General features: G+C 50.9%; 4 protein-coding genes across 27 annotated transcripts; all 4 read left to right on the top strand.

Moving 5' to 3' along the window:
• The first annotated feature begins 6354 nt into the window (after positions 1-6354).
• NOX5 (NADPH oxidase 5) lies at positions 6355-13844 on the top strand. The gene is made up of 16 exons (XM_068696053.1): positions 6355-6482; positions 6849-6999; positions 7715-7925; positions 8305-8539; positions 8626-8779; positions 9631-9806; positions 9922-10104; positions 10251-10383; positions 10510-10637; positions 11267-11428; positions 12430-12474; positions 12704-12828; positions 13051-13126; positions 13204-13303; positions 13386-13552; positions 13650-13844. The coding sequence occupies exons 1-16, from the start codon at positions 6363-6365 to the stop codon at positions 13779-13781; spliced, it is 2298 nt and encodes a 765-aa protein (XP_068552154.1). The 5' UTR covers positions 6355-6362; the 3' UTR covers positions 13782-13844.
• A 6610-nt stretch (positions 13845-20454) lies between these two features.
• GLCE (glucuronic acid epimerase) lies at positions 20455-64356 on the top strand. 8 transcript variants are annotated; one of them, XM_068695355.1, is made up of 6 exons: positions 28844-29661; positions 30735-30804; positions 30926-31025; positions 53378-53940; positions 57260-57505; positions 60468-64356. In XM_068695355.1, exons 4-6 carry the CDS (start codon positions 53391-53393, stop codon positions 61490-61492), a joined length of 1821 nt encoding a protein of 606 aa, XP_068551456.1. In that variant the 5' UTR covers positions 28844-29661; positions 30735-30804; positions 30926-31025; positions 53378-53390; the 3' UTR covers positions 61493-64356. The 8 variants fall into 8 exon arrangements, 7 of the variants coding, with proteins under 7 accessions (XP_068551455.1, XP_068551458.1, XP_068551456.1 ...); XM_068695354.1 differs by lacking the exons at positions 28844-29661; positions 30735-30804 and adding an exon at positions 20455-20609; XM_068695357.1 differs by lacking the exons at positions 28844-29661; positions 30735-30804 and adding an exon at positions 22088-22491.
• A 3500-nt stretch (positions 64357-67856) lies between these two features.
• Positions 67857-78687, top strand: PAQR5 (progestin and adipoQ receptor family member 5). 9 transcript variants are annotated; one of them, XM_068695795.1, is made up of 11 exons: positions 67857-68274; positions 69321-69402; positions 69566-69866; positions 71866-71918; positions 72160-72330; positions 72500-72627; positions 72696-72901; positions 73183-73309; positions 76010-76106; positions 76451-76592; positions 76745-78687. In XM_068695795.1, the coding sequence occupies exons 5-11, from the start codon at positions 72280-72282 to the stop codon at positions 76990-76992; spliced, it is 999 nt and encodes a 332-aa protein (XP_068551896.1). In that variant the 5' UTR covers positions 67857-68274; positions 69321-69402; positions 69566-69866; positions 71866-71918; positions 72160-72279; the 3' UTR covers positions 76993-78687. The 9 variants fall into 9 exon arrangements, with proteins under 9 accessions (XP_068551896.1, XP_068551901.1, XP_068551902.1 ...); XM_068695800.1 differs by lacking the exon at positions 69566-69866; XM_068695794.1 differs by lacking the exon at positions 67857-68274 and having other exon boundaries at positions 69017-69402.
• A 2269-nt stretch (positions 78688-80956) lies between these two features.
• Positions 80957-98414, top strand: KIF23 (kinesin family member 23). Of its 9 annotated transcripts, none has more exons than XM_068695631.1 (24): positions 80957-81051; positions 81152-81221; positions 81568-81696; positions 83009-83114; positions 83800-83936; positions 84497-84606; positions 85179-85352; positions 86275-86316; positions 86739-86851; positions 86999-87120; positions 87535-87637; positions 87973-88052; positions 88143-88262; positions 88782-88941; positions 89494-89661; positions 89859-90016; positions 90469-90642; positions 91364-91543; positions 91916-92221; positions 94125-94355; positions 95405-95487; positions 95765-95846; positions 95964-96034; positions 97621-98414. In XM_068695631.1, the coding sequence occupies exons 1-24, from the start codon at positions 81041-81043 to the stop codon at positions 97634-97636; spliced, it is 2946 nt and encodes a 981-aa protein (XP_068551732.1). In that variant the 5' UTR covers positions 80957-81040; the 3' UTR covers positions 97637-98414. The 9 variants fall into 9 exon arrangements, with proteins under 9 accessions (XP_068551732.1, XP_068551735.1, XP_068551733.1 ...); XM_068695632.1 differs by having other exon boundaries at positions 80959-81051; positions 85182-85352; XM_068695633.1 differs by having other exon boundaries at positions 80969-81051; positions 81155-81221.
• The last annotated feature ends 26400 nt before the right edge of the window (positions 98415-124814 follow it).

Below are 124814 nucleotides of genomic sequence, written 5' to 3'. Positions count from 1 at the left end.
GCGTCCTTGCAGTTGGAGGTACGCTTCCAAAGTTGTATTTCCTTAGTTATACTGTGCTCTTCAAAAATACTTAGTCTAATGATAAAAGAATATATTGTATACCTCCAGGGCCAACTAGCTTCATAAGAGGCTTTTAAGGCTGGACTATACCTTAATTCATGTTCTAAGTTTGGCATTTGTAGAAAACTACATTTCTTGCATCTCGGTGTGCAGACCAGATAGCCATTTAGAATCTGCCTGCTGTAATTTTGTCCAAAAAAAAAAAAAGTAGGAAAGCAAAGTGCAAAATAAAATGTTCAGTTAAAAGTGCTCATTTTCAAGTTGGATGTAGACATTCTTAAACTTGAAAAAAGCCTGTATTATCCCCCACGTAGTGCATGTAGAGGAGAAGCAAATTTATGAGTTGTGATCATGGTAAAGAATGAATTCACGAATATACTGATTTTTTTCCCCCCCTTGTCCTGGTTTGATTACTTCGTTACTAAAAATGGTAACCTTAACTTTGGGTTTCCAGGCCTTTCTAGGCATAGCATGATAATTAAAGACATCTCCCTCCATCCAACTTTTTAACAGTAGTTTGTCTTAATTTGAGCTTAAAAATTCAGTGGGATAATACGGCAATTATAATATTATCACTTCAATGAGCTGGAAATTCTGATGTGATTAAAGTTTTTATATTTGACAGAAGATGTTGCATCCGTACTCCCCTGCTGAGGTTTCAGCTGAGGACACAGTCGGTGCTACAGCCCCTGGTAAGAACTTTTTCCCTTTCACAGCAATGATCCCCTAGAAAACCCTGCAGTTCGGCTGCATGCTGAGCAGCAGGACTGACTGCAACCCCAAAGTTCTTGATGAGGGCTTCCTGTGCTCATTGGGACATAAAAAGCTGCAGCTTTCGGGAGCAGCATGGAAAAAACTCCATTTCAGTGCAGAGACGGTGTGAACTGGAGAATTCACTGCATTATTCATCCTTGCAGAAAGTAGGGTTACCATCTAGGATGGCAGCACTAATGGATTTTCTTTAAATAAAAAGATGATAATTATTCTAGCAAAAGTGCATTTGTACTAAAGTTTATCCGTGATAATGACTGAAGGGTGAGCAAAGCCAATATACATCTGACATGCGCACGAATGCAGAAGGTAAAAGGTATTTAATTATCTTTTGCAGCACCTCAAGCAACCCTCTCTAGGATCTCTAGGACAGAGGCAGATACAGAAGAGGAAACCCTGAAGAACCTCGTGGACATTTTGCATCACGTCATGCGCAACGACCCCTCGCAGGGCGCGCTGGCTGCGCCTTCAGCGACACCCCCTCGTAATGATACCATCGATGCTCTTTGGTTAAAAGTACACAAGAAGTATGCTGAGAAGCCAAAAAAAACGGGAAAGGTTGCAATGACGAGAAAACCTACTCCAACTATGCCATCGCTTCTGACTCTCCAAGCTGACCCAGATTTTTCTGCTGCTTCGTGTGTTTTTGGGTCTGCTCAGCTGACAGCAGCACTGCAAGAGCTGGCCTTCATACTGCAAAGCCCTGTTCCAAAGGGGAAAGATAAGATTCTTGATCAGCTAATAAATGGATTTAGTGAAGTCTTCAAGGAATGTTTTAAAAAAAGTGATGCCAAAAATCGCAAGTAAGTTTGAAAACCCAAAACCTACTAGCAAAATGTTGAAAAAAAAAGTTGCATTGCTGTAAAAAGATGGAACATCGAGTTCTAGCCAAAGTCATCTTGGGAATGATTAAAACGTTATAGATAGCGGTAGGGAATGCATGTGACAGCATTAAAACCCCACACCTCCATGGGCACGTTGAATTGGATGGGATCCAGAGAGCAAAAGCTCAGGAGCTAGAAGCGGAGAATTTGCAAAAGCAACCACATAATTTTATAAAACTTCCTCAGCTCCTCCCTCTCCATCTCTCTGTCCACTAGGTCTAGGGGAGAGCTCAGCAGAAAAAACCAGGGAAGTAAGATCTTTGATTAACCTGCTTTAAGGTTTTAGCCCTCAGTTAAATTCATACAGTAATAAATTCAATTAAAAAAAAATATTGATAATTATAATGAGAAAAATATCCTGGAGGACATTGTTGAAAAAGTTGCTCCATTGTCTGAGGCTCTAAAAAGTGTTTCAGTGGAAGCCAGAGCACTAGAAGAAAAAATCTTGAGAAGATACTGATTTCTAGACCAGGCTTTTAAGAGCTATAAAGGAATTCCATATATCTATACACACCAATATCTGGAATATTGTCATAGTCTTTATGTGAGGTTTTAAAATAATAATAATAAAAAAAAAAGTCATCCAACCCAGATATAACTACTTATCCCCATAATTAAAAGTTATTTATAAAAGTTCTGTCTCATGCCTGTTGTGTGACAATGATAAACTGGAAATAAGATACTGAAATAAAGAGAAGCACTCAGTGAGCTTTTCCAAATTTTTGTGTTTCATATGTTTGTACAGGAGATGACCACCAAAGTCAGTCATATTTTTAATATTTTTAGATTACACTCAATGTTCTACACTAATGGCATGAAAATAAATTGTCTCCAACAATTTCTCCTTTTTTTTAATTTTTTTGGTGATCGTATTTTCATTTTGATTATTGGAAAATACATCATTGCTTAAAAACAGTACAATGCCACACTTACATTTTCTGCTGCTAAACGCCAGATTTTGGAGCCTTACATTATTTCTGTTTTCTTACTGTTTGGCTTTCCTACAAAATGTCAAAATTCACCAAAATACTCCGCACCTTGAGGCGTGCTGGATGGAGGTTTGGGCACTCGGTGCCTTGTGCGGTGCAGCCCTGTGCTGGCGAGGGTCCCTTTGAGCACCTCCTACCGGGGGGGCCAACATTATGAAAAATAAGTGGGGTTACACATCCTTCTTATGTAAATATTTTGCCATCAAAATGGCAAAATATTTACATAAGAGGGATGGACGTGAGTGAGCTGTGCTCTGTTGTGGGGCAGTCGTATTTGGAGGGGTCGTGGCTGGGGTTTCTGCATCGCCCTTCGAGCAGCACCCCCTTCCCCCAGGAGCAGTCGCAGCTGATGTTCGGTGCTGTTTTGGGTGAAGAACTCGATTACTCGCATTTGAAGAACCAAATGTGCTCTTTTATTTTCCGAGTCTTTCGGTGGGGATCCATAAGACAGTTTCAAAGTAGTTCTGAAATAACGAGGTAATTATGGAGATGTCACAGCCAGATGCTCCTTAATGGTTCTGTTGAATTTTTTTTTTTTTTAATTTTATTTTTAATTTGACATGAAAAGCTTTACCAGGATGAAATTACCTTAAACCTTTAAAAGGGCAGGCATCTCCATGGCAAAATCACTTCGATCTGAACTCACAGCTGACTGAAGAGCTCTGGATCTTTGAATGAACAAGACTGAAAGCTGCAACTCATTTGATTCAAGGTGAGTTTGAGAATTAAGAACGCCGAAATGTACGATTCTTCAAATGAAAAGTTTTGTCATTTTTGCAGTTTTTCAGATAATCTAAAGATCTTTAACTTTTTTGCTTTGTCAAAACATTTGTGTTAAATCAGAGTTATAAAATATATGAATATATAGTTGCATGGTTTGTTAATATATGCATGTGTGCATCATTTTTTGCCTTAATGCAAATATTATAATGGGTGGTAAATGCAAAATCAGCTAAATTTCTTTTCTTTTTTTTTTTTTTTTTTTTTTTTTTGCTTAAAAAGGAAATCATATATTTTGAGGATAATTCTTTAGACTGATATAGATTGGTCTATAAAAATGTGCCCTATTTGTGCTTCATTTGAGTATTTAAAGTATCCATTATAGATAAGTTTGTGAAATTATAAAGTGATCAAGTGTGTTTTGCTTAGTTCTAAGAAAAGAAATGGAGCACAGCTCTTAAATCATCGTGATTCTGTGCATATTTTTAACATGAAAGACTAAATTATACGGGTGAGCAATTATTTAAATCATATTTCTTCAGAAATTTTTTGGATAGTATTTTTTCTTAAAAAAAAATCTAAAAAGCCTTCTCTGACTGCTGAAGAATATTAATTCCTCACATCTAAGACTTAAATTTGTGGTCAGTTTATTTGTGTATGCAGAAATTTCTTATTTTCGTTTAATAAAAAGATAGTTGTTTGTTTTTTTTTGTGTAGGAAGACACTTTGCTCTTTCTTTCTTTTTTTTTTTTTTTTTGGACTGTCTTTCTGCACTGAGTGATGAGTTTTAGGTAAGCTGGTAAACTGCATTGTCTCCATCCTTCTTTCCAAAGGATGAACTGAGGGGACTCAAGCACTGCCCCCGTCCCATGGGACGCTGATTTCCCCCTGCAACAAAGCAGAAGCACCTCAGAGCTGCTGTAACTGCACTAAAATCTTCACGTCTTTAGGCAGTGACCAGCTCTGAACACTTCCAGTTCTGGAGATAAAACAAAGATTTGTTCAGCCGTGTTTTTTGTGGTTTTCCAGGCAAAATATGTCGATAGCAAAATGATTTAGTACCAGGATGCCAGGATAAAAAGCGGCCAAATTTGGAGACAGTTTGAGGCCCCATCCCATAAAAATTTGCAGGTGTGTAATTTGAGTAGAAAATAGCTTGAATGGGTAATAAGTGATATGGAAGCAGCCTGAGCTGTGCTCTGAGCGTCTGCAGTGCTGGGCTCCTGTCTGAGGGCAGCTCCCAGCGCTGCGAAGCCTCCGGGCTTGGGGTTGTTTGGAGAGCCTGAGAGGGGAACCTCAGGGAGGACAGGAGGGCTTTTCCGGAAGGGCTGACTTGTCAGGCTTATTTTCATAAACTTATACGAGGAGTTTAACTCAAGAACTGAAATAAAACGGACTTGGGCTGGAACATCAGCTGGCTCGAAGGGGAGCAGGTAATGCAGCATCCCGCCCCGTGCAGAGTCTGACTGCAGTGGGTTAGGTTTTCTTCTTTACATTAAATTCTGTCCTTTTGGTAGCAGCCTGACCGTAAATTATTGTGTCACATCAGCACATTAGGTCTTTTCTCGTTGAGATGCCCACGGTGTGTTTGTTCAGGGGAAGCACTGGGTATAAAGGGGGACTTGTGTCCGTAAGACCCAGCACGTACTTGAGGATGATTTATGTTTTACTCTACCCGCTGCTAGTAAACAGTTTCATGACCTTGGTGAATTTATCTGGGCTGTGAATTGACACAGGGAAGCTCAGCAGCACGCCGTAGCCACAGCACCTATTTGTCAGCTCTCAATTGGGTTAAAATATTTGCACGTTTTCGTGTGCTATTTTAAAATCTGTTTGCTGTAATCGTGTTTTGGCATCGTTGCGAATTAAAGTTTTATCGTGGCTAAGGAAATAATTCTGTATGTGAATAACGATCCTGCCACGTCCCAGGGAGATGTGTTTGGGGATGGTTTGGTGCCTTGGAGGTGAGCTGAGCATCTAGATGATGCCAAATATAAAGGGATTCCCCAGGTCCTGGATCCCTTCACACCAATCAGCCCTGGCACAGCCCCATGCTCACAGCGAGCTGTGCAGGAGGAGGCAGCGGGAAGTGCTTGGGGCCAACCTGGGAGCAAACAAAAATATATTTCAGCCTTTGGGGTGGGTGCTGATCCCTGTACATTTTGGCAGACTGCTGGCTCCTCTGCATCTCTCCCTGTTCTTCAAACTCCAACGTGTGGGGTGCGCGTCCCCGTGCCACCAAATGGTGATGGAGGGGTGACCCAGGATTGTCGGGCTCCCTGCCCCAAATATTCCCTGTTCCCTGCCCCAAATATTCCCTGTTCCCTGCCCCAAATATTCCCTGTTCCCTGCCCAAAATATTCCCTGCCCCAAGCCCCCCCCCTGCTCTCTCCGTGCCCGCTGGCAGCCGGAGGAGAGGAGCGCCAGTGCTTTACTACCTGGTCTCTGCTCCTGACATTCCCATGGCAACCTTCTCCCCAGTTTAGTCACAGTTTACTGCCTTACAAGCAGGATTTGTTCAGGGAGGAATAAGGGTGGCAGTATGAGGGAGACACTTCCCCGGGTGTTCCTGACGGCCGGTGAATGGGGACTGAAGTGCGGGGGGAGGACGAGCTCCCCGCTGAATTGGGCAGGGTGAGTCCTTCCCGGGGTTAGGCTGCCTGATGGCACAAGGGGTGTAAAATAAAGAAAATTAACAGGAGAGCATCCACCGGCTGCGTTTAAACACCCTGCACACCAGAACAGTCAGGTTGTGGTCACAGACCCGGTGACAAAGCTGGCTGTGAGCGTAACGCCGCAAGAGTTAAAACCAAGTGAGGCAGTGGGGAGCCCTTCTGTGGGTCGTGGAAATGTAGCCAAAATGGCAAAAAAGCCCTTTTGGGAGGAGGTTTCCCAAAGCACCCCGTCCCCCCTGCTCCTCCCGCAGGCTCCCAGTGCCATGAGCGCGGGCGAGGACGCGGCGTGGCTGAGCTGGGTGGTGAAGCAGTTCGAGAGCATCGCCGGGGCGGACAGGCAAATCCACCTGGAGCAGTTCAAAGCGGCTCTCAAGGTGAAGGAGGTGAGTGTCCCGCTGTGCACAGGCGGGCTGAGCCCTCAGTTAAAAGGGATAAAAATAGGATGGCAGAGCTCATGGTGTGGTGTGAGGTGGAGAGAGAGGGACCTCCAAGTACTCCGCAGCAAGCAGGAACAGCAAACGTGCCCCCCCAGCGCCCCAAATCTCAGCCTCCTCATTCCTGGGGAGGTCACCGTGCCACCATCACCCTGCAAAAAGCTTCCTCCGTTCCTCCCTCCTGCTTTCGGTCCGTCACCGTGAGCATTTGCTGGGCAATTCGCACTGCGGGCAGCGAGAGCTTTGTTGGCAGCAGCAGGATTCGGGCCACGCAGAGCATCCTGCAGCCACCCAGAGCATTTCTCCTCCCCGCAGTCCTTCTTTGCCGAGCGGCTCTTTGCGCTCTTCGACTCGGATGGGAGCGGGACCATCAGCCTGGAGGAGCTGCTGAGCGCCCTGAGCCTGCTGGTGCACGGCAGCGAGACGGACAAGCTGAGGTTCCTCTTCCAGGTGTACGACGTAGATGGTAAGATGAGGAAAAAGAGAAAAAAAAAATAATTTCTGAACGTGGTGGTGATTGGCAGAGCAGCGCGGCTCTTTGGGCATCCGGGCATGGGCAGGGTTGTGGTTTTTTGGGGGATGTGTGGTGCTGGTTGTGCTGCTCACGCTGCATTTAGTGCCACCGTCCAGTCCCCTCCTGGGTCAAGCACAACTCGATAAAGGGGAGCTGGGTCTGTGCAGCAGGAGCCAGCTCCTTGTTAAAGGCAAGCATCTGGCTGGCATAGCGCTGCTGCCTTGGTCCTGCTGTGAAAGTGTCAAAAATCCACCTGAAAGACAGCAATTCACCGGCTCGTGTCAGGGTGTCCCTGGGTGTCGCTTTTACCCTCGGCCATGGAGAGGTGCCAAGCGAGAGGTGGCAGCATCTGAATGGGAAGGAATTTCGGGCTGGGATTTGCACCGATTCCCTTTTATCTGTGAACGAACCGGCCTGATCCAGGAGGGAGCATCCTCCCAAAACTGGAGCTGGGTCTCAAAGCACCTACCACACTCGGGTCATTCGCTGCCTCCATTTGCTGGAATTTCCTGCGAATTTCCAGGAGCGATGGCACGTTGTTGGCACAGCTTCCCCGGGGAGCCCACGAGCGAGGCGGGGAGGTGATTTCTGCATTAAGGCTGCTGGGGAGGTGAAGTTGGGTGATGTGGCTCTGGGGTGGCTCTCTCAGCCCGCCGGGTGCCTGCAGGCAGCGGTGCCATCGACCCGGCCGAGCTGCGCCTGGTGCTGCGGGCGTGCCTGCGGGAGAGCGCCGTGTCGCTGCCACCACCGCGCCTGGACGACCTGGCCAGGGCGCTCTTCGAGGCCGCTGACAAGGACGGCAGCGGCTCCATCACCTTCGAGGAGCTGAGGGCAGAGCTGGAGGCTTTCCCGGGGGTGATGGAGAACCTGAGCATCAGGTACCGCGGGGCTGCGCCCCCCCTTGTGAGAGCCTTTTTCCTCCTGCTCCAGCGTGGGGTTATGCTCCTGGTGGGTGCAGGGTTTGGATAGAGGATCAGCGCGGGATTTGGATGCAGGATGGGTGCTGGGATGGGTGCAGAGTTTGGGTGCCAGGAGCAGTGCCAGGACAGCGCTACGATGCGCAAAGGGTTCGGATGCGCAAAGGGTTCGGATGCGCAAAGGGTTCGGATGCGCAAAGGGTTCGGATGCAAGGCCGTGTGCAGACTGGTGCCCAGCTGCGTGCAGGGCTCAGATGCAGGGCTGGGGGCTTGCCTGGCCCCAGAACTACCCCAGTTCCCCGCTCCCCATCAAGGAGCAGCGTGCTGCCTTTCCCCGCAGTGCCGTGAGCTGGCTGAAGCCCCCACCACCCCCCGAGAGGAGCCGCCGGCCGCGCTACCTGACCGCGGCGTACTGGCACAACCACGGCAGCCAGCTCGCCTTCCTGGGGGGCTACACCAGCCTCAACCTCCTGCTCTTCACCCTGGCTGCCCTGCGGCACACCGGCCTCGGCGGGTGGGTGGCGGTGGCCCGGGGCTGCGGGCAGTGCCTGAACTTCAACTGCGCCTTCATCGCGGTGAGCGCCGGGTCCTGGGTTTTGGGCACGAGGTTTTTGGGGGGGTCTCCCCATCGCCTTCGCCATCCCCAGCTGCCCCCCTGCAGGTGCTGATGCTGCGGAGGTGCCTGAGCTGGCTGCGAGCCACCCCCGTGGCCCAGGTGCTGCCGCTGGACCACAGCGTGGGGCTCCACCAGCTCGTGGGCTACGTGGTGCTGGCGCTGGGGGCCGTGCACACGGGTGCGCACGTGGCCAACTTCAGTAAGTCGCAGCTCCTCGGTTGTCTCCATGCTCCCCATTAGCCCTGGGGTGGGCTCCCCATCCTGCCCAGAGCCCGCTGCTGCTGGGGCAGGGGTGTCGTGCACAATACAGCTTGGGGGGGACACACACAGCCCTGCCAAAATCCATGGGACAGGGGGAACCCAAATGTAGAGAGCCTGAGAGAACCGAGCTAGGGGTGCCCTGCCCCTGCCAGCTCTGCGTCCTGCTCAGGTGGCAGCGCTGGGAATGGCTTTGGTGCTCCCCAGGGGAAGGTGAGGTGTATTTTCGGGTCCCCTGGGGGTGCCTACACCCTAGGGTGGGGTGCCCATGCAGGCAGGGTGCAGGCACCAGGAGCTGTGTCCGTGCGCTGGCTGCTGCCTCCCTCTAGCGGCTCTCCAAACGGGCAGCGCCGGAGCAGGGCTGGATCCTTCCCCTCATCCCTCCCTGCTCCCAGGGCCGGGTTTTGGGGTTTCGCTCCCTGCTCTGGGCTCGCTGGTGCCCAGCCCTGTACGAGTCCCACAACCGACCCTCGGTGGTTGCAGCCTGCCTGGAAAAATTGGCAGGAACTGCTCAAAGTCAGGGTTTTACTCTGCGAGCGCAGTGCCACGGTGCCAAAACTCACCTTTTGGTGCTGCCTTGTCCACTGGGATTTGGGGTTTCGGGCACCTCGGCTCCCTTCAGTCCCTCGCGGTGCCATTGCAGAGAGCAGGGGCTGGAGGGGAGAAAAGTGACATTAAAAAATTCCCGAGCAATCCCACGGGGCTGTGCCTTAACGCAAAGCCACCCTCGTGTCCCAGTCACCATCAGGCTGGGTTTGGGTGTCCGTGCCCCATCCCAGCCCCGTGTCGCAGGCAGGCTGGCACAGCAGGACGGGCACCGTGCCCTCACCGAATTCCTCCTGATGGCGCGTCCCGGTGGCGGGGGGCTCGGCGGCACGGCCTCGCAGACCGGACTGGCGCTGCAGGGGCTGCTGGCTGCCATGCTCGCCTTCTCCAGCCCCTGCGTCCGCCGTGGAGGGCACTTCGAGGTGTGTACCCTGCGTGGGGAAACCCCAAAATGCTCCCACATGTGGCACGGGGATGGGGACCGGGCTGGGGTCCCCCCGCCTGGTGTCACCGCTGCCCCCGGCGCCCTGCCCGCAGGTCTTCTACTGGAGCCACCTCTCCTACGTCTCCGTCTGGGCCCTGCTCCTCCTGCACGCCCCCAATTTCTGGAAGTGGTTCGTGGTGCCCGGGGGTCTCTTCGTGCTGGAGAAGGCGGTGGGCCTGGTTGTCTCCCGTGCCGTGGGGCTGCGCATCGTGGAGGTCAACCTGCTGCCCTCCAAGGTCCGCAGCCCCCGTGCCTTTCTTCACTCTCCCCCTTTTTATTTATCCATTTATTTCAAATTCTGTTGGCAAACCATTGCCAAGCCTTTGGCCTGGGGGGTAGCCGACTCCCAGGCCTGACAGCTCGCTGCCCCCCCGTGCCGCAGGTGACGCACCTCGTGGTGCAGCGGCCGCGCTCGTTCCGCTTCAGACCCGGGGACTACGTCTACCTCAACGTCCCCGCCATCGCCGCCTACGAGTGGCACCCGTTCACCATCAGCAGCGCCCCCGAGCAGCAAGGTGTGCCCGAATCCCACGTCGGGGTGCTCGTTTGGCACATGGGGACCTCCAACCGGGTGGGTGGGTGGGTGGTGACCCCCTGGTGCCAACCGTGCCCGCGTGCCACTGGGTGCTGCCACCCCGCAGGCACCATCTGGCTGCACGTGCGGGCGCGGGGGCAGTGGACCAGCCGGCTGCACGAGTACTGTGGGCACCCCGAGGTGCCACAGCCCTGCGGGAACCTCAAAAAGGCGAGGTGGTGGCGCTGGGTGAAGGTTGGTGAGGTTCTGCTCCCTGCCGAAATGCCGGCTCAAGCCCGAGGTTCTGTCCCTGTCCCCGCACAGGGTGCAGCCCCCAGGCACTGCAGGCTGAGCGCCAGGTGCCCAGGGCATCACAGCCAGGGGTGCCTTTTCCTTTTTTCTTCTTTTTTCTTTCTTTTTTCTTCTTTTTTCTTTTTTATTTTTCTCCTTTTTCTTTTTTATTATTTTCTTTTTTTTCTTTCTTTTTTTTTCTTTCTTTTTCTTTTTTTTTCCTTTTGCCTTCTTTTTCTTTTTCTTTTTCTTTTTCTTTTTCTTTTTCTTTTTCTTTTTCTTTTTCTTTTTCTTTTTCTTTTTCTTTTTCTTTTTCTTTTTCTTTTTCTTTTTCTTTTTCTTTTTCTTTTTCTTTTTCTTTTTCTTTCTTTTCCTTTTTCCTTTTTCTTTTTCTTTCTTTTCCTTTTTCCTTTTTCCTTTTTTCGTCCTCTTTTTTCTTTTTTTTTTCCCCTTTTTTCCTCTTCCTCTTCCTCTTCCTCTTCCTTTTCCTTTTCCTTTTCTCCTTTTCATTTTTCTTTTTCTCTTTTCCCTTTTTCTTTTTTCCTTTTTGTTTTCCTTCTCCCTCTCCCTTTCCCCATGCCATCACCTTGCAGGCAGCTCCCTGCACCAGACCCGGCTCAGCAGGAGGCTCCGTGGCCACCGGTGAGGATGAAGCCGTTGAGCTGACATCGTACAGAGCCACCGGGGCACCCGCTGCCCCCCAGGGGAGTCAGGACAAGGACCCTTCACCAGAGGTGGGAAGCACCGTAAGCACCGTCCCCATCCTCACCAACACATCCGAGCCCCCCGAGGGGCAGGGCAGGGTCCCCTCACTGTCACCTGGTGCTCACAGCCCCGCTGGCTTTGGGATTTGGCCCAACCCTGGGGATGCTGAGAGGGAAAACTGCAGGGGCAGCATCCCCTGTGCTCATCCTCCATCGCCCCATGCCCAGGGGCACTGGGCACTCAGCACCCCGTGCATTTGGTGCTGCCCCAAATGCGCCCTGGTTCATCCCCACCGGACCCCGCAGCCAAGGCGCTTCCCAGCAGACAGGAGGAGCAACCCAGGGAAATGGGAGACCAACCCCATTTCCCTCTGAAATCGGCCAAAATCTTTTAAAAAGCTGTTTTTAAGAGGGAAACTTCTCCCCGCCCCCAAGTGGGAAATAAATCGTGCGAACGCCGTGGCGCTGGGAGCCGCGTTGGGCAGCTTTTATCAGCCGGTATGAGAAGCTCTCAGGATATTGATTCTGTCACAGCTGGAGGAGCAGGCAGTGCAGATAACGAATTTATATGCACCGTTTTTAATGAGTTTCTCTCCCCGTTGCTGTTGGGCTGTTATCTGCCCGAGTCTCCCCTCCTGCCACCGGGGCGATCGCCACTGCTGTAAACCTGTTGCCCGCTCCCTGCCTTTTTGGGGGATTCGGATATTTGTATTTTTAAGCAACACTCGAAGAGATTGGGATCTGGATAACGTCTCACACCCATCTGGAGGGTCCCAGAGTGCCATTTCCAGGCCCCTGCACACCCCCAAACTGGGGGCTGCGGGTGGTGTTGGGGGGCTGCATGGGGCCACCCGTGCTGAGCTTGGCTCCAACGGGGCCTGGGAGCGATGTGCACAACCCCAATAAAGCCGAGCTCGCCTAACCCACCAAGCAGGGAGGAGAAAACCCCAAAAGCAAGCCGAGGAGCCCCGCTGATGTAGCTCAGGGCTCTGGGAGCAGGCAGCAGGGGATGGTCGCCTGCCTGCTGGTGACACCACGCTCTGTACCCGCAGGTTTCCATGGGGCTGGGTGAGAGCCATCGGCTCTGCAGCATCAAGGTGAGGGATATCCCGGCCTGTCCACGGCTCTGGGTGACCAGAAATGTGCTGGGGACCTGTGGCAGGGACCCCACGCGTGTGCCCAGCACCTCAAGTGCGTGCCCCCGTGTGTAGGGAGGGTCCTGCCTGGGGCTGAGCGTGCACCCGCGCTGCCAGGGGCTTGGCACCCCTGATTTAGTGCTCGTGGGCTCCCTGGGTGTGTGCACCCCCGGCCTCTTTTCTCTCCCAGTGCTACATCGACGGCCCCTACGGGACCCCAACACGCAGGATCTTCACCTCTGAGCACGCCGTGCTCATCGGGGCCGGCATCGGCATCACCCCCTTCGCCTCCATCCTGCAGAGCATCATGTACAGGTGGGGGCTGTGCCAAGAGCTCAGGCTGCTTCAGGTTCCTCCCCCCCAAACTGTGGGCACAGGACCCAAAATTTGGGTCCCCCTCCGGTGTTAACCTTCGTCCTGGCGGGGTTCAGGCCGGGCGCCTGCTGTGGGGCTGTGGGGTGGGGTGCTTGGGGTCTCTGTGCTGTTTGTGGGGTGTGAGGGATGCCGGGGGGCTGCAGGGCTGTGCCACCCACGCAGGTATCGCCTGAGAAAGCAGAGCCACGACTACAAGCAGCGTGAGAGCCTGCGGGGCGAGGACATGACGCTCAGAAAGGTGGGAACGGGCTGGGGGCACGCGGGAGGAGGGTTGGCACCGGGGTCCCCCCCAAAACGGGGTCTGCATCCTTCCAGGTCGACTTCATCTGGATAAACCGGGACCAGAAGCACTTCGAGTGGTTCATCAGCCTGCTGGCGAAGCTGGAGCTGGAGCAGGCTGAGCAGGAGCCGGGAGGTGAGCGGGGGGCACCGCCACAGCCCCCTCTTCCCGGGGCGCTCGGCACCGTCCCGAGCCCCGGTTTCCCTGCGAGGTGCAGGGAGGTTCCTGGAGCTGCACCTCTACCTGACGGCCGCCCTGGGCAAGAGCGACGTGAGGGCCGTGGGGCTGCAGCTGGCCCTGGACCTGCTGGCCGCCAAGGAGCACAAGGACTCCATCACGGGGCTGCGCGCCAGGACGCAGCCCGGCCGCCCCGACTGGAGCAAGGCGAGGGCTGGTGTGGGGCAACCGCTTCGTGCCGGGCACCAAAAGTGGCACGCAAGGATCCTGACCCCTTCCCCTTCTCCTCCTTCCCTCGCTCTAGGTGTTTGGCAAGGTGGCCGAGGAGAGGAAGGGGAAGGTGCAGGTCTTCTTCTGCGGCTCTCCGGCGTTGGCCAAGGTCATCAGAGCGCACTGCGAGCGCTTCGGCTTCCGCTTCTTCAAGGAAAACTTCTGACGTGGGGGGGTGTTGGGGGCACCTGCTGCCATTCAGGGCATCCTCCTGCGGCAGCTCCGTGTCCCCCGGTGGTTTTTTTTTGGGGGGGCAGGACCCGTGTCCCAGCGCGTTTGGGGATGGAGGAGCGCGCCGGAGGAGCGGTGCCCACAGGAGGGCACTGCAGCCTCGCCAACCGCACGGCTCATCCCCGGCCCCCCCCCCGGCACCCCCGGGCCTGGAGGCAGCGCAGGGTACGGGGGGGGCTCAGCACCCACCGCCCCCTGCCCGCAGCACACGCCGGGCTTTGCCTCTTCGTGCCCTTTTGGGTGGAAAAGGAGCGATTTGAGGGGTGCCCCGTGCAGCAGCGGGTGGGTGACTTCCAGACCCCCCAGCACCAAACGTGGCCAGGGGCTGGTGAAGCCCCACGGTGCCTCCAAACAAAACCCGTGTGTCCCCTGCCAGGTTTGTGCTTGTATGCGCTGCTGCTTCTGTGTTAAAAAAATAATATATAGTAATTTAGACAAAACACTCATTTTAGCGTAAAGTTACCCGTGGGGACAGCTCCCTCTCTCCTGCCTTTTGGGGATGTTCTGGCCCAGATTCCGTGCCCCAGCCCCACGCCGGAGCCCATCCATCCCAGCCCAGCCCTGGATTTGGGGTGGTGCAGGTTTGGCAGTCTGGTGCTCCTCATCCTGCCCATCAGCAGGACGTCCCCGCAGCACCCACAGAAGGCTCCAGCCGTGCGAGGTGGGAGGTTTTCCCTTCCCCTCGGTGTCCCCAGGGCCGTGGCTCAGCACCTTCACTCTGGGGGCCCCCATCACTGCCCCTCAGTGCGGAGCTGGTTCGGGGCGCGGCGAGGAGCTGGGCGACGCAGCTGGCTCCAGCCACAGCACGAAATCTGGAGCCAGAGAGGAGAAATCACTCGACGTGAGGGCCCTGACATAAACTTGATGGCTGAACCCGCTTCAGACAGCGTGATAAACGGGCTGGCTAACGATCCCTGCTGGGTTATGGCCAGCGCTGGCGCGTGATGGATGCCGGCAGCGGGGAGCTCTGGGCGCCCTGTGAAAGCGCAGCGCCAGGTGACGATCCCCAAGCCAGGAGTCAATTTTCCTTAACCTCGGCTAATGCAGCTTTCTCGCCTCCTTGATTAGCAGGAGGATGGAGGTGTAATGAGCTCTCCCGCTGGTGCCAGCTCGGGGAAGGAGGTCCCTTCCCTGCCCACCCCGTGGGGTCCCCCTGACACCGCGCGGCGCAGCCCCGGCTCGCTCTGCCTCCTCGGGGAGGTTTTTGCCACCCACGTCTCCCTGCCCTCTCCTCGGCCATATCCGAGGAAACCAAAGCCCCGCTGCCCCCAGCAGCACTTCCCCAGCTGCGTTTCCAGTGCTGTGCCCCCCGTTATGTGCCCTGCAGTCCTGGGGATGTGCTGGGGCAGCGTGGCATCCCCCGGGCTCGGTTTTGGGACCGTGGGCTTAATTCCAAGCACACCGGTGCGGTGAGCAAGAGCTGCTTTCTCTGCACTTTTACCATAATTAGGGACTTTGCTAGAGGTCCGTGCTGTGAAGCAGAGCCTGGGTGTGACCCCAAGCCTGGGGGCTCTGCCCCTGCCTTGGTGCGGGTTGGGGCATTTTGGCAGCACCCCATGGCCCCGCGCCTCGCCGAGGGGGCTGCGTCAGCAGGGGGTGATGTCAGCTCCTGCTCCCAACATCCAGGGAAAATTAGGGCAGCTGCAGCCTCCTGGGGCTGGCGAGGGAAAAACAACCCTCTGCAGAGGGAGCCAGGGTCTTTCAGGGATGCCTTTCAGCTCATCTTCCCGATCATGTGCACGCAGCTCCGCTGCCACGCAGCCGCTTCCAAAAATGCCAGAAAAAAGAAAAAGGAAAAAAAAAAGAAAAAGAAAAAAAAAGTGGCTGTATGTGGCTGCATCACGTGGCTACGGAAAACACACTCATCTCAATCATAAAGAAGAGTTAATTACATCTCCCCGCTCTCCCCATGCATCGAAGCAGTTATAAACAGAACGAATCATTGCGCGAGTGCTGATAGCCGCCCTCCTTCCCCCTCCCCGCTGCATGGCAGGGCACTACAAGCACGCCGCTGCTCGAAGCAGCTCACAAAAAGCAAGTTCAGCTCTCTTGGAAGACGGGGACACCCGGGGCGCCCCGAGCAGATCGTGGGGACACGATGCAAAGTGCAGAGAAAGCCCCCCGGGTGCAAGGCTGGATGGGGCGCACGCGCTGCAACCGGCAGCCCTCCCGCGGGCGCACGCGGGGGCCCTTTGCAGATGGAATTTGGAGAGGGAATTTGGGGGCTGCACGACGGAGCTGGCAGCGTGATCCCCAAAAATCAGCCTGGCCGAGCAGCCGGCAGGGATGCGCTCTCAGAGGGGGCTGGAGGCAGCATCAAGGTCAGTGCTGCCACGCTGCCTGCTGAGCTGCTCCCGTCCCAGCCCCGGCGATGAAAAATTAATGAATTCCTTCCCCTTCCAGCCACAGAAGCTCCGCCAGCTGCCATTTTCCCCGCATCTCCGGCTCGTCAGATGTTTCCTTTGGAGCCGAGGGAGAAATGATTAAAAGATGGGCGAGGCGGGGAGGGGGGCAGCTGCCACCCCCGGTGCTGAGCCCTGGTGCCGCTGCTCCAAGGAGGGGGCAGAGCTGGGGAAAGGGCCCCGTGCGATGGGTGCAGGTGGCTCCTTGGCCAAACCAGCTCAGTTTTGGGATGGTTCCCAACACCAGCGATGCTGCTCAGAGCCCGGGGTCTGCTTTGTTTCGTGGTTTGTTTTTTTGTGTTAAAGCAACAGGAGGCTGCGGGTCGGGAGCTGGGGAGGCAGGGCGTGAGGGTAGCTAATCACGCACCGCCTGATTAATGCCTTCCCCTGGCTGCCTTCATTATTGTGATTACACTCCGGCGGTAGCGTAGCAACAGCTAATTGTTGGTTGGATGCAACGAGCATAATTCCCCGTATTAAAATTTTATTAAGACGTAATTGCATTCGTCTTGCAGCACTGGATGCTTCAAAGGCGCCGGGGCGCGGCAGCGGCGCTCCTCGCGTCTGTGCTGCCCCTTCGGAGCCTGGGGGACGTGGGGTCAGGGGGGGCACCGGGATTTGGGGGCAGAAACTGGTGGGGAGGAAGGATTAGGGCTGTGGCTCCAATCCCCCGTGGCCGTTTTGCATTTATTTGCCCGGGGATTTTGCACCCCAGCTTGGCGAGCTCCTCGTGGGGAGATCGCAGCTTGGAGATGGCACGGAGAGCTTCTGGTGCCAAACCTCCGGTACGAATCCTGGCACTTTGAGGGATAAAAATGGGATTTTGGGAGGGGGTAAAGCGCAGGCAGCTGCCCTCAGCACAACCTGTTGGGAAAGGAACCACAGCAGGAGCTGGCGGCCACCAAAAGCCCCTCGCAGCCGGGGCCGTGCCCCCGCTCCTCGAAACCCAGGGAGGGAAACCTGAAAGGAACTGTGTTTATTAACAGCCCGATCACATTTGGCATATTCCATCACTAAGTGGCCCGGGTACGTAGATATTATTCACTTAAGTAATCAATCACTGCCAACAAATTACAGGATACAGGGAATGAAATTAGCAAAATGAACTATGGATGTAAAATTCATTTGAAATTCAATTTAGGAGCAACATTAGCTTTCAATTAGTCTGCCCAACTGTTTGAGCATCATTTTGTCTATCAGATTTTTATATAAATGTAATTAACCTTTGCTGTTAAATTGTTGTTGATTTCATTGATATAATTATTACGCGGCTCCCAATATTTTGCTCGGCTGACATCTCGTTAGCTGCCGGCTTCCAATTAGGGCCGGCGGTGATTTCTGGGCCCACATGTGGGGCGACGGTGCTCGAAACCGTTTCAGTGGCTGCGGTTTTGGTGGTGCTGGTGGTGTTTTTGGTGTTGTTTCTTTTGGTGGTGGCTCTGGTGCTGCGGGAGCATTTCTTTTTCGTGCCATCTCTCTCCGTTTCCAGCCCTCCAGTGAGCTGCAGCGAGCCCTCAGCACTCTGCCCCTCAGCACCGCGGGAAGAGCAGGACATTTGGGGCTTTTCTCTCTCCCACCTTCCCCTTTTTTGCTGATCCAAAACCAGATTTCTCCTTGATGGGCAGCACGGCACAGAGAGACCCTGGCGTGAGCGCCCATCCCAGCCTGGCCCGCGCGTCCTCACTCAGAATTAAACCAAATTCTTATTTTTTTTCTTGTTCTTATTTCGTTATTTATGTATTTATATTAAACCAAGTTGTCTTCTTGCTCGTGGAACCCGCTGTCACTGGGTTGTGGGACTGTCCCTCGCTATGGGGGACGCCGATAATGATCTCCCGTGCACAGCGGTGACGCTGCCTCCCCTTCCCTTCTGCCCACACCCCAAAACCCCCAAACCAAAATGCTGCCCCGCTTGGGGGGCGGCGGGAGGTTATAGGTTTGTGCCCAAACGAGTTAATTAAGGAGCAATAACACCCCACAGGCTCGTTATAAGCACTCCCTGCCCCCCAAAGCAAAGGCAGGGGGCACGGCGCGGCGATGAGGGACGGGCTGCGGCTCCCCAGAGAAATAGCACCGCCAGTCCTCCATCCCCTCGGGTTATTTTTAACAATTTTCCCCCCTTCGGCCCTATAGGATTTTTGGCTGGCTGTCTGCCAGGCGCGTACCTGCCGCATTCGCCTAATTCTGCCCCCGTTGGAGCCGGGGGGAAATTTTTCCATTGACGTCAGCGGGAGCAGGATTGATCTCCGCGCCCGCACCGTTTGTTCCCGGGGTTTTAAGAATTCATTTCCTTCCTCCACCGCCGAAGACAGATAGCGGGCGAGGAGGGAGAGGAGCCCTCTAATAAGCACATATTAATACATGAATCATCCGCTTAGGGCCCGGGCCGGGGGAAGGCTGAGCGGGGCCGGCTGAAATAAAGGATTTCTCGGCAGCTCGTCGGGAACACGATGGTAATTGCAATGTAAATTTTTACCCTGGCATCAGGACCTCATCTTTTAAGCTCGATTTAAATGCATTGTGCTACGGGGCCTCTGCCTAAACCCTTTATCTGGTGGTGGAGCGAGAGCATCCCCGGTATTTCTTCACAGCGCTCTTTGAGGACGCTGTTTAGTTTCAGGTGGGCTGCGGACACGGCCCTTAAACAAGCAAGAGGAGTTCCTGGAAGAAAAGGAGAGTGAAAAACCACGTTTCCATCCCAAATCACGCCGGGGAAGCTCACGGGGTGCTCAGCGTGGTGCCTCATCGTGCTCCCTCCTTGCGCTGCCCTGTCCCATACAGAGCCTCCCCGACCCCCTGTGGGTCCGAGGACCCCAAAAGTGGCATTTCTGCAAGGGACGAGCATCTGCAGGGATGACACCGAAACCATCCCGTGGGGTTTTGTGCCGGTCCCTGGCAGCACGGGGCTGCTGCTGCTGGGTGAAGGGCCCTCAGGGCCGCAGGGGCTTCTTCCAGGACAGCAGCTCCATAAAATGCATTTGGAGTGAAATTTGGGTCCTGCCTGAGGCCGCCAGCATCACAGCACTTGCGGGGTCCCCATGAGCGTGCCATGCAGCAGGAGCTCAGCACACACAACTGAACTTTTTCCTACTTTTTTTTTTTTTTTAAACAAGTTTTTGCTTGTTTGTGTGCTGCTGGTGAGGTTTGGAGCGATGCTCGGGCATCCCAGCCCCGGGGCTTGGTCCTGAAGGGGAGATGCTGGGGCTGTGCTTGTGCTATGGAAGGCGAGGCCAAGGGAAATGCATTGCAACCACGGGGAAGGTCTCGTGGCAGTGCTGAGTTTTTTACAGTAAATACCTTCCTGGGTGTGAGTGGTGAGGATGGAGCTCTCATTAGGACACCTGCTGGGTTAATTAACCCAGTTAATTTGCAATCAGGGGAAGGGCCAGTTGGTTTCACCAACCCGTAGCTCATTTTGCAGGGCCCTACGGGACCGTGCACGAGCCGGGCTGGTGGGGTCAGTCCCAGTGCATGGCCCCGTGCCGCCAGCACGCCCAGTGCCACCAGTGCTCCCAGTGCCACCAGTCCCGGGCTGCCAGGGGCTCCAGCCCTGGGGCATCACAGCCCCGTACTGCTTGATTTGGAGCTTGAGGTTGTACTTGGGGTGAAGTTGGCAGCATGCAATGAGGGTTTTGCAAGGCGCAGGCTTGGGCAAGAGGTCAGAGCTTTGCAGAATGCCCCAAATCGGTGCAGATAAAAAATTATAAAAACGTAATAAAAATTAAAAAATGTAATAAAAATTAAAAAAAAAGCCAAAATCGAGCAAAATGCTGTCTGATGGGGCTGTGGGCATGATGCCGGAGGGGTTCACGTGCTCAGCCCGCAGAGCTGAGCCCGGGGCCTCACCCCCCTGCCCGGGCCGAGGCAGGGCACGGAACCCCCGGGACCCCCCGGACCCCTCCCGTGTCCCCTCCGGTCCCCTCCCGGTTCGCTCCGGCAGCGCAGGGGTTAACCCCCCCGCCCACCCCTCGTTCTCCCGCGCCCGCGCCGCCACGTGCGCGTTGCGGGGCGGGGGGCGTGGCCTCGCGCAGCCAATCCGCGGCGCCCTTCCCCCTCCAAACCCCGCCCCCTTCCCCTGGCCCCCGCCGCGCTCTCCCATTGGCTGGCGGCGAGCCCCGCCCCTTCCCACCGCTCTCGCGGGAAGCGTGGGCGGGGCCGCTCCCCCTCCCACCCCCGCCCCGGCGCAGGTAGAGCCGCGACCGGAAGGGCCGCGCGTTCCTATTGGCCGGCGGGCTCTCAACGCCCCGCCCACTTGCGCTCCGATTGGCTGAGAGGAGGCGGGGCGCTGCTCCACTCCCTCCGTGCGGCCCCGCCTGCCCCGGCGCTGGGGTTCCGCCCGCCGGCAGGGCCCGCGGCCGCAGGTAGGGACCGGGGCCGGGCTGAGGGGGGGGGGGAGCGGCGGGAACCGGGACCGGAACCGGGGCAGGAACCGGAACCGGAACCGGGGCGGCCCCGCGGGGTCAGCGCAGGCTCGGGGGCCGCCTGCCGGTGGCCGCTGAGCACCGGGGGGGCCGTACGGGGCTGGGGCTGCCCCCGGGAGGGGGGTGCGGGGGGGCCCCGGGAACCGGGAGGGCACCGGGAGGGGGTGGGGGGGGGCAGCGGGGGGCGTTCGGGCTCAGGGAGGGGCTGGAGGGGGCGTGGGGGGCCTGGGGGAGGTGGAGGGGGGCGTGGGGTGGGGGCGAGGGGGGGTGGAGGGGGAGATCTGGGGGGTTTTGGGGGCTTTTGGGGGGATTTGGGAGCTTTTTGGGGGCTTCTGGGGCTTTTTAGGGCGTTGGGGGGCTTTGGGGGGCTTTTTGAGATTTTTGGGGGCTTCTGAGGCTTTTTAGGGCGTTGGGGGGCTTTGGGGGGGTTTTGTGGGCTTTTGGGAGCTTCTGGGGCTTTTTGGGGTGTTTGGGGGCTTTTTTGGGGTTTTGGGGGCTTTTGGGAGCCTTTTGAGGTTTTTGGGGGCTTCTGGGGCTTTTTGGGACGTTGGGGGTCTTTTGGGGCTTCTGGGGGTTTTGGGGGCGTTTTGGGGCTTTGGGGGCTTTTTAGGAGCTTCTGAGGTTTTGGGGTGCTTTTGGGGGTTTCTGGGGCTCTTGGGGTCCTAAGGGTCCTGAGCCCCCAGTGGCCCCCGGTGCAGGGCAGCACCCAGGTGCCAGGACTGCCAGTGCCAGCCCCTCCTGCCCCTCGCTGCCCTCGGACACGGCCCCCACAGGGCTCCTGCAGGCCCCGTGCATGAGGCCCTGCGAGACCCCCCCTAACAGGGGGGATTTGGGGCACCTGGTTGTATGGCAAAGTCCCGAAAACCCCAATAAACCTGCTTAGGGTGTGTGTGGGCACCAGACCTGAGCTGTCCCGGGGCCATTTGGTGTCTGCGGGCTCTGAGGGTGCGGGATGCGAAGTTTTAGCTGATTTATTCCACCTTTTAGCCCAATTTTAACGTTGCCAAGGCAAATGGCTGGGAGCTGCCCGGGCAGGGCAGGAGGGAAATCTCTTCTCTATGCATCCTCGTGGTGCCTGCTGGCTTCAGGCACCAAAAAGCGTCGTTTGGGGTGGTGTTGGTAGGAATTTGGGCGTTTGGCTCGTTCCTTTAGGGTGCAGGGCTTGCGGGGCTGATGGTGCCCCTGCTCGGAGCCTTTGTAGGTGTTAAAAAAGGAGAAGTGGAGCCCTTGTCCCCAAAACGAGCCGGGACTCCTGCAGCTGCTCCGTGCCCCTGCTTTTCGGGTGCATGGAGGAGGTCTCGGCACCACAGCTGTCCGAATCCTGTGGCAGCAAAATTCGTGGCAGGCATTTGGGCTAAAATATTCAGGTGAGGAGGACGAATCCTAAATTGACAGGGCTGATTTTGCCCCCCCTCAGCAGAGCTGGCCACCCCAGCCGGCGGGGTGCTGTGACAGCACAGGAAATTTTGGATAAAAAAACTTGGCTAAAGGAAATTTTGGCACTCAGGGGAGTTCCTGAACCTCCCCGCAGGTATTAACAGCGGGGTCTGCTGTTATTTGGGTTTTTCTTTTTCCACCTTCTCAGTGGAAGCGTGCCCGGAGGAGGCCGCCCCCCTTTGTGTGGCGCCGCCTTGTTGCCCAGCTGAAAATTAGGAGGGCCCTGAGCTGATTAGGGGCTGGCTGCCGGCCCGGGGAGAGGCAAAGCTGGGCCTGGCAGCGGCTGACAGTAATTTTCTGTCAGACAAGTGTCCTCAGCTCCTTCGTGGCCCGGCTGCCTCCTGAACGGCTGAGGCTGTGGCGGTGAGGCCAGGCACGTGCGGAGGTAAACAAGGGGTTTGGGGCGGTTACTTTGGGGAAATGTACCCAATTTTTCCACATTTAGTGTAAATATTCCACGGGAGCAGCCGTGGGTGCTGGCGGTACCGGTGTAATGTCAGCAGGGGCTGGGCAAAGCGATTTGCTCTTCGGGGTGGTTTTGGCCGTCGGGGGTTTTCTGATCTCTCCTCCTGAAAAATAATAATAATAATAATAATAATAATGACGAGTTGGATTTTACTGAAGTTAGGTTTACGTAGCTCTCTCTCTGAACATTTAATTGAGCTGGCAGATGAAAAGGCAGCTGCTGGTGGCGTGTCTCAGGTCGCTTTGCTGCGTGTTAACGAAGCGCCTTTCATGTCCGAAGCAGCCAGAGCTTCGAGCTCTTCATTTCTGCTGCTTTTCCACAGCAAGTTGACTCATCGCTTCTCCTGCTGCAGACCCAAAATGTCGGCAGATGTTCCCCTTTTTGTGACATTAGGATCTTGTGATTTTTTTATTTTTTTTTTTCCTCCTCCAACACCAAAACCCGAAATGCATTTGGGAGGCTCTCAGCCCTGCTGCCTGATGGATCCCCCAGGTGCCTGCCACGTGTCTGGGTCCTTCCTCGCCTCCTAACCCAGCCCGTGGTGGCTGATGTTTAACCAGCTCCTCTGGACGGCCCAAAATTGCTTCCTGGCTGTGTTTTAAATGGTAAATATTGAGCCTGAGCCATGGGAGATAAAATGCACGGTAAGGAGAGCCTGCAGAAGAAGGCTCGCTGCTGAGGCCAGAGGAAACGAGCTTTTAATTAGCGTCTTATCTCAATTATGGCACCTTTTCTTTTTCCCTTGCTTACGTTGCTTGTGTCAAGGGAGCTGGAGGTCGGCTCCTGAAGGGGCTTTGCTCAAGCTTGGTGTTCTCCATCCTGCTTCATGCCTTGAAAAAATGAAGGCTGTTACAGGGGATTGTGGCTTTTTTTTTTTTTTTTTTTTTTTCCCTTGCAGGGTGCAAGGGAAACAACCGAGCTCTCCCACAGCAAATCTGGTGGGAGAGTCCCTGAACCCTTCCAGTGCAGGAAATGTGGCTGCTGTGTGTTTTTTTTTGTCACCTTAATGGCATTAAGGTACGCAGGAAATTCCACAAAGCCTCGAAACAAAAGGCTGGATTTAGCAGAACCTCTTGGAGCCGTTTGGAGGTGAAAAACCAGGAGCTGTGACTTGCACTCCTCGATGGCCTTGGAGATACCGAAGGGCAGCTTCACCTTTGGTAAGAGCGAGAGGAGGCTGCACAGGCAGCTTCGTTCCTCTCCGGTTTCCGTGTTCAAAGGGAAACCATTTCCCAGTTTTTTCCTGGGCTTTTCCCAAAGTCGTGGTTTTGGTTTTTTCCTTCTTCTCCTGCCCCCGGGTGGGTGGGGATCCTCAGAGGAGCCCCGAAGCCGTCCTGCCCTGGGGTGCTGCGAGCAGAAGCCCCGTCAGATGGTTTCCATCAGTCGAAATAGCCAAGTGTAAGCCAAACCTTCAGCCCTGCTTCGTTAACAGCACACTAACGAGGTGACAGCCTGCAGTAATGCCCAGGTCAGGGTCTGGCACCCAGCTCCTGTTAGGGTAGACCCAAAAGCTCCCGGCTGGGCTCCCCAGCCCCACGGCCACTGCCTGCAGTTCTCAAATTCTTTTGGGATTTCCCTTTTTTAAAGATGAAGCAGAGCTGTTTGATGTAATCTTCACGTGAGATTTGATTTTTTACCTTTTGGCATTCCTCTTTCTCCGTTACGCTTGGAGCCAGTTGCCGTCAACGGGCAGAGCCCTGTTAATGAGCTGCCGGGGACGTGTCTAATTGCAGAGCACTCAACGACCTCAGAGACGTCTACGTCTGAACGAGCAATTCTCACAGCAACGCTCTGACAGCAGGATTGAGCTAAACCCGGATTTTAGCTTCTGGTTTGAATGGAAAAATCAGAATCACAGAATTGTAGGGGCTGGAAGGGACCTCCAGAGACCATCGGGTCCAAGGGGTCTGTAGTTTTTTGTTTTTTTTTTTTGCCTCCATCAATTTGATTTACATTTCTGCTTTTTTGGGGAGGCAGAAAAAAAAAAATACGTCTTTAGCATACATTGTTAAAAACGTCAGCTTTGCTTTTTGGGAAGTTGACAAATAAACCAGCTTGAAGGCAGAGCTCAAGCTGTCCCGTTAAAAGGTGCGTGAGGATGAGGCTGCGTACAGAAGGCTGCGTGTTATGTTGTCTTAAATGATTTTTTTTTTTTAAAGTTCTTGCAAAAAAAAAAAAAAGTGTTAACTGTTGTGTGAAGCTCGAGGACGGATGGGCTCCTGCCATCCCTGCTGTTTGATGAAGGCTTCCTTCAAAAACCCTAAGAAGCTTTGCTCTCCTCGCGGGGCTTTTGGATGTCTCCTAATGAGAAACGTCAACAAGTGAGCTCGGGGCATCTTCTGCTGCAGAAAGGGAGACCTAATTCTGTGGTTTTTTTTTCTTTTTTATACCGTTTCTTCGTGTTTCTGAGGACCCAAACCAGGTGGTGTGCTTCACACCACAGGCTGGTGGCTCTGCAGGTGAAGGTGGTGAGGGATGAGGCGTGCGGGGAAGAAGAGGGAGGACAGCATCATTCCTGTGGTTGTGGGTTTTTTTAATCCATTTTTAAGCCGAGCTGTGCACCTCTCTTCCAACCTGTTCCTGTGATAGGTTTTGAGTGTTTCTATTTTTTTTTTCCCCCATGGAGCTGCCACACAGAAGGTGAATTGAGACAAAATCTTGGTTGCTCGCCAGCCCCAGAATTTAGGTGTCGGAGCCCTGCCTGCTCCCCCCCGACAGCCAAGTTCCTCCTGGTATTAGGGGCTCCTTGCTCTGCTTTTCCTGCAGTCGCTGTTCTTCCAGACAAATCTGAATTTCCGAGGAAGCGAAACTGCAAAAAACCTGTCAGCGAAGCGCGTCGCTTTTGGGTGGGTGGCAGGAAGAGCTCCGTCGTGCTCTGCCATATGTTCCTGCTAACTTCAGGCTGCTTTTAGGATTACAGAGCGGTAATCCCCGTGGCCTGGCGTGACCGGGACCCCAGGAGGGCAGCGTGGGGGTGGTATGGATATATGGGACACCCCTTAATGTCCCCAGCCCTGAGGATGTGGCTGGAGCCCACCCCGAGCCTCCTGGGGCTGTGCTCCATCATCTCCTGCAAGTTTTTGGCTTTTAGGTTGTGCCCAGCACCCCTCTGCAGGCAGGGAGCTCCCTGCGCATCCCGCCAGACCACGGGCACCCTAACCCACAGCGGGGCACGCGGTGAGCCCTGGGTGGCCGAGGAGGGCAGGTCAGGCACTTCCAAGCCCTGCAGGTAATTTATAAACGAATTTATAAACCCGTTACGTGGAGGAGGCGAGGGAGATCCCCACGCCAGCAGCAGCACGCTGGAGCTTCGCAGTAAACAAAGCCTTTTGCAGGGAAGATCTGGGAGTAAGCAGAAAGGATTATTTTTAAGCTCCAAGCTTTGCATGTCTGGAGATTTTTATATTTTTTTTTTTCTTTAACATTAAATAGGTTTAGAACAGAAAATCTTGCTGGGTACGTAATGCTTCCCAAGCCCTTGGCAGATGGGTAGCTGTGTTTCCAAACATCAAACGTTTCAGCTGTTTAATGCCTGTTTTTTAAGCATGAACAGCGCGCTCGGAGAATGTTCATATTAAAGCCTGCTGAGAATGAGGCTTTTAAAAGAGGCGTTTTTAATATTTTATCATGCGAAGTGACGAATTCACGGAAAACAAAGCGAGGCTCGGGCTCTTTTTGCCCAGCGTGGCGCTGGGTTGTGCGCAAAGTGCCCCGCGCGCACGCGCGTGCCACCTCGAGTGTCAGAGCTGGAACATTTGGTGCTGGGAACGGCATCAACGCCTGGCTGGGAGGTGAGAAGCAGCAGGATTTTGTGCTGAATTCAGGATTTTGAGCTGAATTCTTCGCTCGCTGTGGGTTGTTTCCAGCAGGTGCCCCCACGGAGGGCTTTCCGATGGCACCTGCGGTGTTTTAGGGCTCCGGGCAGGAGGGGACGGATCCCTCTTGGTGTAACGTGGGGAACGGTGGCCACAGGGCACATCTGGTTCTTAAATTTGTCTTTAAACTGTGTCGAGAAGTAAATATTTGATGCCTGGTATCGTAGGGAAGCCTTACGGGTACAGGAGGTGAGTTTGCTCTGAGACTTTTGAGGCTGGCAGGGCTCAAAGCTGAGAACCAAGCGGCGAGCGTGGTCTGGTAGCCAAAGGGTTCTGCAGAGCCCCGAGTTTTCTTCGAAAGCCAGCTCTTGGCATCGCTGTTCAGCAACAGCGTGCTTGGGATACGTGGGCTGTAAAATTTATAGAGTAATAGGTATGCAAATGTGCTGCCACCACTCTGAAGGCTGCGGAGTAATGCAGGATTTGTGACATGTTTGTAGCTGTTTGCAAAAATTGGCGTTCTTGCAAGAGTGAGATTTATCCGGGTCTCCTTTTAAAAAACAGAATTCTCCATCTCTTACCTAAATGCTTTTTTTTTTCTTTTTTTCTTTTCTGTTTTATGGTATTGGTGGCTTGGGAAAATGCAAGCTGAAAGCAGCGTTTGGGGTTAGCTCGCAGGTCACTCGCAGCAGCAGCTCTTCCCGAAGGCTGCTGCAGGTTTTCCAAAAGCCCGAGGTGGTGCTGCACCCCTCTGACACTTCATTGCTTCTTCTCCTGCCCTGAGTGCTTATAAAAGGTCAGACGTGGGGCTGAGCAGTGCCTGGAAGCCCCGGGTGTCCGAGCCCTGCTCCGGGTGTTTGCTGGGGCATGGCCCAGGGGTGGCAGGGGTCTCTGAACGCTGGGATCTTGACCTTATGGACTCTGAGCCGAGCTCTGTGACCTTGCCTTAAATCCCATGGAACAGTTGTTGAACTTCTTTAAAGGAAAGAAATCCTATCAGCAGTGTCCCCCCTATTTTTTGACACGTGTAAATATTTGCGTTTTCCCTGACACGGGTTACGGGGCTTGCAGTTTACACCCAGTACAAAATATTTGGGGTGAAATCCCAGGCACACAGCTCGCTGAATTTGTTTGGAGGCGTATCCTGTAAGGCTGAGCTTGATCCTCGTGGGGACTGCTGCTTTAACACGAGCACCCGTGGTAAATGCCCTCCGGTACAAAGTTTTGCTTGAAAGAAAAAACATTGAGCAGTGAAACTTCTGTTTCTCCAAGCAGCTACGATTGAAGCTGCTCCTGCTGGTGTCGGTCCTGGAGTTTGGTTTCCAGGAGTGTGGATGGAGGAGGTTATCTCGCTGTGGGGTGATGGGTGGTGTTTTAATACACGGGGCTGGTACCAAGTCCTGCCTGCGTGCTGGGGAGCCTGGGGTCTTGGGGCTGTGCTTGCTCCCCACTTCTCTGCAAGATGCGAGCTTTCTTTGCAAAATGTTGCGGTGTTTTAAAAAAAAAAAGTATATATTTATATATATGTGTGTGTATATATACGTGTGTGCGTGTGTATACTATATATATATATAAATATATGAAATTATAGATATAAAATGTCACTTGGTGGGACTTCTGGCACCGCTCTCCTCCCGTTCTGGGTGCTGCGGCTCCCCCCGGGTCCTCTCCCTGCCTCCGAGTGCCCTCTGCTGGAGCTCGCTCCCCTCTCTGCAGTGCCAGCTTTGTCCCCGGGCTGCAGGGGATCTGGTGAGGTTTGGTGCAATTTGGGCATGTCATAAAATAGCCCTGGGGGGCCGAGTGCGGGTACAGGGGAGGGATGCCACGAAACCTGCACGGCTTTGAGCCCCAAAGGTGCCCTCTGCTTGCCAAACCGAGCTCGTTTCGCTGGCTTACTGGGGACCTGTCTCCAAAATCGCTTAGTTTGACCCCATTTCTTGTGACCCTATCGAGTGCCTGTGACTCTATCGAGTGCCTGCCCTGTTGGACAAGAGCACCCCAAAACGGGTGCCCTGTTTTTGCTCTAAATCTCTGCCTTGTGCTGCATCGGATGGGGACTAAGTGCTGGGACCAGACACCAGCACCCTGCAGCGAGTGCCTTGATGGGTCGCATGGGTGCTGGGTCGGTGTGGGACCGGGCAGCTCCTGGGATTTTAGTGGTGTTTAGTGGTGTTTTAGAGAGGGGTTTGTGGCTCTGGGTGGGCTCGGGGATAGCTCCGTTATGTGTAAAGAACCAGGAGTGCACGAATGGCCCCTTTGGTGCACATCATGGGCATTTTGTTAAACATCTCAGCTGTGCCGATTGCTCCTTAAACGTTGTGGTGGGACACAGGGCGATGGGTTTGTAGGGGCAGAACCTTCCAAACGGGTATGACATGGGTAGAAAGGTAACTTGCCATGCTGCAGCCCTCCCTGCTCCCACCTGGCTCGCTTTGTGCCGTGGCACGGTTCTGCTCGAGCAAAGCTGGGCAGCTCCCGTGGGGTTTGGGTCAAAGAAAAGGAATCTTTGTGCAAGGGAACTGTGAGAAATGGGCAAAAATGGGCAAAAAATGAGGGATGCAGGGAAGAACCAGCCCCATTAGGAGGGGATTTTGGGGAGTGCTGGGTCCTGTCCCCTGGGAGAGGCAGCATCTGCCTGCCCCAGCCTCAGCGCGGAGTCTCCTGGCCAGCCCTGTCGCTGCTCGCTCCTGCTAAAAACTTTTATTTTTTTTTCTCCTCTGGGAGTTGTTCCCGTGTTAGGAGGATGCACAGCCTGGGAGGTCTCGCCTCGCTTCTCGGAGGCGCTGCGGCGAGCGATTAAATAATAAAAAATAAAGCTCCTGGGGGGGCCGAGGGGAGGCTTTCTGGCGTGGAAGCGCCGGGTGCTGCTTAAAAATAGATGCTCGGCGCCGAGTGCTGCTCGCCTGCTGTAACCTGGCTGCAGGGAAAATGCACGTGGTGCTTTGCCTTTGTTTGCTGCAATTTGTAAATAAATGCCGGGAAAATGAGGATTTGGTGGGAAAGATGTTTTCAAGGCCACGTATGTATTTTTTTTTTTTTTTTTCCTAAGGAGGATCGTGGCAGACAAGCTGACAATTTAATGGTGCATGATGCACTAATAAAAATGTCTGTGTGGCTGCCTTTAATCCTTTAAAGGAGAGAAAAGGAACAGCAGTTATCAGCATTCAAAAGGCAAGACGCGGGCTTAAATGTATGCAAAGCCTTGGAGAGGGGCTGGAGAAATGTACTGACTGCGTTGCAGAAAGCTTCTGACAGGCACATCGCATCTTTGAGAGTAAGATTTGAATTATTAGAGCTGCCTTTGTTTATTAAATCGAGCCTCCAGCGAGAGGATTATAGGGTAGAAATACTGAGCCGGCTCCGGCTGCATTGGCAGAAATTTTAATGGGTGATAAAATTTACCTCGTTGAGCTAATTCGGTGAGAAAATTCAAAGAGATTTTAGGGAAAATAATCCAGGTGTGCATTAGGTACCTAGAAAAAGAAAAAAAAGGGACTTGAAATGCAGGAATAAGCCTCCTTTTATGGAATCCAGCGGGCTTTTAGCGGAGGGTAATCCTTTTAAGACAAGACTACTTCAAGGCGAGCTCCAACAGAAGAGGTTTTGTTTAATTTGAAATTGGGAATGCAAGGGAAGGAGGCAGGAGGGCTAATAAGAGCGTCATTATACATGCTGCTGCCAAGTTGAGGAAGGGCAGAGATCATTAAAATGCCATTTCAGGAGTTAATTACACGGTGGGTCAAGTTGCTGCTGGCGGCCCCAGTTGTGGTTAATCCACGGGTGGCTGGGGTGCGGAGGACGTTGCCTCCGTGCGCCTAAATCCTATCTCAAAAAACTTCGGGTTCCGAAACGCCCTCAGAAAGCCTCCCTTGGCTTCGATCAGGAAATGTGCAAAAGCAATAAGGGAGATGGAAAAACCCAGGCGAAGGTTTTGGGGCCGGCCCGCGTGCCATAAATAAGGCGTTGCGCTGGAATTTGGTTACTGAAACCTCTTCTGGAGCTCGCTTAATAATTCCTGAGCCTCTGCTACCGCTCCGACGTCGCCGGCTGTAATTTGTTTCAAGGTTAGGCTCTGCCTTGGTGCTTTATTAGCTTTCCAGTTTATGTTCTTCCACTCGTGCAGCTCCTCAAGTGGAACTACATAATGGGGCAGCTAAAAGTGAGCTCCTCGAAACGCGGGCTCTGCATCGGGATTCTTCGGGAGCGGCTCTGCTGCGAGCTCTGCATGAGGCAGATGTGGGGATTTGCTCGTCAATTGGTGGGATTGTGGTGGGGAGAGCAGATTAGGCTCCTTCGCCGCTGATGTGCTGCCTGGAGGAAGTGACATTTATGCTCTTGATCCTTCAGTGATTCTGCATGTCAAGAGCTGAGCCTTGAAATTCGTCAGCAGCGCTGTCTTACGAGCAGGCAGGACTGAGTAAGAGGATTTCTACAGAGAGAGGGGAAGGAAGCCAACTCCGGTGGCTGCTGCGGATCCTGAAGTACTCCAATTTTTTATTTTTTTTTTTTTATTTTTCCTCTCCACATCTCCCCTGTAGGAAATCGGAGAGGGAAATCTCGCTGGGTCGCCCGCCGATGCATTTCTGAAGCTGAAACCCCCGAGCCCCGTTAGAATTCGGAGACCTCCCTTTGCTTAAGGTAAGCACGGAGCAGATCCCCTGCCTCGATCACCGAATTGGGGCTGAGTTTGGGGGGGCTGCGACGGGCTGGAGCTGCCCAAATAACGCTCGTCCAGCTGCCAGCTGCGTTTCCAGGAGGTGCCAGCTGGAAAATCTCCTCTGCGGGGACTTTTATCAGCCCCTCGTGGCCGGTAAGTGAGCTTGGGGTGAAAGATGCCTGGCTCGGGGGGCCGTGGGGAGCTGTGGTTTTGTTGCCAGGGGACGTGCCAGCGTGTGCAGGTAGCACCAGGAGATCCTTCCAGGGGAAGATTTCTTCTGGAGGAGGCAGTGCGTGAGAGCAGGTCTGCGTGCCGTTAGCCTGGCTGCTCGCTTTTGCGTGAGAAAGCTGCTAATTGTTAATTGGGGTGCCGTGCAATTAGCTGCGCCGTGATCACCAGGTCTGTGGCGCGGGGGGGAGGCAGGGGTTTATCCTGTTGTGCCACGTGTGGGGAGGATTTTAGGATAAAACACCGGTGCTAAACTGGAGCGTGGCTCTCCCCGACGCTCTGATTTTCCAGAAGCAAAAGTTTTTCTCCTCGTGGTAAATGCAGTGATTTATTTCTCCTTGGTCTTCGACAGTTTCTCTGCTAGTCGTGGCTGCGCGCGGGTTTGGGAAATCTGATTGCCAAGGAGAGGAGCCCGAACTGGAGGAGGCTCAGAAAGCTTCCCAGGGCTTCCAGAGTGCCTCCTGTGTCACAGCTGAAAGATAAAAGCCCTCTCGGAGCTGCTACACCAGAAAAGGGGGTTTCAAAGCATTTCGAGATGATTAAAGGAAACTTTAAACTTCTGCCTGCTAATTAATACATGCTGCTCTCGCGTGCTTAACCGGCGCTGGGTGAGTTCTGCTCTTCCGAGCCTTGCAGCTGGGTTCAGCCTGGGCTGTGCTCCCCGGGATCCTGCTGGGGTTTGAGCCTGGGGTGGGAGCACCCAGCCCGTGCTGGCGTTTGGGATCATCTGTCCTTTGGGGTGCGTGGTGCAGCAGGACGGTCTCGAGCCCGGAGTGCTTTAAATTCTCCGCTTGCTCCTAAACGAGCGGAAAGGAGCGTTTAGCAATGCAAATAGTCTGAAGCAGCAAATGAATTTCAACCGGGCAGACAGGCTTGTGTGGAAATTAAGGCAGTGTTTGGGGGGGAAAAAAGAAAAAAGCATCCATTTTGTATTACTGTGCTTCTGTCTCTGTGCAGCTGGAGTGGAAAACAAACGGGCTGAGTCCCTCGCGGAGGCTTTATCGGGTGCTCAGAGCCTTCCCCCTTCCGTCAGCTCGTGAATTCTGCAAGTGTGCTCCTGAATTGTTTGACTTGTCAAACTCATCATCCTGCCCAGACTTTGTCAGGCTTAACTGATCGTAGAGTATGCTTTTTATTAACATCCAGGCAATAGAAGCTGAGCGAGTACTCCCATTGAGTTGGGGAGTGAAGTTTTGCTGCCAGGTTTTAAATATATGTTCTCTTAAACTTGCCTGGCAATCTGCTTATGTGAGCATCATGAGCCTTTATATTTGAGATGTGCTTTTTTTTTTTAGGATGAAAGTAGTCGAGGATCTGAATTGCGAGGGATAGATGAAATTAAGCAGCAGAAGCAGTGATGGCAATCTACAAAGCTTTAATGTGTTAATGCAGCCTCGGCATTATACATATTTAGAAGCAGGCTAGATTGAATCTTGGAGAAAACACCGAGGTATTCAGAGCCTCCCGTCTTGATCATGTTTTCCTGTAAGTGATGGATGGTGCGAAACAGTGTTTTGAAGGAGATGCTAAAAATTATTTTGCTGCTGCTGGGACCGTATCGCATATTAATTGCCCCCAAGTTCGTCTTTTATTTTTAGAAAAATACTGGGGAGGGCGGGGGATACAGGAATGATGTTTGTAAGATCTCCTAGCCCCGTGTAGACCTTATTTTGCTGTCATGAATTATTTAGTGTTTCAAGTCTGCTGTAGTGCTGTATTTAATATGTTTTAAATGACATTGAATCAGTTAATACGATGGAGGAGAAGATCTGGGCGGACTGATAATTAATCTGCCAGGGGGAACAGCAGAAGAGAAGCTGTTGACATAGACTGAACAGTTTATTTTATACAAACAAGGAGCGTTTTAGCATGCACTAAAAGGATATTTTGATCGACCCGGCCGGAGCAGCTTTTCGTGGAGCCGGTGGCTCCGCTCCGGCACGGTGCCGTGACCCTGGCTGGAGCCTCTGGATGCACAGCAATATAAAGGAATAATTTATAGGCTCTCAGTGGGGTTGTAAGTGAATAAAGAGTGAATGCATTGAATTTCTGGATGAAAAAAGAGTCCGTAGCATCCAGAAGAAAATAGCTCGGTATTGTAGACCTATTAATTATGTTCCAGTATCGAGCAGCTGTTGGACAGCAGCACCGGGAGGAAATTCTGTTCCTGGCAGTCAGGCGCGTGGATGCACGTGGGCACAACTTGGAAAGGAAACTTTTTACAATGCTGGTTGGAGTACAGGTTCTGCCTACACCTTTGCTCCTCTCCTTCGCTACCAGAGGCACCTGGGGCAGGAATTGTAGAATCACAGAGCTGGAAGGGACCCGCCAGGATCACCGAGTCCAACTCCTGGCTCCGCACAGGACCACCCAAAAATGAGACCGTGTGTCTGAGAGCGTCATTCAAATGCTCCTTGAGCTCCAGCAGCTCGGTGCTGTGCCTCTGGCTGCAAACCTTTCCTGCCTCGGAGCAGCTCCAGGTAAAACGTGTCCTTCCAATGCAGTAAGGACTTCCTAGATGACTTCTGCAGCAGATGCCCTTCACTGAAGTCTTTTCTTCTTGATGGCCTCAGTTAATGTTTCCAGAGCTAGCTGTTAGATTGCCTTTTTCTGTAGTAGCTCTGTGACGGTCTCGTGCTCTGCTTGCGCTTCGGTGGCAACTGCTTGGCTGTAGAAATCAGGATGAAGTCCTCCAGGTTTGTTTGATTTATCACACATTTTAAATACCTGGGTGTGTGTCTGTAGCACACCTACTGAAGTTTAAAACCAGCTCAAGTGAGACTGTGATGGCCTTTAGGTTATGGAGGAGATTTTGGCTTTCGTTTATTACTTCTGCCTTGTGTTAATTCCTGCCCCAGGAAGGATTTTCTTGTAACTTCAGTGTTTCTTTTACGAATTCTCTATTGTGCTTTTATCTTGCCAGCTTGGCCCATAGGATAATGCACACCTGATGGACAGTGGCGTGATGTCAGGCACTCGGTGGCCTTTCCCTGCCCAGGTGGGCACGGTTACACGCTGCACCTCGAGTATTCTTTATACCTGGTCATCAGAAAAAGTTCCGCCACTGCAATCAACACTGCCAAGAGTAAAGTTGATTTTAATTTCTTTTTGGAGAAATGCAGCTGGCAGAAGAGGTAAAACCCCTCAGCAGCTCAGTGCCACTAATTACTGCCGCTGTGAAACCTGCAATAAAACCTTTGGGCTGCCTGGTGCTCCGGGTTCATCAGCCCGTGGGCACCTCTGAGGCATCTCGGAGCTCTGTGAGCAGCATTTCTGTGGCAAGGGTTAGGTGTAATGGAACAAATGGAATAGCAAAAGGGGAAAATAAGTTTCATTTGTGTGCAGTGACCATCCTATCGGGGCTGATTCCCTGCTGCTCCCCTCCGGCAGCACCCAAGGGTGAGCGAGCAGTGCTTTTGTGCCCAGGACTTTTGGGCGCCTTCGCCTGGCTGTGAGGACCTTGGCACGTCCCCGGGTGCTGGTAACGGGGAAGGAGGGAGCTCCTCCATCTGTCTTCTGGCCAAGTGCACATTAAAGTCGACGGCCTGACTTCCTGGCACTCTGAGGAAATCCTCTTGACGGAGGGTATCTCAGCAATTCGTTGCGTTAGGAGGTTTCCATTAGTGCCAACTAATTACACGGGCCGCGTTGGGTTGGAGTCGCAATTACATTGACCGATGTACAATAATGAGCTTCGATACATGTTTCCGTGTGTAGGAGACGTTTAATTGCTCACTGGTTTTTGACGAAGATACTGCTGTTTTCTGTAATTGGGTTTCCCCTTTCTGCCAGTGCCCGCCTGGAGCTAGCAGCCGCTCCAGCAGGACGATGTGGCCACTGCCGACTGCCTCACGCCAGGGACGTGGCATCAGCGTGCTGGCAGCTTTGCTGATGGCATTCGGTACGTCTCGAGAGCAAACACTTCATCTTTTTGTCCATCTAACAGTGTTAGGCCTTGAGCAGGTTTCCTGTAACACAGCACTAGCTCCAGCCAAAACTGAAATGGTTTCGGCTCAAACCCGTTGGTCTGTGGCTCTGCTGCTTGGTTTTTATGTGGGCATCCCCATGACACATCTCCATATTAACAGGTTTGGTCTGGATTCCCATGTTTTGCACAGCCAGTGTGTCCTCTGACTCGTGCCATGCCAGGGTGAGCAGCGGTGGCAGCTTTTGTGCCTTGCTCTTCCAGGCTCTGACCTTTCCAAAAATCATCCCCGGTCCTAGGAAAGGGTCAACTCAAACCTGCTCCTTCCATCCCTAGTAAATGCTTACAACACTCCCGTGCACGTCTGTATGTGCGGATTAGTGAGAGCTTATTGTTTTGCTTAAAATGTTTACTTGGAGAATTCCTTTTATTGAAATTTTTAGTAAAGCCGCTCGCATGCAAACGCGCTGAATGGCTTCAGCTCGTCTGTATGCAGCCTGTTCCCGCAGTGCATATCGCTGAATGCGTTCAGCATAAAAAGTATAATCAGCGAAACTATTGTTCAGGTCTAATTGCGAGCTGGATCGTTGCACGTTTGCAGATTTTTTTGGCACCGCCGTCGCCAGTTGCTCATTAAGAGAACACTTGTGCGAAGATTGTGCTGGCGGTGCTACATTTGTCAATGGCAATCTAGCATTAATAGTACAAACTTTTAAAAATAACCGATGCGACAATAAATCCCCGACAAATAGCAAATACATACTAAGTAAGTGTTGTAAAGTTTCAGACAATGCTGTGAAGTGCTCTGCTAATAAACCATTTTTACAGTGGTGCGCTGGGCTGTGTTCGTGGGGTGATTTAACAGCCTTCATCTCCACAGCTCTTTTGCCTGCAGCGATGTTATATGGTCAGGATTAACGATTAGGTGTAGCATCGTTGTCAGTCTCAGCACATTTTTCTTAATTTATTTTCATTGGATTAATGGCCTCGTGGTGGGATAGGCATAACTTGTCTATAAAGCAATCATTGTATTTGCGTATAGATGGGTAAAGCTCCCCTCCCTCTGCGGCTGTTCTCCTTGCAGCTCCACGTGTCCAGCGTTACCACCCCGCACCTTGGCTAGCAGGGAACTGGGATAAACTGGTGTTAGGTGCGCTGGCTTCCACTGTGTCCATCTTCCCAAGCACTGATGTCTTCTGTTTTTTGATAAGAGCAAGGCTTTGAGGCCAGCTCGGACTGTTTCCAAATACTTTCCTCTGGTTCTCCTCATTTTGGAGCTCAGTTCAACGTCTGAACCACAAAGACATTCATAAAAGCTCTAGTAGAGAACCTGTTGAGTGAATTTCCATTAAATGGAGATTTCCTGAAGCTTCCTGAATGCAGGTTTACCTAAAGTAACCCGTTATACTTGTATTTTTGTTAAGGATATTTTTATTTTGGTAATCGTTCTTCCTCCAAAGAGGCAGAGCTGTTCAAATCTCAAAACACTTGCAATCTGTCTGCGAGCTACCTGCAGAATAGGACTTGCAGGCTGTGTTTCTGTAACTTGTGGTGTTCCAGGAGGCAGCTAACAGTGCGAGTTGTTGCTGCGCACCAGGAGTTAGGATAAGAGGCTGTGTGGTTCGAGGGTTGACATCTTTCCTCAAATCCGTGCAGCGAAAACATATTTGTGCTAAAATAAGAATTGGTAATAAGGGTGGGGTTTGTGTTTAGATGTGCAGTTCAGGAATTCCTGCTGCAAAATGTGCTCCCTGCTCCAACAATAAAAGGTCGTCTGTGGAATCTAAAATCAAAGTATTTCAGATCAGAAGGCTTAATTCAGATTAAGGTTTAATTTCTGTCCTTGTCTCTTCCTCCCTGCTTCCTCCCTCGTGACCCTGCGTTTTTCGTGGTGTAGAGCAGACCGGGTAGAGAGGAGAAAAGGTGAGGAAAGAGCTCGTGGCGTGACCCATTGCTTGTGCCTTTGTTTCGGGTATGTTCTGCTCAGCTTAAGCACTTGTTTTAACTTGTGGTTTTGCTGTGGGAGTGAATGAGAGCATCACTGGGAGGCTGCAGAGAATATCCTCTGCGTGGGTTTTAGTTTCTGCCCCAGGGTCCTGGACAGCACTTCTTGCCATTGGAAAATGTGTGTTTTTGGAAAAAGAAAGCATTGCTGTAATCGTATCTAATTTGCTGCAAGTTGTACTTGAAAGGTCAAGTGTGCTGGTCTGTAGCTAAGCACGTGAGTGTCCTTGGGACTGGGTTCATTTTTGGAACGACTGAGAAAGGCTTCAGGGTTTGTGGTTTCTTACGTGTATATTTTTGCATATGCTGATCGCTTTGGAGACACTTTGAACTGAAGGAATTCTGAATTACATTGGACTTTCTTAATTTCTAAGCTTTTTCTTAAAGCTTCTTTAAGCTTGCTTTGCTTCTCCCCAAAACAGCAAACCTGATTGCATCCTTCCTGTTTATTCCTTCTTTCTTTGAAACCTTCCTCGCTGTTAAAGCTGCGGTAGCAATGCTGCCTACCTTTGCGGGGGAGAGGAAGAATTGCTCTTGTTGATGTTTCACAGCAGTTTATTTAAAATAGAAAAAATCAACTCCTACGTCTGCAGAGCTGAAGTTGCTTTGGAAAAAAAAAAAAAACAAAACAAAAAACAGGTAAACCACAAAACAATTTCTTCTAGCAACAGGAACAAACGCACAGAGTGGTGATGACTTAACCTGTTTTGGAAGAGAGAATACTTTTCTACCAGTTGTGACTCATTGTCCAAACGCACTGTGTGTTTATACAAATGCGCATTCATACATCATTTATTGACACGTAGCTGGTGCACGGTCCGCGAGGCTCAGTCTGAGTCATGATCAAAGAGCACACATCTACTGCAAGCTTTACCTTTCACCCGAGGCACTGGGGAGGCAGATGGAATTGGGGCCTTTTTGGAGGAGAACAGCTGAATATGAGAAATGCCTTTTTCTGGCTTGTCATGTTAATAATTATTTTTTCTTGAATGAAATACCATAAAATGTGACTGTGCTACAGGCTTGGAAGCATGTGCAATCCAGCAGTGAAACTGCATTGCTCCTGGTATCTGTAGCAAAAATCCCATGGGTTAATTTGTGTAAAATAAGACTCAAGAAAAGAGTAGGAGGGGAAAAAAAAGAAAAGTGGGGTGGGGAGGAGGTGCAGTGAGAATTCAGGAACTGCCTGTGCGAGGCTGAAGATGTGCACGCTGGCAGCCTGGGGTGCTCTGCTCCCATCACCGCGTCTCTCCGGCATCCCACTGAATTTGGATTCACTCGAACAGCAAGTTGCAGGCCAATGTGGAATCCATGGTAAATGGAGCTGAAGAGTCAGAGGTTTAAAAAAAAAAAATGCATGCTGATTTCCTTGCGTGTTTGTTCTGTAACACAGCTCTTAAACTTAGCTGCCTGCTTGCCTGGGAGAAAGGGGAGCGCATCGCGTGGGGCCGAGCTGCTCCCAGGGAAGTGGTGTTCTTGGCTGGCAGAGCCGGTCATTTTCTCTTCTACTCCACCTTTTAAAAATAATGGATTCTAAAAAGCAGAGGAGATCGATGCCAGGTTCCAAGTCCTGCAGTGACTTTTGTGCCAGGTGCTAATAGCGGTGTGGCTGCAAGGGTTTGGATGAGCACAATCGTAACGCAGAAGCATTACGTGCAAGCGGGTCTGACAGCCAGGTCGTGGGTTCAGCTGGTCTGGGACACTCGAGTTTTTCGGGAGGAGAGTTAAGAGAATTTGCCGACAGCAGCTGCTCGTGTGTTAAAATAGTTCAAAACCACAGTCAGTGCTGCAGGTATGGAACAACACCGTGGCTCCAGCAGCCCCGTCCCACTCCTCGGTGTGAAAATCCAGCCGGGAGCATCACCAGAGGGCCTGCAGCTCAAGTTAATCCCATCAGACTACGAGCCCGGAGAGGAAATGGAAACCATCTCGTGTAGCCTCAGACAGAAATCAGTCTGTGCTCGTTAGGGTCAAGGTTATTCCCTTGCCAATAATTTCCCTTGAGACGCATGAAGTCCCTGTTTTGCCAGTGTCTTTTGCTTAATGATGCAGCTAGACATAAGGGTCAGCTCCAGGGTTTTTTCACGGGACCGATCCCAAGCAGCAAATCGGGAAGATTTTGTTGTCAAGAGCAGTAGGTTTGGGCTGCACCCTGTTGTGCAGGGTGCTTGCTCACTAGAGTTCAAAGAAATTTGAGTGCAACCTCTTAAATACCGGGTGTCTTGTTACGAGATTTTAACTTGGTGTATCACAACAGGAAGAGCAGCTAAAATCTATTTTGAGAAGCGGAGCCAAAGGTCTTTGGAGGCTCCCTCTGGATTAGCATTGACCATAAATACAAATTTGGAGCCGAGCATTGTCTCTTTGTAAACCCTCTCCTCTCTTCAATATAAGAAATTGCAGTCGGGATGCCTTGGGTCCCCTGATTATTGAGGTGGAAGCAGGGAGGAACCTTGGTCACGGAGGCTGATGGATAACAAGTCTTGTAAGCAGAGCTGCTGTGTACAGCCAGGATATCCATGTAAGTTTATAATTTCTGGGGTTTAAGAGCAGTTTTTATTGGGATGACTCAGCTGGTCCAGCACTGTGTGGAGAGCAGTGGGGTAAGGGAGGGACTGTGGGGAGGCTCCTGATCCCAAAGGGCAGGCCGGGGCCGTGCATGCAGGCCAGGAGCTGCTCTCCCAGGTCACTTTGTCAAAAGCCTTCTCCTTCCACGTGAGAATTGTGCAAGCCGTGTCCTCTGGTGGGGGTGATGGCTTGGAGTGACTTCACCAGCCTGCGAGAAATCCTACAGCGTGTGGAGGACCCCTCATGGAGGTCCTTTGGTGGATATTTTTGGTGTGCCAGGGCATCCGGGTGAAGTCAATTTTCTCTTTTTGGGAGCCTAAGACTTGCACTGTTTTCAGGATTGAGCTAAAACCTGTTGGCGAGGTGCAGGGAGTTGCTCTGGGGACATGGTGACACTTGGGAACAGATTCCTCAGGCTGCCCTTTTACCTTGCTGCTTGTGACTCTTCCCTGTTGGCTTCGTGAGCCGATTTCCTTTGGGTGGGAGCATCCCATCTGTGGAGTGCTTTAGGGCACACTCCTACTGCTTGCTGGATTTTACTTTTTTTTTTCTTTTTTTTTTTTTTTTTGCCAGAGTACAAAAAGCAACTTTACAAGCTCCTATTTGAAGCTGTTAGACAAACTGAATAGAGCCATTAGTGTAACATCTACCCTCCATTAGCTAAACGTTGTAGGGCACAGTAAAATATTAATTTTTTTTTCTTACTTCAGTCCAATTATTACCACTTTATTCGGGAATGACACTGGGAAAAGGGAGTTTCTGCAGGGGAGGCATGGACACGCTGCTATGCCGCCTCTCCTAAGGACAAACCACTTACACTTGCTGAAGTCCCATTAGACAGGGATGAAATTAAATCAACTGCTCCAGGAAATGAGACAAACGTTCCATTAAAAAAAAAAAAAAAAAGCTGTCCAACTGTAACAACTGGTTTTGATCTCCACGCAGTGAAGCAGAGAGGGCTTGCAGAGATGTCGGGTGGAGGAGACCTGGCCTTGAAGGGGCTCTTGCAGACAGCCTGGTCTCACTTCTGTCCCCTTACTTGTGCCCTAGTATTCAAACTTGCCTCATGAAAGGACTCTTGCCCCTCTTCTGCCCCAAAATTTCCATTCCCAGCAAGTATTTGGTGGCGGAGCGGCCTTGTTCCCTGGGGAAACTCCCAGCACAGCCCTGCCTTCCCTCGCCCCAGTGCCGGGCCTGCTCTGTGCCTGCGGCCCCTTGCCCATTTTGCCAAAAATCAGCCTGCTGAAGTTTAATTTTGCAATGCTGTGTGACCCCTGGGGTCCTTTGTACCCGGTTACAGGCCTTCAGGTCGTGGATGAAATGTCTGTGGGTATGGGAAGACCTGAGAGATCCCGGCCCTGAGAAGATCAGGGCAGAACGCCTACAAAACGCGTAGTTATTTTTCCAGCAGGGATGGGTGTACAAAGGTCACAAAAATGAGGAATTTGAAACCGCAGAAGAATTCTAACGTTGATATTTCCTGCTGTCTGTACAAAAACGGGGCCGTTTGATTGCTCCAGTTGGCGAAAACCCTTTAAAGCGAGGCGAGGCCTTCCGGCCCCAGCTGGGAGCAGCCCCAGGCCTGGTCTGCGATCCCCGAACACAAACCCTGAGGTTTTATGGTTTTATCTCTCACGGAGGAAAGCCTTCTTGATGGGTAGACTTAATATTCTAGCAACCCACGTGGAATTTGAAAGCTATAAATCCTGCCAAGCCCACGTTATGTTCAGGGTTGCGTGTGGAAGTCTGCACTAATAATTGTAGGTGTGCGCCCCAGCCCTGCTGGAGGCACCGATGGGAGGAATCCCAGAAATGTGTGTGTGTGTTGCATGTTTAACAGTAATCACCTTCTGTATTAAAAACAGAAATAAGCAGTTCACTGTCGTGGCTGTACAGGGTGATTCGCAGCCGGAGCAGTTTGCTGTCGGGTAGCTTTCGGTGTGCTTTTATATCGTTTCTGATTTTATTCCACCCTGCTTTTTCATCATCTCTTCTAAGGAGCTGGAGTAGAAAGGATTAAAAATAAATAAGTAAAAGGCTATCTCTGCCGTATGCCTTATTACCTGCCTGTATGCAGTTGTGGGCTCTATTCTAAAAACCAGAATTCAAGTTGCTGTAAAAGCCAGCTCTGCCTTTGGTGTGGGCTTCAATAAAAATAGGATTTGTGCGTTATCTTGGTCTCCCTAGTATCCAGCCCCGCTGCCTCCTCCTAATCTCTGGCTTGCCAAATATGAAAAAATGTAGAAACGGAAGGTTTCCAAACACATTTGCCACGGTTAATGCCAGAGTCTAAACATAAACTCTGCCGGGACAGGTTGTTTTTGGGAGCAGTGCTGGGTGGGAGGGGTGGGCTGGAAGAAGCCCAGAACTTCTTCCCGAAAGTGCTGCCCGGGGTCCCCAGCGTGTGGTACGTGTGCTTTGTCTTTTGAAAGTGGGATTTTGGGAACAGGGACCTGCTTGTGCTGCATTGCTTTGGCTCCCATCGGGTGCCTGTGCCTGCTCGTGCTGGGTTGTGTGGCTGGCTCGTTTCTATGTGAAAACTGGGAAAATAGCAGTGAAAGTGACTGTAATCCCAGCTTCTAAGGCTTCCTGGGAAAATCTCTTTAATGAAGTTTGTCTGTGGCATTGCTTGTTGTTGTGCAAGTCGTTTGCTCTGGAAGTACTTGGTGAAGCAGCAAAATTTTGCCGAAACCTTTAATTCAGCAATTGGGTGACTGCCACCAGGCAGCGACTCCTTCCTGAAGAACCATCTGCACACAGCATCAGGGTTTGCTGAGCAATAAAAATGAGGCGCTTTTAGGCAGTTTCTCTGACTTAGAGCGAATTTTATTTATCTGCTGTAAGCTCTGTTGCTTCCTTAACCTCTGCTTTTTGTGTAGCGAAAGAAGGAAGAGGCAATCTGCCTGCATAATATATAAGAACATGACTGAGTGGTTTGTGCCGATAACGAGCCACAAACTCAGCGAAGCAGCAGGGTTGTGGGCTTGGCAGGTGTGCAAGTCTCCAGGAATGCACTTTGGGGTGGCACAAGGGGCCTGCCAGCACCTTTGCTCCCTGAAACAGGTTCTGGCCATGCTGTGCTTTGCAGACCTGGCGTGGCTGTGCTCGCTGGGAGGTGAGATCCCCTACAGAAGCTGCACGAGGCTTGCTGGTGATTACCAAGCAAAACTGTACTCTGTTGAGGGTGTTGGACGGAGGTTCATCCGCTTGATATGAACCTTGTGTGATTTTTAGGGTCAGCTGTGCATCCTCCGAAGCATCGCGCTCGCTCCTTTTTAAATGGTGGCAGTGTTCGAACTAGAAAGGCTCTTCTATTTTTACTTGAAGGCTGCATGCAAGCAGGCTTGCCAAATACATGCCAGATGTCTGAGCTGTACTTTGGAGCGCGCTTTGTATGGGATTCTTGTAGGCATTGTCATGAGTTGGCAGCAGGAGCGCCGGCATCGCTGCTCTGTGGCTCTCTTGTTGTCGGTGGAGCGCTGCGGGGAAGGAAAACACGGGGCCGCAGTTCCTGCTGAACCCCACTGCCTGTCGGGCTTGGAATGGCTGGGAGAAAGCTATCATGTGTTGAATCATCGGGGTTTTCTAGCTGAAGCTATAAGGGGATCCTGGTAGGAAGGAGTGGAAAGCACGAAGCAACTTGGGGCTTCCTGGTGGCAAGAGGGGTCCCCGGGGCTCTGGCAGGAGCTTGGCACAGGAGCGGCAGGCTTTCCTTGCCTGTTGGTGTTCAAGGTCTGTCAGAACAGAACGTGTGAGCGCAGTTTTCTGCAGAGAAGGAGGAAATCTGGGCTGCTGTGGCTGCTCAGGGCTTAGGGCCATGATTTCCCAGTTCCCAGGAAGGTGCAGGAGGAGGGAGCCTGGCTGGGCTCCGTGCTGGGGGCTGCGTCGTGCAACGGGGCGAAGGAACCGAGCGGCTCGCCGTGGCTGCTAACACGTGTGGAACTGCGTGAGACAGCCCCAAACGTCTCTGATAAGCCAGGAAAATGTGAAGTGGTAGTGAAAAATCTCATTTTGGTCCGAAGTTTTGTATTTTTCCATTAGTGTACAGGGGAAACACATCTGCTGGTGGAAGCAGCAGCGGCGATGCTCTCCAGCAGCAGCCTGGCGGCTCTTTGGGTCTGTCAGAGCGATGTTTCTGATGAGGAGTGTTGCCCTCACTCCTCAAAAATGAGGAAAACAAAGCTTCAGGCTCGTGTTTTAGTTTGCTCAGTGAGTGTTTTCAGTAGAGACAGGTAAACAAGCGAGAGATGTGGATGGCTTCCCCCAGCCACACCGGGGCAGCCACGCGTGACGTGCAGAGCTTGTCCTGGAGCAGGCGATGCCAGGCCCAAGGGAGCCGTGGCTTTTGTGTTTTGGTAAAGCTGCATCACTAAGCAAGGGGTTTTGCTATTTTTTAAGCATTGCTGTATTTCTGAGTATTGCTCTAAGCTCTCGACATGCTAAGAAGTATAACCTGGTGATGCGTGGCCGGGAGCTTTCTCCCATGTTGTATTCTGCACACCTTAAATACGATTTTTTAGTACAGTTCCTGAATCTGGCCTAAAATTATGTTGGAAGTCCTGTATTTGTGGCTTGAAATGCAAGCTTTTTTCCTCTCAAAGACCAGTAATTTCAAGGTTAGTAATGGTAAGTTTTCTGCCTGTTCATAACCCACATTAAAGTCACTTTTCAGTGGTAGACCTTAGGTGAAGTTGGTTTAAACGTTGTGTTTCAGATTAGCTCTTACTGCAGATAATAAAAATGGCTATAAAAATGGTAGTCTCGACCCTGCTGATGTTCAGTGATCCTTGTTTTTGTAATAAATTCCCTTTCTGGCCTCCCTCCCTGCTTTCTCCAGGTGCATATGGTCTGCTATCGTGCCATCAGAAGGGGAGCAGGAGCAGGAACCTGGACCCTTTTGTCTTAGCAGCTTTAAAGACGTTCGTGCGGAGTGCTGAGCTGCAGGGAGGATTTCTGAAGTAGCTGTGTTCTGACTTCTTAGAGCTAAATAGACCTTGACTTAGCGGTTTATCCCCTCTCCAGCGGCACGATCAAAATTTAAATTACTGCTGGGGTACTGGATCGGTCCTTGCATTAAAGGAATTTGACTTGACATCCTCGCTGTTGGGAAATGAGGTTACGGGGTTCTGCCCTCCAGCAGAGAGCTGGGATCTGAGCCACGAGCTTCCCCTTGCACCGGCTGGCTGTGGGGCGGTGGTGATGCTCAGATGTTAGACACTGTGGCTAAAAAACACTAAAAAAACCTCTTTATACATTCACACTTTTTCATAATAATGCTGCCTAACAGAGAGCTTGCACATGGGTGATGTGCTGCGAGGATGGCAGCTGTTAAACGTTCTGTGCCACGCCGCTTCCAAACAGCGCTTAAAATAACTTCTGGACAAAAATCACTTTTGTGCTCAGATGCTTTTATTTTGGGAAAGGCAAACAGTTGCAGTGAGCGCCGCGCTGCTGCTCGGTGACAGCAGCCACCAGCACTTCCATGGCACGGACGTGAGAAGCGCTGCGGGAGCCGGACGGGGTTTTAAGGGCATTTAAAATTTCGCCGCTGTCCGTCTTCAGGATGCAACGTGTCTCTTTCACATGAAGGCGGTAACAAATAGGAGCTGACAGAGTAATGTGAGGGTTGCCAGCTCTGGTGATTAAATGTGACCGGTGTTGAGGCAGCGGGACGAGAGCGATGGCTGCGCTGGAGAAGCCGGCGGCAGAGATACCACAGAGGCTGAGCTCGGGGATGAAACCTGTGCTAATCAAGCCAGGCTTTGTGCTCAGGTAAAAACACGTGGCTTATCGATGTAAATAACTGGTGGAATTACACCCCTGTGAGCCCTCCTTGGGGTGCTTGCAGCCGTGGGTTGAAGCAGGCTGCAGGCATGGGGTGCGAGCAGGGTGCTGCTGCGTGGCCGGGGGCTGCAGCATCACCCCCGGGGCAGAGCAAAGGGTGAGGAGGGATGTGTGGAGTCTGCTTTTCTCTGCTGGAGGGCTGTGGGATGGAGCGGGTGCTGTCCCCGTGTTACCTGGGATGTTAACCCAGTGCTTACTGGGGTTAACTTTATGGGCATCCTGCTCGTTGCATCTCACCAAGCAGCGCTGCGAGGGAAAAGGTGCGAGCAAGGGGCTTCACCTCCTTGTTGTGGGGCTGGGCTTTTATGTCGTGAAGACGAACAGTCGGAATGACTCATTTTACGTGGCAGGGAGAAGCCAGGGATGTGCTGGGGAGGGTGGAAAAGAGCAGCTGCAACCCCTGTGCCCGTGGTGTGGTCAGCACATATACCTGCTCCTAGGAGTTCAGCACAGCAGTCGCAGCACCTTTCCCTGCAGGTCCCAGGCTCTTTGCAGAGCAGACAGCTCGGATACTGCTTAAAAGTCACTGGGGCTGTTGGTGGGAGCTCCCCAGGCACCGGCTCCATCCCCAAAATAAGCGTGCTGAGAGCTGCTTCCTCCCCGCCAGCATCCCCTTGGTGCTGTGATCAGCTTCCAGGAGGGCACAGCTAACGGGGCGGACACGTGCTGAGGCTTTTTGGGAAGTGCTTTGAGCTGGGTTTGGTACCACCTGCATCCAGGACGAGTGCCTGCAGCAGGCACAGCCACGTAAGGGGCTCACTTCTGGCAAGGAGGGAGCCCAGCTCCCTGCCACGGCACCAGCAGCTCCTCCGAGAGCCCCATCCCTTGGTGCTGCTGCCTCGAGGCTCGTTAGGGCATTGCCGCGTCGCTTCCAGAGCCTAAATGTAAGGAGACTGATGGAATGGTTTTGTCTTCCGCTTCGTTAATCTGTGTAGTAACACTGTAATACGTGATAGCTTGGAAGGAGGCATGGTAATGCCTCTGTGAGCAGCAGCTAGATTTCAGAGTTATTGTTTGTGCCGTTAGTGAGGGGTTTAATAGCTTAATCCATCTGCAAAGTGAGGAGATTTATTGGACTGTGCAATGAATGGGCTCGTAATTACAGCAGCAGTCCTACGAACTGGTCGTCTGGGTAAGGCAGAGAAGTATGGGAAGCACAAATAACTTCATCAAAGTTCTGTAGCGGTACCCGGTACGAAATTTACTGAAATCAGGAAAAAAAAAGCACCTTGGTGGTCCTTCCAGAGCAGTGGGACCGGGGCACACAGACCGAGCGGGTGTGCACAGGAACCCCGATAAGCTCCTGGCCTGCACTGAGCCAAGTGGCTGCCTGCCCAGTGTCGTTGGCACTTATTTATTTATTTTATGAGTAGCTGAGATTGCAATTACGCTCCGAGCCGTAGTAGATTTTCTTTTTAATTAGTGCAGCCTGATAAATACTTTACAAAGCATGCAGTATATTCTGGGCGTAAGGAGGAAGACCGATGCTCGCTCTATAGGACAAGAAACATAAATAGATTTTGTCGCTTTGGGATTTTCCTGCAGTTAGCTGTTATGCATGGCATGAGGGGAAACTGGAAATAAATTTCTGGATGAAGTTTCTTCCCCGTATTTTAGATCCTTTCTGTCCAGCAACCCACAGATGGAGAGCTGGAAGCAGCGAGGATTAGGCAGTAAATCTGTGCTAAAGAGCCGCGGCAGAGGCTGGTAATCTGTGCTCAATTATGGCAGATCCGTTCATTTGTTTGTACACTGCTGCAATTTCCTCGTGCTTAAGGAAGAAAGAAGCCACCCTGACAGCACCCCGTGTATTAAAATACCGGCTGAATGCGGGCTCTGTACAAATCAAGCACACACAAAAGGTTAGACACAAGGCTTGGCTGTTCAGACCAGTTGGCCGGGTCCTGATAAATTCTTGTGTTGTCAGAATATTTCCAGTGGTTATCCCCGGTGCGTGGCATTGTGCAAAATGCCCCAGCGTGGGGCAACAGGTATGGGTTTTAGGCAGGGCATCGAGGAGCCAGCACGGGCAGGTTTCGGACGCAGGCGAAACGCATTTGGGAAGCACAGAACTGTCAGGAAGCTTCAATAATCCGTAAATGTCTCATTTTAAGGCATAAGTAAGCTTTGGCAAAGGATGAGAAGTTTTGATATTAAATTATCCAAAAGATTTAATTTTCCGCACTTATTAAAAACAAGCCCTGAGTTCTTTTTTTTTATCCTCTCCGTTACAAAACATTGGGCTAGTCTAATGACTGGACCGAATAGCATTTTGCTGCGTGTAATGAATGGGAAATGGGGGGAAAATTCTGCCTGAGGTTTGCGTATAGCAGAGTATAACTTTTAGATCAGGCTATTACTGACGTTCCAGTGTCTCTTCTTTAAATATTGGGTTAAACGTATCTCAGATTGGCAGTCGCCGCTCGGGTTTTTTTTCTCCCTGCGCTAAATGGCTTAGCCCGGCGTAGAGGCTTCAAAGTAAATAGGTAGCTTATCGCTATTCAGCAGAAATCCCTGGTCTTAAGTAAAAATACTGCCCGTCTTCCTGCCGAGCAAACACAGAGCCCGTGCGCTCGGCTGCTCCGAGACCTCCCGGGTCTCAGCGGGCGGCTGCGTGCCGGTTACTGGTGAAGCGCACCGAAGGTAAGGTGGGAAGGTAAGGAAGGGTGCTTTTGGGGGTGTTTTTTTTAATTTTAGGTGACTTGTTCAGGAAGACACGCGTTGTTTTGAGGGATGGTGGTGCTGGGATTGTACCCAGATGGGTGCCAGGCTCACCGGGGTGGCATCGAGGGAAAATAAAGGCAGGGAGGCGAGCGGCTGCGGAGCACGTGTGGCACCGTCCTGCCCGGGCACCCAGCCTGCCCACAGCTGGCCCTGCCTCTCTGCAGGAAAAGGGATTTTGCATTTTGCTCTTACGTCAGGGCAGTGGAAAGGCAAGCTTCCCGACGGAAATAATAAGTCAATTATTGTATCTCTTGTTTCGAAAATGCGCTATGGGAATTGGCATGGGCGCTGCGTCCCGCTGAGCACGGCTCGCTGCAAAGGGAGCTGCGTGGGGTGGGAGCGCAGAACAAGAGAAGGAACCTCTTAAAGGCGTTGGGAAGGGCTGGTCCTTCAATGGGCACGAGTTACCTGGCAGTGGGGTTGGTGTTTTTGCTTTCCAGGGGGCCGTAGCTTTGCTCCACAGGGCTGCAGGGAGCAGTTGTCACCAGCCCACGGTGCCCAGCGCCGTTCTGAACTCATAAGAGGGATTAACCAGAACGATGCCTTGAAGGAAACTGGGAGTTCTTGCAGAAACTCATTTTATCATTTTAGTGCCAGTTTTCTTTTTCTGGTTCCAGATTTTGTTCTTCTGTTTGCTTCCCTTTCTTCTTCCAGGGATGCTCACGCTGATACAAAGGCTTGTCCTGTTCACCGGGTGCTTTGTAGAGAGCGCGGTGACGGGGGAGGAAAGGCAGCTGAGTTCCCGGGCTGGAAATTCTGTGCTGTCATCTTGGGATTTTCAAACAGAAAGAGTCCTCTTACTGGTTTTGACAGTAAATGCAATAGTTGTTACGTTTGCATTAAAAGATCCTGCCTTTTGTTTAAGGGACAATTTGGTGTTGATCGTACAGACTTTCAAAAAAAAAAAACAAAAAAAAAACACAAACCCTTGAGGAAGGAATGAAATGTTGGTAAATAGCTAAGTTCATGAAAGGCTCTGACATTCAGTTAGAATTAGGTTTGGCTGAAGATCTTTGATAGGTGCAGGCACTGTGTGCGTAGAAATTGCACTATGGAAAAGTGGGGAGTGTTTGGGAAACATCGCATCAATCCCTGAACGGGCTGAGATGGAAAACTTCGGGGGAGGATGTGATGTGGCATCTGCTGTAACTCTGTTTTCGGATTAACACTCTTGTGTAACTCCCACTGAGCTTAAAAAAAAACAAAACAAAACTGGACCGGTTTATTGAAATAGTTTTCTTTTAATGGTTCCTGGAAAACCAAAGAAATGCTAAGTGTCACGGGAGCTCTCCAGCTGGTTCCCGGACCCGGGAGCGAAGTGCAGAACTGCAGCAAGAGGCTCCTCAGCTGCTGCGGGTGGTGATCAAAGGGAAACGGGCACGTCGGCGCTCAGGGAAAAGAGTAAGTGCAAAAACTAGTGTTAGCCATCAAGGAATGAGTGTACACACGGCCAGCCGCTGTCACAGAGGTGTCCCCAGACGTGTCCCCACTTCCCGGGAAGTCTGGCAATTCTGTATGCATTTATACATGGGCTACAAATATATAAATAAATGTGTGTGTATATACATTCATTTCCCCTTGAACACACGGAAATCTGACAATGATTTGGGCTTCAGAGAAATTCCTGCTTTGAATATATTCAACACAGTTCTGCAGTTCAAAAAGCCGTCGTACAAAGAGGCTTCTTAATAAATATTGCAGCAAATAAGTTGCTTTTCTTTAAGAAACGCGTACCAGAGCTGAAGCTGTCACTCTGATACGCAGCAGGGACTGCTGGTTCCTGCCTCACAGCGTGGAGCACCAAGGTTTGTCCTTTTTCCAGGCATGAGTAAGAAAGCAGTGGTAGCAAGGCTTTATATTTATGGAGCTCCGTTGTTCTTTATGCTAAAAATGATGTTTCCGAGGCCTTGACACCTCACTGGAGCTGGCAAAAATAAGCGTCTCTAAATGCATCCCTTTTGGGGGCCGCAAACCCGTTCGCTCTGTAAGAAATGTTATTTTCCTGCATTTTAATTAGTTTAATGATGGCATGTAGAGCAAGTGCAGAAGCAGAGGAAAACAAAGCCAGCAGTAATTTGTAGATTGCTTGGGTGCTTCTTCCAGGAGGAGCGTGAGCCCTGGGGCTGCGCCTTACAGCAACGCACGGGGTCCTGCCGGCAGCTCCTGTAGCCCCCAGTCCTAATTCAGCAGAGGAATTGGAGGAATTTTTGCCTGCACTGAAGCATTTGCACTTCAAAAAGTCCTGGTCCCAGCGTTTCTGGGGGATAGGGACCGAGTGGTGAACAGCCCATGCCTTGAGGTTCGGGCCGGGGGTGTTCGGGGGCACAGCCTCAGCCCTTACGTGGTCCAGCAAAAAGGGGAGAAAACAAACCTGGGTCTCATGGATTTGTTATTTCAGACCTTGAAATATTTTTCCATCTCTCATTCCTTAAATCTTTTAAGTATTACGCGATGAAATCCTTTTCATGAGAGTAGCGAGGGAATAAAGCAATTTAACAGAGTCCCTTTGCAGGTTTAAATTACCTCTTTCTGCTGTGGAAATCCTGAATTCTTTCTTCTCCCGTTGAATAAAAAAAAATCCATCTACCCATTTAACATGCAATAAACCTCCCTCCTGCACTGATAGTTCTAGATTTTTCGGTGACTGGTGAGATTTAACGCGATGGGTCTCTGCAAATACTCCACTTTGCTTTCTGAGCCCTCTTTGGTTTGTTTTTAGTTGATAAAAGCCAAATATTTCAGCAGCCTCACCACGGAGCCCCGGATGCGGTTGGACTCTTGTCTTGGGGCCGGTCTGTGACACCCCTGCAGCTGGGGCGAGAAGGATGCCCCATCCCTCCTGCTCTTTTTAGGGTGGGAAATTGCATCTCTGCTTTCCAAGCACAACCCAAATGAAATCAGAGCTGATCGTAACGGCGCGCCCAGGCTCAGCTTTAAAAACATGGCGTAATGGGAGCATCAGAATTGTGGTGGTGGTGGTGTTCCCCCTTCCCTCTCGCTGTCCCCCGGTGATGCAGATGGTTTAATTAATTTGGAGTTTTATAGGTAGGGGTGAAGTGTGTCAGAAACGTTATTCCCTGTTTAAAAGTGAATTATCCCTGTGTGTAAAAAGAGCAGAGCGTATTTGTTGGGGTCATCCTGAAAGCATCATCACTAAAAATTATCTGCTGATGCAGAAAATTGGATTTATTCTTATGCTAGCATTTCCATAAAAATACAATTAGATATAAATTTATGTTCTCTAAAAGCTTGCAGTAAACTGGGCTTTCAGAAAATAAGACACTTATCTTTTAAAGTCCAGTTTTAAATGACCAGATGGTGCTTACGGTGTGGAAGCATAAAACTGGTGTGAGATAATTGTTTCCAGTTACAAATAAAAAAGGTGGGGAGGCAATTTGAGGTGAAACTGCTCTTCCTCGTGTGTGGTGAACTTGTGTGGGTGTCTGTCGGCTGGACTGGGACGGGTTCTGGAGCCCCTCGATTAACAGGACAGCTCCAGGGGGAACGCGTTCTTCAGGAGCTCGGTGGGTTTTGGTTCCCCTCTTCAGTTCTGGCTCTGATATGGGAAGCCCAAATGCATCTTAAGATAGGCTTTGGCGCTGATAAAAGTTCAGGGCTACGATACAAAAATCACTCAAACTTCTGGGTTTTGTCTTTGTGCTGCTCACCCTTGCTCCTTGCTGGGGTGTGACAGCGGTGTTGGGGCACACAGCATGCGGCAGGACATCCATCTCACAGGGAAAAATAAAGCACAGAGACTTTTTGTGGCTTCTGCCTTCTACTCGAGGAGCAAGCACGGTGAGTCCCCAGCATGTCTGTGGAAGTTTGTCTGTCTGTGGGACAGTCTTCAGCCTCTGTGGGGGCTGTAGGAGCCGAGAGCACCGTAGATGCCGGGTGCCAGCACCGTGCTCCTCACCACGCACCATGCTGTTTTGGAAGTGCATCTGAGGTGCATATCGATCCGGCACTGAGTCTCATCTCCGAAGCTGTTTATAGCTTGCTGTTGTGCTTTTAAGCAATAATAAAGAGGGAAAACACACATCCCTTTTCATGTCAGCGATTGCGGCTGGTTTTGATTTAGGTTGTGCTCGTAGGGCTGCTCTGCTGGCAGCCCTCTCGCTGTGCTGGAGGTGGTGGCTTTCTGCTGAGGGCCTGTCCTCCTCCTGTGCTGGAGAGGATCTGCTCACCGATCCCCAGGGGATTTCTCAGCCTCTCACAGCGTGCCATGCTGCTGTGTTATCACAGCCCGGGGTGAATCGTTGCTCGGTACAATTGTCTGGAGAAATGAAGGGTAGAGCTGGAAAAAAAAAAAACGAATGCTCTTCTAGGTGTCCCTACCTGTCCCCTTCTCACAAAATACTGTCACGGGGTGCACCTGGCAGCACCTTACACTGAAGCAAGGCTCTGCTGGTGCTTTATTCGATGCTAAATTAGGAGGAGCTGTTGATTCCCTTGAGGGTAGAGAGGCCCTACAGGGAGGTGGTGATGGCTCAGACCATGGGGTGATCACCAGCAGGAACAAAGGCTGGATCACAGTGCCAGGGATGTAGAAAGAGTAGGTCCAGAGGAGGGCAACAGATGGTGAAAAGACGGTGAGGTGTATGAGGAGCATCTGAGGACCAAGCCAGAGGTGGCTCCATGTTGTGGTTGTTTGCTCTGCTCAGAGCAGGCCGAGGGGAGGCCTCATGGCGGCCTGCAGCTCCCTCAGGGGAACAGAGGGGCAGGTACTGAGCTCTGCCCCTTGGGGACAGCACCAGGACCCGAGGGGATGGTGTGGAGGTGGTGACGTCCCCATCCCTGGAGGTACTGAAGAGACATGTGGTTGTGGAGCCATCTTATGTGGCTCCACAACCACATATCTCTTCATAGAGGTAGCTACAAAGGGAGATGGTTTAACGATGGGGTTCTTCTGTAGGTCATGTTGATGGTTGGCCATGGCGACCTTGCAGCTCTTTGCCATCCTCAGTGATTCTGTGAACATTTCTGCTGTCAGGCCTGCTGAGCACCATTTCCTAACCCCGTTTTCCATTTATTTTGCAGGTATGGTGTGAATATGCGTTGCCTGGCAGCTCGGGTCAACTACAAGACTCTGATCATCATCTGCGCCCTCTTCACGCTGGTGACGGTGCTGCTGTGGAACCGATGCTCCTCGGACCGGGCCGGCCCCTTCCCCCGCAGCCCCGGCAGCCTCGAACGCCGCGGGGCCGCCGCCAGCAGCAAGGGGCCCGCACGCGACGGGGGCCGGCAGAGCGAGGAGGCTTCGCCCCAGGAGCAGCAGAAGGCTCCCCCCGTCGTGGGAGGCTTCAACAAAGCCCCGGGGCCGAAGTATGAGGAGATTGACTGTCTGATCAACGACGAGCACACCATCAAAGGGAGGAGGGAAGGCAGCGAGGTCTTCCTGCCGTTCAGCTGGGTAGAGAAATACTTTGAGGTTTATGGGAAAATTGCTCAGTACGATGGTTATGACAGGTTTGAATTCTCTCATAGCTACTCCAAAGTATACACACAAAGAGCACCTTACCACCCGGACGGGGTCTTTATGTCCTTCGAGGGCTACAACGTAGAGGTTCGAGACAGAGTGAAGTGCATAAGTGGTGTTGAAGGTTTGTGTTCAGCATTTTTTTTTTAATAGTTGAAATGCTTCTTAAATTTACTGTTGTTATTTGAGATGCACAGGGCTCCTAATCTTGTCGTGGTGGTCCAGATAAAAATCCCTTTACTCAGAGAAGTCTTGTGGAAGCCTCAACGTCATACCGAGTTTTGGGATTTCACCAGCTTCCTTCCTGCCTCGCTGGTGTTACCGCAGCCATCTCCTGAGGGCCAGGACACTTCTCTTGCAGTGCTGCTGTCAGGTGTTGGCATGGTCATCGACGCTTGCAGCATCTGTCAGGGAGCCAAAAGTATTTATCAGACAAGCAAACAAAACCAAAAAAAAACCCACAGGCCTGGCCCTGCTTTCTGCGGAGACTCCCCCTTCCCTGCGGACACGGGTGCAGCAGCAGGGCTGATGCTCACTGAGCCAAACGGCACCAGCAGCAGCTGTGACACCGCCCGTTTGCTCCACATTCGGCTTTTGTCTTTGTGCTCACGGTGCTTTAACAACATCCACGCTCCCTGTGTGGCCAGGGCGGTGCTCCAATTATACCGGTCAGACCATCCGCCCGCTGTGGGCTGCTCCGGAAAAGCCACCGATGTTTTGCTCAGCGTGGGATTAGCTCTGTCAAAGCCTGGCCTTGTGCAAGCTCTGAGTAATCAGGGTATGGGCGCTGGGAAAGGCTGAGCTACCCTGAGCGATGCCGGGAGGTTTCGAAGAACTGCCCGTGGGCTTGAAAGGCTCTTAGAGCCTCCTCTTCTAAGTCCTCACATCAAATTAAAGCACCTCTCCAGTTCGTGCTTTCGCTAAACTGCGCCGTCGGTAATTAGTAGGCAAGGTCTCCCCGTGTCTTGGCAAAGATTTAATCGCAGGAAATGCTTGTTGGGTTTCAAATTAAAAAATTAATGACTTAAAAAAAAAAAAAACTATTATAGAATGTGATACTGTGACCCCTTGTAAATTGAAGAGCAGGTTTCGCTTAAGGACTAAAACACATTAATTTTCACACATCGCAGTGATTGGTGTTGCTCTGCTGTGTTGATGTGAGCCCTTCCCCTGGTACGGTCACTGCAGAGAGCTGCCATGTCGAGCAATTAATTTGTCTGTGAAGAGTTCACGCAAACAAATGCACGGGGCATGCCAGTCTTTTTTAAGGTTTCTTTGTTTTCTTAGCTTGGGCATCCCCCAAACGCACGTTTCTCATTCAGTATTCTTTATCTGAATCTCAAATCCATTTTGGAGAAAGGAAGCTCGCAAACTTTTTGGTAGATGTTATGTAATGTGACAATTAAATTAGGCTATTAAAAGGGATGATTTCTTAGTTTGAACTCTGAATCTTACCTACGCTTGTTTTAAAGAGCCTCACCACAGTGTTTTTCAGCATTTCTGTTACTACTATTTTGGTGTCAGCAGAGAGGGAGACACCATCACAGCTCTTTTCCCATGTTCCTGTAATAAAGGCAGGGTTTGAAGGAATTGCTCTGAAAGTGGTCATACAAAAGAGGGAAAGGGAGGTGCTGAGGGTACCGTGAGAGCAGGACGAGCCTGCTCTGAGCGGGGACTTCCCCATGCTTTGTGACCAAAGGTGCAAACTCATCCTGGTAGATACAAATCCCTGGTGTGAGTGTTGTTCTGCTCAGGTTTGGGCTGTGAGAGGCTGAGAGGGGTTTGCCTTGCTTATTGCTGGGGTAATCGCTGGCTAAAATCACCTTGGGGATATAAATAGTAGCTCTGGGTGCTTGTTTTGTTGTTGGAGGGTAGGACGTAGGTCTGGAAGCACCACCAGTTTTTGTATGAAATGCAGCGCTTCAGTCAAAAACCTAAATCCGGTAAGAACTAATTCCGAGGCAGCGGATCCTGCAGCCTCTTGCCTGGCCAAATGTGCCCACCGGGGACCGCGAGGCTCAGCGCTTTGCTGCTCTCTTTGCTTAAGCCTCGAGAAACAAGCGGGGCTAACGCTGGCCAATTTGCTTAGTCATTTATAAACCTCGCATTTTTGCAGCATGTGATTTAAGAGCTGTCACCGTGAAATGTGGTGCCAGAGCCTGGCTTTTGTGAAGGCAGGAGAGTTATTGGCATCCAGCAAATAGATTGGAGAAATAGTTGTGTGTTGTAGAGAAGGAGATTTAATATTAAAACATTTTCGCAGGTAGTTTTAGGCTCTTGCCTTGCATCGTTCCAGCCCCAGAAATTCTCATATTGTGGCGTGATAAAAGCCTCGTGTTACATTTTCACCTTCTCTCTTTTTGCAAGGTTAATGTGTTGTTATGTCCTATGACCTGGAGAATTTAATCTTGTCATCTTGTATAAATTTCAAGTAAAGCTCTTACGGCAGATTTCTTTCTTTGCATCTTTCAGTCTCACTGAATGCACTCTTTAACTGAAAATGCTTAACGTTAATGAGCGAGCTGGCTTTCAGGAGTTGAGATAATACACGATATTTAAATGTTTCCCATGATGGTTTTCTCTTCAGGCAGCACTCAGCCATCACATCTCCATCAGTGATATTTATTAGGAGCGCGAAGCACAGAAATATGTATGAAAAACCTATCTTTTTCCATTGAGTTTAAGCAGTATTTTCGTTGCACCAGGTTTCGGGCAAAATTAGTTTCTGAGCTTGACATTGCCAAAGGGGAAAATGGTGCAAATGCCAACTTGCTTGTTTTCATCTTCCTTTTGTGCGTGCAAAGGCTTACGGTGCTAAATGTGCTGGGTTTCCTGCAAGAGGGTCACGGTGATGGATTCCCACTTTGGATTTAAATGCTGAGGTTGGGTGTTTGTTCCCAAAAAAACTCAAGACTTCGGGAGAGACCTAGGGAACAGGTAATTGGAGCAGTTTGTGGGTGCTGCTACGCTGCTCTCTGAGCATCAAGTAGCTCTATCCGAAACGTAGGCAGAGCTCACACACTTAATTTGAGAAGATTGATGCGGCGTTAAAGGGATTGCGCTGTACGTAACATCATCTGGAGATGTAGTGGTCCCCAGGGTAGGGGGAAAAAATCTATTAGGGCTTTTTAAATGTATTTTAAAATAAGTATGATGCTTCAGTAAACAATTAAATGAGAATGCATGGAAGGCCACGATAAGGACTTCTCTGCCATTCCCCTCTGCTCAGTTCTGGCTGGTCACGGATGCCAGTGTAAATGGGAGGAATTCGTTCCTGGAGATGGACTTTCCGTGAGCCTAAATCACAGCGACGCCTACAAATATCATCCGCCAGAAGTAAAGCAGTGATGGGGAATGGAGGAGGAGGAGTGTGCGGGGCTGCAAACGCTGTTTTTTTTTTGAGGATGTGCTGTTAAAACACTCATTTTCTCCCTCTCTCGCAGGTGTACCATTATCCACGCAGTGGGGACCTCAAGGCTATTTCTATCCCATCCAGATTGCACAGTATGGGTTAAGTCACTACAGCAAGAACCTGACGGAGAAGCCACCTCACATCGAGGTGTACGAAACAGCCGAAGACAAGGACAAAGCCGGCAGGTCCGCGGAGTGGACGGTACCCAAGGGCTGTTCGCTTTCCACAGTGCCCGACAAAGCCAAGTTCACAAGTGTTAAACAGTTTGTTGCTCCAGGTGGGTTATCGTAAATATCTAGCAGCTCAGCCACGTTTGTTCATTTGCTCAGATGGTACCGAGGGAGCTTTAACTTTCCACGATTTAATGTGGTTTTGGACATCCTAAGCGACTTTCCATCCTTAATAACCTCTCCCGAAAATGCCGTTTTGTTCCTCTCCCTCTGGAGTTTTTCTTTTCTTCTGTTGTCTCTCCAGCGCTGCTTTTTGCAGTCCCGTTATTTTAATGAAAAAATGTGTGGATGTACACATGGAGGGCAATGCAGCTTGACAGAGAAGCTCGGCTCGCGTTTCCTGAGCCTTTTAGCTTCTGTTCCAAAATAGAAGCAAAAATATTTAACCAGTTGTGAAGGCTGGGAAGTGGTGCTGACGTGTGGTAAGCCTCTGCTGAGAGATGACAGATAAAGGCTATTTTCAGCCTTGAGCAAATGGAGCACGTGTGACGGGCCGGTTGGACCCTGTGCCTCTCTTCTTTGGGATGCAATTATTTTTGCAAAATTGGAGCACCGTGCAGCCCTCAGTTCTGGTTAACTCAGGTAGCCTTAAACAGGGCACAAGTGCACACGTACAGTGTCGGTATTTTCAGAGGGCAGGGGATGGGTTTTTTTTTGTGCTTTCTGCCCTGAGCTGCTGCTTCAGGAAGGATCTGTCTCCCTAATTAGATCAGCTTCTTTGTTGGAGCGATCGTGCATAGGCAACAAATGTTTTTCTAAGGGTTTTTACACCGCTCTTTAAGGGAGGAGAGCAAACCCTATGGATAGAGGGGCACCAAAAGCTCCTCCGGTGACTCCTGGCCAGCACAGACGTGATGTTGGAGCTCCCAGCTCCTGCGACTCGAGGTGCTGCTCAAAGCTGCCCCCACCACGTCCCGGCTGATCCTGGAGGTCTGGGGCTGCACACAGGCTCTTGTCGCCCATAGGGGCACGAGGTGCATTTTGTTGCTGCCTCTTGACTTTTAAAATATTCTGTTTTGTACTTAGCAGAGGTTTATTTTGAGAAATTCATTATTTCATGCAAGGGTTTCCTTTGTGCTAGGACAGGCTCATTAATAAGGACGTAATGTATTTTTCTCCAATCAATACCCATTAGAATTAATGAGTCCATTACTTAAAAAGACAATGAAGTAATTTTCAGTTGGCACCTTAGGCCTGGGTCTCTAGGGAAAAAATGTCGAACACTCTCGTGTCTTTGTAGTAGATAAATACAGGGAGAGGAAAGGCTAAGAGATCTGTTATGTATTCTCTCCTCATCCTTTATTGATGGCAGAGTAATCTGTGGGGCTTGAAGGCCACAGTATGCATCCACTCATCTTGGATGGCCTTAAGTAATGGATTTATGGGTGCTTAAGGCTGTGCAGAGAACAGGCAGCCTTTGGTTTTCCTTCGCTTCTGAAAACTTTTCCTCTATTATAATTCACTTTGGTATCACACGAGCATTTATTTACAAGGAACCATAAAACGTGGCTGACAGGAATCGGGAGCGCGATTTTTTTAATTAGGTTCTTCATCGGAGCAAAATGTTGCGTGGCAAAGCGCTCTGCCTTTTTTTTTTTTTTTTTCTTTTTCCAAAGGCAGATGCTGATCTCCCAAACTCAAAGGAGGGAAGCTTTTGCTTTCAAAGACTTGAAAACATGACATTCAGTCGAAATAATAGGTACGCTACAATAGCAGCCTCCAGTGCGAGATGTGGAAACGGGCGTGATGCAAAATGCAATAGATTAGCTGGGGAGATAGGGAGAAGCCTCTGTTATTCAGGGAAGGCTGACCATAACCCACTTTCTGCGCACAGAAATATTTATGGGATATTTCACACATCAAGAAGTAGCAAAAAAAAGGAAAACAATTGCCTCACACAGGAGAGTTTTATTCGGTGAAAAGCCATTAATTCAAAATGACTGTCTGTAAGTGTTTATCATCCCTCTGTGCCTTCAAAGCTATAGGATTTGCGCACAGCCTTACAAACTAATTAGCCCTTTGATCTTCTGGTGGAGGTTTTTTGGGGAGGAGTTGATTTTACATTTTAAAATCTAGCCTGAGAGAGAACACCGGGTTTCTTTATGTGGTATTGCCTAGGAGCTTTATTTAATATACATAGATATATTTTAATTAAACTGAGTTTTGCCAATGGAGAGGTTAGAAAATAATATAGAAAGGCTAACGTGTTAAAATTATTTATTTTCTCCTTCCGTTAAAATAATCAGAGCGCTGGGTTTTGGAACATGTTGGGAAAGAAAAAATCACAGATGTAAATGTTAGTCCCAGCGGGATCCTAAATACTTGCTTCTCAGCACTCCCAGCTTGTTTGCTGAAAGCAGAGCTTTATTCAGAAATGCAGCTCTACCAGCGACGCCCCGGTTTTGTTTTGCTTTCTGCCAAGTTAAATTTCCAGTTTGGAACAAAAGGGTGCTTGTTGTCTTGTATTTTGAGCTACTGAAGAGGAGACAGCGAGACACCAACTTCAGGTGTCCGGCACGCTCAGAGAGGGGAATTTATTTTCCCCTGGTCTTTCTCTTGTCATCCTAATGCCTGCTTGGGGTTTTTGTGCTTGCAACGTGGCTGATGAGCCTCATCCTGTCCATGTGTGCTGCAGGAATCCAGCTCTGTGTCCTCCTGTCACCAACTGAGTAAGATCCCCCCATTACTCGCCTTTCCTTAGCTTTCCTACGCCCCAAATTGTTCCAGTCCCTTCTGCACCCCTCTGTTGTTCACTTTTCAAAGTGTTGGACCAAGCAATTTGTGGAGCCCCTGGTGCTGCTGCGCACGGATTGAGGTTTATGCTTAATTAAATAATACATGTACGGAAAGAAGAGGCCGCGTGAATTATTGATCAGCTACCCTAAAAGCGTTTGGATTTTGTCTGTTAACTGGTTGCCTCTGGAAGCTGCACTCTCACTCGCTATCTCAAAGAGTTTTGAAAAAACGAGGGCTTTACGGCTGACAGGTTTTTGTTTGTTTGTTTTGCAGAAAATACCGAGGGGGTGTCTCTGCAGCTTGGGAACAGCCGGGATTTCATTATCTCTTTTGATCTCAAATTCGTAACGAACGGGAGCATTTCCGTGGTCCTGGAGACAACGGAGAAGAACCAGCTCTTCACCGTGCACTACGTCTCCAACACGCAGCTCATCGCTTTCAAGGACCGCGACATCTACTACGGCATCGGGCCCCGCACCAGCTGGAGCACCGTCACCAGGGACCTGGTGACCGACCTGCGGAAGGGCGTGGGCCTCTCCAACACGAAGGCCGTGAAACAAACCAAAATCATGCCTAAGAAGGTGGTCAGGCTGGTAGCGAAGGGAAGGGGCTTCCTCGACAACGTCACCATATCGGCCACGGCTCACATGGCGGCTTTTTTTGCTGCCAGCAGCTGGCTGGTGAGGAACCAGGACGAGCGGGGCGGCTGGCCCATCATGGTGACGAGGAAGCTGGGGGAAGGCTTCAAGTCCTTGGACCCGGGCTGGTACTCGGCCATGGCCCAGGGCCAGGCCATCTCCACGCTGGTCCGGGCCTACCTGCTGACGAAGGACCACACGTTCCTCAGCTCGGCCCTGAGGGCCACGGCGCCTTACAAGCTGCCGTCGGAGCAGCACGGGGTGAAAGCCGTGTTCATGAACAGGCACGACTGGTACGAGGAGTACCCCACCTCGCCCAGCTCCTTCGTGCTCAACGGCTTCATGTACTCGCTGATCGGGCTCTATGACTTGAAGGAAACGGCCGGGGAGAAGCTGGGGAAGGAGGCGCGGGTGCTCTACGAGCGGGGCATGGAGTCCCTGAAGGCCATGCTGCCCCTCTACGACACCGGCTCAGGGACCATCTACGACCTCCGGCATTTCATGCTCGGCACCGCTCCCAACCTGGCCCGCTGGGACTATCACACCACCCACATCAACCAGCTCCAGCTGCTCAGCACCATCGACGAGGCCCCGATTTTCAAAGAGTTCGTCAAGCGGTGGAAGAGCTACCTGCGGGGCGGCAGGGCAAAGCACAACTAGAGCTGACAACCAAAGCCCCCGTGCCTGCTGTCGGCCTGGGTTGGCTCCTCGGAGCTCGGCGGAGGTGCATTTCTAAAAGGTTGCATACTCAATTTTTACAGACCGTTTCAAAGAAGTGATCCTTAGAACTGATCTCCTGAAATTATTGCATTCCAGTGTGAAAATATTTGGGTCTGATGGGTAGGATTCGGGAACTTCGGCTCGCTCGCCTGTCCTTAGTGCTCCACCGTGAAGTTAGCCCCACGACGCAAAACCCCTTCGTGCTCCTGAGCTGGGGGACGTCTTTGTTTTTTTCCGTTTTGCAGGAAAATATTTACAGAAGCCATACAGGTCTCTAAAATCCAGCACTTGCCTGAGAAGTTAGTATGTGGCCTCCTTGAAAATGGAGTTCTGTGTGTAGATCCTGTGGTGTAACGCAGTCGGTGTGTATTTCCTTGTAGCCTGGGTAGTGGACAGTGTAGCTTTTCCGAGGTGTTTCTTTTTATATGGATTCTTTTCTTGGGGGTGAAAAACACCCAGTTTTTTTAATTCTCTGTACGGAGATCCTTTATCTGTATGGTTTCTCTAAAGATGTGTGGGCAGAAACCCCACAGACGGCGTTCAGGCTTCAAAGTCACGTCACGTTAAGCACAATTCGGTGGGGCACGTGGGCTGCGGAAAGCCTGCGACCATGGCACCCCTTTTTTATGAAGCCAAATTTACGAGGTTTGCTGGTGTCACGTCCTCCCTGGTAGCTGGAATCTCGTGTCGTGGAGCCCAGTGTTTTGTACTGTATTTTTTAATTCCATCCGAGAGGTTTCTGTCAACATTGGCAACTTCATTCGCTGGGAGACCTGTAGTAAATCCCTGAGTGTGACGTGGAGCTCGCCTTGAGTAGCGCACAGGAAATTTAGTTTGAGCTAGGTAATGCTGTCCTATGGCGATTTTCATTTTTAACCTGCTTAGGTATATCCAGCACTTTAAAAATGTAAATTACCCAAAGGGCTTTCCAGCTCTGTCTGTGCTTTAACACCAAGTTTCGCCTCTGCCGGCCGTCTCGCTCGTATGGTCGGGGCTCGTTCCGTCCCCGGCCCTGGTTTACTCGCTGTGCTTTGTCGTCGTGGCTCTGCCGAGCGAGCAAGGGGACCTGTGCAATAACCAAACGCATCAGAACCCAAACGCTTTTCCTTTCCTGTCGTAAAGCAGGAGAAACCAGGCGGTTTCTTTCTCGTATTTATAACTCCTTTACGCCCACCGCGGGTCTGCCTTCTTAGCGTGGAGGTTCCTGGTTGATGCAGGGGAGTAAAACCAACCGATTGCATCACTAGATCGGTATTGTTTAGTTTGGTAGCGTAGCAAATATCAGGTCATCAGCTCTGTTAAGGCATGCTGGTGTTTGCTTTCCGAGTCCCGGGCTCGAAAGCTCCCGACATGCACCAGCGTGGTAAGGACATGTAGTAGCTTTGGGGTTTTTCCACTGATCCTATTACATGTTGTATGTGTAGGCGGGGGCTGAGCTTGCGGTGTTTGTATGGAGAACAAAGCTGATTCGAATCACAGAAGCGCTGGGCACAAGGACAATGTGCATCTTGATTTTTGGTTTGTTTTCTTTCTTTTATAATGCTTTTTTTTTCTATTTCTTGCAGATATTTGAAGCAACTTTATAATTACTTGATCTCTGCAAACGCATGCTATATGATCATATCAATTAATGTGAAAAGTGGATGTCACAGGAGAAATTTCAATACCAAAGTTAGCAGAGGTGAATTTTTGTGTTTGTTTTTTTTTTTTGTTTTTACTTACACGTGTGCACACACACAGAAAACAACCCAGAAAAATGTGCTTCCTTTCCAAACGACTGGTCCTCACTACAAACAGAAACATCTTTCTCCTGCGTGTTTCCTCCATCTTTTGCCCATTTTGGATTTGGGGAATCTAGAGAGACTATTTGGGTACTGCTCAAGAGGCAGTACCGGTGCCTTACTGAGGCCACAGTTTCCTCTTTTATTTTTTATTTTTGTTTTTCTTTCCCCTTTTTAATGTCAATTTAAAAGTGCAGTGATGCTTCATTGGAATCAGCCCAGCAGGTAGATGAGCTCAGAAGCGATGGCTGGCAATGCCAGCGCGGTCGGTCGTGTCAGACCACCTTATCCCGAATATCTCCACTGCATTTCTGTTGGCCTTTGCACATGTACAAACTGAACCACCACCACCACCAGAGGTTGTAGAAGTGAAGAGAATTAGTGTGGGGGCTTCTCCTTTTTGTTTGCTTGGTTGCTTTTGGTTTTTTTTTTTGAATAGAGTTATGCAGTGGGAGAGGATTTTTGGACATCGGTGCCCATAAGGTCATTGAATTCACTTAAAATTTTTATTCCTGTGCTTTTTCAGTCTACAAACTGACAAAGGTCTTAGGGACTAAGATCTGTTTAACCTTTCCATGAGGCTTACTGTACATAGACTTCATTGGAAACATCGTACGCATGGGTATATGCAAACCAGTGACACAAGCACAACTGTACAAGTGTGGCAGTGCTGTTTTTTCTCAGCCATTGTGCAAGACATTCACTGAAAGCTGCTATTTTCATTCACCTTGTAATTGTACTTTATTTTTTCTACATTTTTACATGTGGGATATACACCATGTGTTAAATATGCAATAAATTGTTTACAGGATGCTCTTGTAAAGGGTAGTCCTTTGTAAAGCTGTACAGACTTTGCAGTTTAAGCACAATGTGCACATGTTAGTTTTATATACGGCAAGACATGACTTTTTGCAGAAGGAAAGGTTCTACTATGTTTATATACAAAGTAAATGGATCAACGTTTGTGCTTAATGTAAAGCTGCTTTATAAGATTGTAAAATAAATTTTTTATCTTAAGACAAACACGGGGCCTTTTCGTTATTTCGGTGTTTACCTCCTGCGTGTGATCGCAGGTGAGTGCTGTTAGCAATCATCTTGGTGTCTTTTGAGATGTCTTCTTTTAGGGAATTCTGGCAGGTTTTTGACTCAAAATAGAATGAAAAATGTTTTTACTTCAGCAGGTAGGAGTTTCTGATTCGGGATAAGGCCCAGAGGTGCGTATTCTGTCCGCTCAAGTAAAGCGCACACAGGGTGTTGCTGATGTGAGTTACTTGTGCTAAATGCGTCTCATTTGGAGTTCATCTCATTTTTGTGAGGTGAGTTTTAAATAACTGGGCACTGAAGAAACACCCACATGAAGCTGAAATTTAGTAATGACCTGTGCAAGAGGAGCACCAGTCTCCTATTTTCAGCTAAAAGCGTGCAAGTCCTACTTTTACCAAAATTCCCCCACAAAGGGGAGCTGAGGTCAGCTGAGCCCATCTCCACCACCCTGTGCCGGACACGCTGCCTCCTCCCTAGATGTGTAAGTGCTGCTAAAAGTGCTCCTAAAAGTGCTGTTAAATTGCTGTTAAATTGCTGTTCCACCGGAGCTCGCTGGGCTGTGGCCAGTTGGCGCTGCCGTAGCCAGAAATCCAACCTGCCCATGGGACATCTGACTTTGTCGTGGATAACTTTGGGTGGCTGAAACACGCCGAGCGCAGCTTCCCCGGCCGGGCAGAGCTCCCCAGGCTCTCTCCCAGCGGCGTGGGCGAAAATATTGATTTTCATTACTTAGCAGTTGAAAAACGTATGAATTGAAAATAGAAGGGGATTTAAATATGTTGTCTTGGTGATGAATTTGAATGTTTGCTGCTCAGTTTGTGGTGAAAGGAGATACATTTACCATCTGCCGGGAGTGATTGATAACTCCCCTGTACGCGTTGCACTTCCTGCATGTTAAATAGCTGCTGCTATACTTTCCTAATCTCTTCCCAAAATGGAAGGAGCTATTTAAGTGTCGAGCACTCAGCATTGAGCGTATTCAACAGGGCTGAGTCTTGCTATGGTGAAGTGCAAACGTTGAAAGACGTCCTGGCACTCGCTGTCTTCAGGACAGCGAATATTTTAATCGCTCAGCTTGTCGGATTTGTATCTCCGAGCAACTTGCTGAATAGCTCTGGGCTGCTTGAAGTGAGGATGAACAGCTCTTCCTCGAACTGCCTGCGGCACCTGGTGCTGGGCAATAATGGGCTGCACGTGCACTTAACCTCTGGTGAGGAAGGCAGAAGGAGGCAGCTCTTCCTTCACCTCCTCCTGGGTCTCCGGGGAGGCACGGCGAGGTTTCCTTTGCCAGCAAGGAGCACGCGTTTGGCTGGAGGGGATTTGGCTGTGCCACAGGGGCAAGGTAGCCCCAGGGGATGAGCTCAGGGGCTGCAGGTACCCGAGCTGGGGCTTCTCCAGCCGTGCTGTCCCGCAGGGCTGCTCAGCTCCCCTCCTGGCCAGGATCACCTCCAAATCGCTGGTGTTTTAGGGAACTCCGGCACCGAGCGGGCACGTGTGGCCCCTTGTGTGCAGGAAGCATCGAAATAGATTTGCTGCTGCAAAGCCCATTACCGAGGAAAAAAAAACACCAAATCCAGACGGCAGTGCCTGGGTGGGGAATTCTACCCCATTAACTTGATCATAAAGAGCCCTTCTTACCGAAATCCCTTCCGCACCCCAAGTGCTGGCAGGGCTTGGCGGGCTCTGATGGATGCTGTGCCGCTCTCTTTTTGTTTTCCCCTTGTTTGAACAACCAAATGTCAGCAGAAGCAGCTGGTGGGAAGGAAGCTGCCATTTCCCTGTGTCCGGGGACCTCATGGTGCCTGCCGTGCGCTCAGCCGAGGGCACTGACGTGGTGCCAACGCGCACGGGGTGGCGGGGCAGAACCAACTGTGCCCCTTTTGGTGCCACGGGCACACAGCAGATAACGGGAAAACGAGGATGAGGAGGGTGTAAGGAGGCCTTTTCCATCGCAGCCTTGCATCCTTTGGCTCCGCAGGGTTTTTGCTCTGGGTTTCCGCAAGGGTTTGGCTCCTCCTCGGCACCCGGTCCCCGCGGGCAGCGCCTGTTCCCGGCTGGCTGCCAGCCCCCCCCCGCCTCCTCCCGCTGCGCCCGCGCTGGCACCGTCCTCCCCCTGCCATGCCCTGCGAGCAGAACCTGTCAGCGCATCCATTCTGTAATTAAAAATATTAATTAAGACAGGCCGGAGCCAGAAATCCATCGCAGGCGCTGCGTGGTGCCAGCAGCCGGGTCCAGCTGCGTGCGGGGTCGAGGGATGTGCTGGGGGGGGTCGGGGCTTTCCATATGGGTCCCTGCAGCCCCACAGGGCCACCAGCTCCCCACGATGTCCCCTATTTCTTATTTAAGGCATGGGCCAGGCTCCAGGCCACAAGGACCCCCACGATCCCTGTCCACCCTGGCCCTGGGCAGGTTTGGGATGATTTCTCAAAGCGCTTTCCCACCGAATCCTCCGCTTTTTTATCCTGCTGTCCTCTCCTTTTCCTTGTCCCCGGCTTTCCCCACCCGGCACAGAGCGAGGTGAGCCAGGATCCTGCTCGGCTGCCTGCGATGGGATGTCCCTTTGGGATCAGACCCCTCTGTGGCAGGATCCAGCCCCAACGCGGAGCTTGAGGCAGGCCACGAGTGATGTGGAGAAGAATTAAACGTGCGTAATTAAACATGCAGGCTCGGGGCTACATTAAATATTAACCAGCTCTCCCTTTGCTCTCCGTGAGCGGCTCGGCGGCCGTGCCGCAGTGATTCGGAGCAGGCGAGGGATGCTCAGCTCTCCCCCAAGACCATTTTTCTCTCTCTTGGAGGTTTTGGGGAGCTGTGAGCGCTGGGGAGACCCCTTCCCACGCTCGGTCTTTGCCCCATCAACTGAAATTGGAAAAAGGCCACGTCCAAACCCTCCAATTAATTTAAATAAAATAATAGGGGAAAAAAAAATGTGACACGGGTCTGAATGTGACCCCCAGCTCCCGGCTGAGTCATGTCTGGGCAGCGGATGTGTGACCACAGCTCTGCAAACACACGGCGTGTCCCGTGGTCCCACGGGCTGCTAAAAGTCACCTCTGCGCTGCTGCCGCCTGCCTCCACCCCACAGCTGGGAGCTGATGGGAACCTGAGCACTGCCCTCTGAGCTTGGATGCACCCCACGTGCCTGCTGCAACCCCGGTGGGACACCCACACCGCACCCATCCCCATCCCATCCCCATCCCCATCCCATCTCTGTGGCCTCCGTGATGTGAATCCTGCAGCTTTCCCCCTGCAAATGCCTTTTCCTGCTGCTCTGACCCCAGGACCAGGGGAAAGCAGGAGCTGATTTGTGCTCACGGCTCTTCTCCAGATCCCCAGCCCGCCCTGCTAGCTCGGTTGTGTTCCAGCTTCATTCCTATCTAGCTGCAAAAAAAAATTACAGCCTGGTTCTGCCCGAAACTCGTAAAACACCTTTTACAGCTGGGAAGTTTCCACTGGTTTCCAACTGGCCGCACCAGTTGCCGCAAGGCTTCGCCGTGTTGCCACAGCCCTGCTGAGCACGGCGGGGCTAAACCCACCGGATTTGGGACCACGAGGCTGGGCTGGGACCGAAATCCTGTGGGGCTGGGGAGCAGGGAGCCGGCGGGGCCGGTGCCATCGCCGTGCGGGTGCGCGCTGCCCGGCGCGGGGTCAAAGTTCCCGACCGAAACCTTCCCTGGCAGAGCGAGGTGGAGGGGCTGGCAGTGAGCAGCTCCTCGCTGCCAGCATTAATGAGCAGAGCACCGGGCTGGATGGCTTAATAGGTTCGTGTCGGCGACTGTATGAGAACAGCCAGGAGTCGTTGTCAGGTTTTTCCCCGGGTTTCTCACAGCGCAGCAGCGGACTTCATCCTTTCCGGCTGATTTGAGCGGCTGCGGCTCAGCCCTGGGCAGGCAGGGGGTGAGTAGAGGAAATCTTCACCTCGGTCCTCGCTGGGCAGCACGGTGCCACCCAGGAGAAGCTGTTTTGGGGCACCTGGGGAGTACGGGGGCACTGTGAGGTGAGAGCATCTCCCCCCGAGGTGTCCCGACCCCTGTGTACCCCACGGGCTGCCCCTGAAGGCGGTGTGGGCGCGGGGTCCCAGGGGGCTGGGGATGCCTCGGAGAAACATCCAGGAAATGGTTTGGAGGAGAAAAGAGGCAGAAGCACAGGAAATGGTTTAAAACGCACGCTAAATGCCAAAAGTGGGAGGAGGACACGGGGCTGTGCTGGGCCCCTTGGGGACGGTGGCCCTGGTGTCCCCCGGGGGCTCCACAGCTGGAGGCAGACGTGCCTGCGCCCAGCCCGGCCACGGCCACATCCTCTCCGTGCTCCCAAAGCAAATCCAAACGTTGTGCTGCTTCGCCAGCAAGGGTGGAAAAACATCGCGTGGGCTTTGCTGTCCCCACTCCAGCCTCTCCTCAGCGCTGCGCTGTGATGAAACCTTCCCTGCGCTGTTTGGGGACGGCGTCATGTTGCTAATCCGAGTGAAAGGGGGCTCCAAAACCCAGAGCTATTTAGGTTCAGCTCCCCAGCGCCGGTTTCTGCCGGCACAGCCTCACCTCCACGGGAGGAAATCCTTGCCCAGGTTGGGCAGGGCTGGTTCCCGACGACCCGATTTAACCCCCCATTAGCCCTTCTCCCCGCGCTCCCAGACGGATGCGCTCCGCCTGGATGCGGTTCTGCCGGCTGCTTCCAGTAATGGCCACGCAGCGCTCGGCACCGATTCACAGCCCTCAACCCACCCTCTGCTCAGCCACTGAGACATCGCTCACGGCTGCCCGGGACGCAGCAAAAAAAAAGAGGTTTTGTGGAGGGGAAGGGGAAATGCGCCGGGTTTTGTGTGTGGCTGTGGGAGCAGCGCGGGGACGGAGCCGTCAGGGCAGCGACGCTGCGGCGTGGGCCGAGGATCCTCTCCTTGGTAGCACCTCCCTCCCCATCCCCGTGACGGTTTCAACTTTTTGCAGTCTCCCTGGAGACAGTTAAGCAAGTTTCTGGTGTTTTCCGGTGCTAAAGGGCCCTGGGAGCCGAAGATGCACGGAGAAGCCTGTGAGTTAATATTTTTTCCTGCCCTTATTCTGCTTCCTCACTGCCTCACTGAAGCCGATCCAGAGCGCAATCCGACAGAGTTTGGCCGCAGCAATTTCCGGTTTTGTTTTGTTGTTTCTTTCTTTTTTTTTCTTTTTTTTTTTTTTTTTCCTGTTCCACCAAGACACGAGCCAGAATTAATTCGCTCCTAATCGCGGCGCGCAGCCGGCCGGGCTGACCTCCGCACGTCCTTCCCTGCGCCCAGCGGGGACCATCCCCGGGTGGGACCCTCCCGGCCCCATCCCCGTCCCGCTGGTGCCTGCTGCGAGCCCGGCTCTTGGCAGAGCTCCCCGGCCCTTCCTGCCTCGCCTCCCTCGCTGCGAGCCTGCCCGGCCCCGGCCCAGCCATGCGGGCTGTGTTTGTACACAGATGAGTAACAGCTCCGGCGCTCGCACAGCGCCCAGCCCGCTGCCGGCAGCAGCGCCGTAAGTACGGGCACGCTCGCTCCTCTTTCCCTGCCTCCAGCAGCTTTTGGCAGCTCCTTGCTGTCCTCTGCGCTCCTGTGCTCAGGCCGTGGGGGGTTTCCAGCCGGGGGAAGCCGGGGTTGGTGCGATGTGGGGTGCGCGGGGTGGCCGGGAGTGTCCCACGCGTGCCGCAGGCGGCTGGAGGTGGGAAGGAGCGGCGAGCGGTGGTGCCGCCGGGGAGGCGCCCGGTTGCTGCTGCTCGTGGCTGCTGTTCCTGCAAGTTGCATCCCAAAATGTTTTACAACCAGGATGAGGAGGGATGGGAGTGCCAGGGCTGCAAGGAGCTCACGCACGTGCCTGAGTTTGGGGCAGCCTTGAGCTTGTGTGAGTACTTGAACTTGCTCGCTTGTCTCTGCGCCGGAGCAGCCGACGCCTGGCAGCAGTGGCACATCCCGCGATGCTCACCCCAGGGAGCAGCACCCCAAGGAGCCCTGGCTCTTGTTTTACAGCTCAACCGGTCCCTCTCCTGTGCAGCCATAAGAAAGCCGTAAAAGTTAATAATTAACAGCTAAAATATGTTTCCCTCCACTGAAATACACGGCTGCATCCTGTGGGGCTCTGGGCTCGCGTGGAGTGGATGCGGTGACAGGGACGGGTACGGGGCTTGTGCGTGGCCGTGGGGACGAGGAGGAGGAGCAGGAGGAAGACAAGAAGGAGGAGGAGGAGGAGGAGGAGGAGGAGGGTGTGTTTGCAGCGAGCTGGGTGAGCCTCCAGGGTTTGTAACCCGCTGCTTGGAAAGCTGCCACTCGCAGAGGTCGCGGCTCGATGCGCGGCCGTCCCGCCAGCCGCTGCCGTGCCCCTGCCCACACCGCAGGGGCGACGCTGCCCACGTCGAAAACCACCGGCCCAGGCAGCAGGAAGAAATGGGACTGCAGGGTGTGCCCGGGCTGCTCATGCAGCCTGCATTCGGGTGACTCATTTTGCTCTTAAAAACACAGGCTCGTGGCTGGGGCTGGCACGGGAGCCGCGGGCGGAGGGCGAGGGCCCCTGTGGGGACAGCGGGGAGCAGCCCGGCTGCCAGAGGCCATGTCCCCATCCCAGGGACCTGTGTTCCTCCATCACTTCCTTGGTTTGCCAAGGTCACTGTCACCCCGCAGGCCTGTCTGCAGCACCCCGTGCTGCTCCCAGCTTGGAGAACTTGTGAGCGTGGTGGTTGCTGCCCCGTGCGCTGAGGGGAAGGCTCTCGGGCACCTTGCGCTCATCTCCCAACCTCTGGTGTGCCGCCACTGGGCTTCTCCTTCCATTTGGGGTGCAGATGCTTTGGGTACCCCTGTCCCTCTCCCTGTCCCTGTCCCTTTCCCTGTCCTTGTCCCCCAGTTTGCTCCCCGCTGGTCCTCAGAGCCACGGCGTGCCTGGGCGCCGACCTCGCCGCATAGCTCGCACGGCTCCCGCGCCTTCGCCCAGATAAGAGAAAGTATTTTTGTTCCGTCCCATTGTCGCCCTCATTTGTGTTTATATCAGACGTGCCATGGGGACAGGAACAGGCAGAGCTCTGTGCCAGACCGGCCTTTACTGGTGGGGAATGCAAATAAGCAGCAAGAGCCCGGACTCACCGAGCCCCTACCGGCCCGGGGGGGTTCCTGGGGGCTGCGCGGGGCGAGGAGCTGCTGGGGACACCGGGGGACAGGTGGGCTGCTTTGGGGCACTGCTGGCACTGCAGCAGCCAAGGAGAAGGTCTTGATCGAAGTCTAATCTTTAACTAAAGGCATTTCCAACTTTATTCTGTGGCTGGTTTATTGCTCTCTTGCCTCGTTAATTTTTTCCCTTCTGTTAACCACCTCCCAGCCGCTGCCCTCCCTGGGCACCCCCTGAATGTGGCCCACGGTGTTCCCCCCGTGCCCATGGGACACACGGAGGCAGGGTGCGGGCTGGGGAAGCTGATGGGCAGTGCCAGGGGTGGGGAAGGGCCTCGGTGCTGCTCTTTGCCCCAAATGGACCTTTTTTCACCTTCATTTCACAGCCCAGGGGTGGAGGCAGAGAAGGGAGCGGCGGCGCTGCAGGGGCCATCAGTGGGTAAGTGCTGGAGACGTCCTGGTTGCTCCGTGCCCCTGGGGTGTTCGGTGGGGAGCAGGTGGGGGGGATCAGCCTGGGCGCTGCCTGTGGCCCCACATCCCCGGGGTGACCTGTCCCTGCCCTGTCCCCTTCGGGACCACGTCCCCGTGAACACTTGTGTCCCCCAGGCCACCCGTTGAGCACAAGGACATCACCTTGTCCCTCACGGGGCAGCCACATCCTCATCCTTTTTCCTCCCCAGTGCCACGCGGTGCCTGGCCAGGCAGCGATGTGTCCAGGCAGGGTGTGAGGCACCACTGGGGCTTGTCCCCAAGGACACCGAGCCGCCGTCATCCCTTGGAGCCGCTGTCCCCACCGCACGATGCTGAGCCTCAAGTTACCCCGGCTGCTCAGCATCAACCAAGTGCCTAAGGTCAGAGCGGAGCCCCTCGCCCCTAAACCTGGGGCTGGGTGGGATTTGGGGAGGTGACAAGTGGCAGCAGCCTGCCAGGGTGGCTGCAGGTCCCGGATCCTGAGCCGTGGCACCTCCACTGCCCGTCCTGCTCCTTGGGGAGGACTCAGCACCTCTCCTCGCCCCGCAGGGCTACCAGGAGCAGGGCATCCTCTGCGGGTACCGCCCTCCGCGGAGCTCGGCGGCCGACTGCCTCCTCAGCGTCTTCCAAATGACCAACGAAACGCTCAACATCTGGACCCATTTCGTGCCCGCCTGGTAGGTGCCACCGGGGGAGGTCGGGGAGGGGACGCGCCGGGCACGATGCTCACCGCCTCCACCCCCAGGTACTTCGTGTGGACCCTGGTGGGGAGGCTGCGGGGTCCAGGGGGCCCCGAGGACCCCCACTCGTGGCCTCTCCTCGCCTACCTGCTGACCTGCTGCATCTACCCCCTGGCCTCCAGCTGCGCCCACACCTTCAGCCCCATGTCCACCCGCGCCAGGCACATCTGCTACTTCTTCGATTACGCGGCGCTCAGCATGTACAGCTTGGGTAAGGGCGGCTGGTGACGCCCCGGGGCAGCGAGCCCGGGAGGATTTCGGTGGGGAGAGGGTGGTTTTGGAGAGCACTTCTGGCCCGAAAGCCAAAGAAATGGGGTTTGGGGCTTGGTGCCAGGTGAAGCCTGATGGTGTGGCTCTCTGCGGTGCTCCAGGCAGATAGAATAAGGGAAAAAATAAATGATATAAAAGATAAATGATGGCAGGGAAGCCGGTAACCTGTGGGAGCAGGGCGAGCAGCAGCAGCACCCCGCTGGGCACGTTTTCCCTTCCCAGGCTCTGCGCTGGCGTATTCAGCGTACGTTTTCCCGGACGAGTGGCTCAGCAGCACCTTCCACCACTGCTACGTCCCCATCGCCGTGTTCAACACCGTGGTGAGCACCAGCCTGTCCTGCTACTCCAGGTACGGTGCCTCCTGCTTCACCTGCCGCCAAAGCTACAGCAGAATCATTAATTAGTGCTGTTAATGAAGCTTTTGAACTGCTGGCTCTGTTGTAACCACTCGAGCCTTGCGCTCAGGAAGGGGAAGAAGAGGATTTTGGCTCCGTGTTGTTGGCAAACAGAAATGAAAACAACCGGAGCAGCTTTAATTTTGGGAAGTTCCAAAGGTGTTTTCGTGGGGTGGCAGGAGGAGGCGCAGCTCCAGCCGTGCTTGGGCTGCCACCGTTTGTTCTCTGCCATCACCTGCAGCAGGTGGGCTCTGAGCATGGGCTGAATTTGGAGGATGAGCTCCGCGTGTCACCGACCTGCAGAGGAGGAAACTCAACCTCCAGCTGCATTATTTTTGAAGCCCGGGCAGCGTTAACGTGGGTGGTATTTTGCTCCTGAGCCTCCTTGGACAATTTGTTTTGAATAACTCTTAAAAAATATTTAAAGTACTCCGATGGTTTCCAGCTGTGCTGGCTGTGCGAGGTCCCCGGCTGCACTTTGGTTCCGGTTCCTTCACGGTCGGCACCTCCTTGCAGGCTGGGCGTGCAAAGCCCTCGTGCCTGCTGGTGTTCCCTGGGGGTGCGGCGATTTTGGCTGCTGTTGTGCTGGGAGCAAGAGGATTTGCTCAGCTTTGGGCTGCGGGTTACACCTGGGGCTAGTACTGAGCAATACCCCAAAACCAAGGGTGGCTCCTGGGTGGCGTTGTGGATCGTGCCAGCTGAGGCTGGGTGCTTTGTCCTCGTTTCTTTCTCCTTCTCTTTCCCCCCCTCTTTATTTTTGCGCCTCTCTTAATGGTCTCATTAGAGGGGCTTAGCAAAGGAAGCTCGCCGACCATGTGCTAACCCTGGTGCTTACCACCAGGAAATATCAGCAACCTGAGATCAGCTCCAGATTAACCAGGATTTATTTTAATTCTTCATCCGCAAATGTAATTGTCAGCATCTTCCAGCTCCAAAACTTTAAGTACAGCTCTGTCTACACCACGCAGTTATTGGTACGTGACAGGATTGCAGCTCGTAGGGACCGGGTAATTTTTATTATAGAAAATCTGTTAAAATATTAGCTCGAAAATCAGCAAAAGGCTGCTGGGGCAGTGCTGGGGTACCCTGAAGCAGGGCGTCAGCAGGGAACAGACCCGAAATGGAGCCCCTAAGCTCTGCCCTAGGAACACGGCGTCCCCGAGCGGGGAAACCCACGCAGATGGAGCGAGATGAGGGTGCCTGCCCTTTGCAAGACGAACGCCCGCCCGCGTCCCCCGCCCTGCGGGATGAGCAGCCCCACAAAAGGTTCCTTTCATGCCTGTGGGCTTGGCATTTCCCCGCCGACTCGTGCAGGGAAGCAGAAAAACCTGTATGGGCTTTTCATGGGGAGAACAGAGCCCGCCTGAGCTGCCCCGTGCTGGCTCAATGGGGCAGTGTCCCCCCAGCGCCTGGCCCTGCGCCCCGGGGGCTCCGCTGGCACCCACAGCCCCCTCGGACCTGGCCAAAGGAGAGGGCATGGAAATGGGCAAGAGAAGAGCAGCGCCAGGCAGGGAAACCACAGCAGGAAAATGTGGTGGGGGTAAAGCAGAAATAGGTGGAAATGGAGCAGGAGGCGTCTCGGCACCGGTGGGGTGTCTCCCTCTGAGCCACCAGCCGTGGCAGAAGGCCAAGAGGGAGAGGAACGGGATAAAAGCTGGCAGCTAATGAGCATTGATTGTCTTTGCTGGGCTTCCCACATGTTTTTGGGGTCATACTGATAGGATCTGGTGTCCCTGTTGCATCCAAGTTCTGCTCCTCAGGTGGCGAGAGCAGGCTGGGGACTCGGCACCTGGCTTGCGACTCCGCTGCCCTTCCTCTGGTTTTAATAATGTTTTTTGTGGGGGATCTAGGTCTTCAGTTATTTCACCATTTCAGCTATTCCAACATTTCAGCAGCATTAATTTCCTGTGGCACACAATGCAGAATATTATTCCCCATCCAGACGTATGCATTCCTCCTCATGCATGCCATGAATATAACCATGAATATAACCTTTCTTGCTTCTTGCTCCATTATAACCAGGATTTCATAAAAAAAGTGACTGCAAATTAATTTACCTTCTGGTTTCATTAACTTTCTCCGTGCATTCTCTGAAGCGACGCTTGCAAAGTCTCCTCAGGATGTAAAAAAGAAGCAGCACAGGCATTTCATGCACCTCAGCCACCCGCTGCAGCACAGCTTCATTAGCAAACCCCCCCAAATGTAGCCGGAACGCTGCAGAACCCGCGACGCCTTCCAAAGCAAAGCGGGTTTGTTCTTGTGATTGTTGCCCCCTGACAGCTTGGATTAAAAACTGAGAGTAAGAACTCAGCTGGAAACGGCAGGGGCAGGAGGTGTTTAACACCAAGCCCTGTTCCCAGCTTCTGGTGGGCAACAGGGCACGAGCGGTGCTAAAAGAAGCAAAATCAGGCACAAAAAGACGGTGTAAAAATGATGTTTTTTTTCCAAGCTGCTTCGTGGCGCATCCTAAAAAATATCTCCAGGTGGAGGCAGGCAGGCAGGGCGGTCGCTTCCCTCTGGTTTGTGATTTTTTAATAAAAAGGTCTGGGCACCGTGCGCCCTGCTGTAAATCAGGTTGGGAAGGGGAACAGGGACAAACAGCGCCGGCTCTGCCCTGCTGTGTGGTGTGAAATGCCTGCTCTGCTCTCCTGCAGGTTCCTGGAGGTGGAGCGGCCGCGGCTCAGCAAGGTGTCCCGCACCCTGGCCTTCGTCTACCCCTACCTCTTCGACAGCATTCCCCTCTTCTACAGGGTAGGTAGAGCGCTCCTGCGGGCAGCGTTCCTGGCACCTGCACCTCTCCTTGCTGCAGGGTTGGAAAGATCAGCCGCTTCGTCTCGCTCTGAGAACGCTCGGGAAAATAGCTCAACCTTTATTTATTAAAAAAAAAAAAAAGAGAAAACAAACTCCTGCAGGAAAAGAGATTTGGTTATTTTTTCCTGCGCCGGTCAAAGCGCGGCATTCTTTGAAGGCTGCGAGTCACCGGGTCAGCGGCGTGGGGCGGGGGGGACAGGAGGCACGGGGCAGGGGGCGGCTGATGGGATGTTTGGGAACATTTTGCTCTCCTTTTTTCCCCCTGCTGCCGTCCTCCTGCTCAGTTCTACCTGTGCGCCGTGCGGGGCTGCGCCGAGCCCGCGGTCGCGCTGCACTACAAGCACACCGCCTTCGCCTTCCTCACCTGCTTCATCTTCGCCACTCACCTGCCGGAGAGGCTCGCGCCAGGACACTTCGACTACATCGGTGAGTGCCACCAGGCTCGTTAAAAAGAATAAATATTTAGAAACGTGACGCCAGGAGGCAGCGCCTCCCGTGCAGGAGGGCCGCCGAGCCCCTGGCTGTGTTTGAGTGCAACCTTGGGGGAGTTTCTCGAGGGTCTTCTGGCTTCCTTGCAGGGCACAGCCACCAGGTTTTCCACGTGTGCGGGATCCTGGGCACGCACTTCCAGATGGAAGCCATCATGCTGGACATGAGCGAGCGCCACGAGCGGCTGCTGGCCACCTCGCTGCTGCCCTCTGCCCTGCAGACCCTGGCGCCCATGGGCACCTGCATGGCCATCGGCCTGGCCGTCATCGGGCTCTGCTCCGCGTCCCTCCGCTTCATGCCCGAGCCCGGGCACAAGGACAAGCCACACGGCCACTAGGCTTCGGGTCTAGGTGGCCTCCGTGCTGCTCCGCAGGCCAGAGCCTAAACAGCAGGTGGATGGGATGAACGAGGGGTTTATCCGCATTCGCTCCACGAGAAAATATTTATTTATGGTTTCTCGCGAGCGAAACGTATTGCACTGTTTTTTGTACATAGAGCTTTAAAGCTGGGAACAGATTACGCGGCGCTTTTAATCAAGTTGGTCTTTCACCACCAGGAATATTTAAAATAATCTTAACGTTTCCTGCAGAAGGGAGATAAGTGCTAATACTTTCCAAAGCAATAGGCATTCATCGGTTCTGCCTTATGGAGGACGCGGGGAGGCACGGGCAGGGGGGTACGAGTGTCCCTGCCAGTGGCTTGGTCCTGAAGCAGACCCCGATGGCAGGGGAGGGAGCGCGCTGTGCGCCGCGTCCTGAGCGCTGAGCCCAGGGCCCTCGCCCTGCAGGTGCTGTCATCCAGGAGGCTAAAACTCAGCTATCCGAGTCCTTGCACTAAACCCAAGTGCCTACCCCATGTGGGGCTGAGGGAGACCAGGGCGTGCCTACACTTTGTATTTTACTGAAATAGCTATTTTTGATAATTATCCAGAAAGTGTTGCTCCAAGGGATCTCTCCAGAGATTTGCTCTTTTTGTCCAACTCATACAGATGTGTCCTGGGGAGTGAATCTCCATGCAAGAGCTCAGCTCTCACCCTGTGGCTGGGGGCACCTCTGTCCCTCCCTGCCTTCTGGTCCCTCTTGCACAGAAAAGTGTTTGTGGCTCCCCCAGGGCTGGGCTCCACGGTACAAGCAGCCCGCCGAAGGGGATGGCTTCTCCTCCAGGAGAGGTCCTGAGGGCTTTGGGGACGTTTCCGAGGAGGCTGTCACGTTGGTTTTACCTGCTACCTTACAGGAGGTGCATGCGATGCAGATGACTGCTATGGAATGTTATCGAGCTCCTTGATAATCATACGGGTGTGTAACGTGTTGCGCCTATAATTACCTCTCTCAAGGTATACTAGATGCACTTTTGAGTGACAACACAATGGCTCGTTAAAGATATTATGGGACAACTGAGTCTGTTGAAAGCAAACTTTCTTTTGAAAGCTGACCAAGATTTATATTAATATTTATAAGCACTGGAACATAATTGTTTATTCAACAGTTTTATTTCATTAAAAGAGGAAACTAATATAACTATGGCACTGATGTATTCTGACCTGATTTGGGTAGTTCCGTTTCTGTCTGTGAAAATAATCACTTCAGAGATAATTGCTAATAATTGCAAAGCTTATTTACCTTGTGTATATGTGTAACTGGAAAGGAATCTGGCTCTATCTGCAAGACGTGATTTAAGCTCTGTAAACTTTACATGAATTATTCTAATTTTTTTTCTTAGTTGTTTGTTTAACTTCTGAATTTGGGAAGCTCTCTGGTGCTCTTGAGGTGAACTTATTTGCAGGAAAACTACACTGAAAATATAGCACTACATTTTATACTGCCGTAATCCCTCCGGATCCTGCAGCCCTTTGCACGGACCCTCTGCCCAGTGCACACCTTAAACAACAAATGAGCGAGTGTGGTTTGATCTTGGAGCAGCGTAGCCAAGCCAGATTTCTTATTCAGTTGGCGACAGGCCTTCAAAAAGCTGTTCAATGTACTTCATTTTATTCACATCAAGAAATAAAAGCTTTGTGTCAAGTTGTAAACAATACAGGACATTTATCTGTTGGAACATGCTGTTCTGTTGCGGCTGCACTCCCTGTACATTGTGCAAACCCCGCTCTACCGGGGCCTTGCACCAGCTGCACGCCGGCCCCAAGCCACAGACACCACTGTTACCACTAGGAACAAAGCTAAGAGCATCACTACCCTGCTCTTCATCTGAGGTTTTACTGCTCTGATGCACAGTGCAGATGTTGCAGATATGAAGGAAGGTCAGACTCTATAGGTACACGATGTACGTGATATGACTTTCCCTGGAAAAGGTTTTCAGGGCGATTTTTGGCTGGAATCCCTCTTTGGTTCTCACCTCTGAACTCCGTGCCCAACCCGACAGCCTGTTTGCTGTGTGAGCTCTTCAATTTAGTCTCAATTTATGTTGAACTCTAGTCAACAATACTAACCACTCAATGGTATTCAAGGTGTGCTTCACCACACTCACAGTCTGCTGATCTTTTACACTTTAGGTAGAAGTCACAGAAAACTGCGACTTGCCTATTCAGCAGGGCAGTTGGCTGGATTTTAGGTCTATCAGATTCCTTTGGGTTAATGTAAAATGTGATTCTGACTATTTCTGAAAAATGCTTAATCCAACAGGCACACATTTTCTCCCGTAACAGTCCAACACACAACATGGATTCAAGTAAGTTGGAATAAAGGTGAAAGTGTCTGCAGCGGGAGGTGTGGGGCTCTCTTCTGGAAGTCCTCCCCGGGTGAAGCAGCCATCGGTGAAGTGAGGATGGAGGCTGGATGAGGGTCAGTGAGCAGGAGACTGCGTGCTGGTGCCTGGCTGGAAGCAGGGAAGTTATTCCCTCCCTAGTGACTGAGGCTGCATCGCTACCTCTGCTCGCTGAGGTTTGTGATCTCTAAGGCTGATTAGACTCCTGGCTCCTGCCACTTGATCGGGTAACCAGCACAGAGCTATTTTAGCCCTTTTTTCCACCTACAGAGACAGAGGAACTTGTGCACATCTGAAAACAAACACACACTCGGTTGCAGACCTTCTGTCTTGCACGTCTTTATCGCCCTGGCATCTGACATTGCAGCACTCTGTACACAGCTTAATTTTAACTGCTTATATTGTTGATAAGTTTTATGGGAACATTAAAAAAATTGTCTGTTTTGATATATTGTAAAACACTGTTTAAGAACTGAAGGTTACCCAGGACACCAAACAGCTTATTGTTATGATTTCTTTTGATATTTTTTTTTTCTCTAAAAAAGGACAAGCTGATGTTATTTAGTTAATTTACACTAAAACGAAGAACTTGGCCGGAGTCTGGGGTTTAAGAGAGACTGAATTCAGTCCACTGGAGGCTTTCTGAGCTGCAAACCAGGGTTAAAATCCAAGCTACTTCATGCTTTGCCCCAGTTCCCCAGTTGACTTGGAAGTGCGTTTCCTTCTCAGGAAATTAGTCTTTCAATGGGCTCATTTGGCCGGGCTCTTTACCCTTGCCTCCTTTTCCACCATTAAGCATTTCCTAAGGGCTAGGAATTCACTGAGCTACCTGCAGGCAGGTAGCAGCTCAGCCACCGGGTATGGAGAGACCCTGGCAGGGAGAACTTTGCTGGATTAGCCCCGTGTTCCTGATCCCAAACCTTTTAGCTGGATTAGCCCCGTGTTCCTGATCCCAAACCTTTATTTGAACTAAGCACATGAACAAACACAAGGTAAGAACAGCCCACGGGAGAGGTTCCCGTGCACGTGGGAGCCCAGAACCTGAGCTGCAGCGATGTTTTTTTTAACCTGTGCTCAAGGAAACGTTTGTTGGCTGCTGAAGAGCCCCTTGGGGCGTGAGGCGAGGTGTGTAGGGACCACTTCCCACCCCGTGCCAGGTGCCCCCATCTTTGAGGCACTGCGGGGAGGGCTGGCAGCTTGGGACGTGCTTGGGCAACACTCTCAGACACCGGGGCTGACTTTGGGGTGGCGTTGGGTGCACTCAGTGCTTGGCCAGGGGGCTGCAGGCTGTGGCCATGCTGTGTTTCTGCGACTTTATCACCCCTCGCCCCTCACAGCCGGGCCCGCAGGCCTCAAAGGCCCAGCGGGGGGCGCCCGCGCTGTAGGCCGCGGCCCTGTGGGCCCGTTACCATGGCAACGCCCGCCCCCCCCCCACCCCGTGACGCAACGACGCTACGCGGCGCCGCGCGCGCTGATTGGCTGCATTTGAATCCGAACGGGCGCGCGGCCGGAGGCAGCGCCCAGAGCGGCTCCGGGGAGGCCCCGGCCTCGACCCCTGCCCCCCGCCCCCCCCCCTCACACCGCGACCCCCGGCCCGGCCCCGGCCTTGTCCCGGCCCCGGCCTTGTCCCGGCCCCGTCCCCTCCTCGGTCCCCCCCCGGTGCCATGAAGGCGGCGTAAGTCGTCCCCAGCCCCCCTCAGCCCCTCGTCCCGGCCCGGTTCGGTGTGGTTCGGCCCCCCCCCGGGCCTCCCCTGACGCCTCGCTCCTTCTCCCAGTAGGGCCAAGACGCCGCGGAGGCCGGCGCTGAAGAAGCCGCCAGCCCCCGGGCCCAAGGATCCCGTGGGGGTGAGTGGGGTTGGGGAGGGGCGTGGGTGGGAGGGGAGGGCGGGGGGAGGCTGCTCGGAGCGGGGCTGGGTGCCCTGAAACCCCCTCAGGCACCCCCCGGTTCCCCGCCTCATCCCCCCCTTGTCCCCAGTTCCCCCCCCCTCCGGTTCCCGGTCCGTCCCCCCCCGATCCCCATCTCCATATTCCCGGTCCGTCCCTCCCCCCTCACACCCTCCCGTGCCCCTTCTCCCGGTTCCCGGTCCATCCGTCCCCCGATCTCCATCCCCTCCCTGTTCCCAGTCCCTCTCTGAGTGCCCCACCGCGCCCTGTCCCCCCCCCCTCCCCCCCACACCTATTCTCCCCCCAGGTGTACTGCAGGGTGAGGCCGCTCAGTCGCCAGGACCAGGAGTGCTGCATCGAGGTGATCAGCGAGACCACGGTGCAGATCCACCCACCCGATGGGTACAGGGTATTCCGCAACGGGGAGTACCGGGAGGTAAGGGCATGGGGCTGCCGGGGGTGGGCAGCAGCCCCTTCCCCCCTGCTGGGGTTCCCCTCGGGCTCATGGGGTCCACCACAGCCTGCGGGGTGGTGGCCATATGGTTGGTGTGCTTGGGGAGCCAGTTTCCGAATTCAGAATGGTGAGGGGACACCAGGAACAAAAGTCTCACAAGGGAAGATTTAGACTGAACTTTAGGAAAAAATTCTTTACCATGAGGGTGATTGAACTGTGCAACAGGCTTCCCGGAGAGGTGGTTGATGCCCCCCCATGCCTGCAAGTGCTCAAGAGCCATTTGGACAATGCCCTCAGTAACGTGCTCTAACTTCTGGTTAGTCCTGAAGCGGTCATGGGTCAGGCGGTTGGACCTTATCTTTGCAGGTCCCTTTCAACTGAACTATTCATCTCTAAAGTAGCGAAATGGCACAAAGTGGGAAGTAGGAAGCAGGTCACTTATTCCAAGTTTGTGCTGGTACTTGACCAATATCATGTTTCCTAGGAAAGAAGGGCTTAGGCCGCATGCACAGAATGAGGAGCTGAAGTGCTATAGTGCTGAACACTTTTTGGTTGTGAAACAGTAAATTACGGGTTCCTAGCATGGGGATGTAGCTCTCAATGAGGCTGTCTGTGGCTTTCTGTGGATAAAATGCAGTGAATGCTAGCTGGGATACAGAATACTTTGTTTCTGATTTCAGTATGGAAGAACCTTGAAGTTTATAAAGTTACCTTCAAAGTCCTAAATAAAATCAGCAAAGATTTAAAAGTTTTGCAAACAAAACTTTACTCAAAAACTCTTAGTTCAACTACTTATTTGAATAAGTGTTTTGATGAGAAGTGGCCAGATTGATCAAAATGTATTGAAAACCCATCCTGGACCTGCCTGGAAACTGAGACTCAGCTGGAAGAAGACATGAACTTAAAAGAAGATGATTAAAACCTGGAACAATCTGGATTTGGGCATTGTGGGTGTTGCTTTGCTCAGTGCCTGCATAGATGATGATTTCAGCTCAAACAGGAACTTGAAACTGAAAACTGTTGGCATGGGAGGTCAGGCTGTGTGATCATTCCAGTTATTGGGGACTAAAGTTCTATAAAAACTCGACGGTTGCTGTTCTTTGTTTTGCAAATCTTATTCCTAGACTAGTTGTAGTGGAGCAGCTGCGTGTTCAAACACTGGTGTGATCCTAAAGTAGATTTTGTCATTCTGTTAAGCTGATGGAAAGCTGTTCTAAAGAGCGAAGCATTTTGAAGCAATAGCTTCTGGACAGGGAAACAGAGGGTTTAGGGCACTGTATTTTCTTTGCTTCAGACGCAGTATTCGTTTAAGGAAGTGTTTGGCACCCTCGTTGTTCAGAAGGATGTTTTTGATGTGGTGGCTAAACCTCTGGTGGAAGATCTCATTCGTGGGAAAAATGGTAAGGAATGACTTGTTCTCTACCACTGCGGTGTGTCTGCCCTTCCCTTTTTTGTTATTGCTGTGATTTTGCATGTTTTAAGGTTTCTTAGCTTGTCTAGGTAAAAATCTATATGCCTTGTTTGCAATGGAACAATTGTGGTTCAGCTCCCCTGTACAACTGCCCTGGGAGCTGCTCTTGTTTTTCAGTACTTGTAAACTTATTTACCTGTGTTATGGAGTGTGCGTTATGTGCATCAAGGAGTAATCCTGTACACTATTAACAGAAGAAGCATTTTTTCTGCAGAAAGGGATGATTTATTCACTTAAAGACTGACTGCAGAAACAAATCAATCTGTCCCGGTTACAGTTTGATGTCTCAGTGTTGGTCCTTGAGGTATCTGGCTAACATCAATCTCCTCAGTAATATCCAAAATAAATCAGGTCTCTGCACATGGGGCTTAGTGGCTTCCTTCCATTTTCACTTCCAAATACAGGAGAAGTACTGTGACTTGTAGTTGAAGTGTGTCTCGATGAGTTGGTATTGACTAGGAATGGCTGTTGGTGGGCTGGGATATCTACTCTTAGCTGCTCCAAAGGAGTCATTGTTTTTCCCAAGTGTATTTTACCCAAGACAGGCCAAGTGTGAATATAATCCAGCTTTTCTGAGACTGAGCCTGACTGCAGGACTCTTCTGCCTCTCCTAGGTCTCCTTTTTACCTATGGGGTGACAGGCAGTGGGAAAACACACACCATGACAGGGTCTCCTGGGGACGGAGGACTTCTCCCACGGTGTTTGGATATGATCTTCAACAGCATAGGACCGTTCCAGGCCAAGAGATTTGTGAGTAGTTTTGCATTTGAAAAAAGATTAAAATGTTGAACTCCTGTCTTTAAAACAAAACAAAAACAAAACAAAACAAAAAAACACAAACCATGAGATTTGAGGAGGCAGGCCTGGTATCTAGGACAGACATTCCAAGAAGGTCTATGGTCTGGCTGTCCTTGTAATTGTCACGTATTCTTTAATTACTTGGTTTCCTGTGGCTTTTGTATCTTGTGACTAGACTTCATTCCTCATCTAAAATAATAGAGGAGATGCTGTTAAGTTTTTCTTGTGGTAAAGTATCTCTGATTTTTTTGCTACCTAAATATATTTGAAACAATGCTGGAAGCGTTTTCCTTTTGTAGTATTCTAGCTTGGAAGCTTCTATGAAAACTTTGTATTTTGGAAATGACTGTTAGGTGTACTTGGAATTAGCCAGCACTTCAGGTGTGTTAGTGAGGGGGCGTGGTATTTGCTGGTTGCCAGACAGCCTGATCAAATAGCTTGTCTTCTGCTGGCCAACACCTCATGTTCTCTAGTGTTTGTCATTGCATTGTCTGAACATGTTCCCTCTTCAGGTTTTTAAGCTTGATGACAAGAATGGTGTGGATGTTCAGTGCGAAGTAGATGCTCTATTAGAGCGACAGAAAAGAGATGCCATGCCTGTTCCAAAGACTCCATCTGGCAAGTGAGTAACTATTGTAGCGTGCAGAACAAATTACTTCACGTAAATGTTATTCTGGAGTTGTGATTTAAAGTAATCTTGGTGTCTTTAGCCTTCCTTTGAAAAAATAAAAATATCTTAATGAAAAGTTAGTATGTTAGTATATTCTTTTTATGTGGTTTGAGTATTTAGATTTAGAATCAGGCAGCATAAGGCTATTTTTTGTACCCATTTTCTGATAAATAAAATGCTGTGATTTGACACAGTAGTGATACCATGAGCTTAACCTTAAGGGTGTTTTGCAAAAAAAGTGATATTGCTGAATTGTGGGTGATCCAAATGCTAACTATCCAGGAATTTTGCAAGGCAAAATTCTTACTGCAACCAAGTACAGCACTGCTGGATGGAAACTTACCTATTTTTAACTTTTTTAATCTGATGGGACTGCAAAGTAATGTGTTGCATTTAGTTTCTAGTGTGAGCTTTTCTGTACTTGGATCGTGCCACCTGTCAGTAGACTTGCTTTTTGACTGTAGTCACTGTTTGACATGACATCTGTCTGTGGATGCTCCTTTTAATCACTTGTGTGTTATCAGCAGGCGCCAAATAGATCCAGAATTTGCTGATATGATAAACGTGCAAGATCACTGCAAAGTGGATGAAGTTGATGAAGATAATGTCTACAGTGTTTTTGTTTCTTACATCGAGATCTACAACAACTACATATATGACCTCCTGGAGGAAGCTCCCTTCGAGCAGATAAAACCAAAGTCAGTAGGAATAATGATATTTGTAAGCTTTGGTGATCCTTTTGTGAGAGCTATGTTGTCTTTGTGGCTGTTGTCTTGTCAAGTTGGCTCAATTCATTCATGTGAATTGCTTCAAAAAAAATCACATGGAAAAAGGTGATGCGTAAGGAGTCCAGACAACAGCATTTAAATGTGCCAAGTACTGGTGGTTGTTCTGTTGATGCTAAGACTTAGTGCTCCCTTTCTTAGTATAATGGAAGGCAAGTAAATATTTGTTAGGCAGCGTTGTATCCTGCTGAGGTTCTAAGTCTGTTCGTACTATTCCTAGCTGGTGAGTGCAGCTTGAAGAGTAAGCCATTCCATAGCTGACATTTTTCTCTGGATAACTGTATTGGGCAGAAGTTACTATTGTTGCTTTACAGTTGATGTAAGCTTGTGTATCTCTTCGCTCAATGCCAGTCATTTCCCTAGAAACAGAAATTAATAGTCTCATAAGTGAATTTCTGATTTTTTGGGGGGAAGGTGTGTACTTGGCTGCTGTCTAAAATCAGTGAGTCTTGTGACTTTTGGGAAAGAGTTTGCAAGTCAAACTTAGTTGAACATATTTTTTAATTCTAAATCCATTAAAGAAAACATGCATATCTACTGGTACATGTGTTAATTAAAGAGTTGGCTGATCTATAAGGACCAACTAGAGCAAAACAAGCTATTGCACCAAAACACCGAGAGCAGTCTCCGGGGTACTGCTTCGAAATGAGTTTGAATGTCTGAATGCTTTTTAAAGAAGAATTAAAATTGGTTTTAGTGTCTTGCTTTTGTCCAGAAATCAGCCTAGGAAAAATCTTGCATTATTTCCACTTATGGAAGCTGCAGTGCATTAAATATGAAATGATTTCAGGCAAGCTGAATGACTTAATATTTTTTAACCCTGTTTTTTTGGTAGGTGGAACAGTTGCAACACTCCTGTGCGAAATGGTGACTTTATGTATGTGCATAAGCATATTCCCACTATTGAAAAGTGAAATTTACTTTCAGTAGAAGCAGAAAATAGACTGACTCTCTATCTCTTCTTGCTTAACTAGCAAATTTAGACTGCTCTTGAGGCCATCTTGCTTCTGTATGAGCGTGTGCATGTAGAAAAGCGGTAGCTGCCATTCAAACCAATGATTTCTAGTAAGAATCGCAATTAAACGTGGCTTCTAAATTAAAGCAGTAGCTGAAGTGTAACTAATCCTTGCTGAATGTGTGTCCCTGTACTTGTACTTCCTCTTACATCCGCTGTGTGGATAACTGATGTGTTCAGTGTGAATTTTGTACTTAAAAGAAAAAAACTTGCTTGACACAACGTGCTGCTGCGTATACACCTGCACTCAGTTTTATTGTTCTCTCTCCTTCTTCACCCTTAAGACCTCCACAATCCAAAATACTTCGTGAGGACCAGAATCACAATATGTATGTCACAGGATGCACGGAAGTAGAGGTGAAATCTACAGAAGAAGCTTTTGAAGTGTTTTGGAGAGGTAAATGATCTTGAAAAGTAACTGATTATATCTAGTACAGACATGTAGTCTTCTACGCTGCCACACTGAAAACAGAACTGGCTTTGCTATGTGGCAAGTCTGTTAAATGAAGCAGACTTCTGGAGGGAATGTTTTTTCTTTTAACAGGTCAAAAGAAGAGGCGTATCGCGAACACTCAGCTGAATCGAGAATCTAGCCGATCTCACAGTGTGTTTATTATAAAGTTGGCTCAGGCACCCCTGGATGCAGATGGAGATAACGTTCTGCAGGTGAATTCTGGGGCAGGCTATTAAAGAACTGTGTGTGTGTATATATGTATATGTAAGTTAGAAAAAGAGAATCTTGTAATATGACCTACTGAAACAGTTACCTTGTCTCAGGCATATGCATCTCGATCGTTAGAAGTTTCATTTTGAAGTAAATCAAAACTATGGCATCTCTGAAGTCTTTAACAAAGTTAGTCTCATTCTTTAACAAAGAATGTAAGAATCAAAGACTTAGAGGCTTTGAGTGAATGCACTTGTGACAATCTGGTGGCCTATGACAAAGGTTTTGATAAAACTTATTCACACAAAAAAAGTGGTGCATAGTTGGATTGTGAGGTGTGTATGTTTTCTTCCAGTGCACTTTAAAGTGCAGGGAGTAGAACGCTAACAATTTACCTTATGTTTTGTCTGTAACAGGAGAAAGAACAGATCACTTTAAGCCAGCTGTCCTTAGTTGATCTTGCTGGAAGTGAAAGGACTAACAGAACAAAAGCTGAAGGGAACAGGTTGCGAGAAGCAGGTATGTGCTGTGTTTAGAAAACTTGATAGTTATATATGCTAGGATAGGTTTACTAGGAGACAACACTAATGTAAAGAAACCATAGGAACAATGAGTACTCTGTTATGATGTTCAGTGATTTGGTTTGACAGTCTTAATCCTCCAGTTTGGAAACTAGAAGCTTCTTCGTAGAAGTTATTAAATTCATGAATGCTTCAGATTATTTGGAATGATTATTTAACAAATATGACTTAAGGGTCCGGGCGGTTTGTCTTTAAGTAGACTGCCAAATAATTTGAGAATGTGATCCAAATAGCTGCTTACAGAGCTTTTTTTTTTTTTTTTGTTATTTTTAGGTAATATTAATCAGTCACTAATGACATTAAGAACATGTATTGAAGTTCTACGGGAAAACCAGATGTATGGAACAAATAAGGTATGCAACCCATCATCTAATTATCTTTTGATCTGGCAAAGAGCTGGTGTAACATAACCTTAACAGACCTTTCTTCTCCTTTACTTCCAGATGGTTCCGTACAGAGATTCCAAGCTGACTCACCTCTTCAAGAACTATTTTGATGGTGAAGGAAAAGTGCGTATGATTGTATGTGTTAATCCTAAGGCTGAGGACTATGAAGAAAGCTTGGTAACTTTCTTGCAGTTCTTATCTCATCCTCACCTACTCATATCTCATGTTTGTGACTGAATTACTGCACTTGTTTAGTAGGTGGGAGGCGTGGTAACTTCAGGTAATCAGGTATAATACTCTAGGGCAAATGTGTCCTCTAAATCTTAACTTGTCCACTTAATGTGCAACTACAACTTGTGTGTAATGTAGGTAGGAAGCTTCTCTTATTTATGCTTCTCTTATTTATCGCTGTCTAAATAGTCATATTTAGGTGTTTTATTCCCACTATGACAGTACTTCTTGGAAGTTAAGACACCTGCACAGTCAGGTTTGTCAGGGGGCTGAAATAAGGAAGATGTTACTGGTAAGGTTTTTAGACACTCAGCTGTAGATTGGCAAGCTACCTGGCTGGGAAATAGTTGAGATTATAGCTTGATAATATCTTTGCTAGAACTTTTATTGATCTAAAATATCACTTTCAAATTTAATCTGGACTGTTGCAGTTTAATTGCTGAGTTTGCTTCTGTTCTTTTGCAGCAAGTCATGCGTTTTGCCGAAATGACCCAGGAAGTGGAAGTGGCAAGGCCTGTTGATAGACCTCTGTGTGGCTTAACACCAGGACGGCGCTTTAGGAATCAGGCCTTCAAAGAAGAACTTGCACGGAAGTTGGAGATGCGGGGTGGCCCGATCAATGGAGGTAAATACAAGAACACTGGGTGTTTGCAGCACTGGCTTGTGCTGTTCTTAGGGGATGAAAATTTCCTTAAAACAAATTATTTGAGCCGTAAAGGCACACAAGGAACTGCATCAAACTGTTAGTTGGGAGCTTTCTCTGTAATAGTTACATCTGAACTGCTCTTTTCATACAATGGCGCTACTTATGCGGTAGTTGGGCTTCACTACAAATCTCAGAGTAATTCTTTATTGGTGATGAGTTGAATTCATGGTCCCATTACTGCAGCTCTGGAAAAGAAATTGTGCTGAAGATGAAACTTCGATTTTTATTTTTTTGAATGCTCTGGATCTACTTTAGAAATCAAGAGTTGCCTGAAGGTGTTATCAGGGAGTGAATCAAAAATATCACACTTAGTCTTTTCTCAATACTGTCATCTATTCTGAAAAAACATGTAGTTTCAGTTATTCTGTCTGCTTTAGAATACTGTGGAATGATCTGTGGCTATGCATTGTCAAATGGAAACTTTCTGCTCTGTAGCTTGCTGACAGACTTCCTTGGCTTTAAATCTTACAGAAACAGAAGAGCAATCTGCTTCTGAGATATTTTTGCAGAGCTTTCCTCCGTTGCCTTCATGTGAGCTATTGGATCCTAATGATGATCAAACGCTTCCAAAGCTTATTGAAGTCCTGGAAAAACGCCATAAACTACGACAAATGTTGTCAGAGGAATTTGCCAAAAATGGTAAGAATTTTAACATTGATGTGGGGTTAGATTTTTTTTTTATGCCCTTGTTACTACTACAGCATCTCTTCTCTTGTCTGGATTGATAGCTTAAAAAGAAAACTTTAAGGTAACGGAGTAGCTGGTAGTGTTAAGTTGGTAGGAGAAGAGAACGTGGGGATAGGGAGAGAAGGTAAAGTGTGTTGTCTCTCTTGCAGTGCTTGCGTTTAAGACTACGCTGCAAGAATTTGATTCCAGTGTTATATCCAAGGAAAACTATATTCAAGGAAAATTGTCTGAAAAAGAGAAAACAATAGCAGGACAGAAAATGGAACTAGAACGTCTGGAGAAGAAAATTAAAACTTTGGAATACAAGGTTGGTTTTCATATTGCTCTAAGCTATACAACTCCTAAGCACAACATGCATTTTCTGTCTCTTGTTTGGCAAGCTTCTTGACATCAGAAGTGCTTGTAAGATGGATATTAAAGACAAGGTTAAAAGTACTTTGTGGGAATCTTTTGTAATGAACACTTCTAGCATTCTGGTTTTGCTACTAGAATCCTAGAATCATTTAGGTTGGAAAGGGCACTTAAAAAGGCACTTAAGATCAAGTCCAATCATCAACCTAACATTAGCATGTCCACCACTAAACCATGTCCCTGTGTGCCAAAGGTGAGGCCTTTCCTAATACGTTAAGAAGGGCAACTTCCTTAAAAGTTGTAAAATCTGAAACTTTCTGCAATCTGGACGACTTGTCTTATATATTGGTACAACAGCTAATGTATTCTGGTACATCTTGACCTGTTGTTCATCCTTTCTTCCTCCAGATTGAAATTTTAGAGAAAACTGCTACAATTTATGAAGAAGACAAGCGTAATCTTCAGCAAGAACTGGAAAGCAAGAGCCAGAAACTGCAACGTCAGGCTTCTGACAAGCGTAGGTTGGAAGCACGACTGCAAGGCATGGTGGCAGAAACGACCATGAAATGGGAGAAGGAGTGTGTAAGTACACTGCTATAAATACTAGAGCTGTCTAACGGAGCCATGCTGAGGGGAGCTGGGGAGCTTGTTTTTGTGAGGGCTTTGAGTGTGTTTTTTCTTTTGTAATGGTGTTAAGATTGAAGATGAGTTTGGCTTTTTAATTACTGACTTGAACAGACATTTTCATCTTAACTTTTATAAATGTGGTTTGATAGGATAAATTCCTCAAGGGCTTGTGGTACAGCTAGAGTAGCTCTCCTGAGTACTTCCATTTTGCTTCAATATCTAAAACTTGTTCTTCTGGGTTTGTGGCTCTCTGGGGAGTGATTCTTTCATTCTGTCAATTGTCAGTAGAAGCCTAATATCGGAATTCTCCTCCTTATCCTCATGTAAACTCTCACTCAGATATGCCCTTGATGAGCAACAAGCAAAGGAATTCCAAAGGATTACCTTAAACTACTGTAGTCCTGTTTTCTGCTTCAGGACCAATGATGGAGCTATAGTTAGACAATGCTTCAATTTGCCACTAATTTAGGAAGCAAAATGGTACTGGTTTATAACATGGTTTATAAGCATGGTACTGGTTTATAATCTGAGAAGTCTGTCTTTTTAGCTTGATACATGATTATTTTCCGTAGCTTGTATCTAAGTGAGGGAAAAACTTTGTTTCCTGTTCAAAATTTCAGCACTACTTGTGCTTTTGTATAACGTGCTTCATGCTTTTCCTCTCTCCCCTCTCTAGGAGCGTCGTGTAGCAGCAAAGCAGCTGGAAATGCAGAACAAACTTTGGGTCAAAGATGAAAAACTGAAGCAACTGAAGGCCATTGTTACTGAACCAAAGAATGAAAAGCCAGAGAGGCCTTCACGGGAGAGAGACAGAGAGAAGCCTATTCAGAGATCCGTGTCTCCTTCACCAGTACCTGTAAGTTACCTTTAAAGTGCTCCTTCATATGGGGACAAACATTTATAAGAATGAACTAAAATGCAGACTGCTTTTCTTTAGTGGCTAGAAAATAGTTCCCAAGCACAGAATTTGGATGACTAAGCTTCCTTTGAATTCTTCATTCTCTTCTTATATTTATCAGTGTGCTTTATTTGTGTTCCTGTCTCCTAATGCTCCTGGAACTGGAAAAACACACGATTCTTAATGGTGTCACTGTGACACAGGAGCTCCCCAAACCCCTAAGCTCAAATAGCTGAGCTGAATACTGACAATATGCAGAGTGACACTGTTTGATTGCCTTACAAGTTGACAGTTCTGTATGTTCACTAACTTCTTTCCCATTCTCTCTAGCCTTCTAGTAATTTAATTACTCAAGTCCCTAGCAGCCAGCGGCTCGTGAGCAACCCCCAGGTGCACAGACGTTCTAATTCTTGTAGCAGCATTTCTGTGGCTTCCTGTGTTATGGAATGGGAGCAGAAAACCCCTTCGCACAAGCATACCGGTGGCACTTCTAATGCAAGGAGTAGACAACAAGAACCAGAACAAAGTAGAGACTATAACACCTCAGACAGAAGGCGAGGGATGTGCTGGACTGGAGTCATTGAGGTTCCCAGACGTAGAGATGAGCTAGAAATAGAAGAGGATCAATGCTGCAGGGTTAGTGCTGATCCCGTCAAAAGCTAAATGTAGAAATGTAGCATTGCTTAGTCTGGCTCAAAAGTTCATCACAACTGCTCTCTTACATTGAGCACACTGAAACAGGGAAAAAAAAAATCAAAAATTGCTTATAGCACAGTACTATTTCCTTGTCTTACTATTATTCTATTTAAATTCTTAATTCGGCATTTAAATTTTTTAAAAGCAGTGAGTCTATTTCCTGTTAGCGTGTAGATAGCTCTCGGAAGGAACTCTGAACTAGCTAGACCTTTTTCCTAGCTATGAGTGTCTTTGTTTTAATTTGTCTGTCTCCTCAAATCTGTCTTGCAGCATGCAGTTTACCATAGTCTGGGCAGCTTAAATGGTGGTCTTATGAGCCATATATGCAAATGTCTACTGGAAATAGAGCTTGGGCAAATGTCTCACTTTCACTGTTAAATTCAGCTCTCTTAGAATAGTTCTCCTAAATTTTCCTGTCTGCGTTAAAACTGTGGGGCTTTGCTTACAGCTGGGAGATGTTTTTTTTCATTAAATTGTTGTGTGCAAATATTTGTATTGGTGCTGTCTCTATCACATCATAGCTCTGTCGCAGTGGCTCAGGTAAATCCAAGAGAATTGTACAACACCCTGTCCCCTCCAATCAGCCTTCTTGAGAGAGCTTCTCAAGGGGGAGGAACTTATGGTAAACTCTTTTTTTGTCAATGTTTTCAAAGTTTGTTACATCCCATATTTCAAAGGACTGGCAAGTGTGTTTAAGCAAATGCTATTCCAATTAACTAATAAACGAACCATCAGCAGCAGAGTAAGGGCTGTATGCGGTCTCTCCCACAGTAACGTGTGACTGGTAGCAGTGTCCTCTCTTTAGAATATAATTTCTAAGGCACCCTGGCAGAATTATTTCCCCAATGTGCCAACCAAAATAAGTACTTGCCTGCTAAAAGGGGGAGGAGGGGATCTTCAGGGTTTTCTCCAATTTTAATTTAAACTTTTTCTGAAAGCCATGTGTCTCTGTGTACATTTAATTTTTAAGAGCCGCTTTATATTTGTAAAGGGCAAGGCCCATCTCAAGTCTATCGCTAAAAGAAATCCCAATTGCTTCTCATAACCTGAAAATACAGTGGATGGGATTTGGTTTCATAGCTTTGGGTTATCTAACCTCACTCTGACTTAGAGGTCTGTAAAAATTAGTATATAAATGAGAGTCTGCAGCACTTTCTCAAATGCCCGCTCAAAGGTCTTGAAGAGACCCAATTTTTTAAACAAGTTTCCTGAATTTTCTGGTTTTCCTGAGCAACTGAAAATGTTCATGACCATGAAATTAAAAATGTACGAACTTCAATCACTTCTCATGGATTTCCAACAGCTGAGCTTAGAAGCAGTAACACTAGCACAGGGGGCACTTCCTTTTTCTCTGCTCTGTAAGCATTATGAGACCTAGCATCCTTTAGAGATGTTGGAAATCCATGCTCAGCCTGCTTCCTTTGCTACCTGATGAAAACTCCTTGATCCGTGAATGAATCCGGGGAAACATTTTCGAATTTCTTTTTTCAGGTTGGTTAATATGTTTATAGTAATCAGAGTTAATCTGGAAATTTAGAAGTGCTACCAAAGATGAAGATGTTCTCTCTGTGGAAACTTTACTATGTAGGGAATGCAACTGATTGGATAACACCTAAAATTTACGAGAAATAGGAATCAGCACAGAAATCACATTTAAGAATCCTTTAAGAGGCTCTCTGTAATGCTGCCTTTCAGGATGGGTTCTGAAAGCAGTTTGGGAGTGAAGCTTTGAACTTCAGATAAATGCATCTTAACCAGACCTGTGAAATTCACTCTGCTAATGATATCCTTTGAGATGTTTCTTGTGTGCTGATCTCTTCTGATTCTCTTCCACTCTGATCAGAACGCACCTCCGGTTCGTCTCAGGCACAGACGGTCGCGCTCAGCTGGGGAGAGATGGGTAGATCATAAACCACCTTCTAATCTGCCCACTGACACAGTCATGCAGCCACATGTCCCTCATGCCATCACGGTAGCGGCTGCAAGCGAAAAGGCACTAGCTAAGTGTGACAAGTACATGCTGACGCACCAGGAGCTAGCCTCTGATGGGGAGATTGAAACCAAACTAATTAAGGTAACGCAAACACCTTTGTAGTGAACTTGTGATAACCCTGTCAAATGCCGTATCTGGCAATGTTTTTGTGCTGCAGGCTTGCAGAAGGGTATGATGCTTAACTCACTGTGCTCAGAGATTGGATTTGGAAGTTTGGTGCGGTTGGATTCAAGGGAGCTCTGAGAGTCTGGAAATGCTCTTCTTGAACTTTGTTGTTACTTTATGCCTACCATTAGAAGCTTGTTTCTCAGTCATCGTTTTTCCTGGAAGTAATTAAGTGGTGTATCGTGTGTCCATGTCGTTCCCTCCCCCCAGTAAAACGCAATAATCCGTTTATAGTGGAAATTTCTTAGACTTGTGGCTGCAGCTGATCTTGTGGAGTCAGTCTTGTTGGAGCAATGTTATTTGATTTCCATTAGTGGAATAAGTAAGCTTGCTGCAGTGATGGATGCTCAAATGCTCCGGAATGTAATTCCTAATAATCAAACTAACAAGCAAATTGGTGAGATCACCTAGGCTTTGAGCACTAACAATGGTTGTGTCCCAAAATGCTGACTGTGCTTACCTAAGGCAAACCGAGAGCTCTTTGTAATTCATAGCAAGAAGCTTTTGGTTCATTTTTCCTTTGGTTATGGGCCTTCCAATTCTGCCTTGTTTTATTTTGAGTTTTATTTAAAAAAAAAAGACCTCACTCCTGTACAGTAACCTTGTAGGACTGAGCAGTCTCACAAAGGTAATGAGCCTGTTTGTGCTGTTGAATGGAAGCATTGAAACTGAGCCTGTGACATGATTTCTGCGTATCTTATAGCAATAACTAAGTATTGAACAGACAGAAATCAATCATAGTGTCTGTTCTCAGTGTATCTTGCATGATCATCAGGCTAGATGATGTTCATTGTGCCTAATCCTACATATAATGGGGGAGAATGTATTTGTGCATGTATGCTTACTGGCTACTAACCTCAAAGGAAATTATAGCTGTAAGCTCTTAATTTTTTGTGTGGGAACTGGCACTGTAGCTGACGTAATGACTTAGTAGCTGTAACTTGTTAAATGATTTTGGCTTCCAGGGTGATGTCTTCAAAACCAGGGGTGGTGGACAGGCTGTGCAGTTCACAGAAATAGAGACACTGAAGCAGGAATCTCCAACAGGGTGAGTTCTTAACTTTAGGTTCTGGTATTACTTCAGTAGTGCACGAGTAACTGATTCTTGTCCGAATGATTAAATAGCAAAATGTTGTGTCTAATCTGAAATCATATAAAGGTAACCTGGAGGAGCTTTCAGGTACTGGAGCCGCTGGTAAGGCTGATCTGTTGCTGAGAGAAACGTATCTCATTGGAAAGTATGAAATGTATTCTCTTGTGTTCGAGAATCTATCAAAATATGTGACTCCCCAGTAACGTTTTTTCCCTTCTTACTCATTCTTCAGTCGAAAGCGGAGGTCGTCGCCTTCTAATCCTGATCCACCAGAGGATGCTGCAGACTCTGAATGGACGGATGTGGAAACCAGAGTAAGCTATAAAGGGGAGAAGGATGGAATGTGTCATGTTTCCTCTGGATGAGGATTTTTAATGTTGATAGCTAGGTTGGGGTCAGCAAAAGAACTAACTGCCTCTGTGTCTTCTCAGTGTTCTGTCGCAGTGGAGATGAGGGCAGGGTCTGCCCTTGGACCTGGGTATCAGCATCATGCTCAGCCCAAGTAAGTGTCTCTCCTCTGTAGTTTGGGTATTGTGTTCTTTCCTGGCAACGTCTGAAGTGAGACAGCACTTCTTTTCCCCTTGATATTGCTGCCCTTTCTGCTTTGGGTTTGGGATGTGATTTAATGCTTTAAGGTGAACAGGCTTGTTCAGTTCTTGGAAACCCTGACTGTGAATCTGTAGGGGACTGTCACCCAGAAGACATGTTCTTGTGTGGTGTCTATAGCCATTGCAGTGAGCAGAATGTCAGGGTTTGATCTTGTCCTTCTGCAGCAAATCAGAGTGGACTAATGGGATTGTAAAAAGCTGGGGACTGCAGCATACCTGACAGGCCAAAACTGGTACAGGGTTGGCGATGGCAGTGGCAAAATTCTAAGCTGTATCCTTCTCTAGTCCCTCTAGCCTGTATCAGATGGTGCTGTAGTAAAAAGTACTAATTTTTGCACCTTCAGATAAATTGTAATTAAAGAAGGTTACAAATATCTTAGCATCCATTTTGAAGGAATGGAGGGAACTGAGGCAGTCATGGGATATACCTGACAGTACATTTGAAAGTAGCTAATATTTCAGCTGCTAGCTGCTGCGCAGCTGCCAAGGCATCTGCTAAGGAAGCACGGGCTTTTAGTCACGCTAGAAGAAATTTTCCTCTTCGAATGTGTAGATAACGCTGAATATTTCAGGGCTCTCTTATCATTCCTTAACGTGGTGGGGTCAGAGTGCCAAACACGCAGCAAGTGTACCAAATTGGAAGCCCCATCTCTAGTAAAAGTTGAAATGATCTCGCAGTTTGTAAAGCTGGTGCCCACAGTTTGAGCCCCACATCTAATAAAATCTTTCACTTATAAAAGAAATACTTCAGATATGATAGCTGTGCTAAACTAGGTGTTGCAGAACAGAATTCAATATCCAGACTTGGCCCCTTGCAGATAGGTGCTGGCAGTGCTGTGGAAGCCACCTATTCAACTCAGGGGAAGAAAATTTGCAGTTTTGCAAGACATGTTTACAGGCAGGAGAGAGGGCTGGAGAGGCAAAGAGGTATTTGTGAGGCTGAAATGAACTAAACTGGTTGCATTTGGAATCAAAATGGTAAAAATGAGGAAAACACATACTCACTTTGTGCTCTGTGTATTGTTTGTATATAGAGCTTGAAACTAGAGTGGAAAGGTATTTAGGGGAGTATCCTGAAATGGGTAATCTCTGAGCTAAGGTCATGAACGTGTCTGTCACCATGTTAGTATATGCTCTATTCCACCTCTCACTGGAAACTGGACCTGTTCAGGTTGGCTGCTACTACTTGCAGCCTGGCTACAGCTTTGTAAAACGGTAGTAGATCATTTGGTTTGCCTGCATATTGAATTGAAGCTTGTGTTTATTTAAATTTATTAAACTGAAATAAAGCTTTGTTTTAAGCTCATGGCTATTCTGGGGGGGAGACCAACTGCTTCTTGATAAATAAGTTGTTTGCTTGTAGCATTTGTTAGCACAGGAAGTATGTGATATGTGTACATTCAACAGAATAGGTAAATAGGCAGCTGTTCTGGAAAACTGCTGCCATGGAAAATCTGAAAGTTACTTTATTTTCTTCTAGGCGAAGAAAGCCATGAACGTAATGTACTGCTGCGTTGGAATCCTGTTGATTTTTATCAGACTGATGCTATCTGCTGCCAGTGATAAACTAACTGGTTTGTTATCACTGCAGGCTTCTATTTTTATAATGGCCTGTGCTAGGCAGTAGCTGGATGGGAAATACTGTCTGCAATCCCAAAGAAGCATACGAGTGGGTGCATATATTTTCCGTAGACGGGGGTGGGGGGGAAGGGCTTCTGCCATTACGTGCTGTGGACTTCTGAAGAACACCTTCTGTCTTGTATGTATGATGCTTTTGTTATTAAGATGTATCTTTATAGGCTAATGACACAAGGCTTTTGCCTTGGGTATTTTTTCAGCTTTTATATAATACACTTCTTTTCTGGTCACTACCCCTTCCTTGTCAGGTCCTCTGTTTTGAAGAGGCATAAATGCTGCTATTTATTTAGATGCAGTAATGCACTTTAAGAGTGTTCCTATGCCATTTCGTATTTTATTAGCTAGCAACAGCTTGGTAATATGAATTTCTTCTTGGAAGAATTACCTTTTGATTATTTAATATACAAATCAGCTTGTGAAAACAACTTCAATTTTCCTGCCTTCATAGTAACAGAACAAGAATGCTGAGATGAGTAATGATGTCTTGACGTCATAGCTACTGTATTTTGTAGTGCAAGTAAGTAATTAAATATTTTACATCTGTAGATATGGGGTAAAAGGGTAGTGTGCTCACAGACGGTGAGAACTTTGTATGTGTGGCTCTGCAAGCATGTTAAAATAAATACTTTTATTCAATGGCTTTTACCAACCATGTCCTTGTTACGTAGGAGCACGCTAAGCTACAGAAATGAAGGTTAGCTTTGTGGCATCATGATGCCACTCAAAATGTGGGTTTGTTTTAGAGGATTTTGTGAGTTTAACAGACAAATCCCACGTTGGAGCAGTGGGGAGCTGGGCAGCTGTAATGGTTAGCTGGTGCCACTAGGTGGTAGGAAATAACCACTGTGAGGTGCTGCTGTCTGAATCCTGTGCCCTGCAGGGAGGGAGAATTCTGCCTGGGCTGTGTGGCAACAAATTCCTCCTTTTGGCTTTTGGCACTGGTGAGTTTTTGGGATGCTGCTAACCTGTGCAATGGGTCCTTGCTGCCACCCATCGCCTGCCTTACCCACCGCAACCCAGTGGGAGGGTGGGAAGGGCAGCCAACAGCAGTAACAATGAAAGAAACTTAAATAAGGCCCGTGCTCCTATTTCTGGTGTTTAAATTAACTCCTTCGCAAGCACTAAAATAATTAATCTACTATTAATGATGAGCAAGCTGTCAAAGATGTTATCTCTCTGATGTAGATTGAATCATTCTGTCACCAGCAGAAATGATTGAAGTGTTACTGGGGAAACCCGAGAGGGAGACGTGAGAAATGAATATTCAGAACTTTGTAAAAGACAATGTTTAGCTGCAGAACGTGGCTTCTTCTAGGTTGCTTCAAAAGCAATGTGAATGAGGCATTCAGAGTCAGCTCTCCAAATGCTATCTTTTGTATCTGGTGGCAAAGGATGTGTGGCTGAAGCGTGTGAGTCCTTCCCAAGTTCTGTATCGTGACACAATGCTTTACAAGAGCTTTTCTCGGTACAAAAGTTCTTGTTTTGAATGAGCATGCTGTTAAGCACGAAGAAATAGTTGCTGCAGCCACCTTGTCCCTATTATAAAGGTTAATCAACAGCAAACAGAAGACCTTGCAAAAGAGGATGTGTGTCCTTGGCAGCACTGAGGCAGGTGGCGGCATGGGAACAAGTTGTGTCAAGCCTGGGACGTGTTCTCCGTGTACCTGAACTGTCCGTGAGGCCTGAGTTAACTGAGCAGAACTCAAAGGTGAGGTGAAGGCTGGGCTGTGCTGCTTCAAGTCTTGACTGGTCACCCCCCTGCGCAGCCAACACAACCACGCTACGTCCTTCCTATGTTAAATAGTCGCATCTTTAATTACCCAGAGGCTGTTATTGCATCCTGTGCTGGGCAGAGCAGGCAACTCTAAAGAGCAAAACCTAATGATGCATGAGGACTGGCTGCAAGCTGCTCTGGGTCCATGTTTGGGAAGAAACTGAACTTCACAGAGCCCAGAGCGCTCCTCTGGATGGAACTCGAGGCTCGTCAGCTTGGGGGAAGGAGGAGACGAGACACAGGGGCTCATCCGCTAGCAACAGCAGTAGGGTTTCATTGCATATCAAGCTGTTTCCTGGCCCAGTTCTAGCAACGCTTTTCCATCAGAGGAATCGCATTCAGTGCCACTCAATTGCATTCCTCTGAAGTCGTTCTTCATGTCTTTGCGTCTTCTTCACATATTTACTCTAGTACATAGCCCTGGCGGTGTTTACTCTGCAAAGATTCCTCTAAGACTCAGCTAAGCACACAATTTACTCAGCTAACAAGGGCTGGCATTTATTGTGGGTATCTTTGTGTACTTGTCATTCTTTAGTCTCCGTTGACATTCAGTGGGAAGCGTTAAAACAAACAGCAGCACACAGTAGGAGGGTTGCCTGTACCAATGCTCCTCTGTGAAATAGCTGAATGAGGCCTTCTGCTTGACGTTGGCCAGAGCCAGCTTCTACCAGTTCCTGTCAGCGAGGCTGGAAAAGCCTTTGTGTAGGAGGTGGGCTTCTGGGAAAAACGTTAATCTTTTGGAAATCTGGGGTTTTGTTTAGTTTTGGTGTGTGCTTATGCCTGCCTTTGCTTTTCCCCTGAAGCTTTGCACTGATTGCAGATAAAGTAGCCCTTTGGAGTGAAATTAAAGCCCAAGTTTCTGTTGGGTGAGACTTAGAGGGGGGAGCCCTGATTTTTAGGCAGCAGGGATATTTGCCTGGATTTGGGTGGGCTCTGTGCACGCAGGCGTTAGCTGCCCCACCAGCCTCAGTGTGGGGAGAGCTGAACCTGCTGCGAGGAGAGCTCAGTTGTACATGGAGACAAAGCAGCCAGCGTGGTGCAAAAAACATGCTAAATCGAGATTCCTTTTTCTTTTTTAATTTAAATGGAAAATCTGTAACTTATTTTCCCCAGCATCTTCCTCTCGGAGCTCTCGGTTTTATTGCAGGTTCTTGTTTCTGCCAGCCCTTCCACTGGCAAGCAGGCTCAGACCCTGTTCCAGTGGGATGCATCACTCCGTTTCGCAGAGGCTCCTAGCAGCTCTGGTGAAAGCAGCTCTTCGAGGCCTTTGTTCCAAGTCTTGTTCCTGTGATTCCTGTTTTGTGCAGCTAGAAGCCGGTGGGATTTCAGGACTTCGAGTCAGCTTCTCTTTGGGGGAGAGCTGATGAGCAGTGGATGCTCTGTGAGCAAGCCTGGTGTCAGAGAGGAATCTTGGTCGGTTTGCTTGCAGTTAAGTGCCTCGGAAATACTGACAAATGCTGTTTTAAATGCAGTTCGCTCAGCTGAATTCGTGTTTACCTTTTGAGGTAACAAATTGCTCCCACAATGAGCTGAAGTCTGCAGTTAATGCTGCCCATTCTTCCTGCCAGTACCGAAACGTCAGAGTTTCCTACTGGCAGAAGGTGAAGGCTCTGGGCTCTGTTGCCTGTGTTGCTTGGATGTTCTTGGCATTAATTGGCCGCAGCCTCTGCTGAGTAATGAAAAGCAGAAGAATAATATGCAGGCTCAGCCCTGAAATCACAGACTTCTCACAGCGAGCTGGAGCTGATCTGTTCTTGAAGCGGGGCTGGCCTGAAATCTGCCGTCTCAAAACGGGTCAAGATAGGGTATGAAAGTTCAGGACACCAATCTCATTCCAGGTCATGTTCTGCCCCTTTGCGTCTGTGGCAGTGAATCACTGCTAAGCATGTAAGTACCAGAAGCCTGTAGGATTAGCTGAACTCTTCCCAGTGAAGTTAACAGGATTTTACTGCCTACCTCGCTAGCCTGCCGGCTCTTCTTGCCAAGTGCTCTGCAGAGGAGGAGGAAAAAAAAAAAAAGGTGCCTGCACTCTGCTCCTGTGAAAAGTGTTCTGGCTGAACTCAGCCTGTGCGCGCCAGGCAGGCTGCCAGCGAGCAGGGGATGAAAAAGCTGATACGGAGGAGCCTGTCTGCTTTTGGACCTGGCAGCTCCTGTGCGTGCTTCACACTTGCATGCTAACATGCTCCAACCCTGACCCGAGTGGCTACAGCTGTTCGCAGCCTGGCCTCTCAATCAGGGACTGTCATTCCGCAGATCTTCGGGGTGGAAGCTATTTGCAGACAGGGATCAAAGGTACGGCCAACAAAACGGACTGCCTGGGGGCTAACGGGGGTTGTCTGAGGTGGAAATCTTCCTCTGCTTGGAAGTCAGCGCAGAGCATTTGCGCTTAGGCAGCGTCTGACGGGCGCTGGGTGCTGCTGCCTTGTCCCTGCCGTGCTGGGCAGGCAGGATGGGCTGCGGGGACACGTGCTGGGCTGAGACATCACCCTGGAGTCGTGCTTAATTCCTATCAAACCTCCCCACTCTTCTTTTGTGTCTTACAGCAGGGCTGCAGGCGCCTGGCCCCGAGCAGCGCATCCCCAGGATGGAGGCTGGGACCAGGGAACGGCCACTGCTGGGCACCCGAGATGCAGCCACGTTATTTTGGCCTGGGACGTGCTTCCTCAGGGAACTCTTCTCTATTTTCCACTCCCTTTTGTGGTCTCCTCTGTCGTGTCTAACTCAGATGACTGCAGAGCGTGTGTGGCCTCTATTGTTTTTTTTTTTTTTGCTGGGGCACTGCTTGGTGCCCTGCGGTGGCCCACGGCCGAGGGGCAGCCTCCAGCTCCCCAGCTTGCCCCCTGGCAGCGAGGGCGTGCGAGTGGCACCTGGGGACTGGGTAGGAAGGTGGAAAAAAGCTGCCTCTTCAGAGCCTGCAGCAATAAGCTGGAGATTGCCCAAAGGAATTAGCCTTGGAGTTGCTATTCTTCGGAGAGAAGCCTCGCTGTTCGTAGCCCAGCATGAATAATTATAAGCAATAATCCTGGCAGGCACGAGCAACCCTCTTGAAATTGTAGAAGGAGACGAACTGCTGGCAAACGGCAGCGCCTGTGCTGCTAAAGCAGGGTGGTGTTGGACGGGGGCAGCGCTGGGAACAGGCTCGCTGTGCTCCCCTCCCGGGGCAGGTGATGAAAAACCACCTCTGCCCTTCCTGCTGCAGGCAAAAGCATTCTTCTTCTGGGGAGGGCACGGCTGCTGTCTGCCTGCTGGGGTCTGGGATTGCTTGGCAGTGCCTGCCTCCGAAGGATGGGGCTTTATCCCCTAAAAACAGGATGGATGCTCGCACGCAGACACCCCCCGTGGAACCTTCCCTCCCCGCAGCAGCCTCGGTGGTGATCCTCGCTCCGGCCGTGGAGCCTGGGGCTCTGCTCCCAGTGGCACATAAGGAAGGAGCTTTTTTTCCACCCAGCGGCTTCCCAGAAATAGCATTTGTCTCCAGTGTCTGCCTTGATTTATGTGGAGTTCAGATGCTGTTAAAAATAATCCTCCCGCATGCTAAAATTACATCGTCTCTGATTATATTCAGCTTTGTGGACGGAGCGCCTATAAAAAGATGAGTAGAGCAGGGCTTGTGGTGGGGTGGCAGGAGAACGTCTGCTGGGTGCTGGAGGAAAGAAATTTGTCCTTTCCTTTGGCCGGAGCTGCTCTCCCCTTCCCTGATCGATTCCCAGCCCCCTGCAAAGAGCTGGGCTCAGTTCCTTGAGGCTGGAGGCACAGGAGTTAAACGCACAACTTAATCTGCAAGTCAGATGAAAACTCCTTAATTAGTGAGCAGGAGTTTTGTTTCAGACAGCAGCGAAGAAGCCTCTCCTCCCTGCTCCAGCAGCTTGCTTATTCTGGAGCTTTGGATCCTTGGATTTATTTTGAAAATGCCATGAGCTGTTCTTGTTGTTTTATTAGGAAAAACCGAGAGTCCATAAAATACAATTCCCTGGGATAGAGGGCTAATCCTCTTATTTCTACACATTTCTGGATGATTAAATGGCTGGATTATTTAAGTAGTGATTTGTTACTGGATTGCATCATCAAGGAGATCTGAGGCATAAATATTAGCTTTGGGCTTTTGGCTCTTTGCTGTTGAAAGGGGTAGAAGGTGTTCTGCAGACAAAAGCCAGAGAAATTAAATTAAATGAGCATGTGGAGGAGTGGGTCGTGGCGAAGTCCCTAAACCCTTACTGGCTCGGAGAGCCTTAACCTTTACAAAGAACACGCGGGGTAAGCAACGTCAGCTTCGCCTGGTAAATCTCGAACCCTGCAGCGTTTCGAAGCAAAGTGGCCCTACTTGGAAAGGGTTCTGCAGCGTTTGGTGGCTTCTGCACCCAGCAAGTGGATGTTTTGGGGGCTTGGGGCATGGTGGGAGCCCCCCGCTGCTGCCTGGGGGCTGCCTCCTGCCTTTCTCCAAGGTTTCCAGGGAGGCAGCAAGAGCCTGGGAGCAAACCAGGGCAGTTTGGGGCAGGAGGCAGTGGGGTGAGCCTGGTGGCTTCCATCAGCACCGATGTGACCGGCGGCGCGGAGCTGGTGTGGGGCAGCAGATGGTGCTCTTGGCCCGGGCTGTGGAGCCACCAGCAGCTGGGGACTAAAAAGAAATGACAGGAAAAACATTGGGAGCTGCTAACGAGGGTGCTGGGAGGGGAAAGGAGAGCTCCGTGTCCTTGTGCCATGCCGGGGAAGTCCTGCGCGATGGAGACCTTCCGTGCGCTCCATCGCGTGCTGGTGGTGCTCTCAGCACGTGAGTTCCCCAGGGCCTGGATGTAGGAGGATGGATCGTGGCTCCGTGCTGCTGGAAACTCACAGCTCTGGCAGGTTAAATGTTTGCGTTTGACGCTCCTGCCTGGCTGGTGCAAGAAGATGAAAGCTGCTCTTGTAAAAGCCGCTGACAGCCAGCGGTGTCCAAAGCGAAGCGCATCTCCTCGGCGGAGCGCGCTGCTCGTCGGCTCTGACAGCCTTGGCAGCACGTGGGGACACACAGGAGGGAAGGCAGGCGGCTCTGAGTGCTGAGCGAGCTGGTTTCTGTCCTGATCTGACTCGTGAGATGGTGGTGGGGGTTGTGGCTGCCCGAATTCAGCCCTCCCTGGTGTGCCGAGGCTCCTACACACGGAGCATCGGGAGCACCGACCTCTGACAGCATGTGTGCATCGAGGCTGATGCACCTTGGGGGTGAGGAGGTGGAAAAAAGGGAGAAACGGGAAAACTTCTATTGTGGGCAGCTGGAAGAGAAGCACGGGGGTCCCGGATAAGCATCCTTCTCCCTGGGTTACTATCCAGGCGCTGCTGGTGAGCTCGATGCTGTCAGATGTCCCCATGGATGCTTGCACCTTTCCTCACGACCAGCCCAGGCTCCCTCTCGGAGCTTGTTGTGATGCTACCAGCACTAATTGCAGCGTGCCTAATTAAGCGTGGCGCTTGTGCGCTAAGCTGGTGCTTAGCTGAAAGCCACGAGAAGAAAGGCTCCTGGCCATGCAGAAGGGATGGAGGGACTGCTCCTGCCTCTGAGCCACCAGGAGAATCCATTCCCTACTAGTGAGTTACGCAGGCGTTAACCTCTGGGTCTGCAAACCAAGGGCAATTCTCTTTCTCTGCCCTGTTCCCGGACTTATTTTAGCGTGGAATCTTCCAAATTGTTCAGACAGCCAGGTAAGGAGAGATCGGTGTCTACTAAGGAAGTGTTTTGCTGTGGGTTAGTAACATCTGATCAGCGGGGAGGGTTTATGGAGAAGATGCGCTCGCTAGGAGATGCGTTGTGCCTGGGTCCGGAGGGGATGGAGAGGGGGGTGCCTCCGGGTGGGGGTCTGGGCATCACACTTGGGCTTGAGTCCTGCTTCTAGGGGACCTTCAGGGCCACCAGGAGTGGATATCCTCCTGAGGAGGGAAGGGTGGAAGGTGCAGTGGGACCTGCTCCTGGGTGCCCGCTGTGGAAAGGGACGGGCACGGCGAGAGGGGCCAAGCGCAGCCCCCTGGTGCGGAGGGGAGGGCACGGGCTCAGCCCTGTGCTGCTGGGGGAGATGTCACAGCCCCTGGACTTGTGCTGGAGATGCTGCTGGAGGTGTGCTCTCCTGTGTGATAAACGTGGGGTGTGCTAAAATACAGGGGCTCGAATCATCTGAGGGCTGTCGGATGGGGAGTGGACGAGAGGAGGCTGAAAATTGGGGAATGCAGCTGGCAGCGTGAGCGTTCTGCAAGGCTTTGGGTTTCCAAGGCTTAGAAGAAATACAGTTAGAGTGAACCAACACAAAAACCCAACCCAAATGTTGCTATAATAAAACTACTTAAACGATACGGATCTGAGAGCGGGTGCGGGCAGGAAGGGGGCTGTGCTGTAGGCTCGAAACGAGCGGCGTTGGAGAGCATAATTCCTCAGCCACTTTAAGAAATTCAGTTGAAAAAATAAGACAAAGTAAATATTTACTCGAGCTCGGCCTAGCTGAATGCATTATTGCATTGGGAATTCTTAGCTCTAGTCCGTTAATGCTTTCATCTGTTGTGGTAATAAACTCTGGCAGAGGGGCTGGAGCGCGGCGCGGGAGCTGGGCTGGGGGTGCTGGGCTCCCCCAGCCCCTCCAGGTGCTTTCCGCCCCTCCTGGTTAAACACAGGTTGGGCTCTTTTAATGAATCCAACCTTCCCGGCGAAGGAGATTCCAAATAAGAAGTAATTAACTTGATCAAATCGACATTACCATCGATAACAAAATGTCAACAGCGCCTCTCTAAACAAGGCAGAGCTGCTATTTACAGAGGGGAGGAGGAAAATGCAGCGAGGCTTGGACAAAGAACAAATGCTCGGCTCCTCGGGCTCGTTTCTCCTCCTGTGTCTCTCAGAGCAGCTCCTTGGCATCTCCGTGCCCTTTGCTGAGATGCCCAGAGCACGGGGAGGGAGGGGAGATGCGCTCGGGGTGCTGAGCATCCTCCAGCAGGGCTGGGAAAGCCTCGGGGTTATTCCAGGCAGGGCTTGCAGCCAGCTTCATCCCAAAATGATGCGTGCAGGGGAAGGCAGCCTCTAGCTGATGGCGTTTCCAGAGGTGCAGGAGGGGTCAGGGCTGGCTTTGCACCTTCCTCCCTGGCTCTGCCTGTGCCACCTCCTTGTAACGAGAGCAAACACCGCAATTAAAAGCTGTGGCTCCGCTTTGGGGCGGGCGCCAGCCCCCTGATGGATATCCCTACCTAATAAAAAACGTGAAAATTTGCAAACTGGGAGCCTGCTTTAAAAAAATAACCAGCGTGTTTAAAAGAAGAGGGGGGGGGGAAAAAAGTGTTTACCCTCACATATGGAAATAAAATCACTTCTCAGTGTGCATTGGCGACAGTGCTGTGTATCTTCTTGTTACCCAAGAAATGAAAAGTTACTCATTTACCCCTGGTGTCCTCGCGAGCAGAGGTTAATAGCTGCAATAAGGATAAAGTTTATCCTCCCTCCTGGAAGCACAAAGCTGGGGCTGCAGCAGCAGAGCAGGATTTAAGTACACACAGCTCAAAGGGCCCTGCCACGGGGGTTTCCATCGGGGAAGCAGGAACCGAGGGCAGTGCTTTTTGGTTCCTGGTGCTGTGCGATGATTTTTGGGACCCCACGGCCCTGCCCGGGGTGCTCCAAGACAAGGAGAGCTTCCTCCTACGTGATCGGAGTCACAGCCCCCTGACACATTTTTCATAGTGGAAAAATATTCATTTTATTGGCACGGGTGTTTCTGCCAGTTTCTCTTTATTGCAAGCCTCCATTTCTGGCAAAGGCCACCAAAAGCTTGGCAGCCCGAAGGGAAGTGTTAAAATAAAACTCGAGGTAGGGCAGCGACTTGGAAGGTTTCTGCCCTGGGGACAGGAGACGCGGGCGAGGAGAGGCTTTAAAGCCATCACGGGCCAGGTGCAGAAAATAGTTTCTCTTTTTTCTCTTAGGGTTGCTATTTAGTGCCCAGTCATCCAAGAAGATGCCAGCGGGATTTGTGGCCTTTCCTTTTCAGCTCACCTCTTGGCAGTGATAACGGGGATGGATTTCAGCTTCAAGGGTGATTTCATGGGGTTGGGACGAAAGGGAAGGGGAACAGAGAGCAGCTCGGCGCCTGGCGCGGGGCTGGGCTGCGAGGCAGAGACTTGGGCTGTTTGAACACGAATCGATCCCAAAACCCCTCTTCTGGGTAAGATTTAAAAAGAAAAAAAGCAGCAACAAAAAAAGCCCCGTTAATCTCATCAACGGAAATGATGGTGTCGGGTCTATGATCTTAATCTTTCCCGTCGTCCACATCTGGAGGAGTAATTCGGGGAAATTATATAAACTTCAGCTAAGCTGTATAAACCCGATGAGAAAGTGATTTCGCCGAGCTGCAGCTCGGTGGACCTTTGTCACACGCCTTCCTGTAACAATATTGACTTTATAACACCTACACTTTGTTCTCTCCCTTAACAGGACAGCTGCTAAGTGCTGGTAAAACAAACATCACATGTGCTGCGGGGCTCCTACAAGGTTTGCAATCAAGCGCTCTCTAATAACTGCTTAAATACTCTCATCCAGCTTGTCCTTGCTGTTTGCTTTAGGACACGGTGTTTTTCTCTCCCCCTCCGTATTTATTCTGCACGAGCGATAGACGGAGCTGGAGGTCACACAAAGTAAATGCAGGTGCTGCTTTGGTTTTCTTTCTTTTTTTTTTTTTTTCTGCCCTTTTTCTTTTTTTTTTTTTTTTTTTTCCGGGTTGCCTCTGGTCGCTGAGCTCGCCTTTCTGACTCAGCAGAGCGGATGTCCCTCTAAAAGCATTGCCTTGTTCGGCGAGGCCGGGTAATCTCTCCCGAAGGCAGGTTCCCTCTTCTCTCTTGGCACCTTTTCAAAGCCGAGCAAATGCAAGGTGAGCGGAGAGAAAAAAATAAGAGCTTGTTGAGCAGGAAGAAGAGAAGCGAGCCTGATCCGGGGGTGGCTGTCCCTTCAGTGCAGTGAAACATCACCAAATTATGTTCCCCTTTATGTGGCCTTCAAGGGCAGCAGAAATTGGAGAGGAGCCCAGGAGGTGCCCAAAACCCCACGCTCAGCTCCACCTCTCCCCGGTGCCGTGATTTGGGGGCTCAAAGCCCTGCTGGGGCAGCCCTGGGTGAAGCCTCCCCTCTGCTCCAAAATGATAAATGCCTCCTGTGTGTGATGGGGAAGCTGTCACGTTGCGGGGGACGAATTATGGGTCCCCCTCCCTGCCTCCTGCCATCGGGTGCGTGCGCCCTGCCTGGCGGAGCGGGGGGATCGATACGGCCCCGGGCGAGGATGCGGTGCTTAAATCACCGCCGAGGCAGCCTGCTGGGGAAATCAGCGAGGGAAGCACGCCAGATTGATCTCAAATAATTTTTATGGCTGGGGACTTGAAGCTCCTGTTGATATTTCTGCATAAATAACCAGAAGCAGCAAGGGGGAGGGGAGGAGAGGGGGGCAGCCGTCAGGGGCAGCGTGCGCGGGTGGTGCCGGGACGCGGTGCGGGTTGCCCCTTCCCAAGGGGCAAACGGGGATTTTGGCACCGTCTGCAGGCACTGCTGCTCTTCCAGGGCCACTTCTGAAATCAGCCAGGCCTTGATTAAGCCGTCTTCCCTCCTCCATCCTCCTGGCCGGGGCAGTGCCCGCTCTCAGCTCGCCCTTGGTCCTGTTGCAACGCCTCCAAACGAGAACCAGGAGGGAGCTGGCGCTGGCTCCCTGACATCTCCTACCTTGGTCTCTGCAATCAGAAGCCATTTATAGCAAAATGTGTTTGCTTTGTGCTGAATTACTCACAATGCTGCCAAGTACAACCACACCAGCTGTTAATTAGAGTTTAGCTTTTATTACCAAAAAGTCTGCTCTGTTGATATGGAAAATGGGAATAAAAAGTCATTTAACCTATTGTGATGTGAAAATAAACGGTGACTTGTTGGTTTAATTAAATAGTCTATTTATCTAGCCGTCGACGTGTTTGAACATACACAGGATTACGAGCAGCATTACCCTGGCTTGTCTCCTGTTGTCTGCGTAATCCACGGGGTTTGAAGGGACAGGTACCTGCTAAACGGCCCGGTGAACTCCACGGGAATCCAGCAGAGAAGGCAGATCCCTTCCCTTCCCTTCCCTTCCCTTCCCTTCCCTTCCCTTCCCTTCCCTTCCCTTCCCTTCCCTTCCCTTCCCTTCCCTTCCCTTCCCTTCCCTTCCCTTCCCTTCCCTTCCCTTCCCTTCCCTTCCCTTCCCTTCCCTTCCCTTCCCTTCCCTTCCCTTCCCTTCCCTTCCCTTCCCTTCCCTTCCCTTCCCTTCCCTTCCCTTCCCTTCCCTTCCCTTCCCTTCCCTTCCCTTCCCTTCCCTTCCCTTCCCTTCCCTTCCCCTTCTGTCTCTGCTGCATTTTTAACATGAAAGAGGCCAACGAATGCCTCGGGTTTTGTGTTTTGGGGATGTTGAAATTTCCTGGCATGGCTCACGGGTGTCCACCTGTCCCTTTTACCACCCCTTTTCCCATATCCAATGTCACACTCTGGTGATGCTGCTGAGGATGGGCTACGTACACTCAAAGGACACGATCCTCATGGGCACGTGCTGTCATGCAAGAAGTGGCTGGCAAGGAAAAGAGGCTGGGCAGGTGCCAGTGGCCACCTTTGCGGGTGCCGTGGTGGCACCAGGTACCAGCAACAGGGTGGGCAGGGCAGGAGCAGGCAGCGTTAGGATTTGCATCGAGGAGCTGTCAGCAATTACTCTTTGGGCAGGCTCTGCGCCTCTCCAAGCAGCGGGGACGCTTTGTGCCAGCCCTGCACGATCACCATCAGCGTGCCCCGTGGCTGTAGGTGCTGCTGCTCCCTTCTCCTCGCTGCAAGCCGTGCCCAGCTCCCTGCTCGTGTCGGTGTCCGCTGTGGCTCCCTCCTGCCGTGCCCCGGCGGTGGCGGTGGCACGAAGCACGGGCTCTCCGTGCAGAACGGCGTCGCCACGAGAGTGCTAAACTTGTCATGGCTGTTTACTTACGCTTTCGCACTGTTTGTATAGTCAGAAGGCTTGATCTCGTATTTATCTCCTCTTAAAACAGCTACAGTTTATAGTTTAAACACATTAATCATTTCCAAGCCTTTAAAGGGCTTTTAAGTGGAGACACTGCTTTTGTTTGCCTTTTAATTTTTATTTCAAGTCTCCCTTCCGAATCAGAAGGCAAGTGCTTTAAAGGACGTTGAAGGAGCACGCTCTCAAACAAACTGCAGCTCGGCGAGCCTTCCCCGCGCTAGGCAGAGCTGCACAACTCGGGCACCTCCGCGCCGGGCTGCTCCTCTTCTGCCTCCTCTGCACCTTTCGGGAGGCGTTGTGCTGCAGCCTGCCCCTGGCCATGGGACCCCTTTGGAGGGTGTGGGGTCCGCAGGGTGCCCCCAAACTTGGTGGGGTCGTGGGCCTGGCACAGGGAGGGATTCGATTTGGGGTTATCCGCCGGGGAGGTGCGGTGGTGGCGTGGGTTTGTGTGGTCTGGCTGCGAGCGAGGTGCTAATGCAGCCAGTGGCTGCCTTGGCCAAGCTGCTGCAGGGCTTGCCTTTGGGTTTTTATGGTCCCCGGGTCTCGTAAATCAATCTTGTGGTCTTTGAGCTCCAGCTTAGACAACCAGAAAAGCTGGCAAAGCGCAACCCATCCGAGGAGAGAGACCTGTTGCTGTTTGGGGTCTGCCTTGCTGCTGGGTTCTAGCTCCCCCCTGCTGCTCTCGCCCCATCCGTGGTCCCCAGGACCTCCTGCACCAGCACTGCTCACGGCTGTGGGGTTTTGATCTCCAAACCCATCCCTGGATTTTTGGGAGGAGGCACGGGCCGTGCCGGTCCGCCGGAGCGAGCGAGCGGCTCTGGCTCCCATTCAAGGCGCTGCGGCCAGCCCTGTTGGGGACACGGTGCTCAGGACACTTTTGGTAAATACTGGCACGCTTGTTTGCTCTACGGGGAGGAAGTTCTGCCAAAACTAAGAAAACTCACGCAGCGTTTCATATAGAAATAACAACCATTGAACGGGACTAAGGTCAGGCACGCCAAGCCTCCTGTTAGCGAGGGGCTGTGCCCCTAAATCTGTGTCCTGCTGAAATACGTGGAATAAGGCTGATGGGTTCTGGTCCCTGCCTGGCAGCCAGGTGCCAGAGGGTGGGGATTACCAGGTGGAGATGGAGGATTTGGACAGGACGCTGGCACAGGGCACTGTGCTTTGTCCCCCATCCTCACTGGCACTGGGTGCCCAGAGCTCGGGGGGCAGCAGCCCCCTGCCCCTGTGCTCAGGCCAAGCAGTTTTGGGCTGGCTGCAGCAGCACCTGTGGAAGGATTGCTTTGGCACTCCTTGCTTTCCTTTCCGGGCCGCTGCAGGAATTCAGACTCGGGGCTGTTAATCCAGCACCTTGTGCAAGCAAAAGCCGCAAAAACCGAGCCGAGAGAACGGGCTGCTTGTCCTGCGCCTCCTGGAGCGTGGCAGCAGGTGCTCGTCCAGCCAGGACGTTCTGCATCATCCTGCACATCGCATCCCCTGTCCCGTTAGGCACCCGGGCTCTCCGTGCGTGTATCAGGATGCATTTTCTACAAGTCCCGTGCTGCAGCCAGGGGTGAGAGGCTGCTGCCTGCGCTGGGCACGAGCACAGGACCCTCCTCGCAGAGCTGCCTGCCCCCCCCCGCTGTTGAAGGTGGTGCTGGAGCCTGTCTCTGTGCCACGCTGAATTATTGTTGTTTTCCTTGGAGTCCCATCGAGGTGCTGCAAATGGATCCAGATGTGTAAACACCGAGCCCAGCTGGACCTGCCAAGGAGCCCGGATGAAGCCGAGTTGCTGTAAAAGGATCCGCGCTGGCGGGGGCTGAGATGTGCCTTCACGTAACGCCGTGGAAATCTGGTTTTATTTTATTTTTCTCAGTTGAGATGGAGGAGAGCCTGCATGCCACATCGCCAGGGCTGGAGCGGAGAGCCGAGGGAGCTTGCCAGGAGAGGCTGGGTGAACTCACAGTTACCCATCAGTGACTTGGAAAAGGTGACCGAGCTGTGCCGGAGGGGCTGTTGGGCGTGTGAAGAGCAGCGCGGAGCTTCGCTGGCTGTGCCCAGGTGCAGCTCTCCAAAAAACCTCCGTGAGGGTGCACTCGGACACGTGGGATGTGAAACCAGCTGGCGTCCTGCCTGCGCTGCAGCTGGGGGCGAGCAGGAGAGCAGCCCCCTGGCCCTGAGGGGGGGTTTTGGGGAGCTGCGTCCCTGCACAGCTGGCAGCTGGACGCGCCGAGTGCATCCCGGTGCCAAGCGGCATGTGAGGAGCTGATCGCAGCTAGAGGCCACCCCAAAGTTAGCAAAAATGAAGAAATAAAGCCCAGACAATGTCTCACACGAGACCTGGAAGCGCTCGCTGGGAATTGGCCTCGCACAAAGCTGCCCGGGGGCAGGCCGGGGGCGCAGGGCGGAGGCGAGCGCAGGAACCTGCAGCTGTGCAGCCCCGGGACGCGGTGGGGATCCAGCGCCAGGGCTGGCGCTGGGGCAGCTCCTGCGGCTCCGACAAGCTCCCTCGAGGGCTGCGGGTTCCCAAACCGGCGCATAAATTACAGCGAGGCTTCAGGCATCCAGCGCGTACATCTGCGGGCGGCAGCCCTGCTCCAGGGCTGCGCGTTACGTAAAACCAAAAGCAGCCCCGCTTGCTCCAGCGCTCCGAGATTTCCAGAGAGAACCAGATCCTGCTGAACCCAGGGCAAAACCCAGCAGAAAGCCGCGGCGCGGTTTGGCACAGCTCCTTCCCCCTCGGATAGCCGCGAGCAAGTTTGGTTTAATTTCTTATTAAAAACACGATTGCCTGATTACGCTTTCGCAAGAGCTTTCCTGCGACCGCTCGGTGCTCCGCAGGCGTCACGAGCCAGGCTCTGGAGTGACTCACGTGCGCCCTGGAGCTGCTCGTGGCTGAGAGGTGGGAGCAGGCGCTGCTCCCAGCAGCTGTCACTCCGTCGAGGAGGCAAACTGAGACCGGAGAGTCCCTCTCAAGGGACTCCAATTCCTTTTGGACCAACGCAGGGGAAATGTCGGGATTTTTCACCGTCCTGTTTTACACCTGAAATGTGTGGTCAATGAAATCAGTGCCCTCCTCGCTCAGCCCATGGGACACCCTCTGTGGTGCATCTCCTCTTGTTGCAGGTGCCCCAGGGATACCTTTAATAACTGCCTCGCTGGGCAGTTTCATCTCCCCTTGCACCCTTTTGCCCTTTTTGCTCAGGGCCAGGAGAAGCCCCTGGGGATGGCAGCGGTGACTTTCTGCAGGGGTCCCCTGGCTCTGCGCCTCCCGGGCCATGCCGTGGGCACTTGCTCTGTTGCTGCTACCCAGCCAGGGATGGCTCATCGCCTAATAGCATCGCTTAGCACCGAGGAAGCTGTCTACATCTTCCTACCGCTGTGCAAATATTAGCTAATTAAGTGGCAGCAACCTTATCTAGAGGACACTTGTGGTGGCGTTGCTCGTGGCCACAGCAGGTACCAGGGAGGATTAATTCCCAGCAGTTGTTAGCAAAAAAAAAAAAAAAAAAGAAGAAGGAAAAAAAAAAAAAGGAGCGATGTTTGAGCTGGTGAAGGCTTTTTAACAAAGGTTTTATCACCAGATTTTGTCTGAAGGAGTTTTGGCTCCCAGGGCATCTCCGTGCCTGCCTGGTGGGATGGGGCTTCCAGGTGGCAGGCGTTAAAGCTGGGGGCTGGCAGTAGGTGGGTGAGCAGCAGCAGGGCTCCCCCCCAGGGCGATGCATCCCTGTTTTATCTGCTCGCTGTGATGTTTGTTAGCAGCGACCTGGCTAAACATCGGGGGTTATTGCTGCTTACTCACAAGTGGTGATCTTGAAGGCAAGCCAAGAGGTTCAGGTGCGCTTCCCAAAAACTTGCAGGGAGATTACTCCCTGGAGAGAAGAAAAAAAAAAAAAAAAGAGGAAAAAATAAAAAGAGAAGACTCCAGGCCATGCAGTTTGCTGGGGAAGCTGGCAGCACGCTGGTGCTCAGCACCCTCCTGCACGGTGCATGTCCTCCTATCCATGCCGCAGCGCGCCAGTGGTCCCTGTGCTCCTCGTTAGCCGTGCCTGGTGATCCTCTCGCTCCCCTCATTAATTTCTGACAAATCCATTCTGTGCCTTGCTGTTGAGATCGGTCCACCAAAAGCCTTTTTTTTTTTTTTTTCATAAAACCATGGGAAATAGCGAGGCCGGAGGTTAAACGCCAGATTTGCAGCTCCAAGTCCTCCTCCAGGTTGTGCGCGGATGTGACCGTTCCCGTGGCCTCGCATTGCTTCAACCGTGGACAAAATGCACTGATTTTGGACAGCTTGTGCTATGGTAACCAGAAACGGCTCTCATAGGAGAAAAATTGGGCCTTTTTTTGAAAATCTGCCCTTTAAAATTGCCCTTGGCACTTTGGCATCAAGGAGAGCCCTTCGGGTGCCTCTCCTGCTCCTCCAGCCCTGCAATTGTAACAAATGCTTTTTCCATAAGATGTCAGTGTGGCACAGGAGTTTAGATGCTTGTTTGTTGCTTGTGCAAGTAATCCATCTCGGGGAAATGATGGAAAGCCATCTTCTGGACCGTCACCAAGTTTCAGCTCATTTACGGCTCGCAGCATTAATTTTTGCATCGGTGGAGAGGCAGAGGGATGGCTGCGCTGATCGGTACCGTGCAAGGATGAGCGCTCGCTTTCAGTGGGGTAAGGAAAAGCTGAGGGACCAGAAAATGGGTGTGAGATGTGCCTGGCCGGCCGAGCTCTCCTCTCCCTGCCTCTGCCTGTTCAGCGCTCTCATCCGACTGATTCACACCCCAAAAAATCGAGCCTCGAGTGCTTTCTGCTCCTTTCTGGGCCTATGAAACGATAAGCTGGAGAAAAATGTTGGTATTTTAGTAGTGTTCTGTACGGCTCTTGTACAGCAGAGATGATCAAAATTGGGAGCAATTAATGCCCATTACACTAGCGATGCTTTTGGCTACCACATGCCTTTATTAGTCTATGTGGAAAAGAATGCCATCAGGGCACCGTAAATGTGGGCAAACGAGGGCATTTTGGCGATGATTTCTGTGGCTTTTGCAGGGGCTGTGTGGGGAAGGCAGGATCTGGCCTCGCACGGGTCAGCGCCCGCTCCCAGCCCCGTGCTCGGAGCCAGGTGCTGACCCTGGAGGAAGAAATCAGGGTGATTACGAGAAATATCCCTCATGGTGGCAAGGGAGGAGAGGCAGAGCTGAGAAAAACAGCCGGGGCTCAGAGCCATGAGCCGTAAGGAGCCACCACGCCAGGCTGGGAGCTTTATGGAGCTCGGGGCTGCTGCACGAGGAGGTTCCCAGGGTTTGGCTGCAGATGTGGGACCGAGCTGGGGAACAGAGCCCGGCACCAGCAGCCCCCGTGCCCCCAGGCGTGCTCCCGCTGCCCGCCCTGGGCTTGGTCGGCCGAGCCCGGAGCACTCCTCGGGGCTGCAGTTGCTATTAAGGGCCAGGTCCAAAGGCTGCTGAAACCCCGGCGAGGCTCCTGTTGACCTCATTAAGGGCTGGATCGATGCCTAATGGCAGACAAAGGGCCAGGAGCAGCGCGCCCCCAGCCCCGCTCTCCCAACGGCTCCGGGGGCCCAGGGTATTTATTTCCTCCCCGGGTAATGGGCATGCTTGGATGGCTCGGATATTGCGCAGTCCTCTTCCTTCTCCAGTTTCAAGTCGGTATTTAAATCCACTAATACACGCAATAATCTGCGTGTCTGGGATTAATATAATGTTATATGTTTCTTGAAAGCCTTTCTGATCCCATAGTTAATTTAATCTTTTATTAACATTAACTAGCTCATGTGGTGTCCAGCAAGCCTGGGGAGTATGCTTTCCAATACCAACAGATGACAAAGAGATGAAAATATAATAGCAGATGAATTCCTCCTTTACCACAAAAGCAGCAACAGCGAGGCTCCAGCAAAGAGCCTTCTCCTGCTCGGAGCGCATTGTCTCCCAGGCAGAGCACGTACTGCTTTGCTAACGTGAATTGCCAGGAAGCAATACTTATTGTCGAGGCTTTGAAATGGTAAAGGAAGAGATTATTGAAAGGCGTATCTCTGGCCTAGGAGCAGCCTGCACTTAACAGCTATCAATGCACGAGTGCCAAAAGGGAAATGTTAACCTCCCTGGTGCCAAAGAGGCTCCGCGGATCCATTCTTTGGCCTCGGTGCAACATTATAAAATAGAAATAATGGCATTCTGGAAAATGGCCACTTCGCTGCTAGAAACACTGCTCTCGTGCAAATGCCAAGTTCCTACCTCTGGCAGAGGCGCGGCTCTGCCCGGATCACGAATGTCACGGCGCGGTGTGCAGCGGCCACGTGCCTGTCCCTGCTGCCATGCCGGGGGTCCGTGTCCCACCCTGCTGCAGCTGGGGTGACTCCAGCAGGCAGCGACCCCCCTCCTGCTCCAGGCAGCCCCTTTGGGTGCCGTTTGGCACCGACCTCAGCACCAGACTCAGACTCAGACCAGAGCAGCCACGGGCTGTGCCGAGGTGGGCGCCGGGGGAGCGGAGGCAGCGGGGAGGCTCCGTGGCTGCGGTCCCACTGCTGCACGGGCTTGGCTGCGCTGGCACGTCAGCCCGAAAGCTGCAGTTGCACAGGGAGGGATCCAGGAGCTTCATTAATTTCCAATTGAGCTTGTGCTAGTGCGGTTCACTTCTCTTTGCTAGAATAAAGTGGTTCAGCACCGTTTGCTGCCTCTGGCACCCCCGCGCTGCGATAGCACCGGCATTGGATCCAGATGGGGAGAGGCTGCGCTCCGGCAGGGCAGAGGGAACCCATTAGGAGCACGCTCCATTCCAAGGAATTCCTCTCCAATTTCCTTCCTCATTATCCCGCTTATCCACATGCGTGAACCCTCCTTGCTCTCACGTTGGTTTCTCTCCTGAACTTGGGTGTTTTCTTTTTGCTTCACCCAGCTGTGGCCGTGCTGGCTGTGGAGCTGGCAGCCGGGAGCCTCACGGGGTGCGCTCGAAGATGGGTGTATGGGCGCAAGGACCAGGGCTGCTCTCTGGGGCTGATTTATCTTTAATACAGAGCCTTACAAAAACACAGATCGGTGGAAAGGAAGAGCAAGCCCTCATGGTGCTTGCCTTTAACGAGAAGCTCTCGAGTTGCCACTTCTCCAAGCCATTTCGGAGGGATGCGCTCTCCAGTCTGCCATGGAAAGTCCTTAGTTTCCATTTACACCAAGCCCCTGAAGACCTCCGTGCTGCTTTTTTGTGGATTGGTATGGCAGTGACTAGCCTTGGAGGCAGCACGTGGTGTTTTTCTGACCTTGGGAGCTTGGGGATGGGCTCGGGATGGGCTGCCCCTGCATTGAGCGGGGCACCTGGAGCTGGCCGCCTTTGGCGAGCTCCCCAGCGTGTGTGCACGGAGAGCAGGGCTGGCTGCAAATTTGGCTGTGGGTATCTGACATGAAGATTTATTTTTCCATGCCACCAGCCTTGAATTAACACGCTACCCAGCAACGAGCACTGTAAGTGATGCACCGGGGCTGGGTTTGGTAACAGCTGGAGACCTGCAAAATGCTGATTACACACCAGCGTCCCCAGAAAAACGCGGCACGCTGTGAAGCCAGGCCAGCGCAGGCTGGAAATGCAGGAAAGTAGCATAAAAACAAAGTTGTTATAAAACAGGAGGGCAAACAGGGTTTGACTGGTTTAGTGAGGAGAAATTAGTAATCAAGTTGGAGTTTTCTGAGCCGCAAGCTACAGTTAAAAGTAAACTTTAGGAAAGTGCGGTCTCCTCTGAGGTCTGCGCCATGGTGAACACAGTGGTGCTTTCCAAGCCTCAACGGTTTCTGCTGAGCTAATAAAAGTTGTTAAGAAGAGAGGGAAAAGATGTAGTGGAATCAGGGCACGGGAGAGCCAGGACCTGAGCTGAAACTTTAGATCTGTTCAGCTCCAAATAAAGCAGACTGACACCCAGCCAGGGGGGTCAAAGCATGGGCAAGGCGCAGTGCTGTGAATGCTGCTCCAAGCCGTGCAGCTTGGGGAGGGCGTTGAGGCTGGCAGGCCCTGGGTGGCTCAGTCCTCAGCTGATTTCCTGCAAGGTCTTTACGTTTTTTTGTCTATGGGTCTAGTTTTAATCAGCTTTTTTTTTTTTGCTTTGAGAGAAGGTGCACCAGTGTGTGCTTGGGGACGTGCAAGGGGAGGGTGAGTTGTGGTGGAGAGGCGAAGGCAGAGGAGGTGGAAAAAATCACAGCCTGGGAAAAAAAAAATGGGCTTTTGCATATATTTGGGAAGGTTGCTAATTAGTGCAGAGACACCACACCAGGGAACACCGCATGAAAGGTAAAACTCAGCTGTGCTCAGGATTGAGATGGCAAGGGAATCTTAATGAGAGCTGCTAAACTTCATCTTAACAGAAACCCATGCAGAAATTCAGGATTTAGTGCTGCAAAGCATCCGTGAGCAGGCGGGTCGGGGAGGCTGAAGGAACAGAGGGCTTGCTGGAGACCTCGAGCAGGGCTTTCTGCTTGGCTTGGCTCCCCCCCAAAGTCCCTGTCCGGGTATTGGGTGGGTGCTGAGCTGGGCAGAGAGAGCCCCAGTGTTGGTGGGGATGGGCTGGTTCTGCTCGCAGGGGAGGGATCTGCTGAGCACCCTGCACCTGCTGAGCACCCTCCTGCTGCTCCTCACACTGGGAACAGCATCGCCTGCTCCTGCGTGCCTTGGGGTGGATGGATGGGTGGGTGAGTGGGTGGATGGGGTAGCCGTGCACCTTCAGGTTATGGTGGCACGTTTAAGTTTGGGCTTTAAAATAAGCCCCAGCCCTGCAGTCCTTGCTGACGTTGGCTGTTGGGTTTTGTGCACCTTTGGTGTGTGCACTCACAGGGGCTTGCGAGCACTTGGGGTGGAGCTGGTGCCTTTCTGCTCTCATTTTGGAGGAGCAGAAGATCAGCGGCACCGAGCTGTGCTGGCAGGTCTCATTGCAGGAGCTGTTCCTCTAAATAAGAGGTTTGGGGAAATCTTTTTTGTACCCCTGCAGGAACAACCCTCCTCCCCCAAGCCCATCCTCAGCATAAAACCTCTTGAAAGGAGCCTTTCTCATCAGCAGCATCGTCGCTCTAGCCCAGCTAGGTGTGTTTTATTGCGCTCCACCACATGCCCCGTTATGTCTTAGTGTTTAATGGGTACTTGGCACATCCCTGGCACGAGTCTGTCTGGGGCCCGTTGGAGATAAACTCTTTCTCCATTACCATCAACTGGAAGTTTTTATGGGGTTGATGAAAAATATACCTGGGACAAATCATTGGTTTATGTCTTAGAGAAGTAAGACCGAAGAGGCCTCTAGGCACGCCGTAAGAGAACCATCAGCCATTAACATGAAGGAATAATTTGTCTCTCATCCTCTTTAGCGCAGGGCTGAGGGATACTTTCTAGGTAAATACAACGTTCAGCTGTCTTCTTGGCAGAGCGGACGAGGGCAAATCCACTTCCTTGGCAGATTATAATGATATACATTAGCCACCCAATTTAGTGAAAAATATTGTTTTCTCCTAATTAAGCAAATTGTTGCAAGCTAGGTCGCTGACTCCTGGGGAAGTTACAGTTTCTGCCTTCTAGGCTTGCTGACAAGAGAATAGATTTATCTCCAATTCAGATCGCTGGAGATGGCTCTTGGTATTTTATTACCACATACAACTTTCTGGATGTTACTAAGAGATTAATGAAGAAGAGGGGGTGGGGGTGAGGGGAGTTCAGCAACAGTCTGTGCATGACAAATATTAATTATATTTCATTTCATATGCAGATAATGCAATCAACTGCACAACACTGGAGATAACGCTTTTGTCTAGGTTTGTTTTTTGACCTTGAGAGGCCGTGTCCCCCCCCCCCCTTCTTCCCGCAAATCAGAATTCATATCTTAATTACGCCCTGCGATTCGAGTTCCCTTTCATATGTGCAGATTAGAGGATGTTAACACGCGGGATAGACACGAGAACACCTGTGGGTCAGGGTACCCCTGCCCTGCTCGGATCCCCCCCTGCCCTAGGAGATGAACCACCACCACCTCCTCCTGCTCCGTGCCGTCAGCCCTGGGGCATCCCAGTGCCACCCCACTGCTGCCCCAGGGATGGTGGCACCTCAGCCACCTTCTCCAAAGCCTTTGGCTGTGGTGAGGGATCCGAAACGCTGCTGACCTGCCCTGATGCCCAGTGGGCACGGTGGTGCCACCAAACCCAGAGCCACCGTGTCACCATGGGGCACGAGGGGACCGGGCAGGGGATGGGCAGGGTCCAGCTGCAAGCAGCCAGGGGTTTGGGATCACTCTGCGATTTATTTGACAATGTTGGTGAGCAGTTAGTCTAAGGCTCCAGAAGGATTTAGTGGGGAAGGATTGGGTCAGCTGGAGTGCTGCGGGGTAACGTTCGGATAGGGATCGGGTGGGTAGGGAATAAAACTCTCCCCTCATCTCCATCTCTGTCCATCTACATAGATACACACATCTATATGTATGCGTTTATGTAATTGAAGTGTCTTTAAGTGTCCCACAGCAAAAACAGAGCTAGTAAAGGGCGTGAATTTTCTTAATATTCCAGCTGAGCAGCTCTTGGCCACAATTCCAGCTTTTTATTAAAATTTGATTCAAAGCTTTCACCCCTGGTAGTATTTTTTCTGTCTTTAAGATCTTAGTGCTTATAAATGTCATCACCCCTGGCTTTTATTTTGTTCTGTGAACTCTCCGAGGCCGGGAAACGCGGTGGTTTATTGGGACGGGGAGCAGCTCTGGGTCTCCTGGCCCCGGGTAGCGCCCTGTGAAGCCGCCCGTGCCCGATGAATAATCATAATGGAAAGAGACGCTGTCAGCTCAAATACATCAGGCCTGTTCTCTCACGGAGTGGCAATTTGCTCTGTCGTTTAGAGTTATGCAAAGTCAGGGTAAAATAGTAATATCCGCATCTGCTAAGAGCTTACAAGCCGCTTGTGGAGGGGAACGGCTGCGCAGGGGTGCCGGAGAGGTGGATCAGGAGCAGGAAGCCTGAAAACGCCCAAGGCCTGGCAGCCCGGGCTCTGAAAGCGAATCGAGGTTTAAGACTCCTCCACTTGGGCGTATTTCCTTGCTTCTTGTATTTCTCAGCCTTGGCAATGAATGTCTTCCATTTGTTTTTCCAGTCCTTTGCACCCCGAGCTCCTCGTTTTTCTTACGCTCTTAAGCGAAGTTAGCGTTTGGAGGGATACTTTTACACTGCAGCTTGCTGAAGCTGCCGTGCTTTAGCAGCAATTTTGTCTACAAGCTGTTGGAAGCCCTCCTCCTCTTGTGGAAAAGCCGCTCATATGTGGGGGGAGAGGTAAGGGGGGGGCTTTCTACAGCAGCAAGGGCTGGAGCTGCAGCAGCCCCTCCGCTACCCGCCTGGGCAGCAGCATCCTGCCCTGCTGAGCACCGCCCTGGGGAAGCAGCAGGTGAAGCACCAGGGATTTTGCTCCCCGTGGTGGAGGTGCCCACCCTCATCTCTGCTTTGCCTTGCTCCTGAGCTTAGCCCCAAAGCTGGGACCCCCAAAACCTGCCGTGGGCGCAGCGCGGCGCGGTGCCGCACCGCTGGGTCATTGGAAGCCGCTTCCCATGGAAAGCAGGGCAAGGAGCTACGGGCTTCCACCCAACCTAAATCCATCGAGTATTTAATTGATTCATCGTTTTCTGCCTTCCCCTCGTAGGTACGAGTGTTTTCCTAACCCTCCTGATTCGTGCAGGCTTGTTTTTTCCATCGTGGGGCTTTCTTTCCCCCCTCCGCTGTGCACAAACAGACAAGATAGCTTAAGAGCTCTTATCTGCAAAGGAAAAAAAATAGTCCTAATCCCCATTTAATAACATAATATCAGCAGGTAACATGTTCAATATGGCAAAAGAACTCCAGCACCAGGTCAATAGGGTAGCTATAATTTTTAGCAATAAACAAAGCCTGCTTTTAATTACTTCTGTGAAATTGCTTGATCCATGCATGATTAAATATTCATTCTGTGTAACTAGACAGTTTCTTTGTATATAGATCCATATTAAATTTAGCTGGCATCCTGCCCACACAACACATCTAATAAATTCCTTTTAATGTGCTGCAGCTTTGAAGACGTTTTTCCCTCCCCTCCTCCCCACATCTAATCTGTATAAATAGCTGATGTCTCTGCCTTACCTGGGCAACCGCGTGCTCGGGATACACATGGAATCTTTTAGGAAGGGAAATGATGGAATCTGGGGGGAGACATGGGAAAAATAAACGTCCTGATCGCTCCGTGATGGATCTGCAAGGGGAAAAAGTGACTCTCAGACCTTGTTTTTTCACAGGCTTGCCAGCTAACTACTTTGGCAGCGTGTGCAAGGGGAAAAAAATCCCTCCTTTTAAAGTAAAGCCAGGGCTGATGTAAATATTTATGTAATATTTTATTACAATCTGAATTTACTTCTTGATTGAAAACATTTCCTAGAAACCCTGTGGAAAATCAAATTAATATGTAATTTAAGTGTCTTGTGTTTTTTTTTTTAGCAGTGGCTTTACCAGGAATGCCAATGGCTGGAGGTAGGGCAGCACGGCTCGTCTCAAGGTGCAGACCTGCAGCTAAAGCCCTGCTCAGGCAAACGCTGCATTTTTGGGTAGGTTTGGGGTTTTTTGCCTCTTTTTGGCCCCCTTTTATTGCACAAAGGCTCCTTGATCTGTGATGATGGCCTGAGCCAAAGGCAAGCAGGCAGGAGCACAAGCTGGGGTGTCCACCTGAGCACGATGAGCACGGGACCCTAACTTCATGGACATGGGGACAGGGATCCTGGCTCACACCAGGGATGTGATTCCCCTTCCAGAAACATCCCCAGCCCTCTCTGACATGTAACGTGTTCAAATCTTCTGGGGCTGAGCCTGGTGCCCCCTGGGGAAGCCCTCGCCTGCACCCTCCTCCCTCTGCTCCCTGGTCCTTCTCTGCTGGCTGAGCCAGCTCTAGGGCCAGCAACGCCTCCGAGATGCAAACCAGCAGCCCCCAGAAGTGCCCGGTGGCCATGGCACATTTGGGGTCTGGGTGTCACCTGTGCACGATGTCCCACAGCTCCTGGCTGGGCCAAGCCTCCCTCCGTGCACGCCCGTGGTTGGTTTTCCTCTGCAACCCTCGGTATTGATGCTGCAAATTGAATGAAATAGCTACCGGATTATGAAATTAATAATGTATTTGTTTCTGTCATCACGACTGCATTGTTTAATGAAATCTAATTCAGCAGAACATAATTACTCAATGAAAAAAAAAAAAAAATCTCTTAAATAATCAAATCTGCACTGATAAAGCTAAAGCCAATTATGCCTCCAAACACGGCAGCCAGCGCCCTGATCTGCCTTGTGCTGCCAGGGCTCTCCGTGGGGGTCTGGGGGCACGGCCAGAGGAGGTGTGGGGGCACAAGGCACGGCCCCACACACCCCAAACCCCAAACCCACTCTGGTTTCTGCCCAAATTCACAATATTAATCAGCGAGCCTGCGTTTTGGATGAGAACTTGTTCCACGTTACCTTCTGCGGCAGCAGCATCTCTAAAGGACTTTCTCTGCTCTCCTCCCCTGTTACTTTTAATCCCACGTCCGGGGTTTTCCAATCAAAGCAGAAGGATATTTCGTTTAATGAAGAACCGATGCCACGAGTGTTTAGGAAGCATTATTTTTACTGCACGGCACAAAAAAGCTCTGAATTCCTTGGAGGCCCGAGACTTAATGCTGGCGTAACAGGCTGCTTTTAAATTTACTTATAAGGAAATATCCAAGTTGTAACGAGCAGGCAACTGAACTAAGTGACTGGCAAGCCAATTAGCTTGCTTTAAAACATTGTCTTTATTAGCATGGAAATAAAGCCAAACTTTTTAAAGATAATTGCATCTCTCAAATATCGGTATTCTTGATCCACGGTTGTCTCATAAATATGCATTTTTGTACAATCCTTTAAAAAACATGCTCCGTTAATAAGGAGCACAAAAAGTACGCTAAATGTTTGAAATTATGACATGAAATGAAACAACAACAAAAAAAAAAAGTAACAAAGACAAAGAGGCTCCACTTTAAAAGCTCAGCCTGGTGCCCTGGCGTGCGGGGCTGGGCGAAACGAGCCCGGGGAGCTGAGGTCCCGTGGGGCTGGTGGTGGAAGGGCCTCATCCCGAACATCTGAGCCCACTGGCAAATCTGGGCCAAAGTCACGTTTTTTGTCTTGTCTGACCCATTGGGGTGAGCTGCAGTGCTTGCTGCTCTGCGGTCGTGCACTAAATGGAGACCTGGCACTGCACCCCCCGCACTGCTTCTCGCCCCCTAATGCGCACAGAAAGGCCA

Source organism: Anas acuta, chromosome 12 (assembly GCF_963932015.1).
Source record: "Anas acuta chromosome 12, bAnaAcu1.1, whole genome shotgun sequence".
Taxonomy (NCBI): domain Eukaryota; kingdom Metazoa; phylum Chordata; class Aves; order Anseriformes; family Anatidae; genus Anas; species Anas acuta.
The sequence above is the reverse complement of the archived record's forward strand: the minus strand, read 5'-3'. Positions and strand labels throughout refer to the sequence as shown.

Excerpts from the sequence above, each read along its gene's own strand:
- NOX5 (XM_068696053.1), top strand. The coding sequence starts at position 6,363 with ATGAGCGCGGGCGAGGACGCGGCGTGGCTGAGCTGGGTGGTGAAGCAG. Across the intron at positions 6,483-6,848 it reads CGGCTCTCAAGGTGAAGGAG|TCCTTCTTTGCCGAGCGGCT; the intron begins GTGAGTGTCCCG and ends TCCTCCCCGCAG. Across the intron at positions 8,540-8,625 it reads TCAACTGCGCCTTCATCGCG|GTGCTGATGCTGCGGAGGTG; the intron begins GTGAGCGCCGGG and ends GCCCCCCTGCAG.
- GLCE (XM_068695351.1), top strand. The coding sequence starts at position 45,450 with ATGGCTGCGCTGGAGAAGCCGGCGGCAGAGATACCACAGAGGCTGAGC. Across the intron at positions 45,542-53,377 it reads AAGCCAGGCTTTGTGCTCAG|GTATGGTGTGAATATGCGTT; the intron begins GTAAAAACACGT and ends TTTATTTTGCAG. Across the intron at positions 53,941-57,259 it reads GTGCATAAGTGGTGTTGAAG|GTGTACCATTATCCACGCAG; the intron begins GTTTGTGTTCAG and ends CCTCTCTCGCAG.
- PAQR5 (XM_068695801.1), top strand. The coding sequence starts at position 72,280 with ATGCTGAGCCTCAAGTTACCCCGGCTGCTCAGCATCAACCAAGTGCCT. Across the intron at positions 72,331-72,499 it reads GCATCAACCAAGTGCCTAAG|GGCTACCAGGAGCAGGGCAT; the intron begins GTCAGAGCGGAG and ends CTCGCCCCGCAG. Across the intron at positions 76,107-76,450 it reads GCATTCCCCTCTTCTACAGG|TTCTACCTGTGCGCCGTGCG; the intron begins GTAGGTAGAGCG and ends CCTCCTGCTCAG.
- KIF23 (XM_068695631.1), top strand. Across the intron at positions 83,937-84,496 it reads CGTTCCAGGCCAAGAGATTT|GTTTTTAAGCTTGATGACAA; the intron begins GTGAGTAGTTTT and ends TTCCCTCTTCAG. Across the intron at positions 95,847-95,963 it reads GGACGGATGTGGAAACCAGA|TGTTCTGTCGCAGTGGAGAT; the intron begins GTAAGCTATAAA and ends GTGTCTTCTCAG.